Source organism: Herpailurus yagouaroundi, unplaced genomic scaffold (genome assembly GCF_014898765.1).
Source record: "Herpailurus yagouaroundi ecotype Mexico unplaced genomic scaffold, PumYag 511, whole genome shotgun sequence".
NCBI lineage: Eukaryota > Metazoa > Chordata > Mammalia > Carnivora > Felidae > Herpailurus > Herpailurus yagouaroundi.
The window spans coordinates 741,582-885,760 of record NW_024412728.1 but is presented as its reverse complement, the minus strand read 5'-3'; the positions used below and the strand labels follow the sequence as shown (position 1 = coordinate 885,760).

The 144,179-nt window shown below is 42.3% G+C and overlaps 5 protein-coding genes, 1 non-coding gene and 2 pseudogenes across 11 annotated transcripts in view; 3 read left to right on the top strand and 5 right to left on the bottom strand.

Moving 5' to 3' along the window:
- Nucleotides 1–33,450: 33,450 nt before the first annotated feature.
- LOC121023104 (polyadenylate-binding protein 4-like) lies at nt 33,451–35,954 on the bottom strand (annotated as a pseudogene).
- A 401-nt stretch (nt 35,955–36,355) lies between these two features.
- On the bottom strand, nt 36,356–37,364 carry LOC121023121 (polyadenylate-binding protein 4-like; annotated as a pseudogene).
- Nucleotides 37,365–37,981: 617 nt separating this feature from the next.
- LOC121023103 (elongation factor 1-alpha 1-like) lies at nt 37,982–70,135 on the top strand. The gene is given in 7 exon segments (XM_040464796.1): nt 37,982–38,274; nt 38,374–38,496; nt 68,929–69,101; nt 69,104–69,266; nt 69,268–69,548; nt 69,551–69,811; nt 69,814–70,135. Coding segments are annotated over 7 exon segments (1,593 nt in total). The 3' UTR covers nt 70,113–70,135.
- A 1,593-nt stretch (nt 70,136–71,728) lies between these two features.
- LOC121023130 (U6 spliceosomal RNA) lies at nt 71,729–71,832 on the bottom strand. Its single transcript, XR_005787250.1, has one exon. It is a non-coding gene; the product is annotated as a U6 spliceosomal RNA (small nuclear RNA).
- A 29,216-nt stretch (nt 71,833–101,048) lies between these two features.
- Nucleotides 101,049–108,814, bottom strand: GNL1 (G protein nucleolar 1 (putative)). Its single transcript, XM_040464822.1, has 12 exons — nt 108,009–108,814; nt 107,434–107,599; nt 106,924–107,060; nt 106,614–106,765; nt 106,435–106,506; nt 105,255–105,462; nt 104,991–105,086; nt 104,397–104,591; nt 102,444–102,622; nt 102,204–102,366; nt 101,780–101,920; nt 101,049–101,410 (listed from the first exon to the last, which is right to left on the bottom strand). The coding sequence occupies exons 1-12, from the start codon at nt 108,079–108,081 to the stop codon at nt 101,169–101,171; spliced, it is 1,824 nt and encodes a 607-aa protein (XP_040320756.1). The 5' UTR covers nt 108,082–108,814; the 3' UTR covers nt 101,049–101,168.
- A 65-nt stretch (nt 108,815–108,879) lies between these two features.
- Nucleotides 108,880–114,381, top strand: PRR3 (proline rich 3). 4 transcript variants are annotated; one of them, XM_040464827.1, is made up of 5 exons: nt 109,008–109,309; nt 110,049–110,111; nt 112,006–112,188; nt 112,540–112,830; nt 113,090–114,381. In XM_040464827.1, the coding sequence occupies exons 1-5, from the start codon at nt 109,201–109,203 to the stop codon at nt 113,194–113,196; spliced, it is 753 nt and encodes a 250-aa protein (XP_040320761.1). In that variant the 5' UTR covers nt 109,008–109,200; the 3' UTR covers nt 113,197–114,381. The 4 variants fall into 4 exon arrangements, with proteins under 4 accessions (XP_040320764.1, XP_040320761.1, XP_040320763.1 ...); XM_040464828.1 differs by lacking the exon at nt 109,008–109,309 and adding an exon at nt 109,596–109,792; XM_040464830.1 differs by lacking the exon at nt 112,006–112,188 and having other exon boundaries at nt 108,880–109,309.
- Nucleotides 114,382–121,109: 6,728 nt separating this feature from the next.
- On the top strand, nt 121,110–137,063 carry ABCF1 (ATP binding cassette subfamily F member 1). 2 transcript variants are annotated; one of them, XM_040464803.1, is made up of 25 exons: nt 121,110–121,247; nt 126,056–126,102; nt 126,322–126,411; nt 126,527–126,653; nt 126,804–126,841; nt 126,927–127,034; nt 128,500–128,574; nt 128,656–128,772; nt 129,614–129,718; nt 130,563–130,685; nt 131,093–131,193; nt 131,287–131,372; nt 131,646–131,785; nt 131,871–132,019; nt 132,343–132,426; nt 132,627–132,751; nt 132,940–133,052; nt 133,172–133,343; nt 133,509–133,583; nt 133,676–133,746; nt 135,481–135,513; nt 135,596–135,764; nt 135,946–136,010; nt 136,097–136,169; nt 136,294–137,063. In XM_040464803.1, the coding sequence occupies exons 1-25, from the start codon at nt 121,175–121,177 to the stop codon at nt 136,458–136,460; spliced, it is 2,526 nt and encodes an 841-aa protein (XP_040320737.1). In that variant the 5' UTR covers nt 121,110–121,174; the 3' UTR covers nt 136,461–137,063. The 2 variants fall into 2 exon arrangements, with proteins under 2 accessions (XP_040320737.1, XP_040320736.1); XM_040464802.1 differs by having other exon boundaries at nt 126,524–126,653.
- A 5,252-nt stretch (nt 137,064–142,315) lies between these two features.
- The window catches only part of PPP1R10 (protein phosphatase 1 regulatory subunit 10), a 19,239-nt gene continuing 17,375 nt past the window's right edge, over nt 142,316–144,179 (bottom strand). For both annotated transcript variants that reach the window (XM_040464800.1, XM_040464801.1), the window contains 2 exons: nt 143,854–144,179; nt 142,316–143,574 (listed from right to left, as the gene is read on the bottom strand). The exon at nt 143,854–144,179 is cut by the window's right edge and continues 475 nt beyond it. In XM_040464800.1, coding sequence (XP_040320734.1) covers nt 143,465–143,574; nt 143,854–144,179 — 436 coding nt within the window. In that variant the 3' untranslated portion in view covers nt 142,316–143,464. The remainder of the gene's footprint in view (nt 143,575–143,853) is intronic.

The window sequence follows — 144,179 nt, the reverse complement described above, 5'->3', positions numbered from 1 at the left end:
CCTCATACTCCTGGATTTTTTAATCTCTCTTTTTCTCAGCTTCTTTTTCCATAATTTTATCTTCTAGTTCACCTATTCTCTCCTCTGCCTCTTCAATCTGAGCCATGGTCGTTTCCATTTTATTTTGCAGCTCGTTTATCACATTTTTTTAGCTCCTCCTGACGTTCCTTAGTCCCTTGATCTCTGTAGCAATAGATTCTCTGCTGTCCTCTATACTGTTTTCAAGCCCAGCGATTAATTTTATGACTATTATTCTAAATTCACTTTCTGTTATATTGTTTAAATCCTTTTTGATCAGTTCATTAGCTGTTGTTATTTCCTGGAGATTCTTTTGAGGGGAATTCTTCCGTTTGGTCATTTTGGATAGTTCCTGGAGTGGTGTGGAACTGCAGGGCACTTCCCCTGTGCTGTCTTGAATAACTTGCATTGGTGGGTGGGGCCGCAGTCAGACCTGATGTCTGCCCCCAGCCCACCGCTGGGGCCATAGTCAGACTGGTGTGTGCCTTCTCTTTCCCTCTCCTAGGGGCGGGATTCACTGTGGGGTGGCATAGCCCATCTGGGCTACTTGCACACTGCCAGGCTTGTGGTGCTGGGGATCTGGCGTATTAGCTGGGGTGGATAGGCCAGGTGCACGGGGGCGGGAGCGGCAGGCTCAGCTCGCTTCTCCTGCTTCTCTTTTGGTGAACCGCTTCAGGAGGGACCCTGCAGCAGCGGGAGGGAGTCAGACCTGCCACCGGAGGGGTGGCTCCGCAGAAGCACAGTGTTGGGTGTTTGCGCGGTGCAAGTAAGTTCCCTGGCAGGAAGTGGTTCCCTTTGGGATTTGGCGGGGGATGGGCAAGGGAGATGGCGCTGGCAAGCCCCTTTGTTCCCTGCCTAACTGAGCTCTGTCATCCCGGGGCTTAGCAACTCTCCCTCCTGTTGTCCTCCAGCCTTCCCGCTCTCCGAGCAGAGCTGCTAACTTATAACCTTCCAGATGTTAAGTCCCGCTGGCTCTCCAAACACACTCCGTCCAGCCCCTCTGCTTTTGCAAGCCAGACTCGGGGGCTCTGCTTGGCCGGCGGGCCGCCCCTTCACCCCGGCTCCCTCCCGCCAGTCCCTGTAGTGCGCACCGCCTCTCTGCCCTTCCTACCCTCTTCCGTGGGCCTCTCCTCTGTGCTTGGCTCCAGAGAATCTGTTCTACTAGTCTTCTGGCGGTTTTCTGGGTTATTTAGGCAGGTGTAGGTGGAATCTAAGTGATCAGCAGGACACAGTGAACCCAGCGTCCTCCTACGCTGCCATCTTCTGAAGTCAATTTTATATCAATTTCTAAGGAACAGGAATCTGGGCATAGCTCAGCTGGATCTTCTGGCTCAGAGTCCCTCAGAAGTCTGTAATCAAGATATCAGCTGGGGCTACAGCCATCTAAGGGCGTCACTAGGGGAGGATATGGTTTCAAGATCATCCACATGGCTGTTAGGAAGTCTCAGGTCCTTCCTGGATATTGACAGGTCACATTAGTTCCTTGGCATGTGGGCCTCCCCATATGACAATTTACAACATGGCAATTGGCTTTCATTAGAGATAGAGGGAGGGTCAACAGAGGATGCTCACCATGGGTTCACAGTCTTGTGCAATATGCCGTCACTTTTGTCGTATTCTGTTCACCAGAATTGCATGATTAAGTCTGGCCCATACTCTAGAGGAAAGGATTACAAAAGGGCATGAATCTCAGGAGGCAGGGACCATAGGAGGCATCTCACTACCACAGTATTTGTTATGCAAATCCAAATCCAACCATAAATAAATAGCTGTGTATCTCTAATTTAAAACATAGCTATTAAAGATGGCAGCAGAGTAGGAGGACCTTAGGCTCATCTCATCCCATGAATACAACTAGATAACTAACAAATCATCCTAAATACCCCAGAAATTGACCTCAAGACTGGCAGCACAAACTCTACAACTAAAGGTAGAGAAGAGGCTACATTGAAGAAGGTAGGAAGTGCAGAGATGCAGTTTTGGAGAGAAATGCCTGTGGAGGAAATAGAAAGCTTGAACAGACCCATAACCAGCAAACCATGAGAAAAAGAAAATAAATGATCAGACAAAATCTTCAGAAACAAATACAAAGCAAATAATAAAATGACAAGAAATACATATCTATCAATAATTACTTTGAACATAAATGTACTAAACTCTCCAATCAAAAGACATAGAGTGACAGCATGGATTAAAAAAAAAAAAAAAAAAAAAAAAAAGACCTACCCATATGCTGCTTACAAAGAGACTCATTTTAGACCCAAAGACAACTGCAGAGAAATAAGTCAATCAGAGAAAAACAAATATATGATTTCACTCATATGTGGAACAGATGAACAAATGGGAAATAAGGAGGAAGAGAAGAAAGGAAAACAAACCACAAGAGACTCTTAATGACAGAACAAACTAAGGGATGATGGAGGGAGGTGGGTGGGAGATGGGCTAGATGGGTGATGGGTATTGAGGGCACCTGTTGTGATGAGCACTGGGTATTGCATGTAAGTGATGAATCATTGAATGCTACTTCAGAAACCAATATTGCACTGTATGTTGACTAAAATATAAAAATAGGGGCGCCTGGGTGGCGCAGTCGGTTGAGCGTCCTACTTCAGCCAGGTCACAATCTCGCGGTCCGGGAGTTCAAGTCCCGCGTCAGGCTCTGGGCTGATGGCTCAGAGCCTGGAGCCTGTTTCCGATTCTGTGTCTCCCTCTCTCTCTGCCCCTCCCCCGTTCATGCTCTGTCTCTCTCTGTCCCAAAAATAAATAAACGTTGAAAAAAATGTTTAAATATAAAAATAAATAAAATACAAAAAAAAAAGAAAGACACCTGCAGATTGAAAGTGAGGGGATGGAGAAACATCAGTCATGTAAATGTATGTCAAAAGAAAGCTAGAATAGCAATACTTCTTTTGGACAAATTAGACTTTAAACAAAGACAGTAACAAGAGACAAAGAAGGACATTATATCATAATAAAGGGGACGATACAACAAGAAGTTATAACAATTGTAAATATTTGTACACACAGCATAGAAGCACCCAAGTACATTAAACAGTTAAAACAAATATAAAGGAACTCATTGATAATTATACAATAATAGTAAGGGACTTGAACACCTCACTTACATCAATGAACAGATCATCTAAACAAAATCAACAAAGTAGCTTTGAATGACATACTGGAACAGATGGATTTACTGATATACTTAAACCATTCCATCCTGAAACTGCACAATACACATTCTTTTCAAGTGCACATGGGACATTTTCCAGAATAAATCACATATTAGGCCACAAACAAGCCTCAACAAACCCAAGAAGATTGAAGTTATGCCATGCATTCTTTCAAACCACAACGCTATCAACCATAAGATAAAGCCTAGAAAGACTACAAATACATAGAGGGTAAATAACATGCTACTAAACAATGAGTGGGTCAACCAGGAAGTAAAAGAAGTAGAAAAGAACATGAAAACAAATGAAAATGAAAACACAATCGTTTGAACCCTTGGGATGCAGCTAAAGCTGTCCTAAGAGGAAAGTATATAGCAATTTAGGTCCACCTCAAGAAGCAAGAAAACACTCAAATGAAAAACCTAACCTTACACCTAAAGGACCTAGAAAAAGAACAGCAAACAAAACCTAAAAACAGCAGCAGGGAAATAATAAAGATTAGAAAAGAGGGGTACCTGGGTGGCTCAGACAGTTGAGCATCTGACTCTTGATTTCAACTCTAGTCATGATCTCATAGTTCATGGGACCAGCATCGGGGCTGACAATGCACAGCTTGCTTGGGATTCTCTCCTTCTCTCTCTGTCCCTCCCCACCTCGTGCTCTCTCTCACTTGCTCAAAATAAATAAATAAATAAATAATTTTTAAGATTAGAGGAGAAATAAGTCACATAGAAACTTAAAAAACAAAAACAGAACAGATCAATGAAACCAGGATCTGGTTCTTTAAAAATAATAATAATAAAATTGATAAACCTCTAGCCACACTAATCAAGAAAAAAAGAAAAGCAACTCAAATAAAGTTACAAATGAAAGAGGAGAAATAAAAACTAATCCTACAGAAATACAAACAATTATAAGAGAATACTATGAAAAACTATATGCCAATAAATTGGACAGCCTAGAAGGAATGGGTAACTTCCTAGAAACATATAAACTACCCAAATTGAAACAGGATGAAATAGAAAATTTGAACAAGCCAATAACCAGCAAAGAAATTGAATCAGTAATCAAAAGACTCCCAACTAATAAAAGTCCAGGGCCAGATGGCTTCACAGGCAAATTCTACCAAATATTTAAAGAAGAGTTAATACCTATTCTTCTCAAACTATTCGAAAAAAATACAAAAGGAAGGAAAACTTCCAAATTCATTCTATGAGGCCAGCATTACCCTGATACCAAAACCAGATAAAGACACGACTGAAAAAGAGAACTACAGGCTGATATCCTAGATGAATATAGATGCAAAAATCCTCAACAAAATACTAGTAAAATGAATTCAACAATACATTAAAAAAACCATTCACCATGATCAAACAAGATTTATTCCTGGGTTGCAAGTGTAGTTTGATATTCAAAAATCAATCAATGTGATACATCACATTAATAAGAGAAAGGATAAGAAGCATATGATCATTTCCATAGACACAGAAAAGGCATTTGACAAAATACAATATCCATCCATGATAAAATCACTCAACAAAATACGTTTAGGGGCGGCTGGGTGGCTCAGTCAGTTGAGCGTCTGACTTCGGCTCAGGTCATGATCTCACAACTTGTGAGTTCAAGCCCCGTGTCGGGCTCTGTGCTGACAGCTCAGAGCCTGGAGCCTGCTTTGGATCCTGTGTCTCCCTCTCTCTCTGCCCCTAACCCACTCTCATTCGGTCTCTGTCTCTCTCAAAAATAAACATTTAAAAAAATTTTTAGAAAAGGAGGCTTAAAAAAGTCTGAGGACTTAGTTGTGGCCTTACATACTATGTCAGACCAGACTTCCTGAGGTCCTGGCACCAAGTGCCATTTATATGGTCGTTCAGAGCACTAAAATGAGAACATCTTCAGAGGGGACAACCAAAATGAAAACCCCATAAGCCATACCCCTTATGTGGAGACAATCACTGGAGATCTCAATGCCCTCAGGATCTCTATCTGTGAGGGCTCAGATAACCAATGTCCTGGAAGGGACTAGGGCTCAGGGCTCTTCACGGTGGCTCCCCAAGCCAACTATCTATCAGAAACCCAGACCCGCGGGTAGCTCTAAATATATAAGGAAAACCGGTTGATTTCTTTCTTAACACCAGAGTGAACTTTTCTGTCCTCCTTTCCACTCCAGGCCAACTATCCAAACACAGTATGGTGACTAGAGACATCTCTGGAAAACTTCTAACTAAATTTTCCTCTCAGCCCCTGGGATGTATACGGGAAAACCTAATTTTTTCTCATTCTTTCCTGATAATGCCAGAGAGCCTTACTCCCTTGCTAGAAAGGGACATTATAACTAAATTAGAGACTCTGTTGCTACTAACTCCAGGACAGATAAACAATTATGAGTTGTGGAAATTACTAGATATTGTAGGCTGTAGATACCAGAGTTCAGGAAAACACTTTGCCTGCTATATCAATTATTAAAGGAGACTCAATCCCACCTACTCTCCCCCCACCCCAAAAAAATAAATAAATAAACTGGGGCCTAACTCATAGACACTGTCTCCAGCCCTTGGAATGGTTACAAACAGAGCAGGACAATTGTTATTACCAAGCTCGTAGAACTAAAAGATCATTAAAAGCATCAGGCCTTTCATTTAGGGAGGGACAAAACTTATGAAATGGCCCAAAGGATGCTTGCTGGAAAAAAAATTTGTCAAGGACAGTTCTGCAAGTAATATTAGCCTGTGAAGTATGTCTTAAAAAACAGTCCTTTCAACCACAAACTTGCTCTCCCAGGCAATCAAGGAACTGGAGGCTATCCAGGAAAGACTAACAATTAGGTTTCACTCATATGCCAAGGTCACAGGAATCCCAACATCTGTTGGTATGGATTGATACTTTTACTAATTGAGTAAAGGCCTTCTCCTAAAAGACAAAAAAGGCACAAAAAGTAATAAAAGTTCTGCTTTATAAAATAATACCCAGGTTTGGCTTACCTAAAATTTTGCAAATTAATAATGGTAAATGGCTGCTTTGACTCTTTCTCTAGTAAAACTCCAGGCTCTGGAAAAAGTTTTACACCTCAAAATAAAGCAGACTGTCTGCTTATACTCAGAAAAACTCTAACACCTCACAAGCATTAGATGCTTTTAATTTTTTTAATTAAATTAGGGCCAAACTCTTGGAAATAGAGCCACCATTGATTACTTACTGCTCCTGCTCCTCCATCAGTGTGTTTTTCTCTTTGTGTCTGCTAACGTTTATCCTGCCTCATCCCTGCTAGCCTTCATGTAAAACCATACTGTGGGCCACTCAACCAACCCTTGGTAGACTCTAACTGCTATACCCCTACACCGTCCCCTGATATACCCCTACACCTGGCTTGAAGAATCCAGAACAGTCATCATCCCTGCACCCTAACAGCAGTTACAGGCCCTATTCCAGGGAAGATATAAATAGGGAAAGGGTTAACATTAGGCAGGGAGAGATAAGGGACCTTCATGGAGGCAAACTGCAGCTGCATGTGGGAGGCTAAAGAGGCAGGTGGGGTTCTCCCTTTATAAAATCCTTTATGTGTGCCCTCCCCACCCCATTATCAAGGGAATAAGGGGGAAATTAAATGAGATAGGCAATTTAACCCTAAGACAGCAGATGCAGGCCCTTGACTTTACCCTAACCACCTTACACCACTGGGTCAGGGAACCTGTGAATCTGACCACATACACTCACCCCTTTAAACCAGGAGATGCAATATGGATAAAGGAGTGGAATGTCCAACCCCTAAAACCTCTCTGGAGGGACCTATTCACTGTCATTTTGTCCACCCCTACTGCAGTAAATGTAGCTGAAGTGGGTCCCTAGATTCACTAGAGCAGAGTGAAGCTGGCATCTCAAAACTGGGAGTGCATTCCTGATCCACCAACGCCATGCAAGTTGACCATATGGAAGAAGCAATCTGCATCTCCAGAGGCTCTGGGAGACTGCAGCCCTGCTTTAGTCACTCCAGAAGCTGACTGATCTATGCACAGCAGAAGCTTGAGGAATCGAAGGTCCAATGAAACAAAAGACTGTCCTTATTTTCTGTATGTTTCCTTACAGTGATGTACTGTCACTTGTTTCTCACTATTATTGTGATTCTTGCTCTACTCTTTGCCATAGAATTGGCAGAGGCCACCCCAGCCAGCTGGGAATGTGGTGAGAGGTTTCTGTTACAACTCACCTTCCTTTTGTGGATAGGATATTTCATTGGTACCAACATGGGGAAACAATGGCCATAAGAGACTAAAAAATTAGATCCCCACAAACCTTATAGTAAAAAAAAAAAAAAAATACACCCGTCCTACTACCAGGGTTTGGCTTCTCAAAGGCTCAATTATTGGGAGAAACTGTCTTGCCTATTGGGGAAAAAGTTCATCGTCATCTCTGTTAAAAACTTAACATGCCTAGGCCAAAGATTTTATAACTCAACTGCTCAGAAAACCCAACGGTGGGGGACCCCAGATCACCTGAGCCAGATCCCCACCCCTTGTCTAATTTCTCTCATCTCTGAGAGGCAGGCCTGAGACAATGTTAACGCAGCCATCAAGTGACAGGCCCCATGTGGACTAGACTAGATATATGGAAGGACAGCCTATATAGTACTTCCCTCAATCTGGTCAGGGTCATATGTGTTAAAAACTATTCGTCCATCTTTCTTCCTGCTCCCATTTGCCAGAGGGAAACATTTGGGAGTCCAAGTGTGTGGGGATATGGAGACTCAAAGGAAGCAGTGTACCTTACAAATTGGCAATTAAAAAGATGATAATAATTCAGGAAGCCATCAAAATCCTCGAGGAAAAAGCAGGCAAAAACCTCTTTGATCTTGCCCACAGCAATTTCTTACTCAACATGTCTCTGGAGACAAGGGAAACAAAAGCAAAAATGAACTACTGGGACCTCATCAAAATAAAAAGCTTCTGCACAGTGAAGGAAACAATCAGCAAAACTAAAAGGCAACCAACAGAATGGGAGAAGATATTTGCAAATGACATATCAGATAAAGGGTTAGTATCCAAAATCTACAAAGAACTTATCAAACTCAACACCCAAAAAACAAATAATCCAGTGAAGAAATGGGCAAAAAACATGAATAGACACTTCTCCAAAGAAGACATCCAGATGGCCAACTGACACATGAAAAAATGCTCAACATCACTCATTATCAGGGAAATACAAATCAAAACCACCATGAGATACCACCTTACACCTGTCAGAATGGCTAACATTAACAACTCAGGCAACAACAGATGTTGGCGAGGATGAGGAGAAAGAGGATCTCTTTTGAATTGTTGGTGGCAGTGCAAGCTGGTGCAGCCACTCTGGAAAACAGTATGGAGGTTCCTCAAAAAACTAAAAATAGAACTACACTACAACCCAGCAATTGCACTACTAGGCATTTATCCATGGGATACAAGTGTGCTGTTTCGAAGGGACACATGCACCCCATGTTTATAGCAGCACTATCAACAGTAGCCAAAGTATGGAAAAAGCCCAAATGTCCATCAATGGATGAATGGATAAAGAAAATGTGGTATATATATATATATATATATATATATATATATATACACACACACACACACACACACATACATACAATGGAGTATTACTCAGCAATCAAAAAGAATGAAATCTTGCCATTTGCAACAACGTGGATGGAACTGGAATGTATTATGCTAAGTGAAATTAGTCAGAGAAAGACAAAAATCATATGACTTCACTCATATGAGGATTTTAAGAGACAAAACAGAAGAACATAAGGGAAGGGAAACAAAAATAATATAAAAACAAGGAGGGGGACAAAACAGAAGAGACTCATAAATATGGAGAACAAACTGAGGGTTGCTGGAGGGGTTATGGGAGCGGGGATGGGCTAAATGGGCAAGGAGCATTAAGTAATTCTACTGAAATCATTGCTTTACTATATACTAACTAATTTGGATGTAAATTTTTAAAAATAAAAAATAAAGTTAAATTAAAAAAATATGATAAATGGTCTTCCAAAAGTATAATCCAATATTATGGCCCTGCCACCTGGGCAGAGGATGGGTCCTGAGGTTACCACACTCCACTTACGTGCTAAACCACATAATCAGACTACAAGCAGTTATACAAATTATAACCAATAAAACTGCCAGAGCTCTTAACTTACTAGTCAAGCAACAAACCAAAATGTGCAATGCTATCTATCAAAATTGTTTGGCCTTAGATTACCTACATGCTTCTGAGAGAAAAGTTTGTAAAAAGTTTAACCTAAGCAACTGCTGCCTACAGAAAGATAATGAGAAAAAAAGTCATAGAATAGATCACAAATCAAATGAAAAGGATTGTTAGTGTCCCCGTCCAGACCTGGAATGGTTAAAACCCTGGGCAGTTATTTGGAGGATGGTTTTCAACCTTCAGGGGACTTTTTATCCTCCTAATTCTGATAGGTTGCTTAATTCTACCTTGCTTAGCTCCCCTGGTTGTAGGGTCTGCCTCCACTCTCATTGAGGCCATAATTTAAAATAAATAAATAAATAAAAAGATGGCCACTCATGTAATGATGTTATAAAAATATAAACCTTTAAACCAAGATGATGCTCTTTGACCCAAAATAAAGGTGTCTGAGCATCAAAGGGGGGAATGTGGAAGGGACCCCTCCCTAAGGAAAGAAAAAACCTCAAGACAACCTGACTATACAAGTACGTGACAACATCCCTCACAACCTTGTAACATGAGACCACTTAATAAGACTACATGTTTGTCTGTTACCACATATGGGAGACAAAGAAGTAAAAAAAATATATTTAAAAAACTACACCACGTGGCATTCGGGGCTCAGTTCTTTGGGTACAAACTCAACTGAGTGGTGCCAGCAGAAATAAAGTTGCTTCCTGGAAAAAAGCCTCGGTGTCATGACTGTGCAAGAATCCTGCTACAAAATACCACCAGCATTTTTCACAGAAACACTCCGAATAGCAAAAGCAATCCTGAAAAATAAAAGCAACACTGATGGCAGCACGATTCCAGGCTTCAAGCTATACTACAAAGCTGTAGTCATCAAGACAGTATAGTACTGGCACAAAAAAAAAAACAGGTACATACCAATGGAAAAGAATAGAAAACCCAGAAATAGACCCACAACTATATGGTCAACTAATCTTCAACAAAGCAGAAAAGTTTATCCATGGAAAAAAAAAAGTCAGTCTCCTCAACACATGATGTTGGGAAAATTGGACAGCAGCATGTAAAAAAAATGAAACTGGAACACTTTCTTAAACTATACACAAAAATAAATTTACAATGGATGAAAGACCTAAATGTGAGACATAAAGCCATCAAAATCCTAGAGGAGAAAACAGGCAGACCTCAGCCAGAGCGAGTTCTTACTAGACGCATCTCTGGAGTCAAGGGAAACAAAAGCAAAAACGAACTATTGGGACTTCATCAAGATAAAACCTGCTGCACAGTGAAAGAAACAATCAGCAAAACTAAAAGGCAGCCTATGGAAATGGAGAAGACATTTACAAATGACATATCTGATAAAGGGTTGGTAGCCAAAATCTATAAAGATCCAGCAAAGAAACACTTTTCCAAAGAAGAGATCCAGATGGCTCACAGACACATGAAAAGATGCTCAACATCACTCATCATCAGGGAAATACAAATCAAAACCATGATGAGATAGCACGTCACACCTGTCAGAATGGCTAAAATTAACAACACAAGAAACAATCGGTGTTGGTAAGGATGCAGAGAAAGAGGAACACTCTTGCACTGTTGGTGGGAATGCAAACTGGCACAGCCATTCTGGAGAAGAGTATGGAGGTTCCTCAAGAAGTTAAAAATATAACTACCCTATGATCCAACAATTTCACTACTATGTATTTACCCATAGGATATAAAAATAGAGATTCGAAGAGGTACATGCACACCAATGTTTATAGCAGCATTATCAACAATACCCAAACTATGGAAACAGCCCAAATGTCCATTGACTGATGAATGAATAAGAAAATCATGGTACATATATTCAACGGAATATTACTCAGCCATCAAAAAGAATGAAATCTTGCCATTTGAAATGACGTGGATGGAGTTAGAGTGTATGCTAAGCGAAATTAGTCAGAGAAAGACATATACCATATGATTTCACTATATGTGGAATTTAAGAAACAAAACAGGTGAACTTATGGGTAGGGGGAGAAAGAGAGGGAAACAAACCTTAAGAGACTCTTTATGATAGAGAACAAACTGAGGGTTGATGGCAGGAGATGGTTAGGGGATGGACTAAATGGATGATGGGTACTAAAGAGGCCACTTGTTATACTGAGCACTGGGTGTTATACGTAAGTGATGAATCACTAAATTGTACTCCTGAAAACAATAATACACTATATGTTAACTAACTGGATTTTTTTTTTTAATTTTTGAAAAAAGAAAAAAAGAAAAAAAAGTTTTTGGAGATGGATGGTGGTGATGGATGGATGCAACAATGGGAATGTGCTTACAACCACAGAACTGTACACTTAAAAATAGTTAAAATGGTAAATTTTATGTCGTATATATTTTGCCACAATACAAAAGACATATTTCCAAAAAGCTTTAATAATTTGACTATTCCAAAATCTTCATTAGTAACATTATTTCCGTCTTAAGTGCCATAAACATATGACCACCCACCATGCTCTCCACTTCTACTTCATCATAATAAACTACAGGCAAAAGAATAACTAATTACACTGCTTTTTCATGACAAGAGTTATTCCATTTAACACCAGCAAAGAGTTTCTTATTGCTTGCAGACAATTTAGCCACCTACTCCAAAATCCTAGCCTGAGAGTTCATTTTCTTTTTTTTTTTTAAGTTTATTTATTTATTTTTAGAGAGAGAGAGAGCACGCATGTGCAAGTGGGGGAGGGACAGAGACAGAGGTAGAGAGAGAATCCCAAGCAGGCTCTGTCAGCACAAAGTGGGACCCAGGGCTCAATCCCAAAAACCATGAGATCATGACCTAAGCCGGAATCAAGAGTCGGGCACTTAACCAACTGAGTTACCCAGGCAACCCAAGAATTCATTTTCTAGGACTATTTACAATGCCAGTTGTCTTAACCTGGGTCTTTTAGAGAGCAGAGACTGAGTCAAGAATTTAAGATACTAATAATTGTTTGTGAATAACAGGCCTAGGCCTGTGAAGGCTGATAGAAGAGAGAATTAAGTCAAGGGAAAATGTGGCACAATGCAAAGAAATGCAGTACTGTTCTGTCTCTGCCTCAGAACAAGCCTTGAGATGACAACTGAGCTCAGTTGACGCATTTATTCTGCATACAGGGATTGTTTGGGAGGACTGCAAGATGGAAGAGCAGCTCACTATAGTCCACAAAAGACAGAAAGAAGGAGGGATAGGTTTGTCCATATCCCTTCTAAATTCCATTTCTCCTTGTGCCATTCACCCCTTAGTGGCTACTAGGAAACTTGATTCTACCCCCAGCCTCTCAGCAACCATGTAGGAAGCCAGACATCATGACTTGCAATACCATATTTCCTTCAGTCCTAAAGAGGTGGATTGATCCAGTACAGGTGGGGGAGTGGGAAAGGAAGGAATTTAAAGAATTGGAGGAAGCATACTGCCAATTTATCAACCAAACATAAATCATAATGTATGTCAGATTAAGGAAATGCAATTTCCCATAATAACACCATATTCCTTTACCCAACTTAAGTATTAGGGTATTTTCAGTCATCTTGTGAATATTTTGAGAAAGTTGTAATGTGTACTTTTTTCGATAGAATTTAATGAATTCTGTAAGAGTGTACCAAAATCAAATTTTCTATTGCATTGTTAAAGAAAATGCCTAATCAGAATTTTGAACTTTGGATGAGTTATATTTGTAAAAGATGTTGGAAAAACCTAGAAATATAGTGAGTTCTTAGCTTTTGTTTAATTTTTTTATTTTCTTCATCTCTTTCCTTGTACAAATTCCACTCAGATACCCTGTTACTATGTTTGTTTCTAGAAAACATAGCCCCAAATTGCATGCCAAGTCTTGAGTACAAATAAAGCAAAAGCTACCAATATGTAGTGCTTTAAAGCACTTTAATTGCAGAAAATGCATGTCAAATGTACAATAAAAAACATTGCACTGTAAATTTTAGGATGTAAATAATTTGCTTCTCTGTCATAATTTTACTTACAAATTACTCTTGATAGTTGTCTGGATATTGGCCTCTAATCATATCTTAATCCCTCAAAACTGTGGCTGTGGCAAAAAGGACTTTGAAGATGTGATGAAGTTAAAGATCTTAAGAAGAGGATTTTCTAGATTTTCATAGTGGGCCCAATGTCATCACAGTGGTTCTTATCAGAGAAGGCAGAAGAGTAAGGGTCAGAAGAGAAGGTAGTGTTGGGGTACCTGGGTGGCTCAGTCACTTAAGCATAAGATTCTTGATTTCAGCTCAGATCATGATCTCCAAGCCTGATAACTGCTTATCTACTGGAGGAAGATTGAAACTGACCAAACGAAAGGCCTCTCCTACAGACCAGCACAGCCACTGGTTCCAAGGTACCAAGAGAAAACTATCCTGTGGTTTTCCTCATAGTTTCCGATTTAATTTTTTGTCAATTCTTATTATATTTTTTCTTTATTTTTTTATCTCTTCTGGTTGTTTATTTAATCAGACATTTTTGCTCTATTCTTTTTACACCTTTTCTGTATCTCTTCTTCTTTATTTCTTTCTCTCTTTCTCGTATAAGCCCTATAGTTTCTGTGATTCTCTGCCTGGTCTTATGTTCAGCCCTTGTCATTTCTCTGTTTGGGGTAAGTTTTCTTCCCCCTCCCCCCACCTTCTTTTTTTTCCAGGGTTACTTAAATGAATAAGTCAAAGCACACTTGATGGAAGGCCCAATCCACTGCTACAAGTAATGAGATAAAGCAGCCAAAGACACAATAACAGAGTACATGCAACACACTCTAAAAACACTTCCTGAGGTGTTAGGACCTTGACAAGGTATGACATTTTTTAATATTGTAGTACTCACAGGTGCAGGACACAGAACAAGCTATTAAGACGCATAAAGGACATAAAACTGGCCAAAATGATGAAATGGAAGACTCTCCTCAAAAGTAATTCCAGTAAGAAATGACAGCTATAGAATTGTTCAAAAAAATATATAAACAATATATCTGATCAAGAATTTAGAATAATAGTCATAAGACTAATATCTGGGTTGAAAAGCATAGAAGACAGCAAAGAATCTATTGCTGCAGAGATCATAGGACTCAGAAATAGACACAATGAATTAAGAAATGTTGTAAATGAGATACAAAATAAACTAGATGCAGTGATAGCAAGGATAGAAGAAGCAGATGAGAGAATAGGTGAAATAGAAGATAAAATTATGGAAAACGATGAAGCTGAGAAAAGGAGAGAACGGAAATTACTGGACAACAAGGGGAGATTCAGAAACCTAAATGTTTCAATGCAATGAAATATTTGTATCATAGGAGTTCCAGAAGAAGAAGAGAGAAAAAGGGGCAGAGGTTTATTTGAACAAATTACAGCTAAGAACTTCCTAATCTGGGGAAGGAAAAAGGCATCCAAGTCCAGGAAGCACAGAGAACTCCCTTCAGAATAAACAAAAACAGGTCAACACCTTGCCATATCATAGTGAAACTGGCAAAATACAAAGATAAAGAGAGAATTCTGAAAGCAGCTAGGGACACATGAGCCTTAACCTACAAAGGTAGACATATAAGGGGAATAGAAGACCTGTCCACTGAAACTTGGCAGGCCAGAAGGGAGTGGCAGGAAATCTTCAATGTGTTGAATAGGAAAAATATGTAGCCAAGAATCCTTTATCCAGCATGACTGTCATTCAGAATAGAAGGAGAGATAAAGGCTTTCCCAGACAAAGCCTAAAGGAGTTCATGATCACTAAACCAACCCTACAGGAGATCCTAAGGGGGATTCTGTCAGTGGAAAGCATCAAAGACTACAAGGGACCAGAGACATCACCACAAGCATGAAACCTACAGATAACATAACAACACTAAATCCATATCTTTCAATAATCACTCATTTAGTATATGGACTAAATGCCCTAATCAAAAGACACAGGTATCAGAATGGGTAAAAAAAAACAAAAACAAGATCCATCTATATGCTGCCTACAAGAGACTCATTTTAGACCTGAGGACACCTGCAGATTGAAAGTGAGGGGATGGAAAATGATCTGTCATGCTACTGGATGTCAAAAGAAAGCCGGAGTAGCCATACTTATATCAGACAAACTAGATTTTAAAACAAAGACTAACAAGAGATGAAGAAGGGCATTATATAATAATTAAGAGGTCTATCCATCAAGAACAGCTAACAATTGTAAATGTTTATGTCTCCAACATGGAACACCCTAATATATGAATCAGTTAATCACAAGCATAAATAAATGTATAGATAACAATACCATGATTGTAGGAGACTTTAATACTCCACTTACAACAATGGACAGATCATCTAGGCAGAAAATCAGTAAGGAAACAATGGCTCTGAATTACACATTGGACCAGATGGACTTAACAGATATATTCAGATCTTTTCATCCAAAAGCAACAGAATACATTCTTCTTGAGTGCACATGTAACATTCTCCAAAATAGATCATATACTGGGTCACAAAATAGCCCTCAACAAATATAAAAGGATTGAGATCATACCAAGCATATTTTCAGATCACAACACTATGAAACTTGAAATCAACGATAAGAAAAACTTTGGAAAGCCTCCAAGTACATGGAGGTTTAAGAACATCCTACTAAAGAATGAATAAGTCAACCAGGAAATTAAAGAAGAACTTAAAAGATATATGGAAGCAAATGAAAATGAAAACACGACAGTCCAAACCGTTTGGGATGCAGCAAAGGCAGTCCTAACAGGAAAATACATCACAATCCAGGCCTATATCAAGAAGCAAGAAAAATCCCAAACACAGAATCTAACCTCACACCTAAAGGAATTAGAAACAGAGCAGCAAAGAAACCCCAAAGACGTCAGAAGAAGAGAAATAAAGATTAGAGCAGAAATGAACAATATAGAATCCAAAAAAGCACAAGAACAGATCAATGAGTCTAAGAGCTGGTTTTTTAAAAGAATAACCAAGTTGATAAACCCCTAGCCAGACTTCTCAAAAAGAAGAGAGAGAGGACCTAAATGGATAACATCACCAATGAAAGAGGAGAGATCACAATAAACACCATAGAAATAGCAACAATTACTAGAGATTACCATGAAAAATTATATGCGAACAAACTGGACCATGTGGACAAAATAGACAAATTCCTAGACACCCACACAACTACCAAAACTCAAACAGGATGAAATAGAAAATTTTAACAGACCCATAACCAGTGAAGAAATTGAATCAGTTGTCAAAAATCTCCCAAGGAATAAATAAGAGTCCTGGGCCAAATGGGTTCCCAGGGGGATTCTAGGAGACATTTAAAGCAGAATTAATACCTAACCTTCTCAAACTGTTCCAAAAAATAGAAATGGAGGGAAAGCTTCCAGACTCATTCTAAGAAGCCAGCATTACTTTGATTCCCAAACCAGATCAAGACCCCACTAAAAAGGAGAATTACAGGCCAATATCTCTGATGAACCTGGAGGCAAAAATTCTCAACAAGATACTAGCAAATTGAATTCAACAGTACATTAAAAGAATTATTCACCATGATCATGTGGGATTCATTCCTGGGCTGCAGGTCTGGTTCAATATTCGCAAATCAATCAATATGATACATAACATTAATAGAAGAAAGGATAAGAACCATATGATCCTGTCAACAGATGCAGAAAAAGCATTTTACAAAATACAGCATCATTTATTAATAAAAAGCCTCAAGAAAGTCGGGATAGAAGAAACATACCTTAACATCATAAAAGCCGTATATGAAAGGCCCACAGCTAATATCCTTCTCAGTGAAGAAAAACTGAGAGCTTTCCCCCTGAGATCAGGAACACGACAGGGATGTCCACTCTCACCACTGTTATTTAATACAGTATTGGAAGCCCTAGCCTCAGCAATCAGACAACACAAAGGAATAAAAGGCATCCAAATCAGCAAAGAGGAAGTCAAACGTTCACTCCTCACAGATGACACGATACTCCATATGGAAAACCCAAAAGATTCCATCAAAAACCGCTAGGACTGGTCCATGAATTCAGCAAAGTCACAGGATATAAAATCAATGTACAGAAATCGGTTGCATTTCTATAATAATGAAGCAACAGAAAGAGAAATCAAACAATCGATCCCATTTACAATAGCACCAAAACCCATAAAATACCTAAGGAATAAACCTAACCAAAGAGGTGAAAAATCTATACACTGAAAGCTATAGAAAGCTTATGAAATAAATTGAAGAAGATACAAAAAAATGGAAAAATATTCCATGCCCCTGGATTGGAAGAACAAATATTGTTAAAATGTCAATACTACCCAAAGCAATCTATATATTCAATGCAGTCTCTATCAAAATAACACTAGCATTCTTCACAGAGATAGAACAAACAACCCTAAAAAGACCCCAAATAGCCAAAGCAGTCCTGAATAAGAAAACTGAAGCTGGAGGCATCACAATCCTGGACTTCAAGATCTATTACAAAGCTGTAATCATCAAGATAGTATGGTACTGGCACAAAAACAGACACATAGACCAATGGAATAGAATAGAGAAGCCAGAAATGTACCCACAAATGTATGGCCAACCAATCTTTGATAAAGCAGGAAAGAGCATCCAATGGAAAAAAAAACAATCTCTTTAGCAAATGGTTCTGGGAGACCTGGACAGCAACACACAAAAGAATGAAACTGGACCACTTTTTTACACCATACAGAAAAATAAATTCAAAATGGATGAAAGAACTAAATATGATACAGGAAACAATCAAAATCCTAGAGTAAAAAACAGGCAACAACCTCTTTGACCTCAGCCGCGCAACTTCTTACTTGATATGTCTCTGAAGGCAAAGGAAATAAAAGCAAAAGCAAACTATGGGACCTCATCCTTTGCACAGCAAAGGAAACAATCAACAAAACTAAAGGGCAACCAACTGTAATGGAATCAGACATTTGCAAATAACTTATCAGATAAAGGGTTAGCATCCCAAATCTATAAAGAACTTACTAAACTCAACACACAAAAAACAAATAATCCATTAAAGAAATGGGCAGAACACATGAATAGACACTTTTCCAAAGAAGACATCCAGATGACTAACAGACACAGGAAAAGATGCTAAACATGGTTCATCATCAGGGAAATACAAATCAAAATCACATTGAGATACCACCTCACACCAGTCAGAATGGCTAAAATTAACAACTCAGGCAACAACAGATGTTGAGTAGGATGTGGAGAAAAAGAAACCCTCTTGCACTGTTGGTGGGGATGCAAACTGGTGCAGCCACTCTGGAAAACAATGTGGAGGTTCCTCAAAAAATTAAAAATAAAACTACCCTACAACCCAGCAATAGCACTACTAGGAATTTATTCAAAGGACACAGGAGTGCTGATTCACAGAGGCACATGTACCCCAATGTTTATAGCAGCACTATCAATAATAGCCAAATTATGGAAAGAGCCCAAATGTCCATCAACTGATGAATGGAGAAAGAAGATACATGGATATATATATAATGGATATATATATAATGGAATACTACTCAGCAGTGAAAAAGAATGGAATGGATATATAATGGAAGACTACTCAGCAATGAAAAAGAATGGATTGGAATGAATATATATAATGGAATACTACTCGGTGATGAAAAAGAATGAAATCTTGCCATTTGCAACAATGTAGATGGAACTGGAGAGTACAATACTAGGTGAAATAAGTCAGTCAGAAAAATACAGATATCATATGTTTTCACTCATATGTGGAATTTGAGAAACTTAACAAAGACCATGGGGGAAGGAAAGGAAAAAAATAGATACACACAGAGAGGGAGGCAAACCATAAGAGACTCTTAAATACAGAGAACAAACTGAGGGTTTGATGGGGTGGGAGGGGAGTGCGAGGAAAATGGGTGATGGGCATTTAGCAGGGCACTTGTTGGGATGAGCTCTTGTATGTAAGTTATGAATCACGGGAATCTACTCCCGAAGCCAGGAGTACACTGTAGACACTGTATGTTAGCTAACTTGACAACAAATTTTATACACACACACACACACACACACACACACACACACACACTCTAGAAAGTTAACAAAGTAAAAAAAAAAAAAAAAGATGACTCAATCAAAAGATATCGATATCAAATCCCAGAATACATGAACTAAAATCAGGATAAGGGCATGCCGTTCATTGTTGAGGGCACAATGGCAGCTCCAGTGGGATCCATGGGGCTATGCTCTAGTGAAGACTGCCTCAAGGTTCTCTGTGGCCACAGTCCCAGTAACAGTTAAAGGATGGTTCTCCCTGATGAAATCAAAGCCTCTTTGAGCCACTATATTGTCATAGTCTATTATTGTATCTAGAGGAAATCAAATAAATGTTTGGGATTTAATTTATGGTTGATGCATTAATCAATGATTTTTGAAGAGTAAATTATGGAAACCTTTAAATATCCCCAGGCTATTTCCATTTCTCACATCAGCCACTAGCATTTGTTGCTTCTCATTTCCCTTTCTTGTCAGATGTTTCTGGGTCCTCCTGTAGGAATTCTTAAGTCTAGACTTTCAGTCAGCTGCATTTCTGTCCATATTCTCTTCTAAACACCAGGCTCAATGAAGACAGGTACACTGGATTACTTATTTTTCCCTTAAACATACTCTGTACTTGATCGTTATTTGTCCACATAGTGATTCATATAAAATAAATGAGGAAATGGAGACCCAGAGAGGCAAAGTGCTCTGCCTTGACTCACACGATATAGACCAAAAAGGGAAAAAGTGAAAGGCAGTTGATAGGTGATCCCAGAGTTGTGGAATTGAGCCTTGCATCAGCTCCATGCTGAACGTGGAGCCTGCTTGAAATTCTCTTTCATCCTTTGCCCCCTCTCTGTTCATGCACTCTAGCTCATAAATAAATAAATACATAAAAATACAGTCAAACGATGACAGTGTGGGAACAATGAAGGCGAAGTTTTGTGTGTGTTTATTTCTCTCTTTCGAACTACACCAACTCTATAGGACTGACTGGGACCCCAGTCACCCACTTCCACTGAAGACTTGGCCTATTGGCAGATGTATGAGAGTGGGCTTCAAAAGGTTTTCAAGTTTCTAATTCATAGGTTTATTGATACCTAGGTACTTTCTTCTTACCCTGTTTCTCTATTAACCTCAAGATAGCAACATTGGGGTGTTATCTATACTCATTTTCTTGATATAGTTCCATTTGCCCCTCAGATGCCCTTTTTTTCTCCTTGAGTGCAGCAGTTGCTATCAGGATCTTGAATGAGAGCACTTAGTGGACTATGTGGGATGCTGGAGCTGTCTCCTTCCCTTTCATAGCCACCTTTATGCTTCACAAAACTCAGCTCCACAATTATACTCCTTTCTCCACAGCATCTCTAAAATATTACTTAAATTAAAAGAAAAAGAAACATGTTTGGAAAAATGTTTTTTGGTTTGATTAACATGGAAAGCACTCACTTTCCAGTTTTGTACCTCTCACCAGAATTTTGTCCCTAAACATTGAACTCATTTCAAACTTTTGGCTTTACTAGGAATTGCTGTAGTTAGTCTATCCTAGACTGCATCCTGTGAACCCTTAGGAATTGGAGAACACAACTTTTCCAAATTAAATATGTGGTCCTGTTCTGGCTAAAACAATGGTCTTCCAGAACCATTCTTGAGTTTTACTAGAACAAATTGAGCAAACCATATGTTCACTCTTTGCACAACACCCAACGCTTCATAGCTACCAAAAAAATTTTTTTGCTGAGTTTAAATGACTTCCCTAAATACACCACTGGTTTACATTAGCTTATGGCACCCTTGTTTCCTGACCAGGGGTCAGCCACCTCTCCTGCACTTGCCATTATTAACTAACGTGCAGGACTAGGACCACCTGGGTGGCTCAGTTTGTTGAGCGACTAACTTCGGCTCAGGTCATGATCTCACAGTTCATGAGTTGGAGTCTTGCGTCATCCTCTGTGCTGACAGCCTGGAGCCTGCTTTGGATTCTGTGTCTCCCTCTCTTTCTGTCCCTCCCCTGCTCACCCTCTGTCTCTCTCTCTCTTTCTCTCTCTTTCATAAATAAAAAAACATTAAAAAAATTTTAATGTGCAGGATTATATCTTATCTTCTAGCAACTCCTCTGTAAAAAAGAACCCAGGAAAAATATCTCCCAGAATCCCCTTCTTTGTGTATCTCTACTTCAAGTTTTCCAGTGGGAGACACTTGCATGAGACTTGGGGTCCAGAAGAGAGGGAGAACCCTCTATCCATCACAAGTGGTTGAACCCAGATGAGTAGGTAGATGCGAGATTCTAAGCAGCTTCTCTGCTAGGCTTGAGACCCACCTGCTTTGGTTGCGCAGTCTGAGATGAGGGGTGGGAGCTTTCTCACAGGTTCTAGAGAATTATATCAATCTCCCAGAAAGCTTTTGAGAATCACCTATTAGTGCTTCAGGCTGAGACCTTCAGGATATGCTTCCCTAGCCTTCCCACTTCAGCTTCTCAGAACTTTGGTGGTGACTGGTATTATTGTCCTGCAAATTACCACTAATTTGGCATCCTGAAACAACATAAATTTATAATCTTACAGTTCTGGAGTTCTGGAGTTCTGAAATAAGTTTTACAGGGCAAAAATCAAGACGTCTGCAGGCTCTAGGATATGATCTGTTTCCTTGCCCTCTCCAGTTTCCAGAGGCCTCCTGCATTTCTTGGCTGGTGACCCCTTCCTCCATCAGTTTGACTTCTGACTCTGCCATCATATCTCCTTCTCTAACTGACTCCTTTGTCATCCTCTTTCACTGACAAAGAATCTCGTGTTTACATTGGACCTGCCTGGATAATCTAGGATAATATTCCTGTATCAAGAGCCTTCACTTAATCACCTCTGGAAAGTTCCTTTTACCATATTAAGTGACATTTTCACATGTTCCAGGGATTAGGTCAGGATATCATTATCCTGCCTACCACATGACTTCACTAACATTTGCTCCCCTAGACTTTCAAACAGTAGTGTAAACTCTCATTCTTATGTTAATTTTTTAATTTCTGGAATACCAGGCTTGGTTCAATTCCTCAACCAAGAAAAGATGGAAATTGTCCTCCTGTTATCCCAAAGTCTCCAAAAGATACTGATTTCTCAATATGCAATGACTATAGATTAGGCAGTGACCTTTCTGGGGTAATGGAGTGACAAGAAAAAGAATAACTAGAAAGTCCTTTTGATTCTGTCCCTTACCATGGTATCTGGTCCTCTTGGGCTATTGACTACAATTTCCCTCCCACCTTGACCCCAGCCAATTTCTGATTCCCCAAGGCATTTTTACAAGTATTTGTATTCAGTTCTTGAATTTGCCATCTTCTCTCTACACTCTCTTGTATCCCCATATTTACATTTTTCTTCTTTTCCAACACAGTAGTTATACCCTGATTCTTGTCACTGTACTCTTTTTACCTTGCACACATGTGAGCCAATTCTCCAGGAAGAAATTCCATACACCTCTTCATTGTTTGTTTTTATTTGGATGTGGAGTTTAACAGGGAAAGCTCTCAAGTTTTTTCTGTTTAAATTTTCTGTTTAATTTAAATTTAAATTTAAATTTAATTTAATTTTCTGTTTTAAAATTTTACTGTAAAAATAAAGCATACTCATAGTAGGAAATGAAATAAATTTGTATAAATATATTCTAAAATATCTTCTATCACTAAAGCTTATACCAACTTTATTGAGGTCATTATTGTTACTAGCCTACTCTATATTTCCACTTTCCCCATTTTCATGCAAACATAAACACCTCTTTGGTTGTTTTATCTCATAACTTTTTTAAGCAAAAAAACCAACAAATTTTACTTGTAGTAAAAATTTACTTGTAGTTTAATCATTTCATAACTTGAGATTTAACATATATACCATAAAATTCACATATTCAAAGTGTGCAATACAATGGTTTTTAGTATATTCACAGACTTGTGCTACCATTACTATGGTCAACACGAGAACATTTTATCACCCCCCCCCAAAAAAAGAACCAGTGCCCATTAGTGGTCACTCTCCTTTTTCCTCAAGATCCCCAGTCTTCAGCAACCACCAACCTATGTTCTGTCACAGCACATTTTCCTATTCTGTATAGTTTACGTAATTTAAATAATGTAATATGTGGCCTTTTGTGTCTGACTTCTTTCACTTAGGATAATGTTTTCAAGTTACAGGCATGTCATAGCACGTATTAATATTTCATTTCTTTTTTCTTTTTCTTTTTCTTTCTTTTTTTTGCTAAATAATATTCCATTGTATAGATACATCACATTGTATATATTCTTTTATTATTTGATTATTTGATTTTATTATTTGCTCCATTTGGGGCTATTATACTATAACATTTGCATGCAAGTTTTTGTGTGGACATAATGTTTTCATTTCTCTTCATTCCTAGGAGTGAAATTATTGGGTCATATGGTACCTCAATATTTAACATTTTGAGAAATTACTAGTCTGTTTTTCAAAGGGGTTGCACCATTTTGCATTCCCACCAGCAGTGTGTAAGGATTCCAATTTCTACACATCCTCATCAACACTTATTATTATTGTTTTTTATTATTATTATAGCCATTCTAGTGGATGGGGAGTAGAGTCTCATTGATTTGATTTGCATTTCCCTGATGGCTAATGATGCTGAACATTCTTTTATGTATGTATTGACCTTTTGTATGCCTTTTTAGAAAATCATAAATTCAAATCCTTTGTCTATTTTCTAATTTTATTATCTATCTTTTTATTATCTAGTTATAATAGTTTATATATCCTAGATATAATTCCCTCCTTACCAGATGTATAATTTGGAAAACAAATTTCCCATTCTTTTCATTTTCTTGATGGAGTTCTTGGAAGCACAAGTTCTTAATTTTGATGCTATATCAAACATCTTTTTTTTTCTTTTTTTTGCTTGTGCTTTTAGTGTCATATATAAGAAACCATTACCTAATCCAAAGTCATAAATATTTGCATCTATGTTTTCTTCTAAGAGCTTTACAGTGTTATATCTTACATTTAGGTCTTTGATCCATTTTGAATTTATTTTTATGTGTGGTGTGAATTAGGAGTCGAACTTCATTCATTTGAATGTGGATATACAGTTGTCCCAGCACCATTTGATCAAAAATCTATTCTTTATCCCATTAAATTGTCTTAGCACTCTCTTTGAAAAGCAATTGATCATAAATGTGAAGGTTATTTCTGGACTCTCAATTCTATTCCTATTTTATTCTTTTTGGTGCTATTATAAATTAATTTATTTCTTAATATCATTTCTTGTTTATTCATTGATACCATATAGAAATATAATAGATTTTGTATGATGATCTTGTATCTTACTAAATTACAGAGCTCATTTATTATTCCTAATTTTTTAAATTTATTCCTTTGAATTTGTATGCATAAAATCATATCATCTGCACATAGAGATACTTTAATTCTTTTCTTTCAAATATAGATAACTTTCATTTCACTTTCTTGCTCATTGTAGCCTTGTAAAAATGAAGTTGTTCATAAAAAACTATTCTGTCCAAAATGCCCTTTTATTAGCTGTTTTTACGTATATCATAGATATACATAATATCACAGATATCCTGCCACTTTCACAAAATGAGTTTTAACTTATTTTTAATATCACTCCATAGTATTATACACACAACTACTCCCCTATTGACATTTAGGTGATTTCTCTTATTTCTCACTACAGGGAATGCCCTGTCCATATATTTTTACACATATAACCTCACACAGCCATCCTAAAATCTTCTGATTTTACATAAAACTAGACTGTGTAGTTAAACTGAAGGTCTGAATGGCTAGCTGGATATACTGACTAACTGAAATCCCACTTCTGCTGTGTATAATTTTATTTTTTTTATTTTTTTTAACGTTTATTTATTTTTGAGACAGAGAGAGACAGAGCATGAATGGGGGAGGGTCAGAGAGAGGGAGACACAGAATCTGAAACAGGCTCCAGGCTCTGAGTGGTCAGCACAGAGCCCAATGCGGGGCTCGAACTCACAGACCGCGAGATCATGACCTGAGCCGAAGTCGGACCCTTAACCTACTGAGCCACCCAGGCCCCCTGCTGTGTATAATTTTAAACAGCAACTACATTTGAAATTCAGATTCTCCAGGTGCAACCACACTTAATCTTTCCCAGTCTTAGAGATTCCCTCTCTGCCTCTCAACTTCTCTGTACCTGAAATTACCCTTGTACTCTAGACCAAGAAGTGATCTAGTCCTCTAGTCCTAGTTCTACTACTTGCTAGCTATGTGACCTAGAGAAGGTAAAAGGGATTTATCTCCATTGACTTCACTTCTAGTTATCAAATCTCCATATAGTTTGCACAGGTTGAATCCAAAAAATGTTTCTGTTTCATCTTTCCAGCCACTAGGCACACCATCACAGTGTTTTTCATACTTCAGTCCTACTCAAAGATTTAAGTGACTACTGTCCAGATAGGATAAATTCCTGGGCAGATCCAGATCACCTCCTACCTTGGCTCCTACCAGACCAGACTGCTCACCATGCACTGATTATGCCATAATTCACTCTGCTTCTGCACCTTTGCTCATTCTGACTCTCCCATCAATTCTCAAGGGTCAGCAGTGACCTCTAGTTTCAAATGTAATGGACTTTCTTGCCTTCGTTTCCCTCAATGTCTCTAGGGTTTTCGACAGAGTACAGTCCTCCTTCTGGAGGTGCTTACTTTGGCCTAAATACTATCATATTGTAGATTCACTGTAGGTAGCTGCCTGACAAAAAAGAGGCTCAGCTGACTTAATACATCTTAACTTATTTCCTCTTCTGCCCAAACTCTTCTATTATAATGGTATTATGGATAATTATTTCAAGGGAGAGAGGTGCAGTATTTGACCTTATGATTAAAAACTGTGTTTAAAGTCATAATTTCATGACCATTGGGGTTTACCTTAAACTTTCTTCCCTGGTATCCTTTCATGTCCAGTTGACAACTCCAGCTCCCTATATACCAGGATTTGTAGATCTGTCCACGGTGCTGAAAGACTTAATCAAGTTCCACTAACTCCATAAATGGCATTTTTTTATTATGGAAAACTAATCGTTAATGAAAAGTCTACAGTCGAGTTTGTACATTCATTATTGTAATTTTAGAGCACTTCACTTACTGAACGATCCAGCAGTAAGTTGGAAAGATAACATCTGGAAAGACCCACAGAATATTCTCTTAACAAAAATAGACCACATAATGAAGGAAAAATTTATTTTGAAATTTTTAAATCAGAATACAAAGAAAAGAAGTCCAGTATTATCATGGAGGAAAGAGAGAAATAATTTTGATTTAAATTAACTTTATTTATTCCTTCCCAACTTATATACTACCTTTTTGGGATTTTTTTGTTTGTTTTTTTTGTTTGTTTGTTTGTTTAAATTTTTTTAACGTTTATTTATTTTTGAGACAGAGAGAGACAGAGCATGAACGGAGGAGGGTCAGAGAGAGGGAGACACAGAATCCGAAACAGGCTCCAGGCTCTGAGCCATCAGCACAGAGCCCGACGCGGGGCTCGAACTCACGGACCGCGAGATCATGACCTGAGCCAAAGTCGGCCGCTTAACCAACTGAGCCACCCAGGCGCCCCTATACTACCTTTTTGAATGTCACCATACATTTTAATTTTTTCCATAGTTAATCTTCATTAAATTTTACTCACATATTTTACTTTTACTTTTATTTATTTTTGTCTTTAATCTCACACCCTTCTCCTTTTGCCTGAAGTACTTTCTCCAGAGCTTCCTTTAGTAATGGTCTGTTTGTATCAAATGATCTGTCTTGGTCTGAAAAAATCCATTGAGATTTTAATTTTAATTATTATATATTTCTTTTTTTTAATTTTTTTAACGTTTATTTATTTTTGAGACAGAGAGAGACAGCATGAACGGGGGAGGGTCAGAGAGAGGGAGACACAGAATCCGAAACAGGCTCCAGGCTCTGAGCTGTCAGCACAGAGCCCCACGCGGGGCTCGAACTCACGGACCATGAGATCATGACCTGAGCCGAAGTCGGCCGCTTAACCGACTGAGCCACCCAGGTGCCCCTATTTCTTATTTTTTTAAGTTTATTTATTTATTTTGGGAGAGAGACCATGAGCGGGGGAGGGGCAGAGAGAGAAGGAGAGAGAAACTAAATATGCTCCCTACTGTCAGCACAGAGCCTGATGCGGAGCTTGAGCCCATGAACTGAGAGATCATGAGCTGAACCAAAATCAAGAGTGGGACTTTTAACTGAGTCACCCAGGTTCACTGAAAATATTCTAAAGTTTTCTTTTATTCATAGTAAACATAGCTATTTTATAACCTATTTTCGTTATTCTAATTTCTAAATTAAATGATGTTGCTGTCTTTTCTGCTTGATCTTTTATGGTGCCTTGTTTTTTGTGAAAATATGTTTCCTTATTCAGAGTCAAGTGTTTATTTTGCTTATTAAGTAATTTTTTTGAATTTTCAAAGCATGGATAATAGCAGGTTCCTCCAGAGAGGATTTGGGTTTGCTTGCACCAGATTCCCTGAATTCATAGCATGATGATTTCCAGACCACCCAAGTATATAAAGTTGGGCTGAAAATCCATAAGAGAGAACACTTATGATTAAAATTTAGGCACAAGTTTTTCCTCCCACTTTACTCAGCATCAAGGCAACCGGCTCTGTAATTCCTTGGGCATAGGACATCTACCTCACACTAAGGAACTGGCACTTTGCAGTACCTGCTTAATCAAAATCATCCTAATAGGTTTTTTACTTTGAGGGCTCCTGGGGCTTTGCCTTCTATACCAAATGCCTTATGAGGCCATGAAAACTAAATCTTAAGTTTTCCACATTAAGTAGATGAGCTCTTGACAAGAGTAAATTCAGAGTGCCCTGATTTCAGGCTGGACAATCCCCACTAAAGTATAAGTCCTTCGATCTTTTAATGAAGTTTTATATATTTTTTTCATCCATTTTTGTTAGCATTAGAATAGGTGTGGACACCTAATGTGTCATGTAAGTGATTCACACCTTATCCTCAAATATGTGTATCACAAATCTTCCCATCTTGTTCCTTCCAAGTCACTGAACATCTAAGCAAACAATTTACTGCCATGCATTGATGAGGATTCAATCACAAGACATTTCTCCTTTTGACAAAGAGAATTTAAAGAAGGTCTTATGTAAGAACTTCCCTCTGAGAGGATTTCCCTTTCCCCACTGTTCTTTATGATCATCCTTGAATGGGGTTGTAATGCTGTAATAGTCCACCTCTGGCTATTCAAAGTATATTCAAAACCATATGTAAACCAGATTCAATTTTTTCCACTGCAGTCAACCAGCTTTAGGGAACTCTTCACAGATTACAAGTATGAAACAAAGAAGAATGGACTCTGCAGCAGTTATAAGAACACTAGGAATGGATTTCATTTGGCTACACAACTTACCTGTGCTTTCAGGGCCTGCTCAAGTCTGATGCCATATGTAACACTTCCCTTGCTAAAGGAGTGCTGCTTTATATAAAATATATAAATATATAAAACTCAGATCATGATAAGTCACTTTGTCATTTACTGTGGTGGTGGCATTCAGAATTGACCAGGGCACAGTATCAAACCAGAAGCTATTTCTGAAAAGCAGAATATAGAGTATACCTTTTTTCCAAACCCTGGAACTTAAGTGATGAATCTCCTATGACTGTTTCTCTCTCTTTCCCTCTCTACAGCTGCCCCCTGTCTCACACATCACACACACACACACCACACTACACCACACCACACCAATATCCAATTAAGCATTTGGGGACAAGTGGCAGATATGCTTGCCTACTGCCTGGATCAGTGTGGCATTTCATTTTAGATGGAAACATTTTTATACTTGTACTACTTTATGGGATTTTGCTTCCGAAAAACTGCTTTGTAGGATGAGGAGTCATTACTTTTTATTTGATAAAATTATCTCTGTTCACAAAGGGATCAATAACACCAGTGCAGCTCTCAAAGAGCTCATACTCTTTAGAGTGTGAGGAATTCCTTGGAGTTTGAATAGTGGGTAGTCTCATTGCCAAACACTAGAACCAGTTATAGGATTTGGTACACAAGGTTTTGGGGGAGGATGGAGGACGAAGGCAGTGCTTCTTTAACACCTAACTGAACTGCCTCCAAGACTTCCGTTCAAACTTAGCTGCCTTTTTAATGACTGGATTCTGATTTTATAGGAAAAATCTCAGCTATGCAATTGCTGTCTCCAATACTAAAGAAGCCAATTTGATATGAGGCATCCTTCTTTCCTATTGCAGGTGATATAAAGTCAGTAATTTCCTGAGGGATTTGGGGCCTCAAAGTCCAGGCCTAATCTTACTTGGGTTTGAGAAACCTAAATAGGGAATCTCTGATGTTTGGACCTGTATTGGACTTACAAGATCTAATTACAGGCTGTGACCTTCCCTTCCAAAAGTCTCTTGCAGGGTAAGACTTCTGGTAATGCAACATGAAGAGGTATACTGGAAAGTTGTCCTTCAGAAAACAATTACGAAAACTGGACAAAAATACATGCATAGAACCATACATATATGCTTATAAGCTCTTCATGTAACTCAGTGGGGAAAGGATGTTTTCAACAAATGCAGTTGGAACAAATTGACAAGGAAAAGATCAAACAACACATACAAAAACTAACTTGAAAAGGAATTTAGACCAAAACTTAAGAGCTAAACTTGGTGAACATCTAGAACAGTGCTATCCAATACATTATAATCTGAGCCACATATGTAATTTTAAGTTTTCAATTTGCCACATTTTAAGAAGTAAAAAGTAATGAATAAAATTAATTTTAATAATATTTTATTTAACCCAATACATCTAAAATGTTATATAGTTTTAGCATATAATCTATATAAAAGATTATAGATCAACTATTTTATATTCTTTTGATTACACTTAACATTTTTTGAAAGTATTGTTTTGAGTCTACAGGGGTTAGAAATTCTTTAGTGTTACATCCTACTTTCCTCCAGATCCAGAGATTCTAGGATTTGCTGAACCTATCAGAATTGCTTACACATCAAACTGGATGCAGGAGAAAATGAGTGCAGAGACAGAGCTGAGGGTAGGATCTACTTCAGCTTCTTCCCTCGTCTCCCATCTTTCCTCCACTCACAGGCCCTGAATTCCCCTCCAGGCTCAAGGGTTTCATGAATCGCCAGTAAGGGGTAGGCAGGAACAGATCATGAGGTCATGAGATATGCAAACCCAGATCCCCACAATTCCTCTACAGGAAGTTCTTCCTGAAATCCATTCACTCCCATTCCTGCTGCAGCCTCAATGCTTTCCTCAGTAGAGTCCCAGGTCTGTGCAGAGGTGATCTAGAATACTCTTCTTTCCAATAAACAGAGCGATCACTCCCTAGGCCCCCCAGGACTTAGCTCAAATGTCACTTCTCAGAAAAGCCTACCTTGAAGATAATATTTAAAATTGCAAACAGCTTCCTCATATAACCTAACTTGTTCTTTATCTCTAAATCAATCTTTACTTACTGACACCTCTATAATTGACATCAGTTACTTTATTTATTGGCCATATATTCCATCTGAATGTAAGCTCCATGACAGAAGGAATTGTTCCTATTTTGGTTGATGTATCCCAACTTCCTAGAATAGTGGCTAACACATGGTAGATGTTAAATAAATAATGACCGAATAAATCTAGAAACTGCAACTCCTTAAAACTGAGTCTGTCGTGAATGGATAAAGAAATTGTGGTTTATATATACAATGGAATACTACTTGGCAATGAGAAAGAATGAAATACGGCCTTTTGTAGCAACACAGATGGAACTGGAGAGTGTTATGCTAAGTGAGATAAGTTATACAGAGAAAGACAGATACCATATATTTTCACTTTTATGTGGATCCTGAGAAACTTAACAGAAGACCATGGGGGAGGAGAAGGGGAAACAAAAAGTTAGAGAGGGAGGAAGCCAAACCATAAGAGACTGTTAAAAACTGATAATAAACTGAGGGTTGATGGGGGGTTGGAGAGAGGGAAAAGTGAGTGATGGGCATTGAGGGGGGCACCTGTTGGGATGAACACTGGGTGTTGTATGGAAACCAATTTGACAACAAATTTCATATTTAAAAAAATTAAGTCTGTCGCAGGAGGAGTATTTTCCTAGTATGTGATTTTGAAGTCATCTGGGGGATGGAGGGTGGGTAGGGAGATGAGGCTACTTACTACCCTCCCAGAACTCATTACCCCTCTCTACCCTAGATACAGCTACACATGCATGAGTCCCAGATGAAGTTCTTACCAGCCTCTTGGGCCAGGTCCAGGGGTTCTTAAACAACAAAATCAAAGCCATAAGACCATTGGCGCCTCTATGCTTAGCTGCAGTATGTGGGGCCCTGTGGACCCTCCCCTAGCCATGACCCCCAAATCGCTGGTTAGTTTGCAGAAACAGACATTAGATTTGGATTTAGAACTGCAAGACCTTCAATTTCAGAAATTGGTTGTGGCAGGGAGGAAAGCCTGAGGTGGTAGAGACAGTAGATTCATGTCTGCTTAGGTCCATGAAAAGGAAAAGAGGCAGATCCTGAACTCTCCTGTTGGAGAAGGGCTGCTATCCAGACTATGAGAGTGGGTGGTCTGACATGGGAGGTGGGTTCACCCTTGGTGTCCAGGGGAATGGTAGTGGGATGCCTGGGCCCTAAAGTTCTGAACAGTCACAGAGGGACTTCCCTGGGATCTTGGGGTGGATATTTGGTGAATGCCCCACTCAGTCTCATTGTGGATCTCTTTGTAACTGAATTTAGTCTGCAGCTCCTATGCCATGTCCTGCCCTCAGCCCTGCCATACTAGGCATGGAGAAAATCACCTGGTTGATTCCTAGCAATGCCTTCATTTCTGGAAGTATCAGCCAAACAAGTGTCAGGGACTAGAGAGTCCAAAGTCTCATTCCAGGAGTCTGAGGAATTGAGGACTGGGGTACCCTCTATGTGGGATCCATCATGGACCTGGGACCCAGCTAATACAGCCTACAGACCTTCTTCTGCCCTGAAGGCTGTTCACAGTCGTTCAGCAAGGAGGAAACATCTATGTGATTGTGGAATTTGGGAAACACTTCACACCCTGAACTTGGCACAGGATGGGGCTCCTCCATGCTTACAAAGCTCTGTGCACTTGTTGGAAGCCTAGGGTGGCTCTGGGGAAGTCCTGGCTGAGCAGGTCAAGGGGGGAGCCCAGGGCTTCTGTCCTCAGCTCTGTGCCACACGGGGGCGCTGCCGCTCTCCGATTCTGCATTGCCGCGGGGAAGGACTGGTGTTTGTCGAGTCCGGCTGAGGGGGCTAACCTGGAGCCTGGGCAACAAATGCGCGGCGGGGGCGGGGAGCTCGATGAAGAAGCAGCCTTCTGGGCACCCCTGGACTCCACAGGGCTCTGGCTGGGGGTGGGACAGGGATCGTAGAGGAGCGCTCTGCAGCCTTGCCCTGCCTCTGAAGTTTCCATATATTCTCCCACAACCCTTCTCTACTGCCCTGCAGTAGCAACACACAGGTAAATGGAAAAATAGATGTTTTCTTCTCCCTATCCTTTTCCTGGGTGTCCTTTTTTAAAATAAACCTTTTATTTTAGAATAGTTTTAGATTTACAGAGAAGTTGCAAAGATAATAAAGAATTTCCATACATCCCACATTTATTTCCCCTATTTTTAACCTATTACCATGGTACATTTTTCATACCTAACGAAGCAATACTGATACATTATTAACTAAATGGCATTCTTTATTTGGATTTCATTAGCTTTTCCCTAGTGTCCTTTTTCCTTTCCTGGATTCTTTTTTTTTTTTTTTTTTTTTTTTTCTCCTTTAAGTTTGTTTGTTGTTTGTTTTTAGTAATCTCTACACCTAACTTGGAGCTGGAACTCAACCCAGAGATCAAGAGTTCCATGTTCTTCTGACTGAGCCAGCCAGGCACCCCTCCTTTCCTGGATTCTATCATTTGGTCCCTTTCATGTCTCCTTAGCTTCCTCTGACTATGACAGTTTCTCAGATTTTCCTGGTTTGTTTTTTTGTTTTGTTTTGTTTTATAACCTTGACATTTTTAAGGAGTACTGGTGAGGTATACAGTAGAATCTCTCTCGAGTTCAGTTGAAGTTTTGATCACAGGGTATATGGGTTTGGGGACAGGTGAAGTGCCATTCTCACAACATATCAAAGACACATAATACCAACTTGATTTATCACTGTTTCCTGTGACAACTGAAACAAAGTACCACACATTCATTGGCTTAAAACAACAGAAAATTATTCTATCACAGTTTTGGAAGCCTGAATTCTGAGATCAAAGTGTCAACAAGACTGTCCTCTCTCTGGATGCTCTGGATGCTCCATTCCTTGTGTCTTCTAGCTTCTGGCAGCTGCCCAGCACTCCTGGGCATTCTTTGGCTTGAGACTGCACTACTCAGATCTCCGCCTCCTTCTTCATATCACCTTCCTTATGTTTCTTCTGTGTCTGTTACAAGGCCATTTGTCTTTGAATATAATGTCCACCTGAAGAATCCAGGACAATCTCCTCATCTCAAGATCTTTAACTTAAATATGGCAAAATAACTTAAAAATGGCAAAGACCATTTTTCCAAAGAATTTGCCATTCACAGATTCTGGGGATTAAGGCATAGACGTGTCTTTTGGGGTTCACTCTTCATCTCACTTTACCAGGCCAGTGTTTCCCAGGTTTCTATGCTATAAAGTTACTTTTTACTTGTCTCTTTCCATACCACACCCTGGAAATAAGTCATTATGGGCAAGGAATTATGGTCCACTTTCTTCAGGGCAGAGTATCCACATAAATTATTTTGAATTCTTCTGTATGGGAGATTTATCTATCCTTTCCATTGGGTCATTTATATCACTGTGGACTCATGGATATTTATTTTATACTTTGGCCTATAATTTAATATTTCTTTATTTTGTTTGTAAAATTGTTCTGGTTTTGACCATTGGGAGTTCTTCCTGCTGTCTCCTGAGTCCCCATGTGTTTTTTTTTTTTTTTCGTTTTTTTTTAAGATTTTTTTTATTTTTAAGGAATCTCTGCACACAGTGTGGGGTTTGACCTCACAATACCAAGACCAAGAGTTGCATGCTCCACCAACTGAGCCAGGTGCCCCACCCCACCATGATTTTATTTTTTGAGCACTTATTACATTCTGGCATTACATCTATATGGAGATTTTTTTCTTTATTGAGAAATTTGGGTACATCAAATAAAACCAATTCCTGGGGGAAAAAAATAAAACCCACAATGGGGGGGGGGTGCAGGGCAGAAAGTCGGGGCCATAGCAGAACCCAGAGAATATCTTCCTTTAAGTGAAAATTTCTAGGTACTTCATAATTGACCTTTTGATATAAAATGACCTATTGAATTTCCAATTTTCTGTTTTTACTGTTGAGGTCCGTAGAACAAACTAGGAAATCTTCAAACCTTGAGCCTTCAAACCTTTCATGAAGGATTATTTGGCTTTTGAATCAGTTTTTCCTTGTCTAAGAGGTAGAACCAGCAACAGCACCCACCTTCTGGGCAGCTTGTTTCTTGGCATGATAAGGTTGTAGAACCACCACGGCTTCATCCACCTTGAAGCAGAGAGACTTGGGGGACTCCCGCTTGTGCAGCAGCTCAAAGCTGTCAACCTTCAGCAGCATTCCTACAATCTTTCCAGCCAAGTTTGAATGCACTGTTTGGATGAGTGGGAACAAACATTATCTCAGCATGTGCTTCTGTTCCCGGGGAGCAGGGAGGAGGGGGAGTGTGCAGTCAGCATGGAAGCAGTCAGGGGTTCCTACTCCTGCACATGGGCCATAGGCTGGGGTCCCTGCAGAGGCTGGATGGCAGGATTAGGGCTACAGACACTGGAGGTGTATTTGTAAGGTGCAGCAGCCCAAGGAGCAGCAGCAACAGCAGTACAAGGTGCTGAGATCTGCACAGTTACAGGAACACCTTCAGACTGGCAGCAGTCAGCCCTTACTGGGTGGCACCAGCCCCACCAAGGGGTCTGGGCACTCAGACCCCAGGGGTCACAAAAGGCCAGAGCATTACCAGTTGTAGCCAAATGGTGAAGAGCTGGACAAGGTCCAGCCTGGCAGATAGCACTTGGCATTCCTTGGAAGCCTTGAGGTCTCCCACCTTGTTGCCAGCATGAATTAAACCTCATCTGTGCTGATATGGGGTGTAGAGTACGGAGGTCTTCTCTGAGCCTGTTGGAAATGCTGGCACAAAGTAACCATGAGCTGCAGGCTGAAACTGATTTAAGATGGCATTGGCGGGAAGAGCTCTCATTCCAACCACCTGCTGCATATACAGATTGGTCAGGTGAGCCTCTTCCCTCTGACTTCCTCTGGGAAGCCACATAACAGTGGCTTGGAGCCCAGGGTGCATCCATTCATCTCATTGACTACTTTGGTTGCCTCTTTAGGAAATAAGCAAAGCCAAACCCTCCAGCATTACCTTAGCACTGGTGATTGATCCAAAAGGAGAAAACTCTTGGGGCACCTGGGCGGCTCAGTTGGTTAAGCATCTGACTCTTGACTTTGACTTAGGTCATGATGTCACGGTTGGTGAGTTCAACCCCCTCCCTTCCTCCTGTTGAGCTTTATGCTGACAGCACAAAGCCTGCTTGGGATTCTGTCTTCCTCTCTCTGCCCCTCCTCTGCTTGTTCTCTCTCTCAAAATAAATAAAAATAAACTTTTTTTTTACTATTATTATGTTTTATTATATCCTTGTCCCCAAATCCTAACAAGATAATAGCATTTTTATTCTTTTTTAAATTAATAATTAATTTTTAAATTTACATCCAAGTTAGCATATAGTGCAACAATAATTTCAGGAGTAGATTCCTTAACACCCCTTACCCATTTAGCCCGTCCCACCTCCCACAACCCTTCCAGTAATCCTCTGTTCTCCATATTTAAGAGTCTCTTATGTTTTGTCCCCCTCCCTGTTTTTATATAAGAAAAATAAACTTTAAAAAGAGGATAAAACTCTTCTTAATTTCTCGTAATCAGTGGTGTCATCCAAGTTATTAATGTAGAGATTTACCCCCTGATATCGACTAATTCTCTCATTTGAGCTTTTCAAATGTCTGTTTTAACTCAGCCTGCCATTCCACTTTCTTCTGTGCACAGCTTACAAAAATGATTTTCCCACTGATTTATTATCCATTCATTTTTTTGATAGCCTTATTGGCATCCTCGTCTTTTTTGTAACTCACAAGGCCAAACTCTTCATTTCTCACTAGGATCACTCATCATCTTGATATGTAGGATCTTACCAAACTGCCTAACTACTCTTTCAGGCTATCATTATCAACCTCTTCCCCAAAGTTTTTGATATAAACATTGGTGAATTCCTTGGCTTTGGCTCCAAGCTCGGCTTCCCGATTTTTTCACAACTTGAATCTGCCCACAAACACTTTGCTGTCATTGAAGAACATGCCGTTCATCTTCTCGATGGCCTTGTCAGCAGCCTCTTGGGTCTTGAAATGGGCAAATTCATAACCCTTAAAGCTGTTCTCCTCACACACCACCTTTCAAAACAGAATGTTTCCGAAAGCAGAAAAAGTATCATAAAATGCCTTTTTATGTATAGATTTGTCCAGGTACTTAATGAAGATGTTTCCCACCCCAGGTTTCTTCAGAGAAGAATCCCTCTGAGACCACATGATGTGAATTGGCTTTCCCTTAATCACATCAAAGTTCAGGGTGTCTGCCTTGGCATCAGCAGGCCACTGGAAGTTGACATAGGCATAACCCAGAGAGCGGCTGGTAGTCATGTATCCAAAGACCTGGATGGACAGCTCAGGCCCCGCAGGACTGAACTCTTCATAGAGCATGGCCTCAGTGATGTCCAAATGCAGGTCACCCATGGAACAGGGAGGCTGTGGGGTACCTACCTGCTAGCCTCAGTGTTCATCTCCCCCACCCCCACCACCCCAAGCCCCGTGGGGAAAACTTTGAGGGACCACACTGGACAAGGAGGGCTCTTCTCAGAGATGTGGCTACCCAGTGACAGATGGCAAAGTGAAGCTAAGAGACACTGGGTTAGGCTCAGGGAGACAGAGGACTGGAAAGAGGAGTTCAGAGATAGCTCACGGGAGAGTGACAAGCCAAGACAAAAGGCTCTCAAAAACAATATAGCCCTCTCTGGGAGTTTGTAATTTGCAGGCTGTCCTGGTCTAAAGTTCCAAATTTTAGGGGTGCCTGGGTGGCTGAGTCAGTTAAGCGTGGGACTTCAGCTCAGATCATGATCCTGTGGTTAGTGAGTTTGAGCCCAGCATCAGGCTCTGTGTTGACATCTTAGAGCCTGGAGCCTACTTCCAATTCTGTTTCCCTCTCTCTCTGTCTCTACCCGGCTCACACTCTGTCTCTCTCTCAAAAATAAATAAACATTAATAATAATAAAGCTCCAATTTCAAAAACAGAAAAAATAACGTATTAAAACAGAGACTCTTCTCCAAATTATAAAAATTCTTAAAGAGGCCACCAAATGGTTCTCACGGTGGCCTGGGCGGGGGCTGGGGGAGGGCATGCGTTTCTCTAAGCTTTGGCAGTTTAAGATTACAGCAGCCAGGGGAAGAGGGGGAAACCAAATATTGGTTGGAGCTAACTGGAGAGCACGCAGCCGCCTCCCACTGGGGGCCCAGCAGAAAAACGCAGGGCAGACATTTGGAGCGCCAGAGGGGCGGCCACGAGGCGTGACCGGACTGCCAGAGCAGAGGCGCGTGGGCCTGGGTAGGCTGGCTGCTCACCACTCTGACCCACCGACCGGGACCGACAGACGCCAAGGTGTGGCTGCAGCGGCTGGGACAGGCGGGAAGAGGCAAAATGACTTCCCGCGGGTTTTCGGAGGAGATTGACTTTTCCCTCTCTCTCCTTTTCTAAGATTTTAAAGCGTTTTCTTTTTCTGTTTTTATTTCAGGTTGCTGGGCCCGAAAGCCGCGGGTGCCGCTGGGATGGAGAGAGGCAGCCATTTGAGCCACCGCTCCCCTTACACCCTCCCGCCTAAGGCGCGGCTGATGTCAAAGGGCGCCATGAAACCTGGGCGCAGTCTTGCCTGCCCACTCGGCCTATACATACATGTTTCTATCCGTATAGCCTCACCCTTTGTTTATCTGTATCCTTCCATAACAAGAAACTTGGCTCGCACAGTCCACCAATTCTTTTAGTGTCAATCCCAGCATACGTTTACAATCATTTCAGAATTGTTAACCTGTGCTTATTTATGTACAGTTCCTTTCGTCTTCAGTCATACAGTTTCATGTAATATATATATGTCCATGTAATATATATACACACATGCACATATATATATATTAGAGAGAGAGAGAATAAGGAGAGGGGCAGAGAAAGGGGAGACAGAGAATCCTAAGCAGCCTCTGTGCTGACAGCAGTGAGCCTGATGAAGGGCTTGAACTCAGACCCTGAGATCATGACCTGAGCTAAAGTCAGAAGTCAATAAACCATCCAGGTGCCCCTGTTTTATGGTTTTGATACATGAATAGGTTTGTGTATCCATCCCTACAGAACCATACTGGATAGCTTCATGGTCCTAAAATCTCTGTGCTCCAACTAGTCAACCCTACCCTTTGCAAACCCTAGGTAGTCACTGATCTTCCCTGCCCCCCCCCCAAGTTTTGCTTTATCTAGAATATCACATAAATGGAATCCTACAACATATAACCTTCTCATACTACTTTCACTTAGCAAAATGCACTTAAGATTCATCCATGTTGTGACATGGATTGATAGCTTATCCCTTTTGATCACTTAATAGTTTTTCATGGTACAGATATATACCACAGTTTGTTTTGTCCATTCATCTACTGTTTCTAGTTTTTGGTGATCATGAATAAAGCTGCTATAAACATCCACCTGCAGATTTTTTGTAAATATAAACTTTCAGACTAGGAGTAGAATTGCTGGGTCATATGGAAAGTCTATGTTGCTTTTTTTTTTTTTAATGTTTATTTTTGAGACAGCACAAGCAGGGGAGGGGCAGAGAGAGAGGGAAAAGGAGAATTCCAGGCAGGCTCCAATACTGCCAATGCAGAGCCCGCCGTGGGGCTCAAACTCACGAACTATGAGATCATGACCTGAGCTGAAACCAAGAGTCAGATGCTCAACTGACTGAATCATCCAGGCACCCCTACATTGCTGTTTATAAACAAAACAAAGCAAAACAAAACAAAATAAAAAAACTTCCAGGGGCGCCTTGGTTACTCAGTCCATTTAGCATCTGACTCTTGATCTCAGCTCAGGTTATGATCTCACAGGTTTGTGAGTTCCAGCCCCAAATTGGGCTCTGTGCAGATATCAACGACCCTGCTTAGGATTCTGTCTCTCCTTCTCTCTGCCCCTCCCCTGCTCATGCTTGCTCTCTCTGAAAATAAATAAACTTAAAAAAAATTCCAAACTGTCTTCCAAAATGTTTGTACCATATTTTACATTACTACCAGTAATGAATGAGCATTCATGCTGCTCCACATGCTTTCCAGCAATAGGTACCACCAGTTTTTTTTGTTTTTTTTTTTTTTAGTTTTGCCATTTTAATTTTTTTAAGTTTATTCATTTTGAGAGAGAGGGCATACATGCATGCACATGCATGAATGGAGGAGGGGCAGAGAGAGAGAAAGAAAGAGAACGAGGAAGAGAATTCCAAGAAGGCTCCCCAGTGTCTGAGGTTTAACTGACTGAGCCATCCAGGTTCCCCTAGTTTTGTCACTTTAATAGGTGTGTGTGGTATCGCATTATTGTTGAACATCATTTCATGTACTTATTCACCATCTGTATACTTCTTTGCGAGGTGTCTTCAGATCTTTTGCCCATTTTTTAATTAGGTTGTTTTCTTATTGTTGAGCTTTAGGGGTTGTTTATATATTCTGGATACAAGTACTTTTTCACTTATGTGATTTGCAGATATGTTCTCCAAAGCTATGTGGCTTCAGCTCTTTTATTTGCTTAAGAATATACATTAGCACATAGATTTAGTTTTCTGGGAAGAGAAGTAAGAAATTGCTAACTGTGGTAGTTTCTGGGTAGATGACCTGGGTGGCTGGAGAATGTCATGCGATGTATGAACAGTGTGACATATGTATTTCTTACATATCTTTTGTAATTTCCTTGTGTGTGTGCAAGAATTATCTTTTCAAAAAATAAACATTAAAATCCCATGCACTTGTAAAACACTTAACAAATTATGTGTTAAAACACAGGTTCTGATTTTGTACTCTAGGACCAGTGATCTTTATCCTGAACCATCTTGCCTTTGATTTTTCATTTATGAAAAAGGTGGACTATCATATGGAAAAATTGCCCACTGAAAACAGCTAAAAATGCAATGCAAAACACAAAAACCATCTTCTTAAAATCATCACAGTACTGACAAGAAAGCAGCAAATGACCAAGCCCCCAAAAGAAGAGAAAGATGCTACTTGACCTCTATAAGGAACTGGGTCACAGGAGATGAAGGAAAAACTAAGTTCCTTTTCCTGGAACCCAGGCATGGGGGCCCAGCACTTCCAGCTCTTCATTGTCACTCCTAATGGACTCAGGTGATGAGGACCTACTGGGAATCACAGTCCTCTGATTAGTGAGCCCACTCTGTCTCCTATCGACTAGATTCTTCAATATCATTGGAAATAGGATGTACACACTTAATAAAAGATTCAAAAGCACAATGGAGAAGCCAGGGGGTATCTTGAGAGGGTTTATTGCCTCCACCACCATGATCTCTATCAGCTTTCCCCTACGCTACCCCAAATAAGCAAAACTTTCTAAGTAAATAGCACAAGCTTTCTCAGCAAATGCAACTTCAAGACAACTCTCTTAGCCACACTCTGTTCCAGCCAGATTGCTGCTCCAAAGCCCTTCTTATATAGAAATTCTAGGAACACCTACACATACACAGGAAGTTTCTTCCCTGGTTGCTGCCAGTAATATTGGCTCACGAGGGATGAGGAATGAGGGGGAAATGGATTTTGGGGTAAGACTGGTCTGAATTTGAATGTGGCCTTTAATACTTCTGTAAGATTTAGGCAAATCACTTATCATTACTAAGCTTACTTGATCTATAAACTGAGAGTAATAATCCCCCAATTTATAAGGTTGTTGGGATGTGGAAGGTTGGAATTCCTTGCCCTTTTCACCCCTTATACACCTCCCCTCACTCACTGGGGGTGAGGCTTTCTCTGCAATCAGTGCTGTGTTGTGAGTGACAATCCACACCAGCTTGAAAGAGGATAATTTTTCTTGAAGGTGTCTACTGTGAGGAACATGGAGACCTAGGAAAATGGAAATTGCTGCTTGTGAGCAAGCATTAAATGAAGCAGCAGAATAAAGCTGGAAAGTTGAAGATGTGAGTAAACAAGGAACGAAGGGTGGAGAGTCAGGGAGAGGGGACACCTGGGTGCCCATTTGAGATGTATCCAGTGCTCTCTGATAGTTAATGGGAGAGAAGAGTACAGAGATATATAGTCTGTCATCTGCACTGTTTTCCTGATAAGCCAAATGCCCCTAACTCTGAATGGGGACTCTAGTTGGAAACACACATATTATACAACCCCCCCAACACACACACACACGTACACATACACATACACATACACATACACATACACACACTCTCTCTCTAGATACAGATTAATGAAGAAAATGCTCTCGTGGGGATTCTCAATGGAATTCATATCACTTGTGTGATCTAAAATGGGAATGCACTGAGAGAGATGCACCCAGATGGTGGAGCAGCATGGAAGTTTTCTACTTCTCTCATCCCTGAAATGCAGCCAAATCAATACCAAACCATCTTGCACACCTAGAAAATTGATCTGAGGATTAACACAACAATCTGCATAACTTGAGCCACAGAACTCAGTAGATACACAGCACAAAAGGTAAACTAGGGGAGAGAGAAGCTGGGAAGGGTAGGGAGCTGCTTTTTCTTGCAGAGAGAGGACAGAGACGGGGGCAGAGTACAGGAAAAGCACTCCCCCTGAAAGCAGCTGAAGAGAAAGAGAAAGAGTGGAAACACCCATAAGGGACTGACCAAGAAATGGAGAAAGGAGAAAGGAGAAAGGAAATGGTTTAAATAGCACTAGGACTCTATAAACAGGGGAGTGCAGAGTCTGAAACTCCATAGCTTGATTCCTGGTGGAGCTCTGGTGGGAAAGACAAACCCCCAGGAGCAGATAGCAAGGTCTGAGGGGTCCTCAGGCCACACTGGGAGAGACAGTTCCCCTGCTGAGAGGACATTTGGTAGAGGCTATGTGGCCTCCCTATAGGCAAAGGCCCCAGTGGACCCCAGAGAACAGTCACATTTGCTGGTGTTGGAACAAGGACATTAGAGGGTGGCGAAGCCTCATGCCAGATGTGTGTTGTGATTTACCATAATCCCTGAAATGCTGCTGCTACTTAATCATGGGAACATTCCTCGGGGGTGGGCTGGCACCCAGCCATTGCTTGCTGAGACCCTCCTCCAGAGGGTTGGAGCAGGTCAAAGCTGCAGGGCCATCAGAAGTGAGGGGTTTGGAGACACAGCCCCATCTGAGATAAAATTCAGGAGGGAGGTGCCACCTGGCGGGCTGATGGCTTGGTTGTGGACAGTGTAAAAGTGGGGAGTGGATGGAAGCCAGAGACAAAGGAGGGATGCTTGACTGCCAGTCAATGAGAGGACAGAGTTCTGATGCTAAAGACTGGGTAGCTGGGAAACACCATTTTCAGCTTTTCTGGGCAGGCACATACACATGTACAGATGCCACAACAATCCACCCCACTAAGCTAAGAAGCTCCATCTAGTGGAGTATAGAGCCATTACACCAAGCCCCATCCAACTGCACCACCCATGCTCTAAAGGAACACAAGTCTCTCTGCCTGCTTAGTTTACAGACTATAAAGTGCTTCATAGTTTGACTTCTGGGGGAAACTGGATGTAATTTCAATCTTATTAATTCTGTTCACTGGTATTTTTTTCCTTTTCTTATTCTTAAATACAGAAAGAGAAAAAAATATTTTTATTTTCTGCTTTTATAAAAAATATTTCTCTTTAATATTTTTCTACTATATTTTTAATTTCTTGTAAATTTCTTTATTCTATTTTACTTTCATCATTTCATTTTATCCTATTTTATTGTATTCATTTTTTAAGTTTTCAAACGTTTTCTTACCTTTTTTTTACTTTTTTCCTTTTTTTTCTTTCCTGTTTTTCTCTGTTATACCAAGTTCTTTCAACAACCAGAGCAGAACACATCTAGGATCTAGCATCAGTTAGTTGTTTTTAATTTTAATTTTAATTTTAATTTTATTAATTCTTTTTCTTCCTCCAAAATGATGAAATTCACCCCCAAAAAAGAACAGAAATAAATGACAGCCAGGGACTTAATCAACACACATAAAAGCAAGATGTCTGAACCAGAATTTAGAATCATGATAATAAGAATACTAGCTGGGGTTGAAAAAAAGCATAGGATCCCTTTCTGCAGAGATAAAGGAAGTAAAATCTAGTCAGGATGAAATTAAAAATGTTATAACTGACATGCAATCTCAAGTGGATGCTATGGCAGCAAGGATGGATGAAGCAGAGAAGCGAATCAACGATATAGAGGACAAACTTATGGAGAATAATGAAGCAGAAAAAAGAAGAAAATTAAGGCAAAAGAGCATGATATAAGAATTAGATAACTCAGTGACTCATTAAAAATGAATAACATGAAACATAGAGGTCTCAGAAGATGAAGAGAGAGAAAAAGGGGTAGAAAGTTTATGTCAACAAATCAGAGTGGAAAACTTTCCTAACCTGGAGAAACAGACATCAAAATCCAGGAAACTCAGAGAACTCCCATTAGTTTCAACAAAAACTGCCCATCAACATGGCATATCATAGTCAAGTTCACAAAATACACAGACAAGGAAAGAATCATGAAAGCAGCAAGGGAAAAAGAAGTCCTTAACTTACAAGGGAAGACAGATTAGGTTTGCAGCAAACCTATCTGCAGAAACATGGCAGGCAAGAAAGGAGTGGCAGGATATATTCAAAGGGCTGAATGGGGAAAATATGCAGTCAGAATTCTTTATCCAGGAAGGATGTCATTCAAAATGTAAGGAGAGATAGAGTCTCCCAGACAAACAAAAACTAAAGGAGTTTGTGACCATTAAAGAAATTTTAAGGGGGAGTCTCTGAGGGGAGAAAAGACAAAACAAAACAAAACAAAACAAAACAAAACAAAACAAAACAGTAACAGACCAGAAAGGACCAGAGAACACCACCAGAAACTCCAACTCTATAGGCAACACAATGGCAATAAATTCATATCTTTCGGTACTCACTCTAAATGTCAATGGACTAAACACTTCAATCAAAAGACGTAGGGTAACAGAATGGATAAGAAAATAAGATCCATCTATATGCTGTTTACAAGAGACCCATTTTAGACCTAAAGACACCTTCAGATAGAAAGTAAGGGGATGGAGAACCATCTACCATGCTAATGGTTGCCAAAAGAAAGCCAAAGTAACCATACTTATATCATACAATCTAGAATTTAAAATAAAGACTGTAACAAGAGATGAAGAAGGGCATTATATCCTAATTAAGGGGTTTTCCACCAAGAAGACCTAACAATTGTAAACCTTTATGCCCCCAACATAGAAAACCCAAATATATAAATCAATGAATCACAAATATAAAGAAACTCATTGATAATACCATAATAGTAGGGGACTTCAACATCCTACTTACAACAATGGACAGATCATCTAGGCAGAAAATCAACAAGGAAACAAAGGCTTTGAATGACACACTGGACTACATAGACTTAACAGATATATTCAAAATATTTCATCCTAAAGCAGCAGAATACACATTCTTCTAGAGTGCACATGGAATATTCTCCAGAATAGATCACATACTGGGCCACAATTCAGCCCTCAACAAGTACAAAAATATCAAGATCATATCTTGCATGTATTTTCAGACCACAACGCTATGAGAGTTGAAATCAACCAGATGAAAAAAAATTGGAAATACAACAAATACTTGGAGACTAAAGAATATCCTACTAAAGAATAAATGGGCTAATCGAGAAGTTAAAGAGGAAATTAAAAAGTACAGGGAAGCCAATGAAAATGATAACATCACAGCCAAAAACCTATGGGACGCAGCAAAGGTGGCCATGAGAGGGAAGTATATAGAATCCAGGCCTTTCTAAAGAAGAAAGAAAGGTCTCAGATACACAACCTTAACTTACACCTTAAAGAGCTGGAAAAAGAACAGTAAATAAAACCTAAAACCAGCAGAATGCAGGAAATAATAAAGATTACAACAAAAATCAATGCTATCAAACAAAAAACAAAACAAAACAGTAGAACAGATCAATAAAACCAAGAGTTGGTTCTTTGAAAGAATTAACAAAATTGATAAACCCCTAGCCAGTTTGATCAAAAAGAAAAAGAAAAGGGCCCCCAAAAATAAAATCAAGAATGAAAGAGGAGAGATCACAACCAACACTGCAGAACTACAAACAATAACGAGAGACTATTATCAGCAATTATATGCCAATAAATTGGGCGATCTGGAAGAAATGGGAAAATTCCAAGAAACATATAAACTACCAAAACCGAAACAAGAATAGAAAACTTGAACAGACCCATAACCAGTAAAGAAATCGAATTAGTAATTAAAAATCTCCAAAAAACAAGAGTCCAGGGCCAGATGGATTTTCAGGGGAATTCTACCAAACATTTAAAGAAGAGTTAACACCTAGACTTTTGAAGCTGTTCCAAAAAATAGAAATGGAAGGAAAACTTCCAAACTCATTCTATGAAGCCAGCATTGCCTTGATTCCAAAACCAAAGACTCCACTAAAAAAGGGAACTACAGACCAATTTCCCTGATGAATACAGATGCAACAATTCTCAACAAGATACTAGCCCACTGGATCCAGCAATACATTAAAAGAATTCACCACGACCAAGTGGGATTTATACTTGGGATGCAGGGCTGGTTCAATATCTGCAAAACAATCAATGTGATACATCACATCAATAAAAGAAAGGACAATAACCACATGGTCCTCTCAATAGATGCAGAAAAAGCATTTGACGAAATACAGCACCCTTTCTTGATAAAAACCCTCAAGAAAGTAGGAATAGAAGGATCATATCTCAAGATCATAAAAGCCATATATGAAAGGCCTACCACTAATATCATCATCAGTGGGGGAAAACTGAGAGCTTTCCCCCTAAAGTCAGGAACATGACAGGAATGTCCACTCTCACCACTGTTATTCAACATAGTAGTGAAAGTCCTAGCCTCGGCAGTCAGAAAACACAAAGGAATAAAATGTATCCAAATTGGCAAGGAAGAAGTCAAACTTTCACCCTTCGCATATGACATGATACTCCATATGGAAAACCCAAAAGATTACACCAAAAAACTGCTAGAACTGATCCATGAATTCAGCAAAATCACAGGATTTAAAATCAATGTGCAGAAACCAGTTGCATTTCTATATACCAATAATAAAGAAAAAGAAAGAGAAGTCAAGGAATCAATCCCTTTTACAATAGCACCAAAACCCATAAAATACTTAAGGAATAAACCTAACCAAAAAGGTGAAAAATCTATACACGGAAAACTATAGAAAGTTTATGAAAAAAATTGAAGAAGACACACACAAAAAAATAGAAAAATATTCCATGCACCTGGATTGAAAGAATAAATATTGTTAAAATGTCAATACTACCCAAAGCAATCTATACATTCGATGCAATCTCTATCAAAATAACACCAGCATTCTTCACAGAGCTAGAACAAACAATCCTAAAATTTGCATGGAACCACAGAAGATCCCAAAAAGCCAAAGCAACCCTAAAAAAATTTAAAAAAAAACAAACCCTAAGCTGGAGCACAACAATCCTGGACTTCAAGGTTTATTACAAAGCTGTAATCATCAAGACAGTATGGTACTGGCACAAAAACAGACACATAGGTCAATGGAACAGAATGGAGAACCCAGAAATGTACCCACAAATGTATGGCAAACTAATCTTTGAAAGAATACCCAATGGAATAAAGACAGTCTTTTCAGCAAGTGGTGTTGGAAAAACTGTACAGGGCATGCAGAATGAACCTGGACCACTTTCTTATGTCACACACAAAAATAAACTCAAAATGGATGAAAGACCTAACTGCAATACAGGAAGAAAATCCTAGAGGAGAAAGTAGGCAAAAACCTCTTTGACCTTGGCCACACCAGCTTCTTAACACGTAAGGCAAGGGAAACAAAAGCAAAAACAAACTATTGGGACCTCATCAAGATAAAGACTTCTGCATGGTGAAGGAAATGATCAGCAAAACTAAAAGGCAACCAACAGAATGGGAGAAGATATTTGCAAATGACATATCAGAAAAATTGTTAGTATCCAAAATTTATAAATTTAGTATTCAAAATTTATCAAACTCAACACCCAAAAAAACAAATAACCTAGTGAAGAAATGGGAAGAAGACACGAACAGACACTTCTCCAAAGAAGACATCCAGATGGCTAACAGACACATGAAAACATGCTCAACATCACTCATCATCAGGGAAATACAAGTCAAAACCACAATGGGATATCGCCTCACACCCATCAAAAAGGCAAAAATTAACAACTCAGGAAATTACAGATGTTAGAGAGGATGCAGAGATAGGGGAATTCTCTTGCACAGCTGGTGGGAGTACAAACTGGTGTAGCTACTCTAGAACTACCTTACATCCCAGCAATACACTACTAGGTATTTATCCAAGGGATACAGGTATGCTGTTTCGAAGGGGCACATGCACCCCAATGTTTATAGCAGTGCTATCGACAATAACCAATGTATGGAAAAAGCCCAAATGTCCATAGACAGATGAATGAATGGATAAAGGAGATGTGGTGTGTATATATACAATGGAGTATTACTTGGCAACCAAAAAGAATGAAATCTTGCCATTTGCAACAATGTGGAATGGAACTAGAGGGTATTATGCCAAGCAAAATTAGTCAGTCAAAGACAAATATATGACTTCACTCATATGAGGAATTTAAGATACAAAATAGATGAACATAATGGAAGGGAAGCAAAATAATATAAAAACAGGGAGGGGGACAAAGCATAAGAGACTCAAATATAGAGAACAAACTGAAGGTTGCTGGAGGGCTTGTGGGTGGGAGAATGGGCGAATCAGATGAATCAGATGAATCACTGGAATCAACTTCTGAAACCATTACAGCACTATATGCTAACTAACTTGGATGTAAATTTAAAAACAAAAGTATTTTTAAAGATACATAAAATTAAAATAATAATAATAATAATAATAATAATAATAATAAAAGGGGAATGCACTGGGGCACCTGGGTGACTCAGTCAGTTAAGTGGACGACTTCAACTCAGTTTATGATCTCATGGTTCATGGATTCAAGCCCCATGTTGGGCTCTGTGCTGACAGCTCAGAGCCTAGAGCCTGCTTCAAATTCTCTGTTTCCCTCTCTCTCTCTTCCCCTCCCCGACTCGTACTGCCTCTCTGTCTCTCAAAAATAAATAAATTTTTTTTCAATGTTTTTATTTATTTTTGGGACAGAGAGAGACAGAGCATGAACGGGGGACGGGCAGAGAGGGAGGGAGACACAGAATCGGAAACAGGTTCCAGGCTCTGAGCCATCAGCCCAGAGCCTGACGCGGGGCTCGAACTCACGGACCGCGAGATCGTGACCTGGCTGAAGTCGGACGCTTAACCGACTGCGCCACCCAGGCACCCCAATAAATGTTTTTAAAAAATAAAATGGGAATGCACTGATGCTCTAAGTCCATCTAGCCTCATAGGGCATAGGCTGGGCTTATATATAAGAGTGATATGGGATCATGAACATGAAACACTTAGTGCAGGCCTTGGAATGTGAAAATGAGCAATAACTGTGGCCATTCTCTATAAAAATAAAATACAGTTGACCCCTGAACAAGGTGGGGTGAGGGGCCCCAACCTCTGCTCAGTCAAAAATCTGCCTGTAACTTCTGACTCCCCCAAAACATAGCTACTAATAGCCTACTGTTGTCTGAAAGTCTTATATATACATAAATGGTGAAGTAACACATATTTTGTATATTCTATGTATCATAGTATATTCTTTTTTTCTTTTTCTTTTTTATTTGGGGGAGAGCGCAAGCGGGGAATAGGCAGAGAGAGGGGGACAGAGCATCCCAAGTAGGCTCTGTGCTGACTGACAGCAGTGAGCCCAATGTGGGGCTCAAACTGATGAACAGCAAGATCATCACCTAAGCCGAAGTCGGTTGCTTGACCGACTGAGCCACCTGGGTGCCCCTATATGTATCATAGTATATTCTTAAAATAAAATAATCTAGAGAAAATAAAATGTTACTAAGAAAATCATAAGGAAGAGAAAATACATTTATAGTACTGTACTGTATTTATCCAAAAAAATCTACATATAAGTAGACCTGTATAGGTCAAACCCATGTTGTTGAAGAGTCAACTGTACTCCAGACATAAAGAGCCTGAGTCTCGGAATCAGATAGACTTGGACTCATATCCTAGGGCTGCTCTGACAAGCCATGACATAGGGCAGAGCTACTTAAAGCTCCGTAGGGCTCAGTTCCCTGTCCGTAAATAATCTGAGAATTAAACAGGTGAGCAATAGTGTTTGTAATGTATTTAACACAATTTCTGGTACTACAGTCAGTGGTAATATGCTGCTGCTTCTGCTACTGTGTGCTGCTGACCACAATGATGACTTTCTTCTCTACATCATCTCCTCTAATGGAGGTTTCTGGAGTACATGCCTGACCCCAAAGCACCCTGTCACTCTGTGGGAGCGTGTTTGGAGTAAAACAGGCTTTTGAGTCCCTCTTAGATCACAGCTGATGTGTGCAGTGGATATGGTATTACTTTTATTCCCTTCAGTCATTTTCTGTCCTCTCTCAAATTTCTAAATGTATTTTTCTATTCATCTCCTTTCCTTCTGAAAATTTTAAATATAGATTTTTTTCTGATTATAATACATATTCACTGAATATAAATTATAAAATGTTAAAAGTATAAATGACAAAGTAAAAATGATTGAAATCTTCTCACCAGAAAGATCTCGTTGCATTTTATTCTATTATAGATTCTCCTGCTACTTGAACTCTCTCTAAGGTGGTGAGCACACAGCTCAGGGGCCCCAGTTCTGCTCTCTCCAGATGCCATTTCCCCAGTCAGCTCACTGTCATCCCTCCTGAGAGGGCTGCTTCTCACTTTCTCCTCCCTTCTCAGTCTCCTCCACCCCCTTCCTGCTCCCACCCACCCTGAGGTGATGAGCATTTTTTTTTTTCAGTCAGAAAAGGACTCAGAGGGGCGCCTGGGTGGCGCAGTCGGTTAGGCGTCCGACTTCAGCCAGGTCACGATCTCGCGGTCCGTGAGTTCGAGCCCCGCGTCAGGCTCTGGGCTGATGGCTCAGAGCCTGGAGCCTGTTTCCGATTCTGTGTCTCCCTCTCTCTCTGCCCCTCCCCCGTTCATGCTCTGTCTCTCTCTGTCCCAAAAATAAATAAACGTTGAAAAAAAAATTTAAAAAAAAAAAAAAAGAAAAGGACTCAGAATGGGGTGCCTGGCTGGCTCAGCTCATGTGACTCTTGAACTCCAAGTTGAGTTGTGAGCTGGAGCCCCACATTGGTGTAGAGATTACTTAAATAAATAAACTTTTAAAAAAAGAATTAAAAAATAACGGTACCATCTCCCCCCAGAAATACCCCCTCACATCTGCATGTGTGCCCTCACCTTCCCAACAGTGTTGGTGGAGGGTCCCCTCCTGTCTAAGGCTGTCCCTCAGTTTGGGCACACATTGACCCCTCACTTACCTGCATCATCCATTTCCCCCTCTCTACTGGCTCATCCACCCTTCATACAAACATGCTGTAATTCTTCCCTTTTAAAAAAGTTAAATGAAACTACATAAATCAAAACAAAACCCTCCCATAAAAATCCAGCACTCTATCCCATCTCTCCTTCCAACCATTGTCCAATCTCATTGGCACTCATAGAACAATTCCTGAGTCCAGTCTCTCACATACCCAGATGTTTTTTTTTATTTTTGCCAAATGGATACATATTTTAAAAAATCAAATACTTTTATAAGGCTTCTTATCAAGATAGATGTCCCCAATCTTCCATGTCCCCCCATTTTCTGAACCTCAGAGGCAACCTACATTACTTTTTACCTGATTCTCTTGTTATTACTTCTATGCTACTAAAGAGCATGCATTTTATTTTTATTTTTTTCATTTTGAGAGACAGAGCAGGAGTGGGGGAGGAACAGAGACAGAGGGAGACACAGAATCTGAAGCACGCTCCAGACCCTGAGCTGTCAGCACAGATCCCGACGCGGGGCTCGAACCCACAAACTGTGAGATCGTGACCTAAAGTGAAGTCTGAAGTTGGACGCTCAACCGACTGAGCCACCCAGGTGCCCTTGAGCATGCATTTTAAATAGCTCTCCTGGGAAGGAGTTAAGATGGCAGAGAAGTAGAGGGACCCTGGGCTTCCCATGTCCCTCAAACACAGCTGTATTGAGGTCAGATTACTTGGAACACTCAGAAAATTGATCTGAGCAGCAGAAGGATTTCCACAGTTGGAGGGAGACGGCTTGGCAGGAGGGAGGTGCGCGGAGTTGAGGGAGAGAAAGCGGTGGACAAAAAATCAGATACTTAACAGACTGAGCCACCCAGGCGCCCCTCCCCTGGGTTTTAAACATTAATAATGGGAGCACAGATCTACCACCTGCTGAGGCTTTCTTGTTTCAACAAGAAAAAGTCAGGAACTATAGTGCTGCTAAGTCTTGAGGATTACACCCTTCAATTGGGGCCCATCTGCTGATAGGACATCAGACATATAGGATGGAAGAGTGTTTGGGTGTGAGGCAAGGAAATAATTGACTGAATGGACTAGATTCCATGACCTGAGGGTGTAAGCAAATTAGCACAACCAAGAAATGAGGGCTCAACAAAGGGATCTCCAAAGAATGAGGTCATGAGTGACTTTCTCTGCTACATAAAAGGTTCATGGAGGGGGGGTTCACACAAGGACTGGAAATTCAGCATTCTGACTGTGCCCTATGGTCTCCATTGGGCACCCAAGACATGTAAAAGGATAGAGACCAGCCCTGGAGGGTCATAGCCCAGGGAAGCTTCCTCTATAAGCAGAATATCCCTCCCCATAATCACCCCAGTTGTTTGCTTGCACCTGTAACCTTTACAAATAACAAGTCTTGAATCACTAACCTCGCCAAACTCAAGGTTTAAAATATTTAGAAAGATCCAGAGGAGGGAAAGAAGGGTTGGGTTGGGGCTAAAGCAGTGGGTCACAATGGCTACTTCCGCTGGCCCAATCCTTCTTCAACCCAAGGTGTTAGGCCATTCTCTCACTTTGGGGAAGGCAGATCAAGGGACACCTTGATTCTAAAAGGGAGAGCTGATAGGTAGGGATGCCTTCATAGTCACCTCTTTAATAGGTACAGACTCCTACAGGAATCATGAGATGGGAAACAAACCTTTCTCCACGGGGACTCCTCTGGAATGTGTCCTAAAAATCTGGGAAAGATTTGATCCACAAATCCTCAAAAAAAAAAAAAAGTGCATGAAGTTTTTTTTGCTCCCAGGCTTGGCTTCAGTATAGCCTGGAGGAGGGAGAATCCTGGCCTCCTGAGGGAAGTAGTCAGTACAATACTATCTTACAATTATATCTATATTGTAAAAGAGAGGATAAATGGTCAGAAGTTCCTTATGTGCAAGTCTTCTTTGTTTTACAGGCCCACGCAGACTTATGTAAGACCTGTAAGTGAGGTGTCAGCCTCCCAGCCCCTTCAAGAGATCCAGAAGGGCCAGTACTTGCAGACTCGCCCCCTGAGGCCTCTTCTCAGGAAAAGCCACCTACTAGACTTTCATGTCCTTCTTATCCAGGATTCCCAGGGATGAGAAATTTTCCCCCTGAAAAGAAGGCACATTCATTGACTGAAGTACCTCATGGTGAATTTCGCCCTTCGAAGGTCCATATTCTATTTTCCTTGCAAGATTTTAGACAAATAAAAAAGGATCTGGGCAAATTTGCAGACACCCTTAATCAATATATAGAAGTGCTCCACATGAAAAGATGCTCAACATTACTCATCATCAGGGAAATACAAATCAAAACCACACTGAGATACCACCTCACACTGGTCAGAGTGGCTAAAATTAACAACTCAGGAAGCAAAAGACACTGGTGAGGATGCGGAGAAACGGGAACTCTCTTGCACTGTTGGTGGGAATGCAAACTCGTGCAGCCACTCTGGAAAACAATGTGGAGATTGCTCAAAAAATTAAAAATAGAACTACCCTATGACCCAGCAATAGCACTACTAGAAATTTATCCAAAGGAAACAGGAGTGCTGATTCATAGGGGCACACGTACCCCAGTGTATATAGGACCACTTTCAACAGTAGCCAAATTATAGGAAGAGCTAAAATATCCATCAACCAATGAATGGATAAAGAAGATGTGGTTTATATATAGAATGGAATACTACTTGGAAATGAGAAAGAATGAAATCATGCCATTTGCAGCAACGTGGATGGAACTGGAAGGTATGCTGAGTGAAATAAGTCAGAGAAAGATATCATATGTTTTCACTCATGTGGATCTTGAGAAACTTAACAGAAGACCATGGGGGAAGGGAAGGGGAAAAAGTAGTTACAAACAGAGAGGGAGGGAGGCAAACCATAAGAGACTCTTAAATACAGAGAAACAAACTGAGGGTTGATGGGAGAGTGGGGGAGAGGGGAAAATGGGTGATGGGCATTGAGGAGGGCACTTGTTAGGATGAGCACTGGGGGTTGTATGTAAGCGATGAAGCACGAAAATCTACCCCAAAAACCAAGAGCACACTTTACAAACTGTATGTGAGCCAATTTGACAATAAATTATATATATATATATATATATATATATATATATATATACACACACTCTGTATTTAAACTAATTTAAGTTTGTTGGTTTGATTAAGATAGACACGTCTTTAGAGTTATCAACATTAAATACATGAAACTTTTTCTACCTAGGTTTACTGAAGGTCAGATAAGCTCATAAATATCTCTGTTGCAGTTTGTCAGCAAAAGATGCTTAAAATGATGGTTAATTTTGTCTGTCTTAAAGTTTTCATGGGTAATTGTTAAGATACCTTTCAGGGTCTTTGGAAACCTGAAACTTGAAGGTTTTGCTTAGATGATAAACTGGATTGAATTCATTACATATTTAGGCCTTTTCCAAATTGGGTGAAATGCTGAAGCAGTGCTTACTAAACATAGCTTTGTGCTTTTGGCTTATTGCAGAAAAACTAAGATATTTAAATCTGTTTTAAAAAGATGGTTTGTGCTTAATTGATTCATAAGTTTGCCATCTAAAAAATTCTGGTGTAACAGTTCACAATTGATTACTACTTAGTTTTCACTGGAGACTAAGGTTTCTAAGAGTTAAAATTCTGCCAAATGTAATTAAGACTGGTGGAAATAAGGAAAGCAACTCTAGGGGCGCCTGGGTGGCTCAGTTAAGTGCCTGACTTCACCTCAGGTCATGATCTCGTGGTTCACGAGTTCAAGCCCCACACTGGGATCTGTGCTGACAGCTCAGAGCCTGGAGCCTGCTTCAGATTCTGTCTCTGTCTCTCTCTGCCCCTTCCCCATTCATGCTCTCTCTCAAATATAAATAAAACATTTAAAAATTTTTTTAACGAAAGCAATTCTATACACAGTAAAGCAGGAGATATATAAGAAGTATCTAAGAAATGAGAATACATTTTTGTTGAGGGTAAAAGAAAGTAATTTTGTCCTAAATGAGACTGGTTGGAGAAAAAGGGCTTAGGTCAAAATCTAAAGCAAAAGAGGGGCGCCTGAGTGGCTCAGTTAAGCATCGGACTTCAGCTCAGGTCATAATCTCGTTCATTTGTGGATTCGAGCCCTGCATGGAGCTTTCTGTTGTCAGCACAGAGCCTGCTTCAGATCCTCTGCCCCCCATGCCCCTCCCCCACATGCATGAGTGCACTGCCTGTCAAAAATAAATATTAAAAATAAATAAATAATACAGGCAACACTCTAATTATGGAAGATATTTTTTATACTTAATTGCAGTAGGGACTCATTCTCAGTCAAAGCAATAGTCATGACTTCACATGGAACCAATAAATAGGGATTGTTTTTCATAAAATGAAGACTGGCAATAAAGTTGTCCATTCGATTGCAAATATTTGGTTATAAGGTATAGCCACTGATACTCTTTCATGTTTAAAAATAAATAAATAAATAAAAAATAAATAGGGGCACTTGGGTGGCTCAGTCAGTTAAGTGTCTGACTTTGGCTCAGGGCATGATCTCGCAGTTTGTGAGTTTAAACCCCAGGTCAAGCTCTATGCTGACAGCTTAGAGCTTGGAGCTTGCTTTAGATTCTGTGTCTCTCTGCCCCTCCCCCACTCACATTCTGTGTGTCTCTCCCTCTCAAAAATAAACATTAAAATTTTTTTAATAAATAAATAAATAATAAAAGCAAAAAAAAGTTGTAGAAGGCTTGTAAAGGGAAAGCTTTAAGAAAAATTTTAGTTGGAATGATATAATGTTTTTGTTAAATCAGACTCTTAATAAAACAGAAAAACATGGAGTTCTGGCAGTAGCTGAGAGATATGGGGATGAACAACTTCTTAATTATCATGGGACTAGAGGTCCTATAGGCAACTTCCAGTTTCCTAATGGGGCTCAGTCCCAACAAGTCTGAATGAGGTTAGCCTAGTGTATCACCACCATTTCCAAGCCTGTATTTTAAAAGGATTAAGCCCTTAAATTATACAAAATTAGCCACTATTTTACAAACACAGAGTAAGAGCCCAGTGGCCTTCCTGGAGAGGTTGAAGGAGGCTCTCATTAAATATATGGTTATCTTGGGACACCTGGGTGGCTCAGTCAGCTAGGTGTCCAACTCTTGATTTTGGCTCAGATTCATGAGTTCTGAGCTCTGCATCAGGCTCTGAACTGACAGCATGAAGCCTGCTTGGGATTCTTTGTCTCCTCTCTCTCTCTCTCTCTTTGCCCCTCTCGGACTTGTGCTCTCTCTCTCTCTCTCAAAAATATATAAACTTTAAAAATATAGCTATCTCCCCTGATGGTCCTGAGGCTGAGACTATTTTAAGTTTTTTTTAATGTTTATTCATTTTTGAGAGAAAGAGAGACAGAGCATGAGCAGGGGAGGGACAGAGAGAGGGAGACACAGAATCTGAAGCAGGCTCCAGGCCCTAAGCTGTCAGCACAGAGTCCCATGTGGGGCTCGAACCCACGAGTCAGGAGATCATGACCTGAGCCAAAGTCAGATGCTCAACCAACTGAGCCATCCAGGTGCCCCATGGCTGAGACTATTTTAAAGGACAAATTTGTCACTCAGTCAGCCCCAGATATTCAAAGGAAGCTGCAAAAATTGGCTGTTAGCCGGGAAGGAATTGGAGCTCTTAAGAGCTGCCAATCGGTTATATTACAACTGAGATCAAGAGGAAACTAAGGAACAGAAATGGAGACTTTAGAAAAAATCTGAGGCCTTAGTTGTGGCCTAACATACTCAGACCAGCCTTCCGGAGGCCACTTGTGTGGCTGTTCAGAGCACTGGAAATAAGACTGCCCTTAAATTTTTTTTATGTTTATTTTTGAAAGAGAGAGAGAGAGAGAGACAGAGTGTGAGAGTGTGAGCGGAGAAGGGGCAGAGAGAGACACACACACACACACACACAGAATCTGAAGCAGGCTCCAGACTCCGAGCTGCCAGCACAGAGAAGACAATCCTTAGAAGGGACAAAAGAAGTCAAAGCCCCGCAAGCCATGCCCCTTATGTGGAGACGATCACTAGAAGTCTGAATGCCCTCAGAGACCTCTATCTGTGAGGACTCAAATAACCAGTGTCCCTGAAAGGGACTGATGGGCCCTGGGGCTCCTCACAGGGGTTCCCCAGCTCCAATTATCTATTGGAAGTCCAGAGCCTTGGGCAACTCTGGAAAACTCAGGTAACTGAAAAGCCAGTTTATTTTCTTCTTGCTGGATCCACCTTTTCTGTCCTCCTTTCTACTCCTGGCCAACTATCCAAATGCAGTGTAATGATTAGAGGCATCTCTGGAAAACTTATGACTAAATTTTTCTCTCAGCCCCTGGGATGTATATGGAGAAACCTAATTTTTTCTCGTTCTTTATCAATCATGCCTACAAGTCCCACTCCCTTGTTGGGAAGAGATATATTAGCCCAGATGAAGACTACTGCATTGCTAGCCCCAGGGAAATGTTTATGCCTTCCCTTAATAAAAGTTATTGAGGCTTCTCTTATTTGGGATAACTCCCTTGCTCAATTTAGATCCACCTACTCTCCCAAGGAAATGAACTGGGGCCTGATTCATAGATACTGTCTCCAGTGCTCAGGATGGTTACAAACAGAGCAGGGGCAATTTCTATTATCTAGCTCACAGAGTTGGGAGATCATTAAAGCACTGCCTTGAGGCCTTTCATTTAGGGAGGGATAAAACTTATCAAATGGTCCAAAAGATATTTATCAGAAAAAAAATTGTCAAGGACAGTTCAGCAAGTAGTATCAGCCTGTAAAGTTTAACTTACAAACAATCCTCTCAACCACAAAATTGCTCTCCAAGGCAAAGTACTGGAAGCTATACAGGGGAAGACTGGCAATTAGATTTTCCTCATATGCCAATGTCAAAGGGATTCCAACATCTGTTGGTATAGGTTGGTACTTTTACTAATTGGGTAGAGGCCTTCCCCTGCAAAATGGAAAAGACACAAGAAGTAATAAAAGCTCTGCTTTATAAAATAATACCCAGGTTCAACTTACCCAAAAATTTGTAAAGTAATAATGGTAAATGGCTGTTGTGGCTCTTTCTCTGGTAGGACTCGTCCTTGGAAAAGTTTTGCATTGTGAAATAAAGCAAACTGTCTTACTCAGCAGAGTAACTCTAAATAACACCTGATAAACATTAGATGCTTTAAATCAAGAATTAAGGGAAGTTAGGGCTGGGCTGTTGGAAAATTGAGCCACCATTGGTTACTTACTGCTCCTCCATCACCTGGGTTGTGAGAGATTCCCTCACATGTGTTGTTCAATATAACCAATAATTCTCATAAAGTCTCATGACAAATAGATGACATTCATGCACAATTGGACAAACTCAGGATCTCTCCTAGATTGTTCAGTATAGAAACTAGAGACATTATCTTAGAGATGCCATCTTGTTCATCAGCATAATCTTTAGTTTGTGTTTTTCTCTTTGTGTCTGCCAATGTTAGTGCCACCTCATGCCTGCCAGCTTTCCTGTGGAACCATACTGTGGACCACTTGACCGACCCTTGGGTAGACTGACTGCCATACCCCACACCATCCTTTGTCAACTTGAAAAAACCAAAACAGTCATCATCCCTGTTCCCTAACAGCAGTTAGGGGCCCTATTCCAGGGGGGAGGAATGAGTAGGGAAAGGGTTAATATTAAGCAGGGATAGATAAAGGACCCTCAGGGAAGTAGGCTTCAGCTGCAAGTGGGAGACTGAAGCTGCTGTGGGGTTTGGAAAAAAAGGGGGGAGCGGGAATAAATGCATTCCAAACCTGCCTGGGCAAGGTGCCATGAATGAAGTCTCACAAACTTTCTGATAATGTCTCAATAAAATCCTTGGTGGCAATCCAGTTGGGACCCCCTCACTCTTGAGAGCTTTGTACTTTTGCTCAATAAACTTTATTGCTTTGTTCACTCTCTGCTGTCTTCGAGATTCATTCTTTGACTCCATGAGATAAGGACCAGTGTCTCTCCCACCCACCTGTAACATGGGGAGCAAGAAGTACTGAGTGTCCGAGTTCTTGCAAACAGCGTGTGGAGCTCAAACTCAGAGGTTCTGGAAGTGCATGACTTTCTCCGGAGCAAAGCTGCAGAGCACACTCTTGGGGAGAAGGAGGGAGTGCATAGCATGGCATAATGATTTCTGGGGCACACTGGAAGAGAACATTCCCCTTCCTGGAATACTTTTGGAAGAGTGTTTATTGCCTCTCCAAGAAAAATAAGCCAAAAGCCTTTTATCAAGAGGGTGGAGAATCTCTACTCCAGAAGAGAGGAGCAGATAAGCACCATACTGGGTCATACCAGCTGCATGCCAAGTGCTGGGTTCTTTAAGACCTTGGGTGTTGAATCCTAGCTGTGTGCACCAAGGAAAAGGCACAGAAAAGTTATGGCCTAGTGTAAGCTGAGGGCCCTCAGTATTCTGTGAAGGCTGCCTGAACAACTGGGGTTGAGATCCCAGGTCCAGGGACAGGAGATTGGGGTAGCACTCTTCCCCCCCCCCCCCCCCCCGCCCAACACCAACACAGTGGGACTTCAGAGAGCAATACAGCAGCCTCCAGTGAACCTTGGACTTGCTACACCAAACCCCGTTCCTCCATGCTTGGTATGTTTATTTACTGGGGCAAGATTGACTCTGAGCATATGCAGCCAGCCTCTTTTCCAGACCAGTATATCTACCACCCCAGGCACCAACAGATAACTCCTTTTCTTCTTTTTAACCTCTTTCCCTCTTTCTTTTTTTCTTGTAGAATCATGTTCATTTCTGATTTGTTTTTTCTCATTTCGTTTTATCTTTTTTCTTTTTTTAATCAGGCTTTTTTATTCTTTTCTTTTTCCTTCTTATCTCTTTTCTTCTGCTTTTTTTTTCCTGTTTTCTCCTTTCTTTTTCTTTGGAATAAGCCTTATAATTTAATGATTTTCTGTTTGTTTTTCTTTTGTTCTCTTTCCATCTTTCTTTGTATGCAATCAGGCTCCCTCGCCCTTTTCCTTTTTTCCAGGGTTACTTCAACAAAAAAATCAAAGCACACCTAGTTAAAGATCCAAACACTCCACCACTGCCAGCAAGGAGGAACTCTGCAGAGAACTGACCCATGAGATAGAGCAGCCAAAATGCAACAGCAGAGTACATACATTGTACATCAAAAATACTTTCTGAAATGCCAGGCCCTGGACAGTGTATGACCCCTTTTTAATGTAGTAGTACACTCAGGTGCAGGAAACATAACAAGCTTTTAAAACACACAAAAGGGGGCGCCTGGGTGGCGCAGTCGGTTAAGCGTCCAACTTCAGCCAGGTCACGATCTCACGGTCCCTGAGTTCGAGCCCCGCGTCGGGCTCTGGGCTGATGGCTCAGAGCCTGGAGCCTGTTTCCGATTCTGTGTCTCCCTCTCTCTCTGCCCCTCCCCCGTTCATGCTCTGTCTCTCTCTGTCCCAAAAATAAATAAACGTTGAAAAAAAATAAATAAAATACTCAAAAGACAGAAATTTAGCCAAAATGATGGAGGAATTCTCCCCAAAAGAAAGGTCAAGAAGAAATCACAGCAAGGGACTTGCTTAAAACAGATATAAACAATACATCTGAATAAGAATTTAGAATAACAGCCATAAGACTAATAGCTGGGTTTGAAAACAAGATAGAAGACACCAAAGAAACCCTTGCTGCAGAGATCAAAGAGTTAAGAACTAGTTGGGGTGAATGTCAAAATGCCAAAACTGAAGATGCAAAATAAGCTAGATATAGTGACAGCAAGGATTGAAGAAGCAGAGGAGAGAATAGGTGAAATAGAGGATAAAATTATAAAAATAATGAAGATTAAAAAAGAGAGAGAAAGGAAATTACTAGATCATGAGGTGAGACTTACAGAACTAAGTGATTCCAATAAAATGAAACAATACCCACATCATACGAGTCCCAGAAGAAGAAGAGCAAGAAAAAGGGGCACAAAGTTTATTTGAAGAAATTATAGCTGAGAACATCCCTAATCTGGGGAAAGAAACAAGCATCCAAGCCCAAGAGGCACAGAGAACTCCCTTCAAACTCAATAAAACAGGTCAACACCATGACATATCATAGTGAAACTGGCAAAATACAAAGATAAAGAGAATTCTGAAAGCAGCTATGGATAAGAGGCCATTAGCCTACAAGGATAGACACATAATGTTAGTAGCAGACCTGTCCACTGAAACTTCTCAGGCCAGATGGGAGTGGCAGGAAATATCCAATGTGATGAATAGGAAAAATATGCAGCCAAGAATCCTGTATCCAGAAAGGCTGTCTTTCAGAATAGAAGGAGAGATAGAGGGGCGCCTGGGTGGCTTGGTTGAGTGTCTGACTTTGGCCCAGGTCATGATCCTGCACTTTGTGGGTTCGAGTCCCATGTCAGGCTCTGTGCTGACAGCTCAGAGCCTGGAGCCTGCTTCATATTCTGTGTCTCACTCTATCTATGCCCCTCCCCACTCTGTCTCTCTGTCTCCCAAAAATAAATAAACATTAAAATAAAAAAAGAAGGAGAGATAGACTTTCCCAGATAAACAAAAACTAAAGGAGTCCATGACCACTAAACCAGCCCTGCAAGAAATTTTGAAGAGGACGCTCTGAATGGAAAGCAGTAGAGACTATAAAGGACCAGAGAACATCACTAGATACACCAAATCTACAGATAACAAAATGGCACTAAATTCATAACTTTCAGTAAACACTCTGAATGTAAATGGACTAAAAGCCCCAATCAAAAGACATAGGGTCACAGAATGGATTAAAAAAACAAGATCCATCTATATGCTGCCTACAAGAGATTCATTTTAGATCTGAGGACACCTGCAGATTGAAAGTGAAGGGATGGAGAACCATCTATCATGCTACTGAATGTCAAATAAAAGCAAGAGTAGCCATACTTATATCAGACAAACTAGATTTTAAAACAAAGACTATAACAAGAGATGAAGAAAAGCATTCTATCACAGTTAAGGGGTCTATCCATTAGGATCTATCCATTGTAAATATTTGTGTCCCTAACTTGGAGGAACACAAATGTATAAATAAATTAAACACAAACATAAACAAACTCCTTGCTAATAATACCATTTATAGTAGGAGACTTAATACGCCACCTACAACAATGGGCAGATCAACTAAGCAGAAAATCAATAAGGAAACATCAGCTTGGAATGTCAAAATGGGCTAGATGACTTAACAGATAGATTCAGAACATTTCACCCTAAAGCAGTAGAATACACATTTTTCTCGAGTGCACAAGGAACATCCTCCAGAATAGATCACATACTGAGTCACAAATCAGTCCTCAACAAATTTAAAAAGATGGAGATCATAGCATGCATATTTTCAGATCACAACGCTATGAAATTTGAAATTTGAAATCAACCATGAGAAAAAATTTGGAAAGCCATGGAGGTTAGAGAACATCCTACTAAGAAGGAATGGGTTAGCCAGGAAATTCAAGAATAAATTAAAAAAATACATGGAAACAAATGAAAATGAAAACATGACAGTCCAAACCTTTTGGGATGCAGCAATGGCAGTCCTAAGAGGAAAATACATTGCAATTCAGGCCTATCTCAAGAAGCAAGAAATATCCCAAATATACAACCTAACCATACACTAAAAGAGATAGTAAAGAAGCAGCAAATAAAGCCAAAAGCCAGCAAAAGAAGGGAAATAATAAAGATTAGAGCAGAAATACATGATACGGGGGGGGGGGAGTAGTATAGATCAATGATATCAAAAGTTTGTTTTTTGAAAGAATAAACAAAATTGATAAACCCCTAGCCAGATTTCTCAAAAAGAAGAAAGGGCCCAAATAGATAAAATCACCAGTGAAAGAGGAGGATTCACAACAACAACACAGAAATACAAAAAATCACAAGAGAATACTATGAAAAATTATATGTCAACAAACTGGACAATCTGGAAGAAATGGACAAATTCCTAGACACCCACACACTACCAAAACTCAAATGGGAAGAAATAGGACATTTAAACAGGCCTATAACCAGTAAAGAAATTAAATCAGTTATCAAAAATCTCCCAAAAAATGAGAGTCCCGGGCCAGATGGTTTCCCAGGGGAATTCTACCAGACATTTAGAGGGGTTATTTTTCTCAGACTTTTCAAAAAAAAAAAAAAAATAGAAATGGAAGGAAAGCTTCCAAACTCATTCTATGATGCCAGCATTATCTTGATTCCAAAACCAGACAAAGACCCCACTAAATGAAGAATTACAGGCCAATGTCCCTGATGAAACTGAATGCAAAAATTCTCAACAAGATACTAGCAATTTGAATCCAACAGTATATTAAAGAAATTATTCACCATGATCAGAGGAGAAATCAACATGGCTGAGAATTAGTGATACCAGAATTTCCCTTATCCCTCAAACACAGTAGTATTGAGGTCAGAACACTTGGAATTCCAGGAATCCCGACTATAGTCTGACATAAACCTCTCCAGGGGAGTATGGAGACAGCTTGGCGGTTCAGAGGTGCATGTTTGTGAATTGGGAGAGATAAAACAGGTGGCAGTGTAGGCACAGAAGAGGGGGGGAACCCTTTTGGTGGATAAACAAAAGGAAGAGAAAGAGAGGCTGTGGAAGTGTGGTGTTACATCTGGATAAGGAAAAAACTCTCCATATCACGGTCGGGGAATGAAAAATTTGAAGAGAGCCAGGCTCTACTTTGCAAACAGCTTTAAGAGTAAAGGTTGGAGTTTTCAGGGTTGCAGGACTTTCTCTGGACCAGAGTTGCCAGTGTGCATGCCTGAAGGGAAGGAAAGCTAACCCCAGGCTAAGTAACGATCTCAGGAGCGCACTGGGAGAAAACAGTCCCCTCACTCGAGTACTGTGAGAAGAGGGTATATTGCACCCCCAGGACAAAAGACCCTGCAGGCACAAGCCAGAGGCCCTTTGTCAGTAGGACAGAGTGACACTATTCCAGAACCCATCCACATGGAGCGGATCCTTTAAGACATCGGGTTTTGAGTCCCAGTTGAGCGTCTGGGAGGCACAGGGGAAGGAGCAAAGCAAGTTGCCCCCCACCTCCTCCACTACTCTGTGAGGGCTGCCTGAACAGTGTGGTTTGAGACACCCAGTCTGGGGAGGAGAGATTGGGGTGTTGCCATTTTCCTCCCCATTACCAACACGGTGGGGCTTCAGGGAGCAGGACAGTGGCACCCAGTGGAGGCAGGACCACTTAATACCAAACCTCGCCCCTAAGAGCCTGGTAACTACTTATCTACCGAAGTGAGATTGACACTCACTGAACTACTTGGCCCCTCCTCCAGACCAGCACGGTCACTGGTTCCAAGGCACCAATGGACAACTGTCCTGTGGTTTTGTATGTAAGTCTGATGTTTTTGTTGTTTTTCTTTTATTTCCTTCTCTTCTTTTTTCCCTGCCTTATCTTTCTACTCTCCTGTTTTTTTTCTCTCCCTGGAGAGCCTTATAGTTTCTGATTTTATTTTTGGTTGATTCTTATTATATATTTTTTTCTCTTTTTCCCCCCTCTTTTCTGGTTGTTTGTTTAATCAGGCATTTATTGCTATGTTCTTTTTATAACTTTTCTGTACTCCTTCTTTATTTTCCTCCCTCTTTTTTTTAATATGTATTTATTTTTGAGAGACAGAGCATGAGCAGGGGAGGGGCAGAGAGAGTGGGAGACACAGAATCCAAAGTAGGCTCCAAGCTCTGAGCTGTCAGCATGACTGGTGAGATCATGACCTGAGCCAAACTCAGATGCTTAACCAACTGAGCCACCCAGGCACCCCAACTGGGCTTGAAAAAAAGCATAGAAGACAGCAAGAATCTATTGCTGCACAGATCAAGGAAATAAGAAATAGTCATGATGAATTAAGAAATGTTGTAAATAGGTTAAAATAAACTAGATGCAGCGACAGCAAGGATGGAAGAAGCAGACAAAAGAATAGGTGAAATAGAAGATAAAATTATGGAAAATGATGAAGCTGAGAAAAGGAGAAAAAGGAAATTACTAGACCACGAGGGAGAATTAGAGACCTAAGTGATTCAATTAAATTAATTATATTCGTATCATAGGAGTTTCAGAAGAGGAAGAGAAAGAGGAAGAGGCAGAAGGTTTATTTGAACAAACTATATCTGAGAACTTTCCCAACCTGGGGAAAGAAACAGGCATCCAAGTCCAAGAAGCACAGAGAACTCCCTTCAGAATCAACAAAAACAGGTCAACACCATGCCATATCATAGTGAAACTGGCAAAATACAAAGATAAAGAGAGAATTCTGAAAGCAGCTAGGGGCAAATCGGGCCTTAATCTACAAAGGTAGACATATAAGAGAAGTAGCAGACCTGTCCACTGAAAATTGACAGGCCAGAAAAGAGTGGCAGGAAATATTCAATGTGCTGAATAGGAAAAATATGCAGCCAAGAGTCCTCTATCCAGCAAGGTTGTCATTTAGAATAGAAGGAGAGATAAAGGCTTTCCCAGACAAACAAAAACTAAAAGAGTTCATAACCACTAAATCAGCCCTGCAGGAGATCCTAAGGGGGACTCTGCATGTGGAAAGCAGCAAAATCTACAAAGGACCAGAGACAACACCACAAGCACAAAACCTGCAGATAACATAATGACACTAAAGCCACATCTTTCAATAATCACTCTGTATGTAAATGGACTAAATGCCCCATTTAAAAGACATTGGGTATCAGAATGTATAAAAAACCAAGATCCATCTATATGCGGCCTACAAGAGACTCATTTTAGACCTGAGGACACCTGCAGATTGGAAATGAAGGGATGGAGAACCATCTATTATGCTACTGAATGTCAAAAGAAAGCCAGAGTAGCCATACTTATATCAGACAAACTAGTTTTAAAACAATGACTGTAATAAGAGATGAAGAAGGGCATTATATTATAATTAGAGGGTGTATCCATCAAGAACAGCTAACAATTGTAAATGTTTATGCCCCCAACGTGAAAATATCAAAATATATGAATCAATTAATGGCAAACATAAATAAATGTGTAGACAACAATACTGTGATTGTAGGGGACTTTAATAATCCACTTACAACAATGGACAGATAATCTAGGCAGAAAATCAGTAAGGAAACAATGGCTCTGAATTACACATTGGACCAGATGGACTTAACAGATATATTCAGATCTTTTCATCCAAGAGCAACAGAATACACATTCTTCTCAAGTGCACATGGAACATTCTCCAAAATATATCACATACTGACCACAAAATAGCCCTCAACAAATATAAAGGATTGAGATCATACCAAGCATATCTTCAGATCACAATGCTTTGAAACTTGAAATCAACCACAAGAAAAAATTTAGAAAGCCTCCAAGTTCATGAAGGTTAAGGAACATCCTACTAAAGAATGAATGAGCCAACCAGGAAATTAAAGAAGAACTTAAAAAATATTTGGAAGCAAATGATAATGAAAACATGACAGTCCAAACCATTTAGGATGCAGCAAAGGCAGTCCTAACAGGAAAATACATTGCAATCTAGGCCTATGAAGCAAGAAAAATCCCAAATACAGAATCTAACCTCACACCTAAAGGAACTAGAAACAGAGCAGCAAAGAAACCCAAAGCCAGAAGAAGAAGATAAATAATAAAGATTAGAGCAGAAATTAACAATATAGAATCCAAAACAACAACAACAACAACAACAACAACAACAACAACAACAACAAAACAACAACAAGAACAAAAACACGGTAGAACAGATCAATAAATCTAAGAGTTGGTTTTTCAAAAGAATAAATAAAATTTATAAACCCTCAGCCAGACTTCTCAAAAAGAAGAGAGAGGGGACCCAAATAGATAAAATCATGAATGCAAGAGGAAAGATCACAACCAACACCACAGAAATACAAACAATTATAAGAAAATACTATGAAAAATTATATGCAAAAAAACTGGACAATCTGGAAGAAATGGACAAATTCCTAGATACCCACACACTACCAAAATTCAAACAGGAAGAAATAGAAAACTTGAACAGGCCCATAAGCAGCAAAGAAATTGAGTTGGTCATCAAAAGTCTTCCACCATGATCAAGTGGCATTTATTCCTGGGTTGCAGAGCTGGTTCAATATTCACAAATCAATGTGATATACCACATTATTAAAAGAAAGCATAAGAACCATATGATTTTTTCAATAGATGCAGAAAAGGCATTTGACAAAATACATTATCCTTTCTTGATAAAAACCCTTAAGAAAGTAGGGGTAGAAGGAACATGCCTCAACATCATAAAAGCCATATATGAAAGGCCTACAGCTAATATCATCCTCAATGTGTAAAAACTGAGAGCTTTCTCCCTAGGGTCAGGAACATGACAGGCATGTCCACTCTCACCCTGTCATTGAACATAGTACTGGAAGTCCTAGCCTCAGCAATCAGACAACAAAAAGAAATAAAAGGTATACAAACTGGTAAAGAAGTCAAACTTTCACTGTTCACAGATGACATGATACTCTACATAGAAAACTCTACATAGAAAAGAGTCCACCAAAAAAACATTAGAACTAATACGTGAATTCAGCAAAGTCACAGGATATAAAATCAACGTACATAAATAAGTTACGTTTCTATACACCAATAATAAGGCAGCAATAAAGAAAAATCAAGGAACCAATCCCATTGACAATAGCACCAAAAACTATAAGATATTCAGGAATAAACCTAATCAAGGAAGTAAAAGATCTGTACACTAAAAACCATAGAAAGTTTATGAAAGAAACTGAAGATATAAAGAAATGGAAAAACATCCCATGCTCATGGATTGGAAAAACAAGTATTGTTAAAATGTCAATACTACCCAATCTACACATTCAGTGCAATCCCTATCAAAATTATGCGAGCATTCTTTTCAGAGCTAGAACAAACAATCCTAAGCAAAATTAGTCAGTCAGAGAAAGACAAATATCATGTGACTTCACTCATATGAGGAATTTAAGATACAAAACAGATGAACATAAGGGAAGGGAAGCAAAAATAATATAAAAACAAGGAGGGGAACAAAACATAAAAGACTCTTAAATACAGAGAACAAACTGAGGGTTGCTGGAGGAGTTGGGGGGGGGATGGGCTAAATGGGTAAGGGGCATTAGGGAGGACACTTGTTGGGATGAGCACTGGGTGTTATACTATGGGATGAATCACTGGAATCAACTCCTGAAATCATTATAGCACTATATGTTAACTAACTTAGATGTAAACTTAAAAATAAATTTTAAAAATATTTTTTAAATAAAATTATTTCTGTCACACATGGCCCAATTTCATATGTAGAAAAACTTAAACTTTTTTACAACAGATTTGTCACCAGAACACAGGTGTCATGAAAACCACCACTAAACCTAAGCCAAAATGGGAAAGGAAGACTAATATCAACATCATAGTTATTGAATATGTAGATGCAGGCAAGTCTACCACTCCTGGTCATATGATCTAAACATGTGGTAGAATCAACAAAAGAACTATTGAAAAATTTGATAAGGGGGCATTCAAGATGAGAATGGGCTTCTTTAAGTATGCCTGGGTCTTGAGTAAACTGAAAGCAATGGTGAATGTGGTATCACCATTAATATCTCCCTGTGGAAATTCAAGACCAGCAAGTGTTATGTGACCATTATCGATGCCACAGGGCACAGACTTTATAAAAAAAAATCTCAAGCCAACTGTACTGTCCTAATTGTTGCTGCTGTTGGTGAATTTGAAGCTGGTATCATGAATGGCAGACCCATGAGCATGCCCTTCTGGCTTACACACTGGGTGTGAAACAACCATTTGTTGGTGTTAACAAAATGGATTCCACTGAGCCACCCTACAGCTGGAAGAGATATGAGGAAATGGTTAAGAAAGTCATCACCTACATTAAGAAAATTGGCTACCATCCCAGTAGCATTTGTGCCAATTTTTGGTTGGAATGGTGACAACATGCTCCAGCAAAGTGCTAACATGCCTTCTTTCAAAGGATGGAAACTTACCTATAAAGATGGCAATTCCAGTGGAACCATGCTGCTTGAAGCTCTGGATTGCATTCTGCCACCAACTTGTCCCACTAACAAGCCCTTGTGTCTGTCCCACCAGGACATCTACAAAATTGATTGTATTGGTACTGTCCCTGTGGGCCAAGTGGAGACTAGTGTTCTTAAACCTGCTATGGTGGTCACTTCTGAGTTAGAAGTGTTAGAACTGAGGTAAAGTCTGTTGACATGCACCATGAGACTTTGAGTGAGACTCTTCCTGGGGAAAATATAGACTTCAATGTCAAGAACATATCTGTCAAATATGTTCATCGTGGCAATGTGGCTGATGATAGCAAAAATGACCCATCAATGGAAGCAGCTAGCTTCCAGGATAATCACCTGAACCATCCAGGCCAAATCAGTGCTGGATATACAACTGTGCTGGATTTTCACACAGCTTACACTACTTGTAAGTTGCTGAGCTGGAGAAGATTGATCATCATTCTGGAGAAAAGCTGGAAGATGTCCCCAGGTTATTGAAATCTGGTGACGCTGCCATTGTTTGTATGGTTCCTGGCAAGCCTATGTGTGACAGCATCTCTGACTACCCTCTTCTGGGCCATTTTGCTGTTTGTGACATGAGACAGACAATTGCTGTAGGTGCCATCAAAGCAGTGGACAATAAGATAGCTGGAGCTGGCAAGGTCACCAGGTATGTCCAGGAAGCTCAGAAGGCTGAATATTATCCCCAATACCTGCCACCCCAGTCTTAATTAGTGGTGGAAGAATGGTCTCAGAACAGTTTGCATCAATTGGCAATTTCAGTTTAATAGTAAAGGACTGTGGCACAAAAACAGACACACAGACCAATGGAATAGAATAGAAACCCCAGAACTAGACCCACAAACGTATGGCCAACTAATCTTTGACAAAGCAGGAAAGAACATCCAATGGAAAAAAGACAGTCTCTTTAACAAATGGTGCTGGGACAACTGGACAGCAACATGCAGAAGGTTGAAACTAGACGACTTTCTCACACCATTCATAAAAATAAACTCAAAATGGATAAAGGACCTGAATGTGAGACAGGAAACCATCAAACCCCTAGAGGAGAAAGCAGGGAAAGACCTCTTTGACCTCAGCCGTAGCAATCTCTTACTCGACACATCCCCAAAGGCAAGGGAATTAAAAGCAAAAATGAATTACTGGGACCTTATGAAGATAACTTCTGCACAGCAAAGGAAACCAACAAAACTAAAAGGCAACCAACGGAATGGGAAAAGATATTTGCAAATGACATATCGGATAAATGGCTAGTATCCAAAGTCTATAAAGAGCTCACCAAACTCCACAACCGAAAATCAAATAGCCCAGTGAAGAAATGGGCAGAAAACATGAATAGACACTTCTCTAAAAAAGACATCTGGATGGCCAACAGGCACATGAAAAGATGCTCAACGTCGCTCCTTATCAGGGAAATATAAATCAAAACCACACTCAGATATCACCTCATGCCAGTCAGAGTGGCCAAAATGAACAAATCAGGAGACTATAGATGCTGGAGAGGATGTGGAGAAACGGGAACCCTCTTGCACTGTTGGTGGGAATGCAAACTGGTGCAGCCACTCTGGAAAACAGTGTGGAGGTTCCTCAGAAAATTAAAAATAGACCTACCCTATGACCCAGCAGTAGCACTGCTAGGAATTTACCCAAGGAATACAGGAGTACTGATGCATAGGGGCACTTGTACCCCAATGTTTATAGCAGCACTCTCATCAATAGCCAAATTATGGAAAGAGCCTAAATGTCCATCAACTGATGAATGGATAAAGGAATTGTGGTTTATATACACAATGGAGTACTATGTGGCAATGAGAAAGAATGAAATATGGCCCTTTGTAGCAACGTGGATGGAACTGGAGAGTGTGATGCTAAGTGAAATAAGCCATACAGAGAAAGATACCATATGTTTTCACTCTTATGTGGATCCTGAGAAACTTAACAGAAACCCATGGGGGAGGGGAAGGAAAAAAAAAAAAAGAGGTTAGAGTGGGAGAGAGCCAAAGCATAAGAGACTCTTAAAAACTGAGAACAAACTGAGGGTTGATGGGGGGTGGGAGGGAGGAGAGGGTGGGTGATGGGTATTGAGGAGGGCACCTTTTGGGATGAGCACTGGGTGTTGTATGGAAACCAATTTGACAATAAATTTCATATATTGAAAAATAAATAAATAAAAACTCAAGTCAGGTCATATAAAAAAATAATAGTAAAGGACTGGTTAATGATAACAATGCACTGTAAAACCTTCAGATGGGTAGGAGAATGTTTTGTGGACCACTTGGGTTGTGTTTGTGTGTGTGTGTGTGTGTGTGTGTGTTATCTTTAAGTTACTAGTTTTTAAAATCAGTACTTTTGGCATATCATCCTTGCACATGGGGCCATGCTGATCTTCTCTGCATCGCTCCAACTTTCATATACACTACCAAAGCAAGCCCTAAAATCAGTACTTTTTAATGGAAAAAACTTCACCAAAAATCTGTCACAGAATTTGAGACCCACTAAAGCAATAGTTTAATAAAAAAAAAAAAAAACTTAAAGATTATACACACACACAAACTATTAGAACCAATAAATGAAATCAGCAAAACTATAGGATAAAAATCAACACATACATATCAGTTGCATTTCTATACAGTAACAATGAACTATCAGAAAAGGAAATTAAGAAAACAATTCCAATTACAATAGCATCAAGAAGAATAAAATAATTAGAAATAAACTTAGCCAATGAATGAAAGATTACAAAATGTTGCTGAAAGAACTAGTAAATGGAAACACATCTCATGTTCATGTTTTGAAAGGCTTAATATTGTTAACATATCAATACTACCCAAGAGATCTACAGATTTAATGCAATTTAATTCAAAACGACAATGGCATTTTTTGCAGAAACATCCCAAAATTCATATGGAATCACAAGGGAACCCAGAGCCAAAACAATCTTGAAATAAGAACAGAGTTGGAGATCATGCATTTCCCGATTTCAAAATATATTACAAATCTTCAGTGATAAAAACACTGTGGTACTGGCACAAGGATAGACATATAGACTAATGGAGTAGAATAGATACCCCCCCCCAAAAAAATCCTCAAATGTTTGGTCAAGTGATTTTTGACAGAGGTGCAAAGACCATTCAATGGGGAAAGGAACTTTTCCAACACATGGTGCTGGAAAAAACTTGATATCCACATACAAAAGATTGAAATTGTACCCTTACATCTAACATCAAACAGAAAAAATAACTCAAAATAGGTCAGAGACTTAAAACTATAAAACTCTTAAAAGAAACCCAGGGCAAAAGCTTCACAACATTGGATTTGGCAATGACATCTTATATTTGACACCAAATGCATAGGCAACAAAAGAAAAAAATAGTTAAATCATACTTCATGATAATTTTGTACATTGAAAGACAGTAGCAACAGAGTAAAAAGGGAACCCACAGAGAGGGGAGAAAATATTTGCAAATAATATATCTGATAACAGATATCCAGAATATATCCAGAATATATAAAGAACTCCTAAAACTCAACAACAACAACAACAACAACAACCACAAGAAAAACAAAAACCCAATTCAAAAACAGTCAAAGTACTTGAAAAGACATTTCTCTGGAAAATATATACAAATAACCAACAAGCACATGAAAAGATGTTCAATGTCACTATTCACTAGGGCAGTGCAAATCAAAACTACAATGAGATCTCACTTCACACCTATTAGGGTGGTTGCTATTAAAAAACACAAAACAAACAAAAAAAGAGTTCTGGCCAGGATGTGGAGAAATTAGAACCCTTGATCACTACTGGTGAGAATGTAAAATGGAACAGCCACTGTGGGAAACAGTGGTATGGTGTTTCCTTGAAAAATTAAAGGTAGAATATGATACAGTAATTCCACTTCTGGGTATATGCCAAAAGAACTAAAACCAGAGTCTCAAAGACAGATATTTGTACACCAATGTTCACAGCAGCATTATTCAGCATTACAGCTAAAACATGGAAGCAATCCTAGTATCCATTGACAGATGAATGGATAGGCAAAATGCAATCTACATACAAAAGGATATTCAGCCTTAGAAAGGAAGGAAATTATGACATGTGCTGTAACATAAATGAACATTGAGCATATTATGCTAAGTGAAATAAGGCAACCCACAAAAGGACAAATATTCTATGATTCCACTTAATATGAGGTACATAAAGTAGTCAAAATCATAGAAAGTAGAATGGTGGTTGCCAGGGGATGGGGGAATGGGGAATTACTGTTTGATGAGTAAAGAGTTTCAGTTTTACATAATAAAATGAGTTATGGAGATCAATGATGGTGATGGTTGCACATTATGAATGTATTTAATACTACTGAATTTTCACTTAAAATGGTAAATTTATGTCATCTGTATCTTACCACATATTTTAAATCAGAAAAAAAAATGTTTTTCAATATTTATTTCTGAGAGAGAAAGAGACAGAGACAGAGCACGAGCAGGGAAGGGGCAGAGAGAGAGAAACACAGAATCTGAAGCAGGCTCCAGGCTCTGAGCTGTCAGCACAGAGCCCAACGTGGAGCTCAAACTCGTGAACTGCAAGATAATGACCCGAGCTGAAGTCATTTAACCGACTGAGCCACCCAGGTGCCCCAGAAAAAATATTTTTTTAAAAAAACTTTAAACAGAGTAATATGACCAAGCAATTCCATTCACAGGTATATATCTGAGAGAAGTAAACACATGCATCCACACAAAAACTTGTGCACAAATATTCACAACAGCATTATTCCTTAATAGACAAATGGTAGAAATAACCCAGTTGTCCATCAAATGAATAAAATAAACAAATCATTGCATGATTCCATTTATGTGAAATATCCAAAATAGTTAAATACATAGAGACAGAAAATAGACTATCGGTTACTTAGGGCTGGGAGATTTGGGGCTAAATGGGAGAGAGAAGTGACTGCTAATGTGTACAGGGGTTTCTTTGGGGCTGATGAAAATGTTCTAAATTGATGGTAGCGATGATTGCAAAACGCAATGAACAGGGGTCCCTGGCTGACTCAGGCAGTAGAGCGTGTGACTTTTGATCTCAGGGTCATGAGTTCAAGCCCCACATTCAGCATAGAGCTTACCTTAAAATAATAAATATTGGGGTGCCTGGATGGCTCAGTTGGTTAAGCATCCAACTCTTGGTTTCAGCACAGGTCATGAACTCACAGTTCATGTGATGGAACACTGCACTGGGCTCTATTCTGTCAGAGAATCTTAGGATTCTCTCTCTCCCTCTCTCTCTGCACCCCCCCCCCATGCTCTCTCTCTGTCTCAAAAATAAACTTTTAAACAAATAAATAAATATTAAAATGTTATGAATGTACTAAAAACCATTTAATTGTATGATTTAGGTGGAAAAATTGTATGGTATGTGAGTTATATATCAATACATATATTATAAAAACACATATCTATAAAGACGATACATTGAAACTAGTTAAGGCAGGGGCGCCTGGGTGGCGCAGTCGGTTAAGCGTCCGACTTCAGCCAGGTCACAATCTCGCGGTCCGTGAGTTCGAGCCCCGCGTCGGGCTCTGGGCTGATGGCTCGGAGCCTGGAGCCTGTTTCCGATTCTGTGTCTCCCTCTCTCTCTGCCCCTCCCCCGTTCATGCTCTGTCTCTCTCTGTCCCAAAAATAAATAAACGTTGAAACTAGTTAAGGCATTTTTAAACATTTGTAACATAGATTAAAACATGTATTGATTAATATTTGTACATACTGCTTGTTTTTTTTTAATTTTTTTAAACGTTTATTTATTTTTGAGACAGAGAGAGACAGAGCATGAACAGGGGAGGGGCAGAGAGAGAGGGAGACACAGAATCTGAAACTGGCTCCAGGCTCTGAGCAGTCAGCACAGAGCCCAACGCGGAGCTCAAACTCACGGACCATGAGATCATTGACCTGAGCCGAAGTCAGACGCTTAACCGACGGAGCCACCCAGGCACCCCACACACTGCTTGTTAAACTTTGTAAATAAATTCTGCTTCCTGAGGGACTGTCTACATTGACTGATACACATATGATCCACATTGTGCTATTATCCCTGGATATGATATACAAACAATTGTAATCCACCTCAATCCCAAAGTCACACAAATATATTCCTTGATGGAGTGAACTCAGGTGCATTATGCGAAGCTTGCAGGACACTTTGGCATATGAGAAGTGGCCAAAATCCTCATGGAAACTACCTTGGGCTCCTGGCTCTTTGCGGGGTATAGTTCTCAAAACAGAAGTTAACAAACAACAACAAAAACTGTAAGAGAATCACTATCTGACCCAATGCAGCCATCGGTTGTCTCCTGAACTAAAGAGAGAGCCTCCATCCTGCCACCTTCCATTGTCCAGAGGTGCTTATTATCTGTCCTTGAGCTCTTTGAAGAAAGATATTTTTCCAGAAGGGAATAGGAAAGACTGAGGAGAATCTTGAGTCAAGAGTCTCTGAGTCCTTTTCCCTGCCCAGTTCAGGGCAGAGATTCTAGAAAATGAAGAAGAAAAGTAAGCTGAGAGTCAAGCTAATATCACTGTCTTCTTTCTTCCTCCTTCTGAGTGTTTTGGGGCAGGACTTGGTCTTGAGACAATGGGCAAGGGTTCCCTATGTGGCAGAGAAGAGGGCTCAGAGAAAAGGTACCAATGTCTGCAACTTTGATCTCAGGGGTCCAGCACTGAGGGTAACCTCTGGGATGCAGAAAATAACTGTGGTGGTGTAGTGTGCCCAAATGTGGAAGGAGGCATCTGGGAATCCCCATTCACACAAGGGTTAGTTTTATGTTTGTTTTTTTCAGAAGTTTCACTTTTCAATTTCACAACCTCTTTCATGCCTGGAGACCCATGACACTTGTCAATATCTGTTTCCACTGGGTATCCTGTTCTAGAGAAGCCAACTAGATGGAGTTTATTTTTACAGAGGAGCAGACAGGTAGCCAGAGTTCCCCGACTCCGAAGTCCTGAGGCACCAGATCACTGTGGTCCAAAATCTCCACCTGTTCCTCTCAGGGATGCTAATTCCGACAGAGACCCAGGAGAGTGAGTGTGGGATCTGGAGTGAAACTGCCTTTGAGGAGGAAGGAAAAGAGGTATATCCCTTTGGATCTCTTCTCCTTCCTGCCCCCTTGCTCACCTGCCTTCTCTGATCCTCATCACCTTCCCTACCACCCCAACACACACACACACACACACACACACACACACACACACACGAGAACTGCCTACCTCAGAGGGTCCCACTTCTTGAGGTACTTCGACACCACCCTATCCCCAGCCCAGATTCGCAAAGCCTGGGTACTTCAAAGGCATGGGTAATGCACACATTTGTATCCCTGGGACACCACTGGCCCCACATAGAAGAGAACTGTGAATGACCCCTGATCTGGCTAACTACTGTCTTGGAAAGGGGATGCTGCGGGGCTGGGGCCAGGGTCTCATACCGTCCTGTGCATGCCCCAACCGAAGCCTTTGCGCAGTTGTGAGCTGCCTCCTACCCCTATGCACATTGCATCTTCCTCAACAGGGACCTGAGCTCTGGAGTAGAGGCTGGACTACTCGAAAGGGAATGCAGCCTAGTCGGTGGTGCGCTTCCAGACCTACCTGAAGGGTACTGCCTGGATCCCCCACATAGATCCCTGGAGAACCAGGAGGGCATGCTTCTTCACCTAGGTACCTGGGGACCACGGAGCAGCCTCCCTGGACCTCCTTTTTGACTGGGACAGTGTCTGTAGCACTGTCCCTAAGAATGGGAACAAGGCAGGGATCAGAGAACCTTTCATACAGTTTAAGGGGTTCTGATGGAGAGGTTGAATTTGTCTGGGTCTCTAGGACAGTTTACCCCCATCCAGGGCCACTGCTTTCTGGATCATTTTGGAATAAGAGGTTTCGGGGAAGGAAGGTAGGGAGAAAGACCTCCAGAAATAATTGAAAGGCAATTTCTCTTTGAAACTGATCTTGGAGACCCAGCTTTGCTTGGATTTCTTTCCCTTAGACTTTGCCCTAAACCACTTTCCAAGGCCTGCTGCTCAGTCTGATTCTACATTTATCTCCGATGGAGCCACAGTTCCTCTTCTGCTGGGCTGAGGCCTCCATCTCTGTGTGGTCTCAGCTTTAGCCTAGAATCTGCTCTAAAATAGCATTTCCTTCTGTGCCTTGCGGAGGCTGGTGTTTGATTTTCTAGTTTCCCTCACCCATTCTGTCCTTTCCCAAAGTGGTTACATATGCATTTCTTTGATGGATAACAGGAAGAAAATCAACAGAAATTGTACAAGTAGATAGTATGTATAACTGTATAGAAGCGGTCATAAACACAACAAATCATCTCAGCTTTTTTAGCTGAAAATAAGTTCTCTAACTTTATTTGCCTTTTTAAGAATTGCTTTAGTTGTTCTGGGTCTTCAATGTTTTAATATAAATTTTAAAATCAGCTAACCAATGTTTACCAAAAGTTATCCTCAAATTTTGTTTTGGGATTTTGTTCAATCTATAGATCAATTTGGGGAGAACTGTCATCTTTACAATGTTGAGTCTTTTTTATATGTTTATTTATTTCTTTTGAGAGGTTGGAAGAGGCAGAGAGAGAGCAAGAGAGAAAATCCCAAGCAGGCTCTGTGCTGTTAGCACAGAGCCAGCCCAAGGGGAGATGGACTCAGAATCCATGACCTGGGAGGAAATCAAGAGTCAAAAGCTTAACCGACTGAGCCACCCAGAACCCCACTTTTTTTTCTTGATTAGTCTACCTAAAGGTTTGTCAAGTCAACAAAGAACAAAGTTTTGCCTTTGTTAATTGTCACTGTTGCTGTCTGTTTTTTATTTAGTTGATTTTTTTTTTTTTTTTTTTTTGTTATTTCCTTCCTTTCATGTTACTGCTTTTAGGGTTTTCTTTTTTTTTTTTTTTTTTTAGTATTTTTTAATGTTTATTTATTTTTGAGAGAGAGAGAGAGAGAACACCCACAGGGAAGGGCCAGGGAGAGGGGGTCACAGAGAATCTGAAGCAGGTTCCGCACTGTTAGTACAAAGCCCTACTTGGGGCTCCAACCTATGAACCATGAGACCATGACCTGAACCGAAGTCAGATACTCAACTGACTGAGCCACCCAGGTGCCCCGAGGTCTTTCTTCTTTTCTAATCTAAACATCCAAAGCTTTACATTTTCCTCAAGTGACTCTTTTAACTGCATTCTACAAATGTTAATAAGTTGTTGAAATTTTTAATTCTAAATATTTTTATATTTCCCTTGTAATTTTGTCTTCAACCTATGAACTATATAGAGGTGTGTTGATTTCCAGACATTTGGGCCTTCCTATATATTCGATTGGTATTAATTTATAATTTAATTACATTATATTCAGAGAATACATTCTGTATGATCTCTATCCTTTTTAATTTATTGAGACTTGTTTTCTAGCACAGTATATTACCTATCTACTGCATGCACTTGAAAAGTTTTATTCTTCAATTGCTGTGAGGTAATGGTCTATAAATGACAATTAGATCAAGGTGGTTGATAGTTTGTTATTGGGTTTTTTTCAGGTTCTCTGTCTTTATTGATATTTTGTTTAGTTGTTTTATCAATTGCTAAAAGATGGGTTATATAAATGGAATTGGAGGAGCAGGGATTTGGGGAATTGAGGGTTTTGTTTGTTTGGGGGGGTGTTTGTTTTTCTTTCTTTTTCTGCCCCCACCCCCAACTCCGCCCCCCATTTCTGACCTCCAGGTAACCACAGCTCCACCAGACAGGGGTCTCAGCAGCTTCAGCCGAGGACAGAGCCCAAGAGGCTTTTTAGCTTCCCCAAAGGAGAGGCCTCCCTTGAGCCCCAGGAAGCTGAGGGCTGATGCTGTTTTTGGAGAGAAGTATACCAAGAAAAAGACACGTTCTCCTGCTGGCCCCTACCGAGGTCAGCATGCCAATAAACCGGTGCCAGGAAATGAGTTAGTGGAGGACGATGGGCCTCCTGGCTCTTGTGCAGCTTGCCCCTCAGGCCTGGTGTCCCCCTCCGCTCTCCGGATAACTGAGCCCCTGCAGACTATCCCCTCCCTGAGGCCGACCACCGGACGCCAAGACAACCGTCTCCAAGGGGGCCGAAGTGCCCACAGTAGGTGACACATTGGAGACTAGTGAAGCTCAGCAGGGGGGCTGGCGTGCTGACCATCCTGCCAGTCCCCCAAAGCCTGTCCTGGAGCAGAAAAGGCCTTCCCGGTGTCGCACCAGGACAGCAGAGCCGTTTAGGGAGCTTATTGAGGCCGTGGATTCTGCCAGTGAAAGGCCCTCCAGGCAGGAGCCAAGGAATGGTGACTTGGGAACCTCAGACCTCCTTGTGAAAAAGCCACAAGTGATTTAGTGACTCGTGGCTTTAGAAGCCAAGAACCGAGCTGAGGAACTGGCTGCCCAGTCCGAGTAGGATGAGAATGAGGGATGGGGGTGGGGTACAGCGAAGCACAAACGGATCAAAGAGAGGCGGGGTTAGGGGCACCAGGCTGGGAACCAGCTGTGTGGGGTACGTTTTATCCTGTTTCATACAACGCAGCGGCGGGACCCAGGGCGCTGGGATGAGACCCACCATGTGTGGGCTCCGCAAGGGGGTCTTGGCCCAGCGCTTGCAAGTCACCGCTCCTTCCCGCCCTGTTCATCTCTCTTATTTCTTCCAACTCTGCCAGCTTCTCCCCCTCCTCCTGCCCCTCAGGCTGCAACCCCTCAACCATCCTTCCCCTCAGAGAATTCAGGGAGTGAAACGAGGGTGGCATCAGGCGTTCCAGTTAGGGTTTTGGAGATATCCTAGGAGCTGCCCTCTCAGGCATTACCATTGACAGCATGCTCTCTGGTTACAGAATACTCTCCTCAGCTATGACAGGCAGGCTGTCTGATCACCCTGTGCCTGGGGAAGGAAAGTGAGGTGCAGGCGGAGAGGCTGGCCAGAACACAGAACCCCTCAGCTAGACTAGAATCCAGGCTTCTCTGTGATGGAGGCCATCTCCCAAGACCCCCAAGAGTCAGAGACCCCAGTCCAGGACATTATATTCTGCATCTTGTTTTCAGAAATAGGGATAGAAATGGCACTAACTTTCCCCTGCACCCTTTGGGCTGGGGAGGAGGTGTGAGAAAGGGGGGAATAGGTCCCCTGAGCCTGGGCACCCTGCGACTGCCAAGACTCAGCTTTCCCAGCCACAGCTAGCCTTGACTCCAGAATCTGCCCCTGAAAAAGAGGAAGAAAATCCCATATGCATGACCTCAGAAGTTTACCACTGCAAACCACATGTCCAACCAAGGACTTATATCTTGAATACATTTTTTAAAAATCTAAAAATTCAACAGTTAAAAAAACAACCAATACAATAGGAAGATGAACAAAAGACATGAACAGACATTTCCTTAAAGAGAACATGCAGATGGCAAATAAAGACATGAAAGGATGATTAACAGCTTTGGCCGCTAGGAAAATGCATATTAAAACCAAAATCAGAATGGATAAAATAAGGAATAGTGATTAACACCAAATGCTGGTGAGGATGCAGAAAAACTGAATTCAATCATTGCTGGTGGGAATGTAAAATAGTATAGCTACTTTGGAAAACAAGTATGGCAGTCTTTTTTGTTTGTTTAATTAATATGCAATTCACTATTTAGACATTTATCCCAGAGAAATGTAATCTTAAATTTACACACACACACACACACACACACACACACACACACACACACACACAAGTGTGCATGAATGTTCATAGAGCAAATGTGTGAGCAAACAAGAAGAGCTCATTGGTACAGCCAGACAGAATCAGCTCCAAGAACTCCCACAGGGACCAGAAGCCACCAAGGTCTGTGGCCTGCACTGGCAGAGAGGGTCTCAGAAACATGGCCTCAAGAGGGAAGATGAGACCAGAATTGAGAAGCAATCCTTTTATCACAGCAGTTGCAAACACAGATGAGGAAGAGATTATTATCACAAGTCAGATGAGTAATTACTAGGGACGCTGAGAAAGGGTATAATAATGTGAGAGGTGCACAGTTGTGGGGTTCTGACCCCATCTGCTTCTTGGCCTGCATGTTGCTTACATGATCATAATCACTAGTTAACCCTACATGTGGTTTCAGTACTTTTCTGCATATATTTTATATCTCATAATATTAAAAGAGAAAAGAACAAGAGATCAAGCCCTTTCAAGAAAAAAAAAGAGGTGTCATACAAAACACAGTGAGACCTAGTACTTGCCTTTGCAAATACAACCAAGTACTAGCTCCATGACCCCACTGAATACCTAAACCTTCCTATCCTCAGTTTCCTCATCTCTATTGAGACCCTGCATCTGCAAAGTTTGAACAGATGAGAGTGGATGGATCTTACTACCACAAAGCAGGGCTAGATCTTGTGATTACACACACACACACACACACACACACACACACACACACACACACACATCCTCTTAACCACACTCCTACCCCACCTTCATTCTCATTCCCCGGTAATGCAGTAATGGAGCTGGGCTCTGGATCCTGAAGGTCTACAAATTTCACCAGAACCATCAGCCTCAGAATCACTTGCTCATTGTGGCAAAGACTCTGAGCCTCATTTCTCTATTGGCTGCTACAAACTCAAGTGCTCTGCAGCACACAGCACCCTGGCCTCATATGCAGGAGTTCTGGGTTCTAACACTGCCTCTAATTCTCTACCAGGCTTTGGTTAAAGCAGTCATCAGTTTCAGACCCTAGTTCACACCTCCAAAAAGTGAAGGACTCAGACTGAGTCATCTCAATGTTCTTGACAAGTATAAGGGTGTACAATCTCTAAATCCCCTATCTGATGACCAAGAATGAATTAGGTCTGTAGTATGCTGCCCATCCCCTTCTAAATAGAGAAGACAGGATCTGAAAAATTGGACATAGTCTTGAAAAGTCCCATGTCAAACTAGTTATAGGATCCTGGAAAATGCAGCAGGGAGCAGGAGGGCTCCTGTTGGAGACAAAGGAGGTTGTGAGGTACCATTAGTACTCTGAGGAAATTATATATCCTCAAGGATTCTATCTACTCATTTCTGTGCCCAGAATTACTTTAACCACCACCACCACCCTCAAAAAACCTACTGTTTTTAATGATAGGAAGCATAAGAGAATGGTGGTAATGCAACTGCTTTCTCAGAAGGAACATTTTGACAACCTAAATCTTTACCTTCACCATTCCTCACCCACTTTATTACATATACAATTCAATAGTTCAATGATTTTAGTAAGATTATGGAGTTGTGCAACTATCACCAAAATTAAGTTTTAGGACATTTCCATTATTCCAAAATTTTCCTTGTTCTAATCTCCACTCCCAGCCCTAGTTCTAGCCATCCACTGATCAGTTATTTTTAGCCCTTTTTAGATGTATCATATAAAAATTTTTTTTAATGTTTATTTATTTTTGAGACAGAGAGAGACAGAGCACGAACAGGGGAGGGTCAGAGAGAGAGGGAGACACAGAATCTGAACAGGCTCCAGGCCCTGATCCATCAGCACAGAGACCAACACAGGGCTCAAACTCACAGACCGCGAGATCACGACCTGAGCCGAAGTCGGACGCCCAACCGACTGAGCCACCCAGGCACCCCTAGGTGTATCATATAAATGAAATTGTACATTACACAATCTTTTGTGTCTGATTACATTAACTTAGCATAATGCCTTTGGTGTTCATCCATGTGATAGCATGTATCAGTTGTTTGTTCCTTGTAATTGCTGAATAGTAAGTACTCCATAGTATAGATTACCAAAGTTTGTTTTTCCCACCATCAGTTGGTAGACATTTATGTTCTTTCCAGTTTGGAGGCTATTATAAATATTGAAGCCATGAACAGTCATTTATATGTCTTTGTGTGAACTTGTGTTTTTCTTCATCTTGGGTAGATTCACAGGAGTGGGATGGCTAAACTCTATTTTAAATTTATGCTTAATGATTTTTAAGAGTGTCAAATTGTCTTCCAAAGTGACTCTACTAATTTACTTTCCCACTAGCGATGTATGAGGGTTCTAGTTTCTCCTTGACAATGCTCTTCTCTTTATACAATGTTTTTTCTTATAATAGCCATGCTATAATTGTATCTCAGTGTGGAATCTCATTTGGTTATAGTTTTCCACCTGATGACTAAATTGTTGAAATACTAATCTTTTCATAAGCATAATAGGCATTCATATATCTTCTTTGGTAAAATGGTGATTCAAATCTTTTGTCCATTTTTTATTTTAATTCCAGTTGGTTAACATACAGTGTAATATTAGTTTCAGTGTACAATATAGTGATTCAACACTTACATACATCACCTGGTGCTCACCACAAGTGTACTTCTTAATCTATCACCTATCCTCTCCTCTGGTAAATATCGGCTTGTTCTCTATAATTAAGAGTCTGTTTATTGACTTGTCTCTGTTTTTTCCTCCTATGCTCATTTTTTTTGTTCTTAAATTTCACCTATGAGTGAAATCATATGCTATCTCTCTTTCTCTGACTGACTTATTTCAGTTAGCATATTTTCTGGCTCCATCCATATTGTTACAAATGCCAAGATTTCATTCTTTTTCATGACTTAATAATATCCCATTATATATACATATATATCCACTAATATGTATGTGTATCTCACATCTTCATTACCCATTCATCAATGGATGGACCTTTGGGCTGCCTCTGTATCTTGGCTATTGTAAATAACACTGCTGTATAATGTTTATGCATAGGGATGCATGTATTCCTTTGAATTAGTGTTTTTGTATTCTTTGGGTGTTCAATTTTTAATCAGCTTATTTATATTATTATTGACTAATAGTTCTTTATATATTCTGGATACTAGTTCCTTACCAGATGTATGGCCTGTAAATAATTTATTCCAGTTAGTGGCTTGTTTTTTTATTTTCCTTACATTTGGACCTTACATTTAGGTCTATGATCCATTTCAAGTTAATTTTTGTGTTTGATGTGTGGTAAGGGTCAAAATTTATACAATGCATGCAGATATCGAAATGTCCAAGCACTATTTGTTGAAGAGACTTACTCTCCTTCAACACCTTGAAAACGAACTAACCATAATTATGAGAATGCATTTCTAGATCCTCAACTCTGTTCCATTGCTTTATATGCGTGTCTTTGTGCCAATATAACACTATCTTGATTACTACGGCTGTATAGTTAATAGTTAATAGAATTCTGCTACCAATTTCCAATTGTGGGGGTCCCCATGCAGTCATCAAACAATGCTTCAGACACTAGCTAGGTGTCCTTCAATGTGACTCAATTCTGACTATCTATCCAGAGTTAGCATCAGATTCCACGGGTTAAAGATTCTGTCCTACAAGACTGCCCCCCTCCAACCCACTAATTCAAATGCCAGTTGAAAGCCCAGGTTGTTACCTGTGCTTCTGACCAACTGGCTATAAATCAGAGGTTCCAAGGACTCACTCCTCTGGTTCAATTAATTTGCATACAGAAGCTCACAGAACTCAGAGAAACACTTTGTTTACTAGATTACTAGTTTCGGGGCACCTGGGTGGCTCAGTCGATTAAGCATCCAACTTCAGCTCAGGTCTTGATCTCCCAGTCTGTGAGTTCAAGCCCTGCGTAGGGCTCTGTGCTGACAGCTCAGAGCCTGGAACCTGCTTCGGATTCTGTGTCTCCCTCTCTCTCTACCTCTCCCCTGCCTGCACTCTGTCTCTCTTTCTCAAAAATAAATAAACATTAAAAAAATACATTTTAGATTACTAGTTTCTTATAAAAGGATATACCTTAGGAATAGCACAGGAAAGGGCACAGAGTTTCCAAGCCCTTTCTACATGTGCCACTCTCTTAATACTTCCCTATGTTTACCAACTCAAACCTCTCCAAACATGTCCTTTTGGGTTTTTATGGAGGCTTTATTACATAGGTGTGATTGATTACATTATTGCCATTGCCGAATGGATTCAATCTCTAGCCCGTTTTCCCTCCCTGGAGGTCAGGGGTTGAACTAAAAGTTCCAATCTTCTAATCACTTGCTTGGCTCTATTGGCAAATAGCCCCCTTCCTTAGGTGCTTTCCAAAAGTCATGTCATTCACATAACAAAAGACACTTTTATCATTCTTAACACTAAGGAAATTCCAAGGGTTTGGGGGGCTTCGTGGAACCAGGAACCATGGAGAAAGACCAAATATATATGAGATATATGAATCATAAGATCACAATAGTAAATTTTGAACCTGGGTGGTATGAGTCCTCCTACTTCATTCTCCTTTTTCAAAATTGTTTTGTTATGCTAAATCATTTGTATTCCTGTACAAATTTTAGCATCTGTGAGTCAATTTTTATAAAAAACAGTTGCTGGGATTTTGATAGGGATTTTATTCAATTTAGAGAGAATTGTCATTTCGACAATACTGAGTCTTCCAGTCAAGAACATTAAATGTCTCTCCATGTATTTAGACCACTCATTTCTCCCAGCAATGTTTCAGTTTTCAGCAGACAAGCCTTGCGCTTATTTACTTAAATTTATTCCTAAGTATTTGATGCTTTTATGAATTGAATTGTTTTCTTAACTCCATTTTCAGTTGTGCCTCTTTAATGGCCTACCTGCCAGCACTGGAGACTAATGCTCAGCCTACAATATGGCAATATTCTTCAAAAACACCAACCAGGGGCGCCTGGGTGGCGCAGTCGGTTAAGCGTCCGACTTCAGCCAGGTCACCGTCTCGCGGTCCGTGAGTTCGAGCCCCGCATCGGGCTCTGGGCTGATGGCTCAGAGCCTGGAGCCTGTTTCCGATTCTGTGTCTCCCTCTCTCTCTGCCCCTCCCCCGTTCATGCTCTGTCTCTCTCTGTCCCAAAAATAAATAAACGTTGGAAAAAAAAATTTTTTTAAAAAAATACCAACCAGCTACTTGATGGCAAGTTGACTACATTGGATTTCCTCCACCTTCAAGAGCCAGTCGTTCATTTCTTACAAATAGACACTGATTCTGGGTAAGAATTTGCATTTTCTGTTCTTAGAACCTTGGCCAAATACCACCATCAAGGGAATTACAGAGTGTCTGGCCCATACAACATGGCTCTGTCCAGGAGACCCACTTCACAACAAATAAGAAGTGAAAAGTGGGGCGATGACCATGGTATCCACTGACAATATCACACATTGCACCAATCTGAAGCTGCTGGCAGAGCACTGGGATAATCTGCTGATAGTGCTGCTGAAGCATCAGCTCAGAAGTAATACTTTTCAAGATAAGGTGTCAATGTTCATAATGTAGTGTATTTATTGAATCAGATACCTTTATCTGGTGTTATGTCCCCAGTGAGAACAGTACACAGGACATTGGTCCAAGAATGAAGGGATGGGAGGAGTGGGCTCATTTTCTATTACAGCCAATAATCCATTGGGGGAATTTGTGCTTCTTGCTTCTTTTAGTCCTGGCTATGCTGGGTTAGAAGTCATGGAACCCTCTTGCCAAGTGATACAGTAAGGATCATACTGACCTAAAACTGTGGCTGCTATGTAGACACTCTGGTCTCCTTGGATCCAAACACCAATAGAAGAAAAAAGGAGATTCAGTACTGGTAGGAGTAACTCTAACAGGAAGAGGAAGTGGGCCTCCATTATGAAGGCAGGTAGGAGTCTGTGTAGAACTCAGATGATCCATGTGGTGTCTCTTGGTACTCCATGCCCAATTATGACTATGAAAGCATATGTGCAGCAACCCCAGCTGAGAAAAATATGATTACCAGGGCCTCAGATCCCTTGGGGATAAGGGATTGGATAACACCACCAGGTAAACCATCAAGACCCACCAAATTCAGGTTGCCTAGGTGGCTCAGTTGGTTAAGAATCCGACTCTTGGTTTTGGCTTGGGTCATGATTTCGTGGTTTGTGAGTCCAAGTCCTGCATTGGGCTCTATGCTGACAGTGCAGTGCTTGCTTAGGAGTCTCTCTCTCTCTCTCCTTCTCTCTCTGTCCCTCCCTCTCTCCTCTCTCTCTCTCTCAAAATAAATAAACTTAAAAAAAAAAAACCTGCCAAATTCAAGAAGATTTTCAGCTTCCCCAGATTAACAACAGGCAAGACAGTACCAGACCATGTAGTGCTCAGAAAAGCCTAGGGCAAAGGATGCCTTTGGAGAGAATTATATAATGAAAAAGTCAAGTTAGATGTTTTTCCATCCCCTAACAAGTCCAGTTTGTCAATTAACTGGTCCCAGAGAGGATGGTGTTTGAACTGAAACTGGTCACCTAGGTTCTTATCCAGTACCTCTCCTTTAAAACTGGATCTCTCCAGGGGCACCTGGGTTGCTCAGTCATTTGAGGGGACAACTCTTTATTTCAGCCCAGGTCATGATCCCAGGGTCTTGGTATAGAGCCCTGCATCAGGCTTTCAAGCCTGCTTAAGATTCTCTCTCTCTCTCTCTCTCTCCCTTTGCCCCTCTCCCCACTCATGCGAGTGTGTGCTTGCTCGCTCTCTCTCTGTCTCTCTAAAATAAAAAATAAAACTGGAACTCTCCTAATCTTAAAAACCAGAGAACCCCCAGCAGGGGATCCTACCTCCCATGCCTTGAATTCAGCACCCATATCCTGCCACTCTGCTTGATCAAACACTGCTTGGGAACTGATAACACCTAGAACGGATTATAGCTTAGAATGCAGGAAGAGCATGGTCGGGGGAAGGTGAGTAAGTGCAGAGGGAGGTGAGTGAGTACAGGGAGTTAGTTGGGGCACTGGGGCTATTTGGTTGTCCTGCAGGCTGTCCTGCAGGTTCCCATCAGGCAAGTTCTGGCGCTGAAAGGGTGTGTGGAGAGTGCAGAACAAGAGAGGGAGTTGGGGGACAGGAGGAAGCTCCAGACTACAGAATGACAAGGAAATGAATGCTATGGTCACTCAAGGCTTTGTTGGTCATGACAGGAGTCCCAAAAGTGGCTACCTTGAAGAGTATGATGGGAAGAATAACATGATGGGAAGAAGAGCACCAGGGAAAGAGTTGGGGATGGGGGGTGAGGAGATAGCAAAGAAGTAAAGAAAGAGCTTGGGGATGGTGATGGTGCCAGTCTAAAAATCAGGAGCTCAGTTCCATTTTTGTAGGTTTCTAACCAAGTTGGTATGGATCTCCTGGTAGATAGAGAAGTGAGAACTGTAAAAGCAGCCAAATGTGGGTTTCCAGAGATATTCCCAGGTCCCACCCCTCTATCACACTTACTGTGACTCATTCTGCAGGCTCTTCCCCCATCAAACTATCCTTCCTCCTCATTTCCCCTTCCGACCTCTTATGCTTTTCCCCCATCCTTCTGTTCTCCTGGCTGTGATTCCCATTTGCTCTGCCTCTCCTCTCTTTCTTCCTCCGTGAAAGTTCAGGAAGGAACATAAATGCAGGCTGTCATTTGCTTTTTGTTTTTTAAAATATGTTTGTTTGTTTGGTTTTTTTTTAAGTAATCTCTACACCCAACACAGGGCTCAAACTTACAACCACAAGAACAAGAGTTACATGCTCTAGTGACTGAGCCAGCCAGATGCCCCTTTTTAAATTTTATTTTATTATTATCAAAGCATTTTCCCCCACATCTGATCCTCAGCTATGTGAGGAAGGCCTTCCAATCAGTACATTGCCCAGGGAAGGAAACTAAGACCCAGAGCCTAATGATGCTTGTACAAGGTCACCTAGTCCTTCAGCTTAATCTTCCCAAACAGGGACTTATAAGGGACCTAAGAGTCAGAGAAGACCTCAGGCCCTGGTATTATTGTGCTGCCTGCTTGGGTAATCGGGATAGGGATGATTCAGATTCCTCATCAGGAGAAGGGCCATCTGTGCACCTTGATGGGGATCTTCCTGTGACCCTAGATGTCCCTGCTGGGGATGACCATGACTCCCAAACCCACTCCCATAAAATAGAAGGAAAATAAGACATTAAGGAAACTAAGATTTTCTTCCTGTGAACCTTTTTTGGGAAGTATAGGGATGTACTCCAGGAAAAGGAGTGTGTATACCAAAAAAGATGTGGAATCTTGGAAACCAGAGCATCAACCCACAAGAGGGAAAAGGGAGTCACCAAGAAAATTCAGGAGGAAGAAGAGTCTACGGGACAGCTGGGAGAGGTCTAGAAGGGCTAGGGTGTCCTAGGTGCTGGGAAGGCAGAAGGGAGCCTTCACCAACAAAATGACCTAGACAACAACCATAATGAATCTGAAGGGACTGAGAAGGATTCACATTTATAAAATTAAAAGATCATGAAAAGTAAGAAAATGAAAACATCAGGCAATTATTAAATCCCTGAGAAACATTAGTGTGTATGAAAAAGACAATTAAGGGAGCTTAATGTGTGACTGAGACGTCAGTAACATTCTTATAAGTAAATAATTGTAACTCTGACTCCCAGTCCAGTCCAAACTACCATATACCTGCACCAGGAAGGTAAAATTGCATGGGAGGATGTGTTCTTGGGGAGTGGGGCACCAGCATTCAGGCCAAGCAAGGTCACTGAGGCTGCCTTAATGAAGAGAGAGGTAAGAGGAGTTACAAACCCTTTGACCTGAGCAGGTTGGCATACTCTAGTCTCCCTCATGGCTCCTTTCATGGGATTAATATGACAAACTGCCTCTAAATTCATTCACTTGGGTAGAATTCTTCTCCCAACTTCCTAACAGCCCTCGCCACCACCATTTCATGAAGATGATGTTCTGCACATTATTCATGGATTGTTTTTGCCAGCTGATGAGAGAGGATAGAAGGGGAGTTTACCCACCACAGCCAGAGGGAAGCAGCTCCAAACACTCCTGTGGTCACCAGAGCCCACCACAACCCAGAACTTGAAGTGACCAGTGAGATTCTCAGCTCTGAGGGGGAAATCTCCTGTGGGCAGGAAGGAAAAATCAGAATTGGGAAGCTATTCCTTACTTCACAGAGAGTGCAAACACAATGGAAAAGCATACAGCAAAGCAAAGAAACTATTACCACAGAAGAGGGAACCATGCTTAGTTGGGATGGGGGTGAGAGGAGAAAAGATGATTATGATGGAGAAGGGGCACTCAGGACTTCCTGGGCACTGGCTGGGGTTATAACTCCTGACTAGGAAGTGGGTTCTTGAGGATTCAATATAATTACTAAAAGAAGACTACATGCATGTTCATATATTCATATATTTTTTAAAAACAAGCTTTGGTATGGTATAATCAACACTCAGCTCTGAGTCCTGCATTTCCAAATCCTATTCAGCTACTGGCCCTGCACCCCTCAGTTTCTACTCCTGTAATGAGACTCGAGGACAAAAAGTAGAAGACAACTCCCCTGAGCTGAAGCCCAGTCACCTGTACTCACAGATGAGAAACCCAGTCTAGCCTGATAGGGCCTAAATATGCAAAATAAATAAATAAATAAATAAATAAATAAATAAATAAATAGTTTCCACCCCAGGTCAGATTTTCCCTCCTTGAGATCCCCAAGTGCTGAAGGCTGAACCCTATCACATTTTGACCATGAGCCTCCTCCTAAACCCTGGGACCCATTTTCCCCCTCCTTACTCCAGTCTCCCAGATCCACAGTTCTGGATTCAGGTTCATCATGGGCACTGCTCCCTCTTATATGGCGGAATTTTCAGTCCAGTCTCTCCTGACAATTCAGTCTGGCCTCCTCTGGAGAGTGCCCACCATGCCCTTTGCTGAGTAGTTTGGACTAAGGGAGATCAGGCTGTGCAGTCGAAAGGACCTGTGTTAGGAATGGGTGTGGTCTTCTAACCCCATACAAGCTTACCCAGCTGATAAACAAGAGAGACCTGTGGTTTAGCAAGGTGACAGGCCAAACCTCAGCCCTCTGCAAAAGGAGCCAAAACCTGAAATATTTTAAGGCTGCCTGCTTGGTTTCAAGGGTTAGCAGAAGGGGAAAGGCAGGGAGGTTTATCCCAGAGGGCTTCTGGAGAGTGACCCTGGGCTCTGTGAACAGGACCCCTGCTCCTTCTCTCCCTGGCGGAGTGAGGTGGCTGGTGAATAACCCTTCCTTGGGCCTTGGGATATTCAATTCTGGTTCCAAATTTGGACCACTGGGGAAGCCCTGAAACTCAGACAAGCCAGGTTGACAATGAAGGCAAGTCCAAATTGAGAGGACTGGCTGGGTTCACCGGGTGAGCAAGGTAGTGGTAGCTTCTGTTAACATTGTTTAGCATTTTTACTTTTTATCAAACAGCTTTTGAGTACACTCTGTACCCAACTTTTACATCATTAGCTATACCAACTACTTTCTGTCTTTTCTTTTTTTCTTTCTTTTCTTTCTCTCTCTTTCTTTCTTTTTCTTTCTTTCTTTTCTTTCTCTTTCTTTCTTTCTTTCTTTCTTTCTTTCCTTCTTTATTTCTTTCAAAAAGAGAACACATGTACACAAGCAGGGAAGAGAGGCAGAAGGGGAGAGAGAGAGAATCTTAAACAGACTCCACACTCAGCGCAGAACCTGATATGGGGCTTGATCCCATGACTCTGGGATCATGACCTGAGCCCAAAATCAAGAATCAGACACTCGACCAACTGAGCCACCCAGGCGCCCCACCCCACTATTCTTTTTAGATACCCAAATTGCCTTTCATTTAAAAACACAAATTATTTGTCATGTTTGGTACTACTTCCTGCACAATATCAAAAGATCTTCCCTTGGAATACAAAGACTCAACATCATAAATATATCGATTTGCCCAAGTTAATTGATAAATTTCATATATTCCCATTGTTTTCTTCTGGAGTTATTTAGTCTTATTTTAAAGCTCACATAGAAAAGTTAACAACCAAGAATGTCTGAAAAGGAAGAACATTTGAGGGCAGGGCAATCTGATTAGATATTTAAGTAATATGAATCCTCCATAATTAAAGCAGTATGGTATTAGCAAGTGAATAGAGAAAGAGATTACTGGGGAAGAATACTATGTTAAGAAATAGGATCAAGTAAATATAAAAATTTAGTGTGCAATAAAGTGGCATCTCAAATGCCTGGGGGAAAGATAGGCTTTTTAATTAATAGTATTGAACAACTAAATAGCCTCTGGGAAAATATAAAATTAGAGCCATACTTGATTTCACATACTAAAATAAACCCCAATAGATCAGAAATTTAAATATAAATAATGACACCATACAAGTGCTGAAAGAATACATTGATTAATTCCTTTATAACCTGTGGGTTGGGAAGGCCTTTCTAAGTATGATTCAAAATACAGAATAAAAGAAAATAGTAATAAATCTGACTATATAAAATTAAAAATATATGTGTTTTTGCAAAATAAGAAACAAAATTGAAGGATAAATTATAAAGATGTATAACATATCACAAGTAATTTATAGCTTATCTCCCTGCTACAGTTCTTAAAAATACAGAACACAAACACACATACCAAAACAAGAAAACTGAGCAAAAGACATCAGTGGAGAGTTCATAGGAAAGGAAAAGCAGGGGAGCCTGAGTGGCTCAATGAGATTGAGCCTCGCATTGGGTTCTATGCTGAGTGTGGAGCCTGCTTGGGATTTTCTCTCTCTGTCTCTCTCTCTCTCAAAGTAAACATTAAAAAAAGAAAAAGGAAAGGCATATGGCCTTAATACATATGAAAAGATGCTCAATTGGATTCATAATAAAAAATAAATAAATAAAACTACACCAAGATACAATTTCCCATTGATCTGAGTGACAAAAGTGCCAAAGTTTTTCAAAACAACCTATTAATGACTGTGGAGAAACAGGCCCACTATAACATTGCTGATGGGAGGGCAAAATGTTTACTAGAATCCTTGTGGAATAAAATTTAGCACCATCTAACAAAATTACATCTATAATTACCCTTAGACTCAGAAATCCCATTTCTAGTAATCTACTTACAATACATATTTCTACAAATGTGAACATGGATGAGAGTATTCATTTTGGCATTGTTTGTCATAGCAAAACACTAGAAACAACACAATGTCCATCTGTAGGAAACTGAATAAACCATGGTACTTCCAGACAACAATGCTATGCAGCTGTACATAAAGAATGAAAATAACCTATACATACTAATATGGATCAACCATCAGGATATATAGTTAAATAACAAAAGCAAAGTGCAAAGATGTCTATATAATGCTACTCTTTGTATAAGAAGGGAGACTAAATAAGAATCTTATACATATGTGTTTATTTTTGTAAAAAGAAATTGTGAAATAAAACAGAAACCAATAAAAATGGTTACTTAGAGGGGGAAGGAAGAAATGAAAGAGAGGATAGGATAAATATACTTGTCTGACTACATCTGTTTTTAATTGTGTTTTTACTTTTAAACACTTTAAGCATTTTACATAATAAAAATGAAATTAATTTTGAAAGAAAAAATAAAAGTCTAAAACTGAAAACTAAAGGAAATAAACCTATTTATTTAGCAAATTTTAAGGTAGCCATTAGAGAAAATAATTATCTCAGGTGACTTCTGAATGCAGTACTCTGTATATTCTTTACAGTAAATACTCTAAGGAGTAAAAAAACAGCAAATAAATATTAAATTTCATTTAGCGATTTTATTGTTAGTAGTACTATGATTGTTGCAGTTCTGAAGCTATTTTATGTATATCTTAAGATAAAGCAAATAGGTAAATATGTCCAGGTTATTAAGAGCCAAGATTTTCAATTACCTTGGGGGCACCTGGCTGGCTCAGTTGATAGAGCACAGACTCTTAATCTCAGGGTCATGAATTCAAACTCCATGTTGGGCATGGAGGCTACTAAAAAGAAAAAGAAAAGAAAAGAAACCTACAAGATTTTCAATTACCCTGATAAAAGATGTAAAGTATAAAATCAAAGAAAGGGGGCGCCTGGGTGGCGCAGTCGGTTAAGCGTCCGACTTCAGCCAGGTCACGATCTCGCGGTCCGTGAGTTCGAGCCCCGCGTCAGGCTCTGGGCTGATGGCTCGGAGCCTGGAGCCTGTTTCCCATTCTGTGTCTCCCTCTCTCTCTGCCCCTCCCCCGTTCATGCTCTGTCTCTCTCTGTCCCAAAAATAAATAAACGTTGAAAAAAAAAATTAAAAATAAAAAAAAATAAATAAAATCAAAGAAAGGAGAAAACTATAATATAAAATTTGAATTGAAAATATCAATATAAATTCATGATTTTTCTAAACACTGCCTTAAATGTCTGAAAGCAGTGATATTTCTGAAGCAATGAACTCTCCCAGCTCCTAAACAGTGCTTTCTAAAAATCATTCCTCATTAAAAGAACCAGTGATCCTTGGAGAAATGGCTGATTCCATGTCCAGAGCTTGGGAAAGTAAGATTGGGCCTGGGACATCTTGTGCCAAAAGCAAGAAAGTGCTCACAGACAACTTTGGGGGCACCTCAAAAGGACACAGGAGTCAAGTTTTAAAGGATGCCCACTGGACATATTTTAGTACAGTTTGAGCACAAAAAGAATGACTGTAATTGGTTGTAAAATACTAAATGGATAAAAACCCTGATCTCACAGTTAAAGAAAAAGACTGATTTTCCACCTGTGTAGATTAATATGCCACCACCTTACTCTGAAAATTGGTAATTAATGAGAGATAATAAAGCATTTACCCTGCCTTTTTAGAAGGAACTCGAGTCCTATTTGATGAAGGAAAGCTCCTCTCTAGATAACTACTCCCTTATAAATGTAGGAAGGGGAGAATTAGAAATGTACTGCTTTGTAACCACTGATGAAATAAATTCACTCAGGGAAGGATCACTATAGATGCCAATTATTAGGTGAAAGTGTTTTAGAATAGTCATGGTGTCAAAGAACCTTGCAGATGACTTGTTAATTGCAAAGGGGGAAACTTTACAGGATAAATCTGACAATGTCCACCTTAACCAAGTGATCACACTAAGCATCATTAGTTGTGGGATGATCTCATCCCTTCTGATGTGAGGCAATGTTAAGCACTTTTAAAGAATTAGTCCCCAAATTGGGTAATCAGAATCTAAGTTTTTAATTGAAAAGAAAAAATACAGAGGGATTGGGGAACAAGTTAAATGCCCAGACAGAAATAATAACAGAATCCATAACATTGGACATTCTATAAAACAACTGGCCTTAGGGTGCCTGGGTGGCTACTTGGTGGAGCATCTGACTCTTGATCTCGGGGTTGTGAGCTCAAGCCCCACATTGGATGTGGAGCCTACTTTAAAACAAAACAAAACAAAACAACTAGCCTAATGTCTTCAAAAAGTCAATTCTATGAAGAAAAAATACCGATTGTTCTGGATTAAAAAGAAAAAAAGAGAGAGGAGGACATAACAACAACAACAACAACAACAACAAAGCAACATATGGAACTTGACTGGATCTTGGGGGATTTTTAATTAACACTATAAAAGATTTAAATTGGGAAAGTTTGAATATAGATTAATGTTAGATGATATTAAGAATTATTAACTCATTAGGGATGATAATTTCATTTAAGTGATGCAAGATATATACTGAAGATTTAGGGATGAATGGTCATGGTGTCTGTAACTTGTTTTCAAATAGTTCAGGAAAAGAAAGATATGTACACAGATGGATAGACAACAGAGACTATTAAAGCAGATACAGCAAAATATTAAGATTTGTTGAGTCCTTGTATTGAGTGTTCGGGTGTTTATCATCCTTTTTCCTCAGTTTTTCTGTGTGTTAGACAATTTTCAAAATAAAAAGTTAGAAAGAATTTCTACATGAATATTCTGATTTTTACACAGTAATAGAAGACATTCCAGGATGCATCTCGTTAATATTTCTTCTTTGTTCCCATCAGCAATCAAGAGAGTCTCACTTTGAGATTTCAAAAGACATATTAAGAAACATCCAAACTTTGTTGTCTCATTATGCAAGTTTGGCATCAGTATTTTATTAAAAATTCTTGAATTTTTAAATATTAAAACACTGCAACTTACTGGCACAAGAATGACAATATACTAGCAATAAAATCAAAATGAAGCTAAACTATTTAGAAGCAGTAGCAACTCCATAATTCAAAGATAATTTAAACAGGCAATTTTAAAGAGTGCTTCATAAATGTGCAAAGCAACTCTCAGCCTGCAGTGATGCTGCCACACCAGCAGATAATGCTACAGAGCATTTCAGGTGCAGGGGAAAACCCTTTACCCATGGCTGTTGCAATCTCTTAATTAGCTTGAGTTGATGAGTTCATATCAGAATTTGTTTTATTATGTTTATTGCTTACTGCAGTTATTCTTATACTACTTACTAACTGGTACAAAAGTGTTTTAACAACTGGTTGAGCTGTACCAGTGCAGACCAGCTGAATGTCAGTGCTGTTTCCTTCTATTAAGACAGAAGCCACTCAGCTCCTGAGGGAGGGTACTCCCTGCACTGGGACTCTCAGTGCATCACCTGCTCTCCAGGGCTTGTTCCATCCTAATTCCCACTTTCCCACATTTCCAACTTTTCCTCCTCACTTGATCCTTCTTCCCAGCAACATGTTAACACAAAGTATTATAAAAAAAAAAAAAAAAGTTTCTCAATTCTATATAATCTGCCTCTTCCATTTTTCTTTCCTTACAAATACAGCCAAATTTATTTAAGACTATATCTGTTCCTCCACTGCCTCTATTTTCTTCCTCCAAATTATTCCTCCATTGCCTTACATCCTGGGGCTTCTGATCTCACCTGTCCAACAGAACTACTCCCATCAATATCACCAAGGCTTCTTGTTGCCAAATCCAGTAGCCACTCTTCATTCTTGGTGTCAGCATTTCTTAGGAACATCCCACACTTCACCCTTCCTTCTTTCTTACCTGGGCTTTCATTGCACCACACTTTCCAGGTTTCATCCTGTCTGCTGGCTTCTCTTCCCCTGCCCACCCTTTTATGTATGTTCTCCACTTTCTTCCTTGGCCCTCTTCTTTTCTCATGCTGAACTTTCTGTGGGTTATCTACTTTACTCTCCTCCCAGTGTGTTGATGCTGCCCAAATCTGTCTGCAGCCATGACTCCCCCCCCCCCCCTTCCTCCAAGCTCCACTCGAATAAACCCTTTCTCAGGAAATAGCACCATCACCTACTCTGGTTCCAAGTCAGAAATGGTACAAAATCTTGCCTTGTCTCTCTCCCTTCCCCACACAGCAAAACTATTCCCCAGACATTAACTCTACCCTCTAAGTACCCTATAAAACTATTTCTCTTCTTTCCATCAGCCACTACCATAATTCTTGTTTCCATTCTCTTCCCTTGGATCACTGCAAAAGCCTTGGATCTCTCTACCTTTCCAAACCAGTCTCCACACTGAAACCAAAGTGATCTAAGGCACAAATCTCTCCTTGTCCTTAGGCTTAAAGTTCTTCACTATTCCTCTGGATAAACTCTACACCTTTAGTATGTCTGACAAGGCCTAGCAAGAGCTGGCCCAAGCCTCCCTCTCCAGCTTCACTTTTCCCCACCTCTACCTTGCACCCTAAGCCCCTAAGCCATGCTGAATACATTGGTCTTCCCAACTCGTCAAGTGCTTGTTCCTTGAGCTTTGCTGTTCCCTCTGGAATCCTCTTGCCTTCTCAATGCCTGGCTAACTCCTGCTCTGTCTTCAGGTCTCAGCTTGGATCTCTGTTTCTCTAGGCTTCCTCTGACTCACCAAGACTAGCTTAGCTGCCTGCTTAGTATTTCCATAGCAATTATTTACCATAGACTACTGATTTTTTTTTTTTTTTTGCATCCTTATATAACTTGCTATCCAAACACAGCTTCCAGCCCTATACCACTCCTTCCTGATCAGATCCCAAGCACCCCCCCACCAACCAAATGGAGCCACTACTAACTCACGGGATCTTGTATGACTCTTCTCACAGCACTTACTATACTCTTTTTGTAATTGTCTGTTTCCATTCTCTAGTAAATTGTGAGCCCCACAGAGGACCACTTCTATATCACTTACCACTTAGGAGCAACTGGCAGATAGTGATTGCTCAACAAAACTTCATTGGGTGAATGAATCCTTGGGGTGATTATAGTTCTATCCACCTTGGTTATGAAGTTCAATAGATACATATAATTAATTTGCGTAGTGCTATAGAATTATTGTATTATTAGTATCTAGCTGTTTTACTTCTTGAGGGTACAGTCTATGCCTTATTCAATTTCTTTGTTTCAGAAAACTCAGCATGCCTGGCACATATCGTTTTCAACCAACTTGATTGTATTGGTGATCATAAGATATTAAGATAAAAAGGCCCAGATAACTGAACTACCCTATATTGTACACAGCTACCTTGTCCCAGAAACAGGATTAGAACTCAGTCTGAAAAAAAAAAAAAAGAGGGGGGAGGAGGAAGTTGCTCAATGTCTAAATAGAATGTCAGCATGAATGAGAGAAGCAATGAGTTCTCTCCATCAAGAGACTGGTCAGAGAGGTACCTGGCTGGCTCAGTCAGTAGAGCATGTGACTCTTGAGTCACGAGTCATGAGTTTGAGCCCCATATTGGATGTAGAGATTACTTAAATACATAAACTTAGAGAGAGAGAGAGACAGAGAGACAGAGAGAGAGGCCAGAAGCAATGGGAACTGTCAGGGCCCCAGACCTCCATGGTCAAGTATCCCCATAGTGGACATGACCCAGGCCAAGGAGTGTGAGGACGGGGGTGTTGGGTATATCAGCATGGAAGGGAGACTGGACCCTGGCTTGTCTCTTTAAGACAGTTTCAACCTTCAGCCCCAAGCACTGGTATTAAGGTATTATTTGTCCTTCTCTGGAATCTATTTATTGCTAAGATAGTTCTTTTCCCAGTGTTACTTTCCTACAGTGAGTGAGTCACTGACAGGGGCTGGGAAGAATCATTTACAGTATAGCCCATTGGGGATGTTAGAATTGCCTCCTTCTAAGTCTTTAGCATAAACCTACCCCCTCTTCAGCTTCCCCTCCAGCTCCAGGCCTCAACTTTTCATCCCCACCCCCAGATTCTCTGTATGGCCCTAGTGAAACTCATGAGAGAGACAGCAAAGATAAAAAGATAAATGAGAAGCAGCATTGTGGTGGAGGCAGGGGGTGGGCGGACAAGTAGAATTCTGATTTTCTCCCCTTTCTCCATTTTTTGAGAACACTAACGTCCCTACGTCTAAGCAGGAGATGAGTCTCTTGCTTCCCTAAACATCATGAACCCTCAGAGGAAGCTGAGCCTGGAGCCCCTTTCTTCTATCAGAGCCTTCTAAAGAGCCAAAAATGGGAGACAGGTGGGTTTTTCTCTAACTGGGACTTTTTCTCTTTTACAGCATACTTTGAGCAACCTTTAAGCACATTCACATGCTCACAGTATTTAATCTTTGTTCTGGAATGCAAATTGCAGGACTTATGTCTGCACTGGACCAACAGAGGATGAGCTTGGGAGTATTTGACTAGGCCTCAAAAGCCAAACATATCAGCTTCTCCTAAATATACTTAGTTTCCTTCACTCCTGGATTGCAGGGTTTCTATTGGCATTACCGAAAACTGCCCCATGACCCAGATCCTGCATGGGATGCTTTAGAGTGAAGGGAAAAAATCTGGTACTCGCATTTTCTCCTTCCCCTACACCTAATGGTTTGTCAATCTGTTAAACAATACTTTTTGCTACCACTCAACCCAGACAACATTGTGGCAGCCAACAAAACAAATCTCATTCTCCTTTTCCTCCAAGAATTAAGTCTAGGAGTCCAGTTGCTTGCTTAAGAAAGTACAGCAAATGTTAAAATACCCTGACTCACAAGAGAACTAACTGCTGCTGAAATGCACATGACTCCATAAGACAGCTGTCTACCTGCTGACTTCTAGCTCAGACCCTGCACTGCTCATTTTAGCTCCATTCCAAAACCAGGGCAAATGGGATTCAGAAGGCTGATTCTGTGCCCTCCCTTATGAATCTCACAGACCTTCCATGCATGTAGATCTTTAAATAATAAAGCTTAACACTGTACTTAAGAGGCTGGTCTGCTCAAATCGTAAGTGTGCACACTACTTGTTTGCCAGTAATTAAGATGCTACTTCTACACATTTAATCACCATTTTCACAAACATTGTCTTAACTAAAAATTCTATCAACAGGAAGTCCTAGAATTATAGTGTATGAGCCCCAAAGATTTGGAGAACATCACATACCCTTCTTAATCCAAAAACTTGGTTATCTGAAAATGGGATCTTAATCACGGCAAAGCTGCACATTTAGGTCAGGTCCTGTTCGTGCATCTTTATATGCTCAGTACTTAGCACAGATCCAGACAAACAGTTGACCCTCAAAAAGTAGTTGTTGAATTTCAATAAATCCTGTAAAAATCTCACATGGAGACATCAGCTTGTCACACCTCTTACCACTTCTTCTCCAAAAAGATCCTAGTATAACCCAGGTCTAGCAGCAGGGAACACACAAGGCTGCTGCTCAAATCTGAGAAGGAAGGAATGGCATGAACTCCAAAAGAGGGTTGGATTTAGACCAGGCCTCAAAGCCTGAAGTGACTTCCCCGCCCCATGTTGATAACAGGATCCATAAAGTGCAGAATGGGAAAGTGAGCAGAGACAGTGGATTTCAGGACCTTAGAACCCAGTGAAGTAACCCTTAAGAGAGCTCTTCCTTCCCAAAAAGAATGCACGAGAAAAGAAGGGAGAAGAAGAGAGAAGTCTCCCACAACTGTCGGCCTAAAACAGCCGCTCTCACCTCAGTCCATCTGGGGAAGGGGCTACAAAGCAGACAATCTTTATTCACAATTGGGATGGCAGAGGGGAGGTACCCTCAGGTCAGTCCAAAAGCAGAGATACTGGGTGGAGCAGATGGCACAGGGCAAGGACTCAGCACTCGTCCTCGCCCAGTAGGGCATAAGGGTTTCGGGCAGCCAGGCTGGACCCTGGAGCTGAAGTCGGGGTGTCCTCATCCCCTTCCCCCTCCTCATCCGCATCCCGGTCCTCCTCTCCCTCCTCCTCACAGGAGCTGCTCAGCTCTTCTTCTTCCTCCTCCTCCTCGTCACCTGATGGCCCCACCCTGCCCTGCAAAACCACCAGCTCTGTGGTCTCCGGATGGGACTCCCAGGTGCCTGGGGAACCAAAACAAGAAAAGAATGGAGGAGAGTTTTAAGCAAGGAACTAAAGCCAGAGAAAGATGGGGAAGAAGCAAAAACTAAGAGTAACAATCAGTTCTGTAGCTGCTGGCATTCATTCATTCATTCATTCATTCATTCAAACTCCCACGGGCTGGGCACCGAACAACAGCTCTGCATACATTAACTCTACTCTCTACCACCACCTTACCAGGAGGCAACTATCACCCTGGTTTTGCAGATCAGGAAACTGTCTCAAAGATGTTTAGTAACACAGAGCTGGCTAACAGGTGTAGAATCCAGATCTGACCCTGAGCCACAAAGCCTTTTGCCTACATCATAGCACAGGAACACTGGCTGTCTGACCTTTCTGTTCACTGTAGCCTGGCGGATGAAAACACAGGCTGAGGCGGCCATCCAGTGCCAGCCGCAGGAGGCTATTGGCTGCTCTGTACACATCATTCCGGGCTGCCTTGGCTGTCTTATAACCACGTTTCTCTGCCCAGGCTGAAGAGAGAAAAGAATAATGGGGAGGGAAGCCGTTAACCGGACCCAGTCACCATCACCCTATTCCCATAACGTAGTCCTTCCACTTTTCTCTGGAACATTTTCTCTTTTCTCTGGCCACAGCTTCATTTCACTTTTCTCTGGCCACAGATCTTGCTGGCTCCACGACAGAAATCCAAGCATGAGTAGCCAGATATTTTACCAAGAGCAGAACCTCTGAGAAGAGGAGAGGAGATAGAGCAGGGTAAAGGGCAAGGGGAGAAGCCAGGAACATGGAGCCCACCTTCACAGATGTCCCAGGCACACCAGGGATGTTCTGCTGAGGGATCCTTGGCCTCTGGGTGGCGCAAGTGAAGCAGGACCTGCACAGGGATTCGAGAGGCCAGATAGCCCACTGCGGTGTATGGCTCCTGGATTTGGGCAATGGGGTAGATCCCCGCCAAAACCTGAGGGGAAACAAGAATGCTCAGCCTGTTCCTGGCCTTCTGCTTTCTCTCCCTCCCTGCCCCATCATACCTCATACCTGCAACTGCCTGGGCAGAAGGGAGGGGAATATGAGGCCAGGGCAGTCACAGAGCTTCACAGAGGGAGTGAGAAAGTAGGTCTGAAAGTATCGGGTATGGCCGGGGGTTCTGGAGACACTCACGACCTTCCGCCCCACCAGCCCGTTGATCAGCGAGGACTTTCCCACATTTGGGAAACCTAAAGAAGGCAAGGAAAATTAACACTGGACAGATCCCTACTCTGTGACAGGTAAGACAACAGCTATAGAGAAAAAGAGAAGTAAAGCTCAGAAATCAAGGAAGCAGTATAACCTTAAAAGTTTCAAACAAATCAGGCTCTGGGCTGCCAGGGTTGAATCCTGGCCTCTCCACTTATCAGCTTTGTAACCTCAAGGCAATTTGCTTCACTTTCTGAGCCTGTTTCCTCATTTTACAAGTGAGTAGTCAGGATTAAATAAAACAGAAACAAATAGAACTGTGTGGTTCAGTGCCTGCAGCAGACCAAATGCCCAACACAAGTGAAACATGTATCTCATAATCATTACAACTTGTCCAAGAAGAAGACTATAAACCCTTGGGGGCTCACTGCTGCTCTCTTCAGGACCACCTCCATCATTCTGGGTGACTTTGGTATCTGCACAGGTGTTCTGTTTAGCACTCTGACCTCTCGGTGCCTGCATCTATTTTCCAAAGATCATTTCCTCAACTACCCACTGTCAAGGTTGTACTCTGGACCTTGTCACTTCACACCTCCAAAATCTCAACCACAGGCACCACTCTCTCTGCCCTGACATCCTATCAATTCAGCTCACTTACTCTGTTTCCTCAGTTCCAATAAATCTTCAACTCTGACTCTAGTACAAAACCACTATTCAATACTGAACTCATGTCCTTACTTCTCTTCTTACCCAACTGAGATCCCAGGCCCCAGCTCTATAGCCAGTAGCTTTCACACTTGAGTTCACCTTGAACTCCCCGGTCCTGCCCCTCTCCTCCATCTTACTCAACCCCATGGCTCCCATCCCCCAATGCCCTGACACTCTGGCTTATCCAAAAATCACCAAGCTCATTCCCACATGAAGACCCTCTCATTTACTGACCCCTTGGTCAGGAAGGCCCTTTTCCCATTATCTCCAAATAGCTACTTCCTCTGAACATCCTGGGCTCTTCTCAGAGGGAGTTTTGCATGAGAACCCTCCTCGCTGAATCACTCTCTACCTTTCAATGCCCCTAAATAATATGATTTCAAATCATGAATCAACTTACTTTCAAGTAAATAAGCTCTGTGAGGGTAAGGACTTCTCTGCCATTTTCACAACAGCATAACCCATCCCTGGAACAGCACCCGGCACTCAGTAAATATTTGCTAAGAACTAGAGGTAAATGAAACCTCAGGACTGCCTGTCCCACAGCAAAGGAAAGGGTCTCTGGGCCTTAATCATACATTCCTTTCCTCCCCAAAAAGAGCAGAGACAAGGCTATTAATTCAGGGAAGATGCTCCTTGACAACAAACTTAATGGGATAAGGCTCAGAAAGATACTAATGCTAACAAAGCTCCTGCTCTGATTTAATGATTGCTCTACTATTGATTACTACCATGTAAACAGTTAAAATCTATGTCTTTCAGAATAACGCCTGGTACATAGTAAGTACCACATAAATACTAAATTTCAACAATCGTGATTATTACCATTATCACTATCTGTCAGGCATCATTAGGCTCTCTGTATGCCATTCCCTTCATTCCTGACATCCATTCTAATTGGGTATCAGCATCCCCATTCTAAAAATCAAAGTAACTAAGACTCAAAATGGGTAAATAACTTCCTCAAAATTAATAAGAGGTAAGGAAAGGGGGAATTTAACTCAGGGGTGCCAGGATACTTCCGCTATTGCCGACACCCTCCTTTTCCAAAGAGTGAAACTCTGTACCTCATAGGAGGCTGCCATGCATGGGCCATTGCTTCCTTACCCACACAGCCAATGGTCACCACTCCGTCTTTGTAGCGCTCCCGGGTTGGGCCGGTTGGCTCCATTGCTGAGTCAGTCTGCTGCTCCACAAGGACTGCAGGTCCATCCTCTTCTTCCTCCTCCTCCCCAGAGCCATTTCCCCAGGTGGCCCCAGCCACATCTCGGGCAATCTTCTCCCGCCAGCTGTTTAAGTCCACTGTTCCAAGAAGGAGATTATGATGAAGGTTCTCCCTAGGGCCACCATAAATGACTGCACAGACTATACACTGCACAGCTGATGTAACTGGCGCCCCAAGAGTGCCAACCTGCACAATACATTCTCCCCAGCCTTCACTTGACCCCACACAGAAATCATATGAACGTTTGAGTTTCAGAAAAATACTGGGAAGACTGAAAGCAACAGACCACTGGGGCTCCTGTCTACCTGCTGCCTCTGTTGCCACCAAGTCAGTCTGCTCCCTCTTCTAACCCCTCTCTCTGGCTTCTTGCCTACATCCATTAAGAAGGCACTGACTTTAAGGAAGGTAAGCAAAATGACTTCAAGCCTTGGGCTTTCCACATATCGTCCCATAGCTCCCCTCTAAGAGGTATATACCTTTCCCCGCAGTGATGGCTTCACAGGCTCTCAGTAACTGCTCCGGCCCTAGTGCCCGAGTCCATCCTCTCCCCCGTCTCCGACTCTTCTTCAAAACTGAGATCAGAGGGCACAAAAGTGTTAGCACATGGGCTTATGCACCCCATCCCACCCACCACCCTTAAGACCAATATCAGGTACTCCTTTGTCAACAAGCCTCTCTGTTCTCCCTGTTGTCCCCTGCCACCCACGTCTCCCATACTGCCTTCCTCATTGCCCACTCACCGCTACTAGGGTCCTGTGGGGTCCGTGGGTCCCGAGGGAAAGAGGTAAAAAGGACTATGTGGAGCTGGGGATAGTGCTGGTGAAAATAATGCTTCCAGGCAACGACGAGAGCCGGTGGGGCTAGATCCACCTTGTTCAGGACCAAGACCAAGGCCAACCCAAGTTCTCCAATCACGTACTCGTAAAGTGCTGGTGGGAAATTCACAACCTGGGACAGGGTTGGTGAGAGGAGGGAGCAATGAGAGATCAACCCAGAGTTCTCTGCCTCTAGCTCCCCACTCACCAGGCACAGCTCAGAGACAAGACTCTAGTGGTAGCAGATTCTGGGGCAAAAGAGTAAATCAGCCAAACTAAACTAGGAAAATAAAGTAATGGTAAGCAATACCTGTGCAATTGTCTGGGGAACTTCTTACAGGTCCTAATTAGTAATGGAAATGAGCCAAACACAAGACAAGGAAATAGTGATACCTAGCACACTGGGATAAAGGCTGGGGTCAGGAATAGGGGTGGGGGTTGGGATCAAACTTCGCACCTATTTTTATGTGCATGCACTTATGTTTATACACATGCGTATGCACACACATATGCGTGTGCATGTTTGTGGCAAGCATGTGTGGCTGTGTGAGTGCATGTGAGTGCACACATATGTGTACCAATGCGTGTATATATGTTGTTAAGGACTTCCAACCTAAATGTTCCCACAGACCTCCCTTTCTCTCACTAGAGGACAACAATGAAGTGGTAAAGCCAGATTAACACAAGGGTCATCTAGCAGCAGAGACCAGAGCCTTAACCACTGTCTTAACCACTATTGCAGGTGAGGCTGAATTCTGTAGTGACTAACATGATGGAGCAGGGGAAGCCCTAGCTGCCTTCACAGAATCCCTTGGAGCTCCACACTAGAACTTTCTATGGGTCTAGCTCTGGTGGGATGGGAAACAAATTATGTAGTTTTTCATCAAAGGAAGTAAAAAAAAGGATCAATTAACCAGAGCAGAAGTGGCAAGCTGTGACACTGATGAATAAAAGACTGAGTTCCTGACTGCAGACATTAGTCATACTGACAGAGAAGACTAGAAATGAAAGATACCTCTCCAGCTCCCAATTTCTGCCTCTGCCCTTTACCCTACAAGAATCTTCCTTCCCCCTCCCCCTTGCCACCCTCATTCCCAGTACTCACTGGATGTCGGATATCAGTGATAAGCAGGACAATGTCAGACATCTCCAACACGCGCCACAGCTGCCTCCATGTCTAAAAAGACAACATCAGTGGAAGAGTACCTAAGCCTGGAGTCCCTCTCCTACCCGACCCCAGACCAATTTGATGAAAGGTCACTCCTGTCCCCACTGCATTCTCACCTCCAGATTATGCTCAAAGTAGCTGAGTTTCTCAGAGGTGTAAGCCCCATGAATCTTTGCAAGATACTCCTGGAAGCTACGTTCCTCCTGGCTCATTAGCTGCTCCTTGGACATCTCATAGCTCCAAGGAGGACGTCGGGGAAAGTCCAGGACTGGGAAATCAAGAAAAAGTCCAAGTAAGTCTAAGAACAGTTTCAGGGCTCAAGAGTACATCGCAGAACCTCTCCTTCCCGGCAGTCAGGTCTTCCTCTTCCAAGCTCCTTCCCCGAGCCCACTGCCTCTCCCAAACATCCGTGTGTTGAGCTCTCACCTGAGCCAGGCTGATAGACCTCTCGGATGTCCAGCTCCAGCAGCTCAGCACTGACCGGCTGTAGCACTTGCTCCCGGGCTGCTTTCTTTCTCCTTTCCACCTCCTCCCGGCTGTCTCGCTCAAAATGCAGCCGGTATCTAATGGGACAGGGACCGCGCCATCTCTTGCAATCCTGTGACCACAAACTCCCCTCTTGGGCAGACAACTTCGTAGAGCTTTCTCTTCAGAGTTGTTCAAGTCTCCTTTCAGTAAGCCCTCCCTCAAGTCTCTCTTTCCCACAGTATTCGACCTTCCCCTAAGCCTCTCCCTTCTAAAAACCAAGAACTCTCTCCAGCCCCTCCGGAAGAGAGAACTGTGGCCTGCTCCGGTGAGCCCAGCTGCCTGCGGAGAACGGTGGCATCCCAGCCCCATCTCCTCCACCAGCAATAGCCGAGTTTCCCCCAATACTCTCACATCCGGGTAGGCGGGGAAGCCCGGACCAGTACACCCCCCTCCCCCGCCTACTCTCACCGATTTGGGTCATAGCCTCGAGGACCCAGCCCCTGGGAAGGCTGCTGGTTGAGCCTGCGGATATGATGGGTCACAGACTCCCCGTCTGAGGTGTCGGTTTGCTCCTCCCGCCGCTCCCGGCTCCCGCTGCGGCTGTTGGAACTGGATCGCAGCCCATCTTGGAGCCCTGCGGGGAGGAGTTGGTGACGCCGAGCTGGCGGGTTCTAAGGGGCTGTAAGACCCCCTCCTCGGTCAGCCTGGTTTCTCACAAGACCCCACTTCTTTTGAGGCCGGGGGCTCCCAGCCATCCCGCTCAACACCCTACCGGATGTGTGTGGGGGGAGTCATTCCTCCACCAGAGACCTGCGGGGATGGCGCCCGGTTAGAGCTGGAGGGGTTCCCCTCCCCCAACTATCCATCCTTTCCCACCCCTTCCAAGAAGCCTGGGGTAAGAGAATCCCCTCTGCGGTGGCCTGCGAGCGTCCGCGCGCGGCCACCACCCACTCCCACGCCCCGCAGAGGTGCGGCCGTCACACCCCTACTTCCAGATGTGCGGGAGCCCGAGCCCCGCCCCCTCCCCTCGCTCCTGCACTGACCTCGCTTCCGCTCCCGCTTGTCCTGCAACTGCTTCTTCTTTTGCTTCACGCTGAAGGGCTTCTTTCTCGGCATGGCCTGGACCAGTCACCTGGCCCAACCTCCGCCGAGCTCCGGCCGCCTCAACTGACTCCCCCCGGGCAACCCCCGCCGCAAGGGCCTGGGACCCTTGAGGGGGCGGGGCTATGAGGTGACGTCAGCGAGCGGGCCTGGCCGATTCGCCCCAGTGGCCTGAGTGGAAGGCGGACGAAGGGAAATACAGCCACTTTCCTCTGGCAGCGAGGCGAGAGGAAGATGCGGGGTGGGCTACCCGCACGTGAGACTCAGTGGCACGGACAGGGCGCAGCTGCGGCGAGGAAGGAGGCGCGCGTGGGAGGATCAAGCTAACTTCGTCACGGACGCTACCAACTCGCGTTCGGAAGAGGGGGGACGCGTGTCATCACTACCTTGCGCGCTGGGGGAAGCTACCACTCACCTGGAGGGGTCGGTGGAGCAGAGGGCGGGTCCTACCACCTAGGGGAGAGAGAGGCGTGGATGCGCTTAAGATATTTTAGCAACCCCCGGGCTTGACCTTTGTGGAAAGACCGGACTGCGTGTCTTGGCAATGAAGTCAAGTTGCTGAGCTACACTGGGGATAGGGCCAGATGTCTTGAGGGACGGGTGGCAGTCTAAAGAGTCCTGGGCGCGCCACCTTCGTGGGACCAAAATTCCTTGTGGGACGATGATAGGGGCACAGATCATACGGGCAAGCGCGGGCGAGGAGGGAAACCCAGGCCGGACAAGGACTTTTGAAGAGAGGTCAGAGGGCACGAAGTTGTGTCTTCAGCTGTTACCATGGTAACCCGGGACCGGATGTGGCGACTTAAAGGTGCGACAGCGGTCTCAGGCCTTCTGGCCCGACAGCCTATCGACTCTATGGCACATTGTGAGGAGCCGGTTGTGGGGTCTTTTCAGCGAGGAGAGAAGAGTGGAATTTTCTTTAAGCATTTATAGGAACGCAACAAAAAGAAGGCTTGGGCCTGCCATTATCGTCTGGCAGAGACCGAGCCCCACAAAGGCTCCCCGGAGCCTTCCGGAAATGAAGGGGCAGGAGCCTCAGCTTCTCAGTCCACCCAACGGAAGCGGAAACAGAATCCCAGCGTGCCCCTTCCTCACTGCCCTCCAAATCCCGCTGCAGCCATTGCCGCAACCACGATGCCGAAACGAAAGAAGCAGAGTCAGCAGCAGCAGCAGCCGCCACTGCAGCAGCCCCCGCTGCCAGAGAGGGAAGAGACTGGAGACGAGGAGGATGGGAGTCCCATAGGTGAGGAGCCCGGGAGGGGTGTGCACATGCCTGTCAGCTGGTCAAGGCAAGGGGATGGGGTCTGAAAAGGCGCGGGGGAGGGGGCTCTAACGGAAGAAGGAAGGGCGCAAGCGCTGGGGCGGGGATAGGAGGCTGTCCGATGTGGAGTCCTGAGCGAGTTCTCTTCCTTGACTCCTCAACTTCCATCCGGCCCCTAACCTTTCTGAAGAAGACAAGGGAGAAAAGGATAAAGAGCTCGTGTGCGCAGCCGCAGAAGTCAAGGGGGGGTGCCTGGAGAGGTTGCAGATTGCGATGTCTAGAATAACAACTTGTGACCAGACTTGCACAGAGAAAAGTGGAAATGCTGCCTTCTCTAAACTACTCTGGGGCGGGAGATGTGAAGGGATCGCTCTGATTGGCCAATAGTTAGGGAGAGGAATTGGATTACCTCTGGAATCACCTGGGATGTTTTGGATAGCAACTATGTGAGGGAAAGAGAAAGCTGTTAAGTATCCTTTCCGCATTGTGTGCTCTCTTTGACTGAGTCTCTACTTTTTTTTTTTTTTTTTTTTTTTTTTTTTGCAAACTCTGAGAACGCTTTGCAGAGGAAAGGGCAGATAGATGGGCTAACAACTTGTAACACTGCTGAGAATATATCTGGCTGTACTGATTGGATTAAAAGATGAGTAGCAGAAAACCATAACAGGATCATCAGTACTTTAGTCCATTCTGGTGACTATATTTTCGTGTCTACTCTTAGGACCACCCAGCCTTCTGGGCCCTCCCCCCATGGCCAATGGAAAGCCTGGTGACCCCAAGTCAGGTGAGGACAAGGGGGCTCTGATCCTTTGATTAGGTCCTGGAGAAGGGAGCAAGGGAGGGACTACAACCCAGGAAGGACTCAAAACCAAAACATCAGGGATTCTTTACGTAAATTAATGGAAAAATGTTGTATATTCACAGATTGGAAAGTTCAATGATGTAAAAATGTCACTTCTTCCCAAATTGATCTACAGATTCAATGCATTCCCAGTTACAATCCCTATAATGGAAATAAGCCTTCTGTGTTATTACGTGGAAATGCAAAGGATCAGGCTGAGAGATTGCAAAGACAGTCTTGAAATAGGAGGACTTATTACTGTAAAACTATGGTTACTATGATGTGGTATTGTCATAAATCAGTATCTCAGTACAAAGAGACTAGTAACAGGCCTGCACATATGTAGACACTTCATTTGTAATGAAGATCGAGCTGAAATAGTGGTTGTTGCAGTAGATCATGCTGGATCAATTGGATATTCACGGGTGGGGGGGATGAAATCTGAACTATTCATGTGTAAACATCAATTCCACGTGAACTGTAGATCTGAGTGTTAAAGGTAAAGAAAATAAATACATTTCATAGTCTTAGAGGAGATACGAGTTCTTAAACAGACAAGAAGCACACACACACTAACCATAAAGGAAAGATTGATAAACTGAACTACATTAAACTTTTATCAACCAAATAACACCATTAAGAAATTAATAGGAAGCTAGAGAGTAGAAGATATTTGCAATAAGTATAACCAATAAAGAGCTCATATCTAGAATATATACAGAACTCTTCTAGACAACCTGTTAGAAAAGTGGGCAAAGGACCAGAGCAGCTGTTTCTCAAAAACTGAGATCTAAGTGACCAAGAACATGTGACCAAGAACTCAGTATCATTAGTTGTCAAATAACTGCAAGATAAAAACACACCACTTTGAAGTTGAGACCCTTGTGCACTGTTGCTAAGATAGTAAAATGATGCAATTCTATGGAAAACACTATGGCGTTTCCTCAAAAAAATTAGAAATAGAACTACCATGTGATACAACAGTCCCACTTCTGGGTACATATCCAAAAGAATGGAAAGCAGGATCTTGAAGAAATATTTGCACACTCCTATTCTTGCAGCACTATTTACAATAGCCAAGAGCCAGAAGCAACCGAAGTGTCCATTGAGAGATGAATAGATATACAAAATATGGTATATTCATACAATGGAATATTATTCATCCCCAAAAAGGAAGAGAATCCTTGTGTGTTATATAGCATGGATGAACCTTGAGGCCTTCTTGCTAAATGAAACAAGCCAGTCAGAAAAAGACAAATGTTGTATGATTCTACTTATTTGAGGTATCAGAAGTAGTCAGATTCATAGAAGCAAAGTAGAATGTGGTTGCCAGGAGCTGAGTGGAGGAAAGGAGAGTTGTTAAAGATCTGTTTCACAACAGTGAGGATTTACTGAACACTACTGAAACATGCACTTAAAAATATTTAGATGGCAAATTTTACGTGCCTGGCTAGCTCATTCAGTAGAGCATGCGACTCTTGATCTCAGAGTTGTGAGATCGAGCCCCATGTTGGGCATGGAGTTTGCTTTAAAAAAAAAAGACAGCAAATTTTATGTTACGTGTTCTACTGCAATTTAAAAACAAAAACTCCCCAGAATGGCAAAAATGAAAAAAATTTATATTACTAAGTGTTGTCAAGGCTATGGAACAATGGCCAGTGGGAGTGTAAATTGGTACAGCCACTTTGAAAAAGAAAGTTTGACTTCATTAAATTTTACCATACATATACCCTAGGACCCAACAATACCTATACTACGTTTATCCTCAACAGAAATGCATACATATGTGTAACAAAGACATGTATAAAAATGTTCATAGCAGCATTTTTCGTTATAGCCCCAAACTGGAATCCACCCACATGTCCACCATCAGTAGAATGGATAAATAAGTTGTTGTGTGTGCATGCAATGGGATACTACACTGCAATGAAAATGAACGAACTCCTGCTACAGGCAACTTGGATGAATCTCACAAACACGATGTTGAGCGAAAGGAGCCAGACAGAAAAGAATGCAGACTGTATGATTCCATTTATGTGAAGTTCAAAAACAGGCAAAAACTAACCTATGGTGCTAGAAGTCAGGATAGTGGTTCCCTTTGGGGAGGAGGGTGGAATAGTGGGGGAGGAGGGGCACAAATGGGGGGAGGACTTCTGAGTGCTAAGAAGGCTCTATCCCTTCACCTGGGTGGTAAAAACACAGGTGTGTTTACTTTGATGGTAATTGAGTTGTGCTTTTAAAATTGGCGTATTTTTCTCTATGTATATTGTACTTCAATAAAAAGTAAAAGAACAAAAACACAGGGCTTTTTTCTCAGGATTAAGGTGGCCACTGATCACCTTTCCGTGTCTGTCTTTCTCTTTCTCTCCAGCTCTTCACAGAGGTCCTCCAGGCTCAAGGGGACCAATGATTCCACCACTGCTGAGTCTCCCACCTCCTCCCCGGGGCAGAGGCCCAATTCGGGGGGGCGTAGGCCCCAGATGTGGCCCATATGGTCGTGGTTGGTGGGGGGCCAATACTGAACCTCCTTTTCCTGGACCAGGCCATGGGGGTCCTTCCAGGGGAGGCTTTCACAAAGAGCAGAGAAATCCTCGAAGGCTCAAAAGTTGGTCTCTTATCAAAAATGCCTGCCCACCCAAGGATGGCCCCCAAGTTATGGAAGGTGAGGTCCTTTTCTTTTTTTTTTTTTTTAAATGCCTGTGACTCTTCTCTTTTGGGCTGTCCTTTGTCCTTTTGAAGTAGAAGTAGCCCTGAATGTGTTTTTCTGCCAGAGAATGACTACCGTTATCACTACCACTACCAAATAAATACCTGGAAATGGTAGGGAGTAGGAAATCTGACTGCCCTCTCTATTTCTGGTTTTTGTTATATCTTGTTTTCTTTCTTATATTTTAAACTGCCCAATTTTTACTTGTTCACAGACAAATCCAACCGCCCTGTCTGCCGACACTTTGCCAAAAAGGGCCACTGTCGATATGAGGACCTCTGTGCCTTCTACCACCCAGGCGTCAATGGACCTCCTCTGTGAGACTGTGCCTTCCCATCCAGGCTGGAAGGAGCCCTCTGTGACCTAGCGGCCATATATTTCCCTGTGGCCCTGTGATGGCTACTGTGAGGCTGTTCCACCCACCACCCTCAGTCAGTGACACCCACCCCCATCTGTCACCTTCCCGTTTGGGGTTCAGAGTTGTGTTTCATCACTGGTGCCCAGTGTGTGATCCAGCCTCCAGAGACTCGCCTTCGGGACCCCATCTTTGCTCCCTTCAACTGCCTCCTGGATCCTCTTCCCCCTCACCAACTGACTGCTGAACAGGAAACCTCTTTGGTGCTGTTTCTTGTGCATCTGCCCACCCAGCCCCCAGTACTGCCCTCAATTCCTGAGAGCTCTGGAGCAATTTCCTACCATTCCCATCTAGCTGCTTAAGTCCTTTTTATGTGACAACCCTTACCCCAAAAGTTGCCAGTTGCTCTGTGAAACTCACCAGGTTGACCTGGGGTTGAGTATGGATGACTGGTGCAGAGTTACTTCCTGAAAGGCCACTCTCCCTGCTTTTGGATTTTGTAGTTTCTGCGTCAGTAGCATGATCCCCACCGCTCTGGTCTGTGATCACTGTGCTTTGTGAAACTGTGCATCCCCTCGTACGTAGCCTCTCTCAGTGTCTGTGACATCTTTGTGACTTCCCAACACTAGAGTAAGTTTTTCTGCCAAAACAAGTGAGACTCGGTGCCCTCTAGACTTTCCACGCCTCCCAACGTGGGAGAATTGTGAACCTTTCTGCAAGACTGCCTCCCTGGTCTCCCCATCCTGGTGTCGGTTTTTCTGAGTTTGACACAAGCCCATGAGATGTCCTCTAAAGCTTCTGATGGGCAACCCTGTCTCCTCTCCAGCCCACTTTAGTTAGACTATGTCATTGTGAGGCCACCAGCCCTTTCGTCTGAATTCTGTGAATCTCCACCCGGCCTACCTTTGGGTGGAACCTGGACAGTACTGTCGCCCTCGTCTAACCTTCTTCCCTGCATCCCTGGCACTGGTTGTTTTCTGTGAAAACGGCAGTGAACAGGCTCAGTTTTGAACTGGCCCTGAGGAAATGGGTCAGGAGTTGTGTGGGCAAGAGGGAAGGATGAGAGCCGTTGGAGAAAGAATGAATTTTTTTTCTTTTTAACATTTTTTTATATTAGTAATAAATGCAGTGGAAACAAGCATTTTCTTCAATCCCTGTGTTCCAGTCATCTCTGGAGGTACAGATGAGGCTGTTCTTGTTGGAGTCAACTTTATTCTTTCATTTGTTCATATACAGTAGTAATAGAGAAGACCGCTTGAGTTTCTTTCAATCTGAAGGAACCAGTGAGGTCCCATTAACCTATAAGCATCAAATACACACCAGGCTGTATTACGTTCAAGGGTAAAATTTTATAGGAAAAAAGAAAGGCCAAGTATCCGTGGAGTAATTTTTAAAGACTTTACCCATGTTTGTAGATTTGATGTTTATGGGAGTGGTAATGACAAAACAGTCTTTCAGCAAATATATGTGGAGTGACTGTGGGCCTGACAATACACTAGGCACTAGAAATAACAGACAAAACCAATGAATTTATAGGGGACACCCGTTAATCATAAAATCAGGAACATGTGTAAGGTTGCATTTGTCAAAAGCAAGACATGATGAAAAGGGAGTATGTAATAAAGGGAGACTGGGAAGGTGACCTTTACACTAAGCCCTGAAGGAAGTGAGGTGGGAGAGTGAAGTCTAAGAGTGAAGCGTTTGCTTAGAGTTGGGAAGAGTAGGAGATGAGGCAGAAGAAAGAGGAACTAGACCACTCAGAACCTTGCAGAACACAGATTTGAGTCTTAAGACCGAAGCCTTTGAAGAGTTTTAGGCAGGTGAGTATAATGGATTAGATTAGTTTTTCAAGAAGATCCACTCAATATATACAGCTGGCCAGGCTTGGAAATGCCTTTGAAGGGAACTTCAGTAGTCCAGGTGAGTTGTGATGATGGTATAGACTTGGGGACTGGAATGGAAGAAAAGTAATTTGAAAATAGATCAAAATGGAAGTATTTTAGGTTTTAGTTTTTAGTATGTTAGGTTTTTCTGGTTTGCATAACTACCATTTTAAAAAAAAAAGGTAAGAAAACAGGCATAATGCTGCTAATTTGTTTTTGAAATTAGTGAGCTTCCTTTTAAGACTTACAAGAAGAGAGAAAAAAGGTATTTGCACATATAGGTTTGGTATTTAGATTAAAACTAGTGACATAAATGTCTGCTGCGTATCTGAGTTTTTTGCATATAGATGGCAGTTAAACCATACGCATAGAAACATTTATTCCCTAAATATTAAGTGCCTGCTATGGCCCAGTTTATCAGCTTTTCAGTTAGTTGTAACAGAACAAAATTAGTCTTAGAAGTTTATGTTTCACAACTTCAGAGGTAGTCCAAGGCATCATGCCACCACAAGGTCCTCAGGTATTCAGAACCCATCCCTCCAGGTTTCAGCTCCATAATTCCTTGAGTCAGATCCTTTTATTCATGGTTTGGGAAGTGAAGCTTTAGCTTGCTTATCCATGCTCCAAGCCTCAGTATGGACCAGGAAGGGCAGAGAATACCACCTGTGTTGGAGGAAATTTCCTTAAAGCTAACACAACTTCAACCTTGTGCCACTGGCCATAAGAGTCTTGTGGCCAATACCTAGCTTGCCACTGAGGCTTGGAAAAGTACTCTTTATTCAGGCAGCTACATATTAAACAAAATAATTGGACTTTCAGGATGAATGTCCTCAGCTACTCTGCTAAAATTTGTGGATGCAACAGAGAATAAGACAAAGTGTCAATACCCTCTAGCCAAAGACCATGAGGAACATACACACCTGTGGTTAAACAGTTGGATTTATTTCATCTGCAGAAACCATCTCCCTAAGAGGGTTAAGAATGACAGAATTAAAGGTTTGTGTTAGGTGATTTGGGGGGAGGGTTCAAGGAAATGAAATTGTTCTGGATTGGGTGCTGTCAGGAAGTGAGGGCAATTCTATGATTGCACTTCTTAATCTTACCTAGAAGGAGGGAGGAATGAAACATGGCTAAAGCCGTGGCTGGTTAAAAAAAAACATTCATTTTAGCTGAGAGGGGGCTGTTTAATATTTATGGTTTGCACAATGATCTTATCTTTGTGTTTAGAAAGATTCTAAACTTTGTCTTACTTTATGACAGTCACAGTAACCTTGTCTGACATTGGTGTTCTATGAGGTTATGTTCAACCTGAGCTCCATGGCCTAGCTGTTAGGATCCCATCATCAGGGGCTGTTTTTCTCAAAAGTGAACAGATGAATAATTACAGGTTGTGATTGGGAGTACTATATAGAGAATAATGGTTGGGGGCTACTCAAGACATGGTGGTTGGGATAGAACTCTGAAGAATCTGTTGCTGAAATCACCTGAGAGGAGAATGTCAAATGGGAAGAAGAGAGGGCTCAGGATAACCTGACAGCCTTGAGGAGGGCTGACATTTGATGGCCAAATAAGGACAAGGATGAACCTGACAAGGGGATTGAGGAGAGATGGCCAGAGAGGTTTGAGGAGAGATCTCAGAGTGTAGCATCTTCTCTTTGCTTCCTCTGTGCAAGGTACCGTACCATGTCAAGTTTTTACACTTATTGTCTTATGTAAGTTTCACATTAATTCAATAAATACTTTAATGCCTACTCTGGGCTAGGCATTGTTTAGGGGCTGGGGATATAAAAATGAGAAAGACAAAATTCCTACCTATATGGTGCTTACAACCTATTGAGGATGATAGACAATAAGTACACGTGTAATATAATCTTAAGTAATAAGTGCTCTAAAGAAAAAGTGAAGGAAGAGGCTGGAGAGTGACAGGTGGAAGAGAATAAATCAATACTACAATAGGGCCTCTTAGAGGAGATAAGATGTGAATACAGGCTGAAATTGAATAAAAAAGCAACCTTATGAATATTTGAGGGACGTGCATTCCAAGCATTGGGAACATCACAAAAGCCCTGAGGCAGGAATGAGTTTGAAGTAAAACAGAAGGCCAGTACGGCTAGACTATGGGAGATGAGGTCAGGAAGTTCAACAGGGGCCGGGTCATACAGAACCTGGTAGGCTTTGGCAAAGCACTTGAATTTTATTCTGAGGGTTTGAACAGCTGATTTACATTTAAGTTTATTTTTGAGAGAGAGAGAGTGCGCGTGCACGCGCAAGTCAGTCCCGCGAGAGCAGGGAAGGGGCAGAGAGAATCCCAAGCAGCTCCAGGCTTGAACCAGAGAGATCATGATCTGAGGTGAAATCAAGAGTCAGATGCTTGGGGCATCTGGGTGGCTTAGTCGGTTGAGTCTGGCTTCAGCTCAGGTCATGATCTCACGGTTTGAGAGTTTGAGCCCCACATCTGGTTCTGTGCTGACAGCTCAGAGCCTAGAGCTTACTTCAGATTCTGTGTCTTCCTCTCTTTCTGTCCCTCCCCCACTCGCACTCTGTCCTTCTCTGCCTCTCAAAAATAAAGAAATGTAATAAAAAAAAATTTTTTTTAAGAGTCAGATGCTCAAGTGACTCAACAGCCGCCTAGGTGCCCCACAACTGATTTACATTTAATTTTTTTTTTAACGTTTTATTTTTGAGAGAGAGAGAGAGAGGAGAGAGACTGGGGTAGGGACAGAGAGACAGGGAGACACAGAATCCAAACCAGTCTCCAGGCTCTGAGCTGTCAGCACAGAGCCCAACATGGGGCTCAAACTCATGAACCATGAGATTATGACCTGAGCTGCAGCCACGCAGGTGCCCCAACTGATTTACATTTTTTTTTAATTTTTTTTTCAACGTTTATTTATTTTTGGGACAGAGAGAGACAGAGCATGAACGGGGGAGGGGCAGAGAGAGAGGGAGACACAGAATCGGAAACAGGCTCCAGGCTCTGAGCCATCAGCCCAGAGCCCGACGCGGGGCTCGAACTCACGGACCGCGAGATCGTGACCTGGCTGAAGTCAGACGCTTAACCGACTGCGCCACCCAGGCGCCCCTGATTTACATTTTAAAACTACTACTAATGTAGGTGTGAAGATAGACTAGAGAATGAGAATGACAGCAGGGCCACCAGTTAGGGACCACTTTGGTGGTCCAGGGAAAAGAGATGGTGGCTTGGTCTGGGGTAAAGGTGGAGAGAGGTAGGCAGATTTGGGATATGTCTTAAAGTCTCAGTTGATGGCAACTCCACCTTCCTACTTACTCAGTCCAGAAACCTTGGAGTCTTATTTATTTACTTATTTATTGTCACACCTGACATCCAAAATCCAACTCATTACAAAACCTGCTGGCACTTTTTCAAACATATCCAGAAATCAGTCCTTTTTTCCACCTCCAATACCATTGCCCTGGTCTGAGTCACCAACACCCCCTAACATGTCACCCTGCTTCTGCCATTCCTCCCCACCCTGTGACCCTCAGTTTATGAGAATAAACTGTTGAACAATTTATTCTCAGCTCGACCTGCAAAGTCATCCTTTTAATATGTAGGCCAGGTCATGTCACTGCTCTGCTCAAAACCTTGTAATGACTTTCTATTTTAGTCAAGAATAAAAGCAAAAAAATTTTTTTTAATTTTTTTAAGTGTATTTATTTTTGAGAGAGAGAGACAGAGTGCAAGCAGGGGAGAGGCAGAGAGACAGAGACACAGAACCCAAAGCAGGCTCCAGGCTCTGAGCTGTCAGCACAGAGCCCAACGTGAGGGTGACGCTCGAATTCACGGACCATGAGATCATGACCCGAGCAGAAGTCCACCACTTAACCAACTGAGCCACCCAGGCACTCCAAGAAGCCAAATTCTTGATGACCTGCAAGACCCTTCCCAATCCAGACCCTGCTTTACTTCTCTGTTTGCCTCTCCAACAACTTCTCATTCACACTGCTCCAGCCACTCTGGCCTCCTTGCTGTTTGCTCCTCATATATGTCAAGTATACTTCTGCTATAGAGCATTGCTCTAGCTATACCTTCTCCCAGCAAGCCTCCTTTCCTGGAAATCCATACAGACAAAAATCTCACCTTCTTCAAGAATTTGCTTGAATTTCACCTCACTGAGGCTTCATGAACATTCTAGTACTATAACCCCTGCCCTCCTGATACTTTTTACCTTGACCTGTATTTTCTTTTTTCCTTAGCATTATCTCCCCTGCTAGAAATGTAAGCAGAGATCTTTATTTCATTCACTGATCCCAGGAGCCTAAAAGAGTGCCTGGCATATACCATGTGTGTGCGCGCGCGCTCTCTCTCTCTCTATATATATATACATATATATATTTAAATTTTTTTAATGTTTATTTCTGAAAGATAGAGTGTGGGTGGGGGAGGGGCAGAGAGCAGGAGACACAGAATCTGAGGCAGGCTCCAGGCTCTGAGCTGTCAGCACAGAGCCTGATGTAGGGCTTAAACTCACGAACAGTGAGATCATGACCTGAGCCAAAGTTGGACGCTTAACCAACTGAGCCACCTGGCACCCCAATAAATATATTTTTTAAAGAAATGAAGTATGATGAGGGGGAAATTGAGAAAGAGAATGACTTTTCAAGTTTGGGCCCAAGTAACTAAATGAAAGGTGGTGTGATTTCTTGATGGAAAACCTGGAAGAGAAACAGAGTTGACGAGTAAAAACAAGAGCTCGGTTTAGTATATACTAATTTGAGATATTTATTAGGGATCTCAGAGAGGATATCCAATAAGCAGTTAGATTTGTGAGCCTGGAGCTTAGGGCAGAAGTTGGGGTCAAAATAAGAGACATTTAGGGATATTCATCAGTTATGGGTAGTAAAGTCATGAGACATAGGTGATAAGCCTAGATAGAGAAAAATGTCAAAGAATGTGCCACAAAACATTTAGATTTCAAGGGAAACCATGAGAGGGGCACCTGGGTGGCTCAGCCAGTTGGTTAGGTGTCCAACTTTTGATTTTGGTTCAGGTCATGGTCTCATGATTCACAAGATTGAGCCTGAGTCAGGCTCTGCGTTGACAGTGCAGAGCCTGCTTGAGATTCTCTCTGCTCCTCTGGAGCACACTCTCATGCACCTTGTCTCTCAAAATAAATAAATAAACATTTTAAAAAAGAAAAAAGAAAAATGCCAGGAAAGGAGAGAAGGGGCAGAGCCTCTGAAATGGAAGGGAAACCTGCAGAGAGCAGTGTCCCTGAAAAAAAAGGAAGGTGGGAATGATCATCTGTGTCAAATGCTGCTAGCACAGTATGATAAAGACAGAGAATTGGTCCCCTATCTGTTGACCTTGGGAAGAGTGGACTCAAGCAATGGTAGGGACAAGAGCATGATTATAATGGGTTAAGGAGAGCTGAAAGAGCTATGGGAGCATCTTGCTCCCACACCTGTTAAGTGGTAGGGTTAAGAAGAGAACTCAAATCTTGATTGTGGTGGCAGTTTAATGGGTGTATATATGTAAAAACCTTGATCAAAGTGCAATTTATTGCCTCTCAATTTATTGTATGTGCGTTTATCATACACCAATTATATCCCAGTAAAACTGTGACTTCCCCCCGCCCCCCAAACTGCCCCCAAGCTTTATCACACTGTTATTTCTGTTAGGCTACAATTCCTAGTTTACAACCCTACACTCAACTCCCGTCCTCTTCCCAAGTAGATGGACTACGTCTTTCTGCTCCTAACCACTTAAAAAACAAAAACAAAAAGAAGGATGCTTCTGCTCCTTCGTACTAATCCGAAATTACTATGCTCAGTACTTATTCACGCAGCGTCGCGGACTCACTGCCACAGCATTCACACACAGCCATAAATGCTTTATTGACTTTGCGGGGCCAAGCAGACGCTGGCCCCGCCCCATCGCCGCTGGCATGCCCCCGAGATGACGCCGCGGAGCGCACGTGCACCGCCCAGGGGCCGGACCTTGGCGCCAAAGTGGAGAGCCCGCCCCATTCGGGACCCCACGCTGCCGGAAGCGGAAATACTGCCCGGCGTCGCCAGAGTAGCTGTAACTGCCACCAAGATGCCGAAGGGACCCAAGCAGCAGCCGCCGGAGCCCGAGTGGATTGGGGACGGAGAGAGCACGAGCCCCACAGGTGAGGCTGATAGGCAGGGAACCAGCGAGATAGAAAAGGGAAGAAGAGAGCGGACGTATTTTAGGAGGGGGGTCACGGGTTGTGAAACTGACCCGGCCGTGAGGGAGGCTACTGCACATGCGTGTAATGGGGCCGGCCGGAAAGAGTTTACCCAGCACGCCAGTTTGGGGTGGGAGTGAAGGTGACTGGCGGTCGCGCACGAGTTTCAGTGGGATTTGGCAAGAAACGAGGGAATGTGTATGGTACCGTGGAAGAGATGTGTAGAAATGAGAAAGTCCTCCTTTCTTCCCTTTTGGACATCTTCCCCACCGCGCTGTATTCCACGTTCCATGGGAATCTGTCAAGCAGGGCGACACCCCACCCACTGCGCGCTCACGCACACATAAGACGTCACACATCCACCCACCCACCCCCTCTCAGGAGGAAGAGGATGACTCCCTGGGTTCCTTCATAATACACATCAGACTCATCTGGAGCAAGAGTTCAGGGTAGCTGCTAGGTGTTGCAGTGAAGGCTAAGGTTTACTTAAAAGCAGCGAATGTTTGTTAAACGTAAGCAGCACCTATACTGTGTTTTGGGAAGGGAGAAAAAATATGAAGACATCCTCCCAAATTTGAAGGCACTTCAAGGGGAGATAAAATAATTACAGTAGATACACAGCGACTCATTTTACAAGCAATTTTTGGATGCCTGCTGTATACCTGATACTGTGCAGAGAAACTGAGAATGTAGAGATAAAAGATCAGACTTGCCCCAAAGGGGCACTCAGTTTAGTAGAGGGGACAGCATGAATCCAAAAGTGGTTGACAGAGTGATAAATGTGCTTGAGAATGCTGTGAGACTAGAGAAGAGAGGAGAAGCATCTACTCAGACAGCTAGGGTAGGAATGTCAGCAAAGCCTCCCAGAAATATGTGGCAGCTGAGTTGATTCTGAAAGAATCAGTATGAGTTAGCAAGGGGAAGAGCATTCCAAGCAGAGGAAGAAATTTGTGCAAAGGTAAAGACGTAGGTGAGCCTGGCCGTTCCCCATATTGGGTGACTAATGTAATGGGGTTGGAAAGGTGTGCAGGAGACAAATAATGGGACGCTTTACACGGTATTCCAAAGACTTTAATTCTGAAGACATTAAGACTAATTGAAGTGCATAAGGCATGTGATCAGCTCATCCTGACAACACTGAGCAGTGGAGAATGACTTGTATTGGTCAAGATTGGAGGCAGGGCTACCATGTAAGAGGTGCTGGCAATGATCTAGGTGAGAAGCAGTACCAGGGTAAGCCAAGACAGTGAATATTAAAGAGTTACTAAGGAAATGGCATTGAGCAGGTCTGAGAACAGACTGAATGAAGGGAGAAGAATTAAGGATGACACTCACTTAAGTAACTCAAAGGGTAGTATACTATTGTTTGAAATCAGAAATGGGCTGTAGGATTGGGAGTGGGAAGAGATAAGGTCAGCTTTTGAATGTCAAGTTGGGGATTCCTGGGGAACTTCTAAGAGGAGATGGCAGGGAGAGATCTAGGCTAGAAGTAAACACACAAGCAAGTGTTGTTGAAACGTTGAATTCAGAAGAGTCCCCTGAGAGAGTATGCAGATTGAAGCCGAAAGAGGACAGAAGACAGGAACCCAAAAGATCCTCAACAATTAAGGGAAGGTAAGGAAGGAGGTAGAGGAGATGACACTGAGAAAGGTGAGCAGCCAGAGAAACTGAAGGCAAACCAGGAGCCAACAGGATCCCTGGAATTAAGTAATGACAGGAGGGAAGCAGAGGATGAGGAGGTGGTAGCATGGAATATTGCAGAGAAGTCATGCAAAATCAGGACTAAAAAAATTCTTTTTGGGTTGAGCAACTAAGGGGACAGTGGCAACTTTGGCAAAGGTAGTAGTCATTAGGAGATGATACCCAAATCAGATCGGAGTATGCTCAAAAAGGAATGGGAAATGAGGAAGCAGAGCTAGTGTGAACCTGTGGAGACCAAAATAGAAAGCAGTAATTGGGGGAAGAGATAGTAAGGAAGTGTTCTATTAGGCTTTGAAGTTAGCTTAAGTTGTGTGCTGAAGGGGAGGAGCAATGGAGGAGCAATGGAGGAGCGCATTGCTTTAGCGGTACTTAGCTTTTTCCTCTTCCTTGGTGATCATACCTTGTGGCACTTGAACCTGTGCATAGGATTTTCCTTTCTATGGTTAGGAGGATCAAAGTGAGGTTTAAAGTTCAAAAGAGAATTAAAGGAAGGGAGAGATGGTTGCGTTGTGTTAGTCCTTGGGGAGAGATTAATACCTGGGAGGAGTCACTCCTCAGTGTTGTCAAGGTGAGCTGATCATGCCATTCCTTCCTCTGTACTGCAGTGGGTCCTCCCTCCTAATGTCTTTACGATTAAACTCTCTGGAATAGCATATAAAGCCTTTCATTATTTCTCCTGCACATCTTTCCAATTCATTGACACTATTCACCCAATATGGGGGATCAAATTTTGATGAAATGTGTTCTGGTTGGAAGATACAGATTAAGCAAAGACAGACCTACATATGCCTGAGACTTAATCAGGGGGCAATAACAGGTCAGTGTCCAGAACATAGGTGTGGGTAGGAAAACAGAGATATAGCAGAAAAGATAGAATAGGACCCTTTTAATTTGTAAAGTCTTAAGTTATAGGGATTGTTCTTTGATAACACCAGTTTTGGGCATATGGGTGGTCAGTAAAACTTTGCTCAATAATTGGCTACTACAGACTATGTGGAATTCTAGTTTAAAAATACTTAGTAGAGCATGTGACTTTTTTTTTAATGTTTTGTGTGAGAGAGAGAGGGTGCATGTGCATGGGGGCGCAGGGGGAGGGGCAGGGGCAGAGAGAATCCCAAGCAGGCTCCACACTTGGTGCCGCACGAGTTCAAGCCCCACATTGGGTGTGGAGCCTAGGAGCCTACTTTTTAAAAAAAATGAAAAATAGGGGCACCTGGGTGGCTCAGTCGGTTAAATGTCCAATTCTTGGTTTCAGCTCAGGGCATGATCTTGTGGTTTTGTGAGTTCAAGCCCCATGTCAGTCTCTGCTTACAGCACGTAGCCTGTTTGGGATTCTCTCTCTTCTCTCTCTCCTCTCTCTCTGCCCCTCCCCCACTCGCACTAAATAAATTAAAAAAACTTTTTTTTAATGAAAAATACTTAATGTAGGTAGCAGAAAGCCACTGATATATATATTTTTTTAATTTTTATTTATTTTTGAGAGAGAAAGCAGGGGAGGGGCAGAGAGAGAAAGAAAGAAAATCCCAAGCACACTCTGCACTCTCAGGGCAGAACACGATGCAGGGCTCAAACCCTCAAACCACGAGATCATGACCTGAACCAAAATCAAAAGTTGGATGGTTAACTGACTGAGCCACCCAGGTGCCCCTGATTTTTTTTTTTTTTTTTTTTAACTAAATGATTACAGGAGTGTTTCTGGATAGAATTGGAAAGCAGTGGATGGATAGGATGATTTGAAGGGGAATGTGATAGTGGGTAGGCCCGGACAGGAAGAGAAATCATAAAGCTGCTGGCTGCCTCCCATTCTCATGGGGGAAGGGAGAGAGGGAGTTAGTCATAGTCTCCTGCCTTCAGGGAAACAGGGTTGGATAGAGGGGAGGAGCTGGAATTTGTTCAGTCAGTCAGGTTTTGTATAAGACTTCCTACTTTGTTCCATGGGAACGCAAGCTAAACAGTCTGTCAGGTTGCTCTCTGGGTTGAAAGACTAATGTACAAACAGTTAAATATAACAGTGTGATTTGTGCTAGAATGTTATTTGAGCAGACCAGGTGGGGCATAGACCCAGATGTTCATTTATTAACCAGACAGCTCCATTTACACAGTCTGCAGCTTTTCACAAATTACATATGGCAAACCAAATTTGTACTATCTTTGTCCTTTTAGAGAGGACCTTCTCTTCCAGTATGTCCTGAGTTAATAAATGGTACCACTATCCCAACTAATTTTGCCCAGCTAAAAACATAGGAGTCTTTGGGGCACCTGGCTGGCTCAGTCGGAGGAGCATGGGACTCTTTGGGTTGTGGGCTTGAGCCCCGTGTTGAGTGTTGAGATTACTTAAAAATAAAATCTTGGGGGGGCGCCTGGGTGGCGCAGTCGGTTGAGCGTCTGACTTCAGCCAGGTCACGATCTCACGGTCCGTGAGTTCGAGCCCCGCGTCGGGCTCTGGGTTGATGGCTCAGAGCCTGGACCCTGTTTCTGATTCTGTGTCTCCCTCTCTCTCTGCCCCTCCCCCGTTCATGCTCTGTCTCTCTCTGTCCCCCAAAAATAAATAAACGTTAAAAAAAAATTAAAAAAAAAAAAAATCTTGGGACGCCTGGGTGGCGCAGTCAGTTAAGCTTCCGACTTCAGGTCACGATCTCGCGGTCCGCGAGTTGGAGCCCCGCGTCGGGCTCTGGCCTGATGGCTCAGAGCCTGGAGCCTGTTTCCGATTCTGTGTCTCCCTCTCTCTCCGCCCCTCCCCCGTTCATGCTCTGTCTCTCTCTGTCCCAAAAATAAATAAACGTTGAAAAAAAAAATAAATAAAAATTAAAAAAAAATAAAATCTTAAAAAAAAAAAAAGAAAATGTAGGAGTCCTCTTTGAGTACCGTGTCTTCCCACTTCTGTCTTCACTCTATAAATTCTACTTCTCCCTTCCACTGCCACTCTAGACCAAGGCACAGTTGGGACAATGCCTAAGGAATGATAGAAAGTAGTAAAATAGGATGGAGCCACTGAGAGCTTTGCAGGGGAGGTCAGGCTGCTTTGGAATTTGTAGATAAGCATTCACAGTGTCTGCTTAACCTTCTAGACAAAGTGGTGAAGAAAGGCAAGAAGGACAAGAAGACCAAAAAGACGGTGAGTAAATGAGGGTTGTGGATGAGAAATGACAGTGGGTGTTTCCAATCAAAATAAGCCCATGTGAAGGAGGCAGGGGGTCCAAGGGAGGAGGAAAGATCTTTTCAAGAAAGGAAGCAAGGTGAGGGTGGACTGGAGGTTCAGTGGGCCTGTGTGTGGCAGAGAAGGACTTGGTTGGTCTCTGAGCCACATGTACCTATCTCTTAACTCCTTTTACAGTTCTTTGAGGAACTGGCAGTAGAAGATAAACAGGCTGGGGAAGAAGAGAAAGTGCTCAAGGAGAAGGAGCAGCCGCAACAGCAACAGCAGGTTCTCAAGTGTCAGGGGGTCCAGCCCACATTGGTTCAGTCGGTTAATGGGGAACTCTCTGTACAGCAGAGAGGGACCTGGGCTTCGTTGTCTTACTCTCTTTTCCTTTCAGCAGCAAAAAAAGAAACGAGACACCCGAAAAGGCCGGCGGAAGAAGGACGTAGACGATGATGGAGAAGAGAAAGAGCTCATGGAGCGTCTTAAGAAGCTCTCAGTGCCAGCCAGTGATGAGGAGGATGAGGGTAAATGACCTGAGGGGAAATGGGTTCCCAGAATCCCTGAGTCATGAATAATAAAGTGCCTCATTTCTTGATTTTGAGTTGGATTAGATTGAGTAACCAGACATTATAATTGTTTCCTAACTCATCTTCCCAACCGTCGTGTCATTTCAGTACCTGCCCCAATACCCCGAGGAGGGAAGAAAACCAAGGTAAGCCATCTGTGTGATAAACAAGAGACCCCAGGGCTGCAAACTTGACCATCCCACTGATTTCTCTGGCCCTTTCATTCTCTAGGGTGGTAATGTTTTTGCAGCTCTGATTCAGGATCAAAGTGAGGATGAGGAGGAGGAAGAAAAACATCCTCCCAAGCCTGCCAAGTTGGAAAAGAATCGGATTAATAAGGTGAAAGTGGCCACTCTGCTGGTCACTCCCACCCCATGTAGCACCTTCTGGCCATGGTGTGGTAATTCCCCTGCTTTTTTTCCTGCTTTTATTTTTTTAATTTTTTAATTTTAATTTCTTTTAAGATTTTAAGTAATCTCTATACCCAGTGTGGGCTCGAACTCACAACCCTGAGATCAAGAGTCACATGTGTCACTGATTGAGCAAGCCACACTCCCCATTTTCCTGCTTTTAAACTAGTTCTTTTAGGGGTGCCTGGGTGGCTCGGTCAGTTGAGAGTCCAACTTTGGCTCAGGTCATGATCTCATGGTTTGTGGGTTTGAGTCCCGTGTCGGGTTCTGTGCTAACAGCTCGGAGCCTGGAGCCTGCTCCACATTCTCTGTTTGTCTGTCTGTCTTTCTCCTCTCTCCCTCTCTCTGCCCTTCCCTTGCTCACACTCTCTTTCTCAAAAATAAACATTAAAAAATTAAAAAAAAAAAAAAAAACTAGTTCTTTTAGGTCTCACACTATCAAAATCATCTTTTTTTTTTTTTTTAACGTTTATTTGAGAAAGAACATATGTGAGCAGGGGAGGGGCAGAGAAAGGGGGACAGAGGATCTAAAGCAAGCTCTGCACTGACAGCAGAGAGCCTGATGTGTGGCTTCAATTCACAAACTTCGAGCTCATGACCCAAGCCGAAGCTGGACGTTTAACTGACTGAGCCACCCAGGCTCCCCAGATTAGACTCAAAATCTAAAGCAAAGGGCCTCAAGTTTTTGCTTTTCCACTCGGACCCCTTTTGCAGGGTTACTTGGGATTCTTCTGTGTATATGTTTCAAATTAGCCTGTTCACACCTTGGCGTTCAGTTTTATGCCTGTGTTGAAGTATTTGTGGTTTTGTTTGTTTTTTAAGTAATCTTCACATCCAACTTGGGGCTCAGACTTAACCCCAAGATCAAGACTTGCATGCTGTACTGACTGAGCCAGCCAGGTTCCCCGCCCCCCCCCCCACCCTTTTAAGCACTACCCCAACATAGAGTTTGATTGAACCCATGACCCCAACATCAAGAGTCGTGTACTCCACCAGCTGAACCAGACACGCACCCCAAAGCCTTTCTTTCTTCTTTATGTTGTGTCTTCCCTTTTCCTTAGAATGCTCTCTCTAAGCTCAAGTCCATTATTTCCTCTCAAGATGTGCCCTCTCGAGGAAGCCCTCCAGTGCTAGTGCCACCCCACCCATGTTCGTTTTCCTGACTCGTGTTCCCTTAGCTTTGCTGACATCATCTAACTATTTTTTCACTCTTTCACCTCAAGGTAGAAACTAGGGTTTTCCTAGGTCTCATTTGTTTTCGGAGGAGCACTCAGTATAGTTAGCTCCTAGTTCTAAACTCCCTAGAAATGCTTGATAAATAAGTTAACAAATTAATTTTCTGTGTGTGTGTGTGTGTGTGTGTGTGTGTGTGTGTGTGTGTGTGTGTTCTCCAGGCTGTATCTGAGGAACAACAGCCTGGGCTGAAGGGCAGAAAGGGAAAGGAAGAGAAGTCAAAGGGGAAGACCAAGGTGAGGGAGTATTGGCAGGAGGAGGTGCTGGGTCTCAGGAATTAGAACATTTCATCAGATCCGTTGTTTTTTCCCTGTTAGCCTCAAAATAAATTTGCTGCTCTGGACAATGAAGAGGAGGAGGATGAAGAAGAAGAAATAACAAAACAAAAGGAGCCACCCAGACAAGGGAGGGAGAAGACCATGAAGGCAGAGCAGGTGTGTATTTTGGTGTTGGGGGAAGGAAGATTGGCTGAGGGACTGGCCTTCTGTGGCCCTTGGTTGGGGGAGGGGAGCAGGATCTGGGGGTGGCATTACTACCCAGAGCAGGAATTAGCAGGCTTTTGTAAAGGGCCACATAGTAAATATTTTTGGTTTTGTGGACCACATATAATCTCTGATGCATATTCCTGTTTTTTAAAAAAATTATTTGAAAATGTAAAACCATTCTTAGCGCTTGGGCCGTATAAAAATAGGCATCAGGTGAGATTTGGCCCACAATCCATTTAGCTCCTGATTCAGAGAGGAAGGGACCCTGGTGGTAGCCTCAGATGATCTGGGTTCTGGCTCTGCCACTCACCACCTGTGTGACCTTTCCACCTTCTCAGGGCACAGTTATCTGTATGATCTAGTGATCTCTGCAGTCCCTCCACCTCTAGAACTTTCTAATTCTGGATTCTGTTAGATTTCTTAGTGCTGTAAGGGTTTCTGGACATTTTCTTTGCATGTTAACATGTAAGCCACAGAAACTCATTTGATACATCAGTAAAAGCTGTTTCATTTATTTCCTCCCCAGTGGTATGGGCAGTTTTGTTTGTAGGTGGGTAGAACTGTTATACTTTGTACAGACACATTCATACTATTTGTCTTCTGTCATTCCTGACACAGAAGTGGGTGAAGGACTCCAGGGAGCCCAGGAGTGTGTGTGAGAGAGTGAGAGGACCCACCAAGAAATTTCAGGACTCTGGGACAGGAACGAGCTAACTGTGGGGCTGGGTGAATGACATGAAATCTGAGTTCTAGAAGGGGTCTCTTGTTTTTCATCATCTCGTTCTCACAGGGTTCAGAGGAAGAAGGAGAAGAGGAGGAAGAAGAAGGGGAGTCTAAGGCTGATGATCCTTATGTGCACCTTAGCAAAAAGGAGAAGAAAAAGCTAAAGAAACAAGTAAGATCTCGGTCAGAATTAGGAGCGTTTGACTTATTTATTTATTTATTTATTTATTTATTTATTTATTTAATTTTTTTTTTTTTTAACATTTACTTATTTTTGAGACAGAGAGAGAGCATGAACAGGGGAGGGTCAGAGAAAGAGGGAGACACAGAATCTGAAACAGGCTCCAGCCTCTGAGCTGTCAGCACAGAGCCCGACGCGGGGCTCGAACCCACAGACTGAGATCATGACCTGAACCAAAGTCGGACACTCAACCGACTGAGCCACCCAGGCGCCCCGCGTTTGACTTTTTTAACATTTCAGTTGGACTCCTGGCTGGCTCAGTAGGTGGAGCATGCAACTCTTGATCGAGTTCCAGCCCCACATTGGGTGTAGAGATTACATAAAATCTTTAAAAAAAAATTTTTTTTTTTTTTTTAATTTTTTTTTTTTTTTTCAACGTTTATTTATTTTTGGGACAGAGAGAGACAGAGCATGAACGGGGGAGGGGCAGAGAGAGAGGGAGACACAGAATCGGAAACAGGCTCCAGGCTCCGAGCCATCAGCCCAGAGCCTGACGCGGGGCTCGAACCCACGGACCGCGAGATCGTGACCTGGCTGAAGTCGGACGCTTAACCGACTGCGCCACCCAGGCGCCCCAAAAAAATTTTTTTTTAAACTAGGGGACATCTGAATTGGGGCAAAAGGGAGCTTTTGATGTTATTGGAAGAACAACAGTTGGAATAAAGAAACAGATGTATTTTGTGGACCTTTTTTTGGTGTCTGATGACATGTGGCTGTGTTGTGACGGGTAACTGGCAGACAGTGGCCTCATATGTGGGTTTTCCTTCTTTCTCAGATGGAGTATGAGCGCCAGGTGGCTTCATTAAAAGCAGCCAATGCTGCTGAAAATGATTTCTCCGTGTCCCAAGCAGAGGTGTCCTCCCGCCAAGCCATGTTAGAAAATGCATCTGACATTAAGGTAAGGTCTGAGAGGCTCCCTCCCAACCAGTTTGCTCAAGGAAGTGCCACCTTTCCCTGAGTGGCCATGGCAGCCGAGGAAGCCAGGTATGAGTGGTATATTGGAAGAAAGCTTGGAGGTGTTTTCCATACCTTGACTTCTGCCAGCTTCAGTGAGAAGATAGGAAAACCAACACAACTAGAGGGGTCCACCCTTGGGGGGCAGGAAGGGTGGGATGGGCTGGACTCATTTAGAATTTGGGAGACTCCCCTTCAAAGCAGTGGACAGGAAGTGGACCAGCATGGTGAAGAGGGTCATGCTGGAGCTATGTTTTGTCAGAGGCTTCCCAGCAGAGAGAAAGTTGTCTGAAAGAGGGGGGTTCTCATGTGCTTTTCTTTCTTCTGCCACTGCTTCCCTGACAACTGCAGCTGGAGAAGTTCAGCATCTCAGCCCACGGCAAGGAGTTATTTGTCAACGCAGACTTGTACATCGTAGCTGGCCGCCGCTATGGGCTAGTGGGACCCAATGGGTGAGGAGAAGGGCTGGAGCTATAAAAGGGAAGGGGCTGGAAAAAAAAAGGTTTTTCAGGGATGGCCTGGTCTTAATAGTTCTCGTTCCCCAGCAAGGGCAAGACTACTCTCCTCAAGCACATTGCCAACCGGGCCTTGAGCATACCTCCCAACATTGACGTGCTGCTGTGTGAGCAGGGTGAGGCCAGTGGTGGGATGGGCCTGAGGGGTGGGCAGTTGGGGTAGAAGAGTCAACCAAGAACAGAAGAAATTGTGGTTATGGAGTGGGAAAGGTTCTAAAGTAAGATTGGGGACTGGAAGATGGATGCTAAGGAAAGACTAGAGAAAATTTCTTTGGAATAAGTACAAAGAATTGGGCAAGGTCAGACAAACCTGAAATTGAGCTGAAGAAAGGAAGGAATGGGAGACTTGGCCCTCAGGGCAACTGGCCTTTTCTCCCCTGACCCCCCAGAGGTGGTAGCAGATGAGACGCCAGCTGTGCAGGCTGTTCTTCGGGCCGACACCAAGCGATTGAAACTGTTGGAAGAGGAGCGACGGCTCCAGGGGCAGCTGGAGCAGGGAGATGATGCAGCTGCTGAGAGGCTAGAGAAGGTAGAGGAGATGGCGCAGGGGACATGGGCTAAGAGTTGGGGGTTCCTGGAACCTTTGGACATGTGTCCTCTTCTCCCTCCTCCAGGTATATGAGGAATTGCGGGCGACTGGGGCAGCAGCTGCAGAGGCCAAAGCCCGGCGGATCCTGGCTGGTCTGGGCTTTGACCCTGAAATGCAGAATCGGCCCACACAGAAGTTCTCTGGGGGCTGGCGCATGCGTGTCTCCCTGGCCAGGTGGGCCACCCACCTCCTTGCCTTTCCCCTTTGCAGCATCAATCCACGCATGGGCAGGGGTGGCGGGAGGCGGGGCTTTCTCTTCTTCCTGTTCTTCTAAGGCCAGTAGGGAGTTTCAAGTCTTCCTGCTCCTTCCTGTATTGTCTGCATTGCCAGACTCAAGATCTTTCCTCTTGGGGGCATAATCTTTTCAACATCTCCTGCTCTCTGAGGAGAGATATGGAAGGAGTGTTCATGGTCTCACCTGCCAGAGGCTTCTGTGGAGTTCTCTGAGCGAGCATCTTCCTACCCCTGACCCTACATTCTGGTGCCCCACCTTCTAGGGCATTGTTCATGGAGCCCACGCTGCTGATGTTGGATGAACCTACCAACCACCTGGACCTCAATGCTGTCATCTGGCTCAATAAGTGCGTCACCTTTGACTACAGTCTTTGCGTCATTGGTTGTCATTCTGTCCTTGTCTCCTCTAGCTGTTTACACTCTGTCCTTGACAGCACTGTATCGAGCCCCTTTCTCTTTTCCTCCCTGTTTTCATTGTCAGTTTGTTTCCCTGACTTAACCCTAAACTGACCATTGTGACCTGTCCACACTCTTCTCTAAAACCCAGCTACCTCCAGGGCTGGCGGAAGACATTGCTCATCGTTTCCCATGACCAGGGCTTTCTGGATGATGTCTGCACCGATATTATTCATCTCGATGCCCAGCGGCTCCATTACTATCGGGGCAATTACAGTAAGGATCATTTGTTGGGGGGAGGAAAGAGACGAGGCCTTGGAGGGAGGACCCATAGGGATGCAATGATTAGCTAAATCTTAAAAGAGTCTAGACAGAGATGCCCAACTCTGTCCTCACCAGTTCTGGTTGTCCCTCTGCTGGGGAGGAAAACAACCGTTGTTGCCCATCCTCCTTTTCTGCCTCAGTGACCTTCAAGAAGATGTATCAGCAGAAGCAGAAAGAACTGCTGAAGCAGTATGAGAAGCAGGAGAAGAAGCTGAAGGAGCTAAAGGCAGGTGGCAAGTCCACCAAGCAGGCGGTAAGCACCTGGGGGGCTTTTCTCTCAATATGGAGAAAGAGGGAACTCTGTGACACTGCTCTCCATTTCAGGGACTGCTGTGAAGGGTGTGAATTTCTCCTTTTCCCCTTCCTCTCCAGGAAAAGCAAACAAAGGAAGCCCTGACTCGAAAGCAGCAGAAATGCCGGCGGAAAAACCAAGATGAGGAATCGCAAGAGGCCCCCGAGCTCCTGAAGCGCCCCAAGGAGTACACTGTGCGCTTTACTTTCCCTAATCCCCCACCGCTCAGCCCTCCTGTGCTGGGTCTGCATGGTGAGCAGCTGCAGACCCCACCAACGCAGGGCGGAAGTGTGTGCACCCCACGTCTTCCACCCAGCGTGGGATCCATTCCTTTTCTCCAAGGCCAGGAAAGGACTTTAGGACACCTTCAGAGTGATTCCGAAAAGAAAGTATATCACTTCTTTTCCTGATTCTCAGGTGTGACGTTTGGCTATGAGGGGCAGAAACCACTCTTTAAGAACCTGGATTTTGGCATTGACATGGATTCAAGGAGTGAGTTGGTGTCAAGTGGCTTGGGGACGTGAAGCAGGGCTATAGGGACAGTTTCTGAGGACCTCTTTGACCACCTGTCTTCCTCCTTGCAGTCTGCATCGTGGGCCCTAACGGTGTGGGGAAGAGCACCCTGCTTCTGTTGTTGACGGGCAAGCTGACACCAGTAAGTCCTGGTGCCAGGACCAGAGAGCATGACGAGTGTGAAAAGGCAGCTGTTCACCAAATGCTAGAATCAAGGAGCCCCCTCTGTGCTGGAGATTTAAATACAGAATTCATCGTAGATGATTCCTTTTCCTCAGAGGTGCTAGAGAGGAGAACACTGTAGATCAGGGGAGAGAGCCAGCAGAAGTGGGGTTGGACTGGCGGCACCACTCCCCCATGTGTGTTTTGGTTATAGAATAACTAGAAATTGCATGAGTCAGGGGCACCTGGGTGACTCATCCGGTTAAGCTTCTGACTCTTGATCTCCGCTCAGGTTATAATCTCACAGTTCCTGGGATCGAGCCCCATGTTGGGCTCTGTACTGACAGCAGGGAACCTGCTTGGGATTCTCTCTCCCTCTCTGCCCTCTCCCTCTCTCTCAAAAATAAAAAACTTGGGGCGCCTGGGTGGCGCAGTCGGTTAAGCGTCCGACTTCAGCCAGGTCACGATCTCACGGTCTGTGAGTTTGAGCCCCGCGTCAGGCTCTGGGCTGATGGCTCGGAGCCTGGAGCCTGTTTCCGATTCTGTGTCTCCCTCTCTCTCTGCCCCTCCCCCGTTCATGCTCTGTGTCTGTCCCATAAATAAATAAAAACATTGAAAAAAAATTAAAATAAAAAATAAAAAAAAAATAAAAAACTTAAGAAAAAAAGAAATTGCAGGAGTCAGAAAAGTCTGGAGATAACCAGTATTAATTTAGATGGATTACTTTCTCTTTTTCTTCTCTGCAAATGTGCATATAATTTTTTTTTTAACAAAGTGGGTTCTCAGATGAATTGTCTCATAGCCAGTTCTCAGATAATACACATCAAGTATTTTTCCATGCCAATAATTACCTGTGTACATACGTTTCTTGTGGATTTATAGTTTTTGATCACAGTCGTTTATTTTTTTTTTGTTTTTTTCACGGAGGGAAATCCTTTATAAAACTTTTTTTTTTTTTTTTTTTTTTTGAGAGGGTGCAAGTGAGCAAGGGGCAGAGAGAGTGAAAGAGAAAGAGAATCCCACTGGCAGATAGAGGGAGAGAGAGAAGGTGGGGCTCATCCAAAGGGGGGCTTGAGCTCACCTGATGCGGGACTCAAACTCATGTATCGTGACACCATGACCTGAGCCGAAGTCAGGTGTTTAACCAACTGAGCCACCCAAGTGCTCCAGTAAATATTATTGTACATGTTCATGACTGTAGGTTTTTTTTTTAGGGTAAACTTCCTAGAATTGTTTTTAGGATTTACAACATACTGCTATACAGTGCTTTTGATTGGTTGTAACCATCTTTATTCCCTCCAGGAAAATGTTGAGAAGGGCCCATTTCTTCATACACCTCAAGTTATTTTTTCTTAGATCCTCTCACAGTCTCTTAACTCCCATATGAGGCAGAACCCTGAAAAAGTTGCCATTGGTGGATCTTGCTGGGTGGGAAGGGGGTGTTTGTTGGTTGTGGTCAGTCCCCTCTTGGTTCTGAATCTGTGCTTTTTGTGTCCCCTCCTTTATTGTCATCTCACTCCCCTTTGCCCTGTACTCTTGTCATTTCCTGGATGTGCCTTTGTCACATTAGGGAGGACATCCGCGTTCCCCTTCTTGCATGGACTGATTCCCAGCCCAATTCTGGTATTTGTCTCCCCTTAAGAAAAGTGACGATGTGGAGGGGCAGCATCTTCCTCTCCATTCCCTTATCTTCCCACTTGCTTTTTCCTTGCAGACTCGTGGAGAAATGAGAAAGAACCACCGGTTGGTAAGTTGGCTTTGGGAATTAGGGAGGAAGAGCCTGATAGAGGAAGTATGATTTTTACAGACCGCCTTCCTCTCTTGGGCAGAAAATTGGCTTCTTCAACCAGCAGTATGCAGAACAGCTGCGCATGGAGGAAACACCCACTGAATATCTGCAGCGGGGCTTCAACCTGCCCTACCAGGATGCCCGGAAGTGCCTAGGCCGCTTTGGCCTTGAGAGTCATGCCCACACCATCCAGATCTGCAAACTCTCTGGTACCACTGTAGGGGGCTAGGGAAGGTGTCCTCCTCAATTTTCACACCTCCAGACTGTACCTAGAGTCAGAAAAGAACAGCTAGGACTTGGGGAATCTCTGCACACACACACATCTTCAGAGTTTATCTTCAGAAACATAAGGCAGTGAAGTGTGATGGCCCTCTTTTTCCTTTGCTACAGGTGGGCAAAAAGCCCGAGTTGTGTTTGCTGAGCTGGCTTGTCGGGAACCCGATGTCCTCATCTTGGTGAGTGAGCTGGACTGTGGGAGGGGGTAAAGGTGACAGTAATGAAAAGAATTGTAACACTTGGTCATGGAATGTCTTTTCCATAGGATGAACCCACCAATAACTTGGACATTGAGTCTATTGATGCTCTTGGGGAAGCCATCAATGAATACAAGGGTGGTAAGTCAGCTCAGGGTGCACCCTCCTCCTTTCCTGGTTCTCATTTGTCTCATTTGTTCTTCACGTTCTCATTTGTCTTTGCCTTCTTTGTCCCTACTCTCCCTGCTCACATCTTTTTTTAAAGCTGTGATCGTCGTCAGCCATGATGCCCGACTCATCACCGAAACCAACTGCCAGCTGTGGGTGGTGGAGGAGCAGAGTGTAAGCCAGATCGATGGTGACTTTGAGGACTACAAGCGGGAGGTATTGGAGGCTCTGGGTGAAGTCATGGTCATCAGACCCCGAGAGTGAGTTTTCCTTCCTGGAAGTCTCCTGAAAGACAAGCTTGTGTGGCCTAGAAGTCCCCTGTTGTCTCCCTTTCTCTGCTTGGAAGCCTGCCTCTGGTCTGCAGCTGACCCAGCAACTACTCAGGCACAGGAAGGCAGAGCATGGTCTTGATGTGACCAGGGTACCACTTTGGTTCCTTTTCTCTGAAAAACTAGCCTGTTACAGTTTTCTTCAGATAACTGAGCTGGCCTTATCCTTGACATTCCTCCATATACACAGAGATGACCTTCATCGTTGTGGGCTCCATCTAGCCAGACTTATGTGGCCAGTTGTCTAGAGACTTTCATCACCAAGAACCCTGCCTGTGGTCCACCAGAAAACTTCAGGGCTATCTGGTCCCCTGGTCTTTGAGTGGTGCTGTTCTTTTCTGGTGGATTTAATGCTGACTTACTGATACAGTTACTGCAGCTCAGTGCTGGAGGCAAGTTGTGAGGCCTAGGCTGTTACCCAGCCTAGGACTTGGTGCCTGCAGTCTTTTTGTAGTTGGGGACTTGGGGGCAAGAAAATTACCCCTCAACTTGAATCTCCTTTTACAAGGGGAGGAAATAAAGGAAAGTTGTTGTTGCCGTCCTGTCGCTGTTTGGAGATTCATGGGCATTGGGACTATTTTTAGTTTTGATTCACTTTATTGCTAGCAGCATTCAGTATCCATGCTTCCCCACTAATACAGATGGATCTAATTTGTAGTCTTATGCATTTTAGATGGTGCTTGCTGTTTGAGGATTCTCCAACCCTTCAGATAGGAACAGAAAGGGGTTCATCCCTTCCATCTGGGACTCTTGGGCCTCCCATTGTCCAAGCTTTGCTCTGTGGTCAGAGCCCCACAGTACTGATACTCTGAAAAGTTCTTAAGTAACTGACATCACATACAGCACTGTGGAGTGTACAAAAAGGAAAAGACAAGGTCTGCCTGCATCAATAGTTTAGCTACAGAAGACTTTAGAAAATGAGACATGAGTGTAAAGGTGATTTGGTTAATTGCCAAACGTGTGTCCTCTAGATGCTATAAGTTGCCACGTGCTCATAGAAGGGAAAGATGATCCAGAACTTGATTATTTGATAGACAGGATCACTTCAGGATGGGCCTCTTGAAAAATAAAAAGAATTTGAATAATGAGAAAATAGGGAGTCATTTTTAGAATGTAGGAAAAGAGAGATCTCAGGCCTGGAAAGAAGAAAAAACTATTTGGGAGTTAATGAGAAAGCGTAGCTGGTGTGGCCATTTTTCTTACTATTATATTGGAGAGGTAGATTTGGAAAGTAACCAGTGGCAGGTGGTTGGTGACTTTAGGTGGTGATGGGTGAGGTCGACTATAGAAGTATATGGAATGGAATCCATAACTTGTTGTGGGTGAGGTAACTCAATGCTGAACTAGGGTAGGGGAGGCATGGGAAGGAAAGGACGGGAGAGGTGTGTGGGAGTTGGGGAGAAAGAAGAGAATGATCTGATGTATCCAGTTCCAGAGGGAATATGAGGAGCTGTTTGGTTAAGTCTGACAGCTTGGATATCTATTTTGGGGAAACTATTTTTTGACCAAGTGAATAAGTAATAGCCTGAGGTACAGATTTTGTAGTGAAGTGTAGTTTTGGTGTGGAAATAGTGTTGTTAGGGAACATCTCAAATTAGAAAGGAACTACTCCCTTATGGAATTTGAGGGGAAAAAATCAGGGTCTTAAACCAAGCACCTGAGTAAGATGTTTTATGTAAAGTAATTTCCACAATTATGTGAAGTAAATCTGTCATAGAACAGTGGGAGCCAGGTTTCAAGTCTACTTACTAAGAGTATGATGTTGGACAGGCTACTTAGCCTCTTGGTACTGGTTTTCTCATCTGTAAAAAGAAGATTGAAAGTGTGTACCTAGGGACACCTGGGTGGCTCAGTCTTAACCGACTGACTCTTGATTTTGGCTCAGGTCACCATCTCATGGTTTGTGAGATGGAGCCCCGCATCAGGCTCTGTGCTGACAGTACGGAACCTGCTTGGGTCCCTCTCTCTCCCTCTCTCACTATGCCCCTCCCCTGCTTGTGCACTCTCAAAATAAATGAATAAACTTAAAAAAAAAAAAAAAGTAGCTACCTTGTAGGATTATTAAGGGATTAGGCAATTTTCTAAAGTGTTTTAAATTTTTTTGTTAGATGTGTTTCACGTTACACTCCACTTTTCAGTTCACTGGTCTAGATGAGATGATGCATAAAATATATAGGAATGTTATTTATAAAGTGAATACCAAAATTTTGCGTTTCAAGTTTTTTATCAACTTCACTACAAGTACTTTATGCTTCAAAACAGCTTCCATACATGGACACAAATTGTACTTTTTCCTTCAATATACATACTTAGTAATGGAGTTATTAATGCACTTAAATGTGGGCAAAAAAATACAATGCAAAAAGAACAAAAAATATGGTTTATATGGTACAGTATGTATGGATAACCCAAAGCCTGGAAAATGGAATTTTGTTAACAAATATTCTTACTCATAGACAACTTTTATTATCTATAAGTCATGCACTAATGTATATAATAACTACCATAGAAATGGTTTTGAAAAGCAGAGATTCTTCTGCATACCTTCCTAATGAAACAGAGGACACTGACCTGCCCACAACCATCCGCCCTCAACAGAGATGGTTGTTGCTGATATGATGGCTCTTGTTTAGCTGACTCCAGTGTCCTGGATATTTTCCCTCTTGTGTAAAATGTGGACAGGGTAACCAAAGCGTGAGTCCTGGAAGAGCATGAAAGCCAGGATAGCACTGTGTTTAAGAACACACAAAGAGGTTTCAGGAAATAGTGCCAGTACACTACAGTAAGAAACTACAATAAGAAAAGTGAAAACCAGGATTGAGCCTTGTGGCCATACAGCATGGGAGTATCCAAAGTTGCCATTGTGTGGCCAGTGCTAAATGCAACAACTGGGACACCGAACTGGCTGTTCTGGGTAGTGATGTTCAAAGTGTCCCAGACCAGCAGCATGAGCATCGCTTGGGATTCTGTTAGTGCAAGGATAGGAACTCTGCTGCCTTTGGAGCTAGGATAGAAAGGGTAGGGGGTGGGCTTTAAATCCAGTGAATAAGAAAGACTTCTCAGGAATAACATTAAAGCCAAGGCCTGAAGGTGGTGAAGGAACTAGGTGAGTGGAAAAGAAGAGCACTCAGGGAAGAAACCATAGTGTTTCAGGGACCCTGGAGCCAGAAGAGCTTGACATAGACAAGATAGGCAGCTTGAAATAGAGCAGGGGCCAGACACTCAGAGCCTGTAAGCCTTGATGGTGAGTTGGGATACTGTTTGAGAAGCAACGGGAGGCCATTCTCACAGTGGTGAGAATTTATTATTTTTAATGTGTATTTGTTTTTGAAAGAGTGGGAGGGGCAGAGAGAGGGAGAACACCCAAGCAGGCTCTGCACTGTCCGCACAGAGCCCAATGTGGGGCTCCATCTCATGAACCAGATCATGACCTGAGCCAAAATCAAGAGTCCGACACAACCATTTGAGCTACCCAGGTGCCCGTGTTTTGATTTTTACAAAATTGTTCTGGCTGCTGGGTGAATAGTTGAGTGGGTAGAGGAGATGCTGAGAGAGGGTTAGATACTGCCTTGAAAACTGATACCCTTCTTCCTCTGGGAAAGGAAGATCACATAGGCTCAGATATTTTCAGGTGAAGAGGAAGTGGTGCTCACACTGGATGGATCTCATTCAGGAGCTCGGGTGCCAATCAAGAGGAATTGCCAAGTAGCAGTAAGTGTTGAGTTGGTGTCAAGATGGTAGGATTTTGTGTTTTTTGCAACATTAGGTTTACTGCCCAGGAGCAGGAATGGGGAAACTAGAACAATGATGATCCAGAATTGGAGATGGAACTGGTGTGCTCTGGGTGGGGTTGACAGAGAATGTCTAAAGTTGAAAGGGTATTTCAGGGGCAGGGGGAATGGAAGCAGAAAGGAAGAACAGACCAGCTGAAATGGAGAGAAGTGCCTGCAGGGGAATTGGTGAAGGCATGGAAATGGGTCGCTTTGGATTTCCATGGAGAATTTGAAAGAAAAATGGCTGAACTAAATTTTAAATTAACGTAGAAAAAACTTTGAGCTCTAAAAGTTCTTGTGGCTTGATGTCAGAGATAGGAAAGCACAAGCCAGAGAATGGCCCACTAGATTTTTCCACTTGAGCTGGTACTACATTTTTTTTTCAACGTTAAAAAATTTTTAAGTAATCTCTGCCCCCAACGTAGGGCTCCAGCACACACCCATAAGCTCCAGAGTTGCACACTCCACTGACCAAGCCAGCCATGCACCCCTACTTCATTCATACTTTTTTTTTTTTTTTAATCTTTTTTTTACCTCATATTTTAACCTCTTTTTAGGTGCTTTTCTCAGGTCCTAAGTGCACAGAGCTTGTATACGCTGACTGGGCACAACCCCTCTGAGGACTCAGCAAAGAGAAGATAAAATTAGCCCCATTGGCCTTGCTAAATGTAAATGACACCTGTGAAATTTAGGTTATGCCCTCGTGTGACCAATCCTGTGTTCTAGGGCAGTGTCTTTTCAGTGTTTTCCAGATCAGCATCAGCAACACGTGGGAACTTGTTAGAAATGCAAAATCTCCAGATCCATCCCAGAACTACTCAAATTAGAAAATTTGCTGGACCCCATTCCTCATGTCTTTTAATAAGCCCCTCAGTTGATTCTGATGAACACCAAAAGGTTGAAAACTGTTCCTTTTTAAAAAAAAATTTTTTTTAAGTAATCTCTGTGCCCAATGTGGGGCTCAAACAACCCCGAGATCAAGTTGCATGCTGTACTGAGCCAGCCAGGTGCCCCAAAACGAGCTGCTTTCTCTGAAATCTCTATGCCCAACATGGGGCTCAAACTCATGACCTAGAGATCCAGAGCCACATGCTCTACTGACTGAGCCAGCTAGGTGCTCCTGAAGACCACTGTTCTTAACCCATGCCCCAATATCCCCACCTTCCTCCTCAAAATGCACTATAATTCTAATTTCCCATTTCAAAATTAGCAAAACTTCATATTTGTAGTAATCCTATGTTCTGATCTCTAAGACCTGTCTCCGCAAGAATCTTACTCCATCAACTAGGCCCTCAGTACTTGCCCTTAAGAATCCTGCATCATCAGGACACCTTGGTGGCTCAGTTGGGTGGGCATCTGACTTTGACTCAGGTCATGATCTCATAGCTCGAGTTCAACCCCCACATCAGGCTCTCCACTCTGGGCACAGGGCCTGCTTTGGATCCTCTGTCTCCCTCTCTCCCCTCAGCCCCTCCCCTGCTCATGCACTCTCTAAAAAAAAAAAAAAAAAAAAAAAAAAAAAAAAAAAAAAATCCAGCATCATCTAGCAGCAGTTAGTACAGCGACCTCTATTTTGCAAAGCCACTTCTTGGGGGAAGAGGAGCGTACATTTTCTGCTTTTCTTCACTTTCTCCACTGGAACTGCTCTTAATAGGAGCCACCAGCTTTTCCTCCTTTCACCCACCCTCACTTAAATTCCTTCCCTAAGTAACTCCACAGGCATGTTGAAGTGAATGTCCACCTACACCATCTGTAGCTCCAGCAATCTGTGAAAAGCTGTGTTCCCCTAGGTCCCAATGCTTACTCAAATAATGTTGACCCATGGGATTTACTCTGTACCTATGGGTGTTTGTTAAAAATATTCCTTAATTATTTCACTTAATACCAACACTGACCTCACAGAACAAATGTTAGCTCCTCAAGAACTGAAAACACATTCCACAAATGTTTGTCCTAATGTACCTAAAACAGCAGATAATGGCTGGGTTTTAAACAAAGAGCCCAAACACACTAAGGGTTAAATAAGCTGCTTCTCTTTCCACTGTTTATTATTAATGTACAAAATATACAAAACCAAAAGAAAAAAGAAAATACTCATCCCTCAAATCCATTGTGGCTCTAACCCAAGACCCTGCACAAAAGCCAACCAATCCACTGTTTTCACAGAAAACAACTGATGCCGAGACATGTGAAGGAGAGGGCTGGGGAAGGGCAAGTCAGCTTGTTGCACCCACCCAGGAAGGCACCTGGTGGGATTCAGAGGTGGCTGACAGGGCAAGGGAGCCAGAGGCCTCACACCAACAAGGTTCCAGGTGGGGGCAAAGAGTGCGCCAACTCCTGAAGGCAGTGCATGTAGTGTGACTGTCAGGCCCAGCGTGCTGGGCAAGTTGATGAAAAGCTGGTCTCACTGAAGTGTTTTACAGTTTCCAGAATGAGTTGTAGGCAAGGGTGGACCAACACCAGCAGCCTCACCTATACCAGCTAAAACTTCCACTGGATGCAGATGTGAATTGGCCATCACTGAACCTAACAGACCCATGATGCAGACTTGGGTGTTCACAGAAGGTTGCAAAGTCTTGAGAAAGGACTCAATGTAAAGCCTGTGTCAGGGCAGAAGTGGGGATGATATTTTCCAGAACTCAAATCCAGCCTAATTGAGCCCTCTCAGTGCAGTGGGATATATAATACCCCTTTTACCATCTCCCCACCCCCATGAGGAATAATGAACTTGGCTGGGATGATTTCATAAGTGCAGCTGATCCCATGTCAGTTCTGTGTGCATGTGGAGGACCCACAATAGGAGAGTAGAGGTGTTCTCCAGGATAACCAGCTTTAGGTTCTCAGGCATTAAGGGCAATACTGGAAAGGGATTTGGGGTTATAGGGCAAATCTCCTCAAAAAATGAAGCCAACTGGGTCTTCTCTTCAGCAGTCCAGGGTACAGAATGTATCCAGTCTCTCCTCCCCAGACTGGAGGAAAATATGTACATCAATACGCACCAGTGATCGAAAACCCCCAGAAACCCAAGCAGGTGGGAACTGAGGGGGCCGGCTCCTCATCAGCTGGGGAAAGGGGAAAAGTGGGCCTCACAGAAGCCATAACAGGGTAGAAGGAGCAAGGCTGCAGTCCACAGGGGTGTGTGTGGGTGGGGCAGAGGAGGTGGTCCCTAGGGCAGGGGGGGCCCATTGACACCCGGGTGGTAGAAGGCACAGTTGTTCTCATAGCGGCAGTTGCCCTTCATCATGAAATGTCGGCAAACAGGGCGGTTTGACATGTCTGTGGGAATGACAGTGGAATGGTTAGATAGAAAACGGCAGACAGAGGTCAATGCCACCCTCACCCCCACCCCAACCCCATCCACAGCATCCTGAAAACTTCTCTTTCAGGGAGACCTGGAATCTTATGGATTTTGGGGAAGGGCAAAGGGTAGGAACTGAATGCATGCTGAGAATGAGGTGATCTCATGTTTGGCCTAGCACACCTGGGGTACTAATGCTTCCCCAACAACTTGTATGGAACACCAAAAACCATATAGGGAGCAGGAACTATTCTCACCTCCTCCATGGCTGTGGCCTCCATCATGCCCTCGGTGGCCCCCTCCTCCATGGCCAGGGCCATCATGGCCACGGTGCTCATGAGGCGGTGGCCCTCGATGGTCATGGCCTCGGTGACCAGGGACATCATGAGGCCGGTGGCCATGGGGCCCTCCATGTCCAGGACCTTCATGGGGGCGATGTCCACTGCTTCCACCCATGCTCCCACCAGGGCCTTCATGGGGGCGATGTCCGCCACCAGCACCCATGCCTCCACCAGGGCCTTCATGAGGACGATGTCCACTGCCTCCGCCCATGCCACTGCCAGGGCCTTCATGGGGACGATGT

Excerpts from the sequence above, each read along its gene's own strand:
- GNL1 (XM_040464822.1), bottom strand. The coding sequence starts at position 108,081 with ATGCCGAGAAAGAAGCCCTTCAGCGTGAAGCAAAAGAAGAAGCAGTTG. Across the intron at positions 107,600-108,008 it reads CAAGCGGGAGCGGAAGCGAG|GGCTCCAAGATGGGCTGCGA; the intron begins GTCAGTGCAGGA and ends TCCTCCCCGCAG. Across the intron at positions 101,921-102,203 it reads TGCCTGGGACATCTGTGAAG|CCTGGGCAGAGAAACGTGGT; the intron begins GTGGGCTCCATG and ends TTCTCTCTTCAG.
- ABCF1 (XM_040464802.1), top strand. The coding sequence starts at position 121,175 with ATGCCGAAGGGACCCAAGCAGCAGCCGCCGGAGCCCGAGTGGATTGGG. Across the intron at positions 133,053-133,171 it reads GCAAGTCCACCAAGCAGGCG|GAAAAGCAAACAAAGGAAGC; the intron begins GTAAGCACCTGG and ends CTTCCTCTCCAG. Across the intron at positions 133,584-133,675 it reads CATTGACATGGATTCAAGGA|TCTGCATCGTGGGCCCTAAC; the intron begins GTGAGTTGGTGT and ends TCCTCCTTGCAG.
- PRR3 (XM_040464827.1), top strand. The coding sequence starts at position 109,201 with ATGCCGAAACGAAAGAAGCAGAGTCAGCAGCAGCAGCAGCCGCCACTG. Across the intron at positions 109,310-110,048 it reads GGAGGATGGGAGTCCCATAG|GACCACCCAGCCTTCTGGGC; the intron begins GTGAGGAGCCCG and ends GTCTACTCTTAG. Across the intron at positions 112,831-113,089 it reads TGGCCCCCAAGTTATGGAAG|ACAAATCCAACCGCCCTGTC; the intron begins GTGAGGTCCTTT and ends ACTTGTTCACAG.